Source organism: Fundulus heteroclitus, chromosome 3 (assembly GCF_011125445.2).
Source record: "Fundulus heteroclitus isolate FHET01 chromosome 3, MU-UCD_Fhet_4.1, whole genome shotgun sequence".
Classification (NCBI taxonomy): Eukaryota; Metazoa; Chordata; class Actinopteri; order Cyprinodontiformes; family Fundulidae; genus Fundulus; species Fundulus heteroclitus.
In genome coordinates this window covers 46461421-46603220 of record NC_046363.1, presented here as the reverse complement: position 1 = coordinate 46603220, position 141800 = coordinate 46461421, and the positions used below count along the sequence as shown (strand labels likewise).

General features: G+C 46.4%; 7 protein-coding genes and 1 long non-coding RNA gene across 11 annotated transcripts in view; 3 read left to right on the top strand and 5 right to left on the bottom strand.

Annotated features, from left to right (window-relative positions):
- The window catches only part of selenbp1 (selenium binding protein 1), a 14543-nt gene extending 5176 nt beyond the window's left edge, over positions 1–9367 (top strand). The window contains exons 4-12 of the mRNA XM_036135615.1: positions 1–145; positions 4417–4537; positions 4615–4797; positions 6482–6663; positions 6783–6861; positions 6939–7060; positions 7139–7231; positions 8898–9016; positions 9132–9367. The exon at positions 1–145 is cut by the window's left edge and continues 41 nt beyond it. Of these exons, the coding sequence (XP_035991508.1) occupies positions 1–145; positions 4417–4537; positions 4615–4797; positions 6482–6663; positions 6783–6861; positions 6939–7060; positions 7139–7231; positions 8898–9016; positions 9132–9294 (1207 nt within the window). The 3' untranslated portion in view covers positions 9295–9367. The remainder of the gene's footprint in view (positions 146–4416; positions 4538–4614; positions 4798–6481; positions 6664–6782; positions 6862–6938; positions 7061–7138; positions 7232–8897; positions 9017–9131) is intronic.
- Positions 9368–9752: 385 nt separating this feature from the next.
- Positions 9753–48522, bottom strand: LOC110368147 (protein asteroid homolog 1-like). The gene is made up of 8 exons (XM_036135614.1): positions 48396–48522; positions 26414–27234; positions 22319–22429; positions 19703–19780; positions 17454–17672; positions 12208–12406; positions 11682–11793; positions 9753–10683 (listed from the first exon to the last, which is right to left on the bottom strand). The coding sequence occupies exons 1-8, from the start codon at positions 48520–48522 to the stop codon at positions 10290–10292; spliced, it is 2061 nt and encodes a 686-aa protein (XP_035991507.1). The 3' UTR covers positions 9753–10289.
- LOC118562725 lies at positions 40095–43968 on the bottom strand. Of its 2 annotated transcripts, none has more exons than XM_036135616.1 (2): positions 43099–43968; positions 40095–42711 (listed from the first exon to the last, which is right to left on the bottom strand). In XM_036135616.1, exon 2 carries the CDS (start codon positions 42666–42668, stop codon positions 41634–41636), a length of 1035 nt encoding a protein of 344 aa, XP_035991509.1. In that variant the 5' UTR covers positions 42669–42711; positions 43099–43968; the 3' UTR covers positions 40095–41633. The 2 variants fall into 2 exon arrangements, with proteins under 2 accessions (XP_035991509.1, XP_035991510.1); XM_036135617.1 differs by having other exon boundaries at positions 43181–43968.
- On the top strand, positions 43981–44704 carry LOC118562726. The gene is made up of 3 exons (XR_004930789.1): positions 43981–44040; positions 44134–44325; positions 44396–44704. It is a non-coding gene; the product is annotated as an uncharacterized LOC118562726 (long non-coding RNA).
- A 7705-nt stretch (positions 48523–56227) lies between the features above and the next one.
- Positions 56228–71230, bottom strand: aste1a (asteroid homolog 1a). Its single transcript, XM_012854403.3, has 6 exons — positions 70514–71230; positions 66322–67142; positions 65568–65873; positions 65262–65460; positions 58442–58580; positions 56228–57266 (listed from the first exon to the last, which is right to left on the bottom strand). The coding sequence occupies exons 1-6, from the start codon at positions 70638–70640 to the stop codon at positions 56828–56830; spliced, it is 2031 nt and encodes a 676-aa protein (XP_012709857.2). The 5' UTR covers positions 70641–71230; the 3' UTR covers positions 56228–56827.
- Positions 71231–75415: 4185 nt separating this feature from the next.
- On the top strand, positions 75416–85402 carry aldh5a1 (aldehyde dehydrogenase 5 family, member A1 (succinate-semialdehyde dehydrogenase)). The gene is made up of 10 exons (XM_012854406.3): positions 75416–75838; positions 78461–78544; positions 79105–79275; positions 80457–80573; positions 80651–80794; positions 80889–81032; positions 81128–81286; positions 82519–82682; positions 82771–82829; positions 82970–85402. Exons 1-10 carry the CDS (start codon positions 75551–75553, stop codon positions 83179–83181), a joined length of 1542 nt encoding a protein of 513 aa, XP_012709860.1. The 5' UTR covers positions 75416–75550; the 3' UTR covers positions 83182–85402.
- Positions 84841–100243, bottom strand: kiaa0319 (KIAA0319 ortholog). Of its 3 annotated transcripts, none has more exons than XM_021311641.2 (15): positions 100051–100243; positions 99354–99420; positions 97681–98303; positions 92456–92721; positions 91330–91373; positions 90880–90981; positions 90656–90754; positions 88737–88888; positions 88520–88658; positions 88265–88424; positions 88036–88172; positions 86861–86983; positions 86693–86783; positions 86486–86577; positions 84841–86159 (listed from the first exon to the last, which is right to left on the bottom strand). In XM_021311641.2, the coding sequence occupies exons 2-15, from the start codon at positions 99394–99396 to the stop codon at positions 86008–86010; spliced, it is 2223 nt and encodes a 740-aa protein (XP_021167316.2). In that variant the 5' UTR covers positions 99397–99420; positions 100051–100243; the 3' UTR covers positions 84841–86007. The 3 variants fall into 3 exon arrangements, with proteins under 3 accessions (XP_021167316.2, XP_035991505.1, XP_012709852.2); XM_036135612.1 differs by lacking the exon at positions 100051–100243 and adding an exon at positions 99931–100043 and having other exon boundaries at positions 91330–91370; positions 92453–92721; XM_012854398.3 differs by lacking the exon at positions 100051–100243 and adding an exon at positions 99931–100043.
- A 2254-nt stretch (positions 100244–102497) lies between these two features.
- Positions 102498–134838, bottom strand: LOC105919155 (DENN domain-containing protein 4B). Its single transcript, XM_036135611.1, has 29 exons — positions 134711–134838; positions 119708–120055; positions 117225–117480; positions 117076–117145; positions 116359–116528; positions 115980–116221; positions 115813–115879; positions 115254–115312; positions 114632–114776; positions 114207–114382; positions 114019–114119; positions 113734–113949; positions 112150–112295; positions 111930–112063; positions 111715–111829; positions 111146–111352; positions 110922–111050; positions 110276–110420; positions 110042–110197; positions 109685–109910; positions 109320–109614; positions 109044–109148; positions 108798–108973; positions 108564–108714; positions 106512–106751; positions 104298–104394; positions 104057–104222; positions 103901–103959; positions 102498–103701 (listed from the first exon to the last, which is right to left on the bottom strand). The coding sequence occupies exons 2-29, from the start codon at positions 120034–120036 to the stop codon at positions 103556–103558; spliced, it is 4524 nt and encodes a 1507-aa protein (XP_035991504.1). The 5' UTR covers positions 120037–120055; positions 134711–134838; the 3' UTR covers positions 102498–103555.
- Between the last annotated feature and the right edge of the window lie 6962 nt (positions 134839–141800).

Sequence of the window (141800 nt, the reverse complement as noted above, 5' to 3'; positions counted from 1 at the left end):
GCATCACTCCGGCTGGAACGCCTGCAGCAGCTGCTTCGGCGACTCGTCCAAGACCCGAAACCGCCTGATCCTGCCGTCCCTGATCTCCTCCAGGATCTACGTGATCGACGTCGGGACCGACCCCAGAGCTCCCAAAATCCACAAGGTCTGCAGCTGCAACGGCAACACGCAGGGAACACGCAGCAGAGAACACGCAGCAGGGAACACGCAGCAGGGAACACGCAGCAGGGAACACGCAGCAGGGAACACGCAGCAGGGAACACGCAGCAGAGAACACGCAGCAGGGAACACGCAGCAGGGAACACGCAGCAGGGAACACGTAGCAGGGAACACGTAGCAGGGAACACGCAGCAGAGAACACGCAGCAGAGAACACGCAGCAGGGAACACGCAGCAGAGAACACGCAGCAGGGAACACGCAGCAGGGAACACGCAGCAGGGAACACGCAGCAGGGAACACGTAGCAGGGAACACGTAGCAGAGAACACTCAGCAGGGAACAAGCAGCAGGGAACAAGCAGCAGGGAACATGCAGCAGGGAACACGCAGCAGGGAACACGCAGCAGGGAACATGCAGCAGGGAACACGCAGCAGGGAACACGCAGCAGGGAACACGTAGCAGGGAACACGTAGCAGAGAACACTCAGCAGGGAACAAGCAGCAGGGAACAAGCAGCAGGGAACATGCAGCAGGGAACACGCAGCAGGGAACACGCAGCAGGGAACACGCAGCAGGGAACAAGCAGCAGGGAACATGCAGCAGGGAACACGCAGCAGGGAACAAGCAGCAGGGAACATGCAGCAGGGAACACGCAGCAGGGAACACGCAGCAGGGAACACGCAGCAGGGAACACGCAGCAGGGAACACGCAGCAGGGAACACGCAGCAGGGAACACGCAGCAGGGAACACGCAGCAGGGAACATGCAGCAGGGAACACGTAGGAGGGAACACGCAGCAGAGAACACGCAGCAGAGAACACGCAGCAGGGAACACGCAGCAGGGAACATGCAGCAGGGAACAAGCAGCAGGGAACACGCAGCAGAGAACATGCAGCAGGGAACACGCAGCAGAGAACACGCAGCAGAGAACACGCAGCAGGGAACACGCAGCAGGGAACACGCAGCAGGGAACATGCAGCAGAGAACACGCAGCAGAGAACACGCAGCAGGGAACACGCAGCAGGGAACACGCAGCAGGGAACACGCAGCAGGGAACACGCAGCAGGGAACACGCAGCAGGGAACACGCAGCAGGGAACACGGAGCAGGGAACACGAAGCAGGGAACACGAAGCAGGGAACACGAAGCAGGGAACACGCAGCAGGCGAGATGCAGCAGGGAACACGCAGCAGGGAACACGCAGCAGGGAACATGCAGCAGGGAACATGCAGCATGGAACATGCAGCATGGAACACGCAGCAGGGAACACGCAGCAGGGAACACGCAGCAGGCGAGATGCAGCAGGGAACATGCAGCAGGGAACACGCAGCAGGGAACATGCAGCAGGGAACACGCAGCAGGGAACACGCAGCAGGGAACACGCAGCAGGGAACACGCAGCAGGGAACACGAAGCAGGGAACACGAAGCAGGGAACACGCAGCAGGCGAGATGCAGCAGGGAACACGCAGCAGGGAACACGCAGCAGGCGAGATGCAGCAGGGAACATGCAGCAGGGAACACGCAGCAGGGAACATGCAGCAGGGAACACGCAGCAGGGAACACGCAGCAGGGAACACGCAGCAGGGAACACGCAGCAGGGAACACGAAGCAGGGAACACGAAGCAGGGAACACGCAGCAGGCGAGATGCAGCAGGGAACACGCAGCAGGGAACACGCAGCAGGGAACATGCAGCAGGGAACATGCAGCAGGGAACACGCAGCAGGGAACACGCAGCAGGGAACATGCAGCAGGGAACATGCAGCAGGGAACACGTAGGAGGGAACACGCAGCAGAGAACACGCAGCAGAGAACACGCAGCAGGGAACACGCAGCAGGGAACATGCAGCAGGGAACAAGCAGCAGGGAACACGCAGCAGAGAACATGCAGCAGGGAACACGCAGCAGAGAACACGCAGCAGAGAACACGCAGCAGGGAACACGCAGCAGGGAACATGCAGCAGGGAACAAGCAGCAGGGAACACGCAGCAGAGAACATGCAGCAGAGAACACGCAGCAGAGAACACGCAGCAGGGAACATGCAGCAGGGAACACGCAGCAGGGAACACGCAGCAGGGAACATGCAGCAGGGAACATGCAGCAGGGAACACGTAGGAGGGAACACGTAGGAGGGAACACGCAGCAGAGAACACGCAGCAGGGAACACGCAGCAGGGAACATGCAGCAGGGAACAAGCAGCAGGGAACACGCAGCAGAGAACATGCAGCAGAGAACACGCAGCAGAGAACACGCAGCAGGGAACACGCAGCAGGGAACACGCAGCAGGGAACACGCAGCAGGGAACACGCAGCAGGGAACACGCAGCAGGGAACACGGAGCAGGGAACACGAAGCAGGGAACACGCAGCAGGCGAGATGCAGCAGGGAACACGCAGCAGGGAACACGCAGCAGAGAACACGCAGCAGGCGAGATGCAGCAGGGAACACGCAGCAGGGAACACGCAGCAGAGAACACGCAGCAGAGAACACGCAGCAGAGAACACGCAGCAGGGAACACGCAGCAGGGAACATGCAGCAGGGAACAAGCAGCAGGGAACACGCAGCAGAGAACATGCAGCAGAGAACACGCAGCAGAGAACACGCAGCAGGGAACACGCAGCAGGGAACACGCAGCAGGGAACACGCAGCAGGGAACACGGAGCAGGGAACACGGAGCAGGGAACACGAAGCAGGGAACACGCAGCAGGCGAGATGCAGCAGGGAACACGCAGCAGGGAACACGCAGCAGGGAACATGCAGCAGGGAACATGCAGCATGGAACATGCAGCATGGAACACGCAGCAGGGAACACGCAGCAGGGAACACGCAGCAGGCGAGATGCAGCAGGGAACATGCAGCAGGGAACACGCAGCAGGGAACATGCAGCAGGGAACACGCAGCAGGGAACACGCAGCAGGGAACACGCAGCAGGGAACACGCAGCAGGGAACACGCAGCAGGGAACACGGAGCAGGGAACACGAAGCAGGGAACACGAAGCAGGGAACACGCAGCAGGCGAGATGCAGCAGGGAACACGCAGCAGGGAACACGCAGCAGGGAACATGCAGCAGGGAACATGCAGCATGGAACATGCAGCATGGAACACGCAGCAGGGAACACGCAGCAGGGAACATATAGAACTGTGTAAATAAGCAGAGCCCTATGATTATTTAATGACATGGGTATGTGACCCTGGAAGCAGCAGCGGCTGTTAGAGGACAGGAGCAGGAGGTTCATCCAGAGTTCAGTGTGGATCATGAACACAATCTGGTCCCTCCTAATCCAAACATTTATGTTTCTGTTGCTGATAAACATCTGAACCCAACAATTCTGTATGGTTCTGGTTTTGTTCCAACAGCAAAGAATGAGCAGCTGCTGTTTCCATCTGAAGAAATAGTTCTGTTCTCCCCCCATCAGAACCTGGACCTGCTCCAGGGAGTGAAGCAGGCAGAACCTCCCACTCTGGAGATGCTGGGTGGGAGGACCTTGGCTCCGGGCCTCACCAACCACATAGCTTCTCTGTGCTTGCAGCTCCTGTCCACATGTTTGTTGAAAGAACCAGAAACCTCCAGATGTGGAGTATCCAACCCATGTGGACTAGATATCTGGGGACTTTGACATGAGGTCCAGTCTGGCCGTCTGTGCTAGAAACCAGAACCAGTGTGGACCGGTTTTACGGATCGGTCTCCACTGGTTTGTCCTGAATCTGTTTCCACTGAACTTTAAGCTGAAGACACAAACAGCCAAGAGAAGAAGATCCAGCTCTGCTGCAGCCATGACCTGCAGGGCTTTATGGACCTCATCGCCACCTGCTGGTGCAACGTTGGTACTGCATCGTGTCTACGGAACCCCTGTGGGGGCCGAGGTGGGGGGGGGGAGGGTAGCAGCTCTACTAAATAATTTATTTTAAATGTGATATTCTGTATGCAACGTTCAAAATGAGACATGATTTCTGCTCCCACCGTCAGAGGACACATCCATCCACTCTCTGCAGAGGGGAGGTGGGGGGGGGGGGGGCAGACAACCAGATTTAGACCAATAACCCCAACATCCATGTCTGGGACTGTGGGAGGAAGCTAGAGTACCCAGGGAGAACCCACACACACAGGGGGGATCCAGTTTCTGACCCAGACTGGACTTTCTACCTGAGCATGTTGATGTCAGCAGTACTGTGGTGGTTCTGGGTGGCTGGACTCGGATGTCGTGGTGTTTCTGAAGGTCCTGGAGGTTCTGAAGCAGCTGAGGTTCTGTTTGTGTGTTCAGATAGTGGAGCCCATCGATGTGTACTGGAAGTGCGGCCTGGCCAACCCTCACACCAGCCACTGCCTGGGCAGCGGGCAGATCATGATCAGCTGCATGGGCGAGCCGGCAGGCGGAGGAAAAGGTAAGACCTGCGTCACGAGCCGGGTCAGAACCCCATGCCGCACAGCAGAACCTGACTGTCCTTCTGCTGAGACGCAGGTGGCTTCGTTCTGCTGGACGGTGAGACCTTTGAGGTGGTCGGTAACTGGGAGCATCCGGGTGAGGCGGCACCGTTCGGGTACGACTTCTGGTACCAGCCCCGCCACAACGTGATGATCAGCACCGAGTGGGGAGCGCCCAAAGCTCTGGTCCACGGCTTCAACCCCGCTGACGTCAAGGAAGGTCAGTGTTCACCAACATGTCACCTCCCCAGTAAGACTCCTGCTCCAGATCCAGAGACAATCTGCTCCCTCCTGGAGTCCATGACCAACCCTAAGGCTCCTAACGGGGCTCCTAACGGGGCTCCTAACGGGGCTCCTAACGAGGCTCCTAACGGGGCTTCCAAAGAGGCTCCTAACGGGGCTCCCAACGAGGCTCCTAACGGGGCTCCTAACGAGGCTCCCAACGAGGCTCCTAACGAGGCTCCTAAAGAGGCTCCCAACGAGGCTCCTAACGAGGCTCCTAACGGGGCTCCTAACGGGGCTCCCAACGAGGCTCCTAACGAGGCTCCTAACGAGGCTCCTAAAGAGGCTCCCAACGAGGCTCCTAACGAGGCTCCTAACGGGGCTTCCAAAGAGGCTCCTAACGGGGCTCCTAACGGGGCTCCTAACGGGGCTCCTAACGGGGCTCCTAAAGAGGCTCCTAACGAGGCTCCTAACGAGGCTCCTAACGAGGCTCCTAACGAGGCTCCTAACGGGGCTCCTAACGAGGCTCCTAACGGGGCTCCTAACGGGGCTCCTAAAGAGGCTCCTAAAGAGGCTCCTAACGAGGCTCCTAACGGGGCTCCTAACGAGGCTCCTAAAGAGGCTACTAACGAGGCTCCTAAAGAGGCTCCTAACGGGGCTCCTAAAGAGGCTCCTAACGGGGCTCCTAACGGGACTCCTAACGAGGCTCCTAACGGGACTCCTAACGGGACTCCTAACGGGACTCCTAACGAGGCTCCTAACGAGGCTCCTAATGAGTCAAACTCAAAAGGTATTGAGGGCATTTTGTTGAAAGTGGCGCTGATGTTAGCCATTGAACCAACTAGTGCATCAATTGAAAGAAACAAAGAGTTAAAGTAAAGAGCTTCTAAATAGGCTCAATTTTCACAGAGCATCTATCCAGACATCTATTTTAACAAAATACCTGAAAATACTCCAGATCTTCCAAAACTGGTTTCTCTTGTTCTTTGGGGTCCAACTTTCCACTGATTTTTGGCACTAGTTGCTTTGGTTTCCCACACACAGGCTACTCAACGTTTAGATGCTCAATAAACATCTTAGGGACAAATTCCTCCTGATAGAGGAGCAACAGACAGGATTTCAGAGGGAAAATGAAGGATTTTAAAGCAGGTGTACCAGTTTCCTCCTGCATGTATTCAGTGTGATCAGCTTTATGAATGCAGTGCACTGGGTTCTGGTTCCTCACTAGATGGACCGGATCACATGTTCTGTGTGTGTTGAGTTGAACCCCAGTTTAAAAAATACGTAAACAGATCCAGAAATCTATCATTCAATTTAATTAAATCGCAGTGAAAGTCCGTCAGCACCACAGCTTTCCTTCACGTTGGTACCAGAAGAACCAGTAAAGTCTCTGGATCCAGGTGGGTTCTGGCGGCAGTTCTGGTGCCTCATGTATAAAGAATGCAGCTTTCTGAGGGACATCAGCGGCTCGGTCACTGCGGACGTCTGTCCCCAGACACGTTTAGTCTTTAAACCAGCAGAGCTGCTCGTTTTCATGCTGCGTTCGTTTTTATGCGTCCTGAGCGGTGCTTAAATATCCCATCGCAGGTTTTTAGAGCGGAAACACGCTTCGTACACGAGGCCCCTGGTCTCAGAGAGAACGGTAAGACTAAAGCCACCTGTTCTCCGGTTCTGTGTTCCAGGTCACTACGGCTCTTCCATCCATGTGTGGGACTGGACCACCCACAGGAAGCTGCAGACTCTGGACCTGGGAGAAGATGGCGGCATCCCTCTGGAGATCCGCTTCCTCCACGACCCAGACGCCACTGAGGGCTATGTGGGATGTGCTCTCCGTGGAAGTGTCTTCAGATTCTACAGGACTCAGGTCAGAGCCACAGGACCGATGAGGTTTCGCCGTAGTTTGGGTTGACACCAGGTGTTGTCCACCAGGTACTTCCTGTAGCACCTAATTCTCTTACGCTGATGATTCTGTCATTTCTCCAGAAAGGTGACTGGGCGGCAGAGAAGGTCATCAGTGTTCCCTGTAAGAAGGTGGAGGGATGGATGCTGCCGGAGATGCCAGGTGAGTCAGAACGTTTACCTGTCAGACTGGCTGACTGGCTGTGACTCTTCACCTCACCTGTCTGTCTGTCTGTGCAGGTCTCATCACTGACATCCTGATCTCATTGGACGATCGTTTCCTCTACTTCAGTAACTGGCTGCACGGTGACATCAGACAGTATGACATCACCGACCGCAGGAACCCCCGATTGGTTGGCCAGGTCTGACATCATCACGCCTGTCTGAAGTCTTACCTGTTCAGTGCCAGAGTGAAAGACTCACCTGTCTGCCTGTTACAGTTGTTCCTAGGAGGAAGCATCCTCAGTGACGGACCAGTCAAAGTCGTGGAGGACCCAGAAAAACAGGAGCAGCCCGCCCCACGCATCGTCAAGGTATCTCAGAGGCTCTACCTGTGTCAGTTTCACCTTTCTGTCACTTTTCTGTTTTAGTCTTACCTGTCTGTCTCTCACCTGTCTGTCTCTTACCTGCCTGTGTCTTACCTGTCCCACCTGTGTCTTACCTGCCTGTCTCTTACCTCTCCCACCTATCTCTCGCCTGTCTCTTACCTCTCCCACCTATCTCTCACCTGTCTCTTACCTGTCCCACCTGTCTCTTACCTGTCTGTCTCTTACCTGTCCCACCTGTCTCTTACCTGTCTGTCTCTTACCTGTCCCACCTGTCTCTTACCTGTCTGTCTCTTACCTGTCCCACCTGTCTCTTACCTGTCTGTCTCTTACCTGTCTGTCTCTTACCTCTCCCACCTGTCTCTCACCTGCCCGTCTCTTACCTGTCCCTCACCTGTCCCACCTGTCTCTCACCTGTCTGTCTCTCACCTGTCTGTCTCTTACCTGGCTGTCTCTCACCTGTCTGTCTCTTACCTTTCCCACCTGTCTCTCACCTGTCTGTCTCTTACCTTTCCCACCTGTCTCTCACCTGTCTGTCTCTTACCTTTCCCACCTGTCTCTCACCTGTCTGTCTCTTACCTTTCCCACCTGTCTCTCACCTTTCTGTCTCTCACCTGTCTGTCTCTTACCTCTCCCACCTGTCTCTCACCTGTCTGTCTCTTACCTGTCCCACCTGTCTCTCACCTGTCTGTCTCTCACCTGTCTCTCTTACCTGTCCCGTCTGTCTCTCACTTGTCTCTCTTACCTGTCCCGTCTGTCTCTTTCCTGCCTTTGTCTTACCTGTCTGTCTCTCACCTGTCTGTCTCTTACCTTTCCCACCTGTCTCTCACCTGTCTGTCTCTTACCTGCCTGTGTCTTACCTGCCTGTGTCTTACCTGCCTGTGTCTTACCTGCCTTTGTCTTACCTGTCTGTCTGTCTCTCACCTGTCTGTCTCTCACCTGTCTGTCTCTTACCTGCCTGTGTCTTACCTGCCTTTGTCTTACCTGTCTGTCTCTCACCTGTCTGTCTCTCACCTGTCTCTCTTACCTGTCCCGCCTGTCTCTCACCTGTCTGTCTCTTACCTGCCTGTGTCTTACCTGCCTTTGTCTTACCTGTCTGTCTCTACCTGTCCCACCTGTCTCTTACCTGCCTGTGTCTTACCTGTCCCACCTGTGTCTTACCTGTCCCACCTGTCTCTCACCTGTCTGTCTCTCACCTGTCTCTCTTACCTGTCCCGCCTGTCTCTCACCTGTCTGTCTCTCACCTGTCTCTCTTACCTGTCCCGCCTGTCTCTCACCTGTCTGTCTCTTACCTGCCTGTGTCTTACCTGCCTTTGTCTTACCTGTCTGTCTCTCACCTGTCTGTCTCTTACCTGCCTGTGTCTTACCTGCCTTTGTCTTACCTGTCTGTCTCTACCTGTCCCACCTGTCTCTTACCTGCCTGTGTCTTACCTGTCCCACCTGTGTCTTACCTGTCCCACCTGTCTCTTACCTGTCTGTCTCTCACCTGTCTGTCTCTTACCTGTCTGTCTCTCACCTGTCTGTCTCTCACCTGTCTCTCTTACCTGTCCCGTCTGTCTCTTACCTGCCTGTCTCTTACCTGCCTGTGTCTTACCTGCCTTTGTCTTACCTGTCTGTCTCTCACCTGCCTGTCTCTCACCTGTCTGTCTCTCAGGGGAAGCGTATCCCTGGAAGTCCTCAGATGCTGCAGCTCAGTCTGGACGGCCGGAGGCTTTATGTGACGACGTCTCTGTTCAGCGGCTGGGACAAACAGTTCTACCCTGACATGCTGAGGTACTGACCCGTGACCCGGCAGAACCTGCTGTCTGGGATGTCTGGGTCCAGACCAGAACCGCTGCTCGGCGGCCCTGAGAACCTGAGAACCTGAAGCTTGCTCTGTGTTTTGCAGAGAGGGCTCCGTCATGTTGCAGATCGACGTGGACTCGCACCACGGCGGCCTTTCTTTGAACGAGAACTTCCTGGTGGACTTCGGAAAGGAGCCCGACGGTCCGGCTCTGGCCCACGAGCTCCGGTACCCGGGAGGAGACTGCACCTCCGACATCTGGATCTGAACACGTCTGCAGCTGAAGCCGGGACCCGATCGGACCTGCTGTGATTCTGACCAATAAAATCTGTCTCCTCTCATCTCTGTAGCAGAATTTCAGATGTTCTGGTTGTTCACATGTTGGACTCGTCCTTAAAGCCCAGAGGTTCTGTTCAAACATCAGCCAGAAGTTCAACAGAACTCCTGGAAGCAGTCAGACAGAACCTCAGCCATCGGGCTTCTGCCTTCTGAACCCGGTACCGTCATGACAAAAAGTAAGTGCACCCTGTGACCACAGTGGCAGTTAAAGGGTGTGCTTTCTTTCCCTGCTGGCACCGTGAGGTCCGATCACCTGAACCAACACAGAACCAAACGAGTTCACAGTTAACTGAACTGGACTTCTGTGAGTCTGGAGCTCTTTTTCTGCGGATTTAAATAAAACCCTAAATGTCAGAACCTGAAGTGAAAATGAATTATTTTAAAAAGTGAAGCGATTAACTGATTCTTTATTTTGTGTAGAAGAACAAAGTGTGAGCTGAAGCTCTAAGCATCAGGATCCATGAACATTTATTCTAAAAAATCCATAAACATACCGTGTGCGTCTTCAAACCAAACATTTAGAAGTTTTTAAACCATAAGTCCGTTTTTGTCTCTTAATTGATCACGTGTTCCGTGCCTAGGCGCAGTACTCAAATGCACCAATAGATGTCAGTAACATGACAGATCTGTAGTCTTAGTAAACACAAGAAAATAACACAATAAAACAGCCTGTTCTGCGTCAGCTACAATTGAGTTAGATTTTTACTAAAGATAAAGAATAATAGAGGCATTAGATGGAGCAAAGGCAGATCAGAAAATCCCTGCAACTCAGTTTTTCAGCGTTTCGGCTACAAGCTTCTTCAGGACACGAGTCTTCCTGAAGAGAAATGAAACAATAAACCCCCCCGCTCCCTGCAGAGTCCTCAGCATCAGGAGGAGAAGATCCCAGCAGTGTTCAGAGGGAGGTCTGCAGCAGCAGCTCCATCAGAGGAGGTCCCAGCCCCGACACTCCTCCTTACGGGCCAGTTCTGGTTTGCTGCACCTGCTGCTCCTCTCCTTGGTTCTGTAGCGTGTTCTCACCAGGAGGTGCTCCTCCTGTGCTGCCATCGCTGTCTGAACTTCGTTCTCCGTCTCCTCGTCCTGGTGCTGCAGGTTGGTGCTCAGGTCCTTCAGGTCCTTCAGGTCCTGCTGCTGGTGGGTCGGCGCCTTCTGCAGGTTCTCTGAGGCCACCAGCACCCGCTGAGCCTGGGACTGGACCATGGAGAGCATGGTGCGGTAGAGCTTCTTGCTGGGCCCGTCACTCTTCAGCAAGGTCTTCAGTCTTCCACCGGTCCTCATCCTGTGGACCAGCTGGTGGACCAGCGTCCCCTGATACAACCTGGACCAAAACATGGGTTCAGATCATTTGCCTTCAGAACCGTGGTTCTGATCAGATCAAGGCGTTTGGTTCTCGTTACGCCCAGAGTGACTGAAAGGTTTATGGTGGTGAGAAACATCGGGACAGGTTCTGTTATGTCCACACCTCAGCTTTATCTCCACCGACCGTGATCTGTGCACCATGCGGCGTTCACTGGACTTCAGAACCTTCTGGGTCTGCTGCATGTTCTGAGATTTGGTGGGAACAAATGTGGGTCTGCTGGTTTCCAGTTTCAGAGCAAAAAGGATGAAACGGGGCGACTAGAGCTTTCAGAACCAGGGCCTGAAACGGATCAGGTGAAGGTAGATGATCACCTGGTTTTACCGACATGGGTCAATGATGGACTGACGGTACGGAGAACAATGTTCTCCAGACCCGACCAGCAGCTGGTGCTGACTCACGTTTACTGCAGGAACTTTTTCTACCAAAAGTATTTGTTTAAGTAACGCTGCTCTGAGTACTTCAGGTTCTGCTCTCTGGTTTCTTCACTGAAGATGTTCTAACCAGAACCAGGTTCTGGTGAAGTGGGACCTCTTGTATAAACACAATTTGTTCTGATGGTACGTTGTTCCAACTGCTCTGATTCTACAGAACATCTAATTATTCAGACAGGAAGCAGTTTGTCGTCTGCCTGATGACATCATCACTTGGTTCTTAGCTCTTCCTTTCCTAGTTTATAATAAATAAATATATATATATATATATATATATATATATATATATATATATATATATATATAGTGTATGTCATATATTTCATATCTTTTATGAGATAAAACGCCTGACACATCTTCTACATTCGCCACATCAATAATAAAAACAGACAGTCAGTCAGAACATTTGCCTGAAGAGAACTTTAAATAACGCCAGGACTGGAAGGAGAGCTGATGGACTGGATCTCTGCAGGATTTTCAGCAGAACCTGTTACAGAAACACCAGAACCTCAGGAAACATCTCACCGTGCGATGTCTGGTTCAGGCAGAGGGAAACCCAGCAGCTGGTTCAGGTGAATGGCGTCCTTCAGACACGCCTGCCACTGGTCCAGTTTCTGGTCCGGTTCTGCAAGCAGAGCTGCAACACAGACATGCAAAGAGCTGAAGAATGGAACGTGAAGCAGAGAAACATGCGGGTCGGTTCGGGCGGAGCCGCTCCTCAACCAACCAGCTTCCTGAAAACCACAATTAAAGAATTTTACTCCGTTTGAGATGAACCAGGAGCAGCACACAGACGTCAGGAAGTCTCTGATGCCACCTCAGATGTTTCTGCTTCCAGGGGGGGAAGTTCTGGCTTCAGGAAGAGTTGGTTGCATTCTGCAGATTTACCACCAGGTGTCACCCTTTAACTTCCTGATCAGAGTAAACCTCCAGGAATCTGTTCACAGCATCAAGTATTCAGTATAATCTACAGTTTAAGCTCCTGAAGGCGTTCTGACTGAAACCAAGGTTCTGCAGTGACCCGGTTCCAGCCCGGCCCGGCTGTAGCTACCTGTGGTGGGAGTGGGCGTGCTCTCGTTGCTCATCCCCTGCAGCAGCGCCTTCAGCAGGTCTGGAGGAGGCTGAGCTCTCTGCAGCCAGTAGCAGGTGACGGCTGCTGGGAGCTTCAGCCGAGGAGGCAGGAGGCCCAGAGACTCCTCGCTCACTCCCAGAGCTTCCAGTAAGACCCGCAGACGGTCCGACAGCGCCGCCTGGTGGTCAGCATGGAGGAGGAAGCGCGTCAGTGTTATCTGTGAGAGCTCTACTGAGACTCAGGTACAGGTGAGGACAGGAAGAGCAGAAGTAAGGATTCAATTCAATTCAATTCAATTTTATTTATATAGCGCCAAATCATGAAACATGTCATCTCAAGGCACTTTACAAAGTCAAGTTCAATCATATTATACAGATTGGGTCAGATTATACAGATTGGTCAAAAATTTCCTATATAAGGAAACCAGTTGATTGCATCAAAGTCCCGACAAGCAGCATTCACTCCTGGGGAACCGTAGAGCCACAGGAAGAGTCATCTGCATTGTACATGGCTTTGCTGCAATCCCTCATACTGAGCAAACATGAAGCGACAGTGGGAAGAAAAACCACCCATTAACGGGAAAAAAAACCTCCGGCAGAACCGGGCTCAGTATGAACGGTCATCTGCCTCGACCGACTGGGGTTACAGAAGACAGAACAGAGACACAACAAGAGAAACAAAAAGCACAGAAGCACACATTGATCTAGTAATCTGTTCTACATTAGATGGTAGTAGCAGGTGAGCCGTCTTCTCTGGATGATGTCACAGTTAACAGAACGCCAGACCAGGTGTACCTACTATGAAGAGAAAAGAGAGAGAACAGAAAGTTAAAGCAGAAATGACAACACATAATGCATAATTGAAGAACAGTAGAACTCAATATAGTGAGAAAATTAGATCCTGATATACTCCAGTAACCTAAGCCTATAGCAGTAAAACTATAAAGGTAGCTGAGAGTAACATGAGCAACTAGTTATAATTTTTGTCAAAAAGAAAAGTTTTAAGCCTAGTCTTAAAAGTAGACAGGGTGTCTGCCTCACGGACCAAAACTGGGAGTTGGTTCCACAGGAGAGGAGCCTGATAGCTAAAGGATCTGCCTCCCATTCTACTTTTAGAGACTCTAGGAACCACCAGCAGACCTGCAGTCTGAGAGCGAAGTGCTCTGTTAGGAACATACGGGGTAATCAGAGCTCTGATATATGATGGAGCTTGATTATTAAGGGCTTTATATGTTAGAAGAAGAATTTTAAATTCTATTCTTGATTTAACAGGAAGCCAATGAAGGGAAGCTAAAATTGGAGAAATATGATCCCTCTTGTTGATTTTCATCAGAACTCTTGCTGCAGCATTTTGGATCAGCTGAAGGCTTTGAACTGCATTTTGTGGACTTCCTGATAGTAAAGAATTACAATAGTCCAGCCTTGAAGTAACAAATGCATGGACTAGTTTTTCAGCATCACTCCTGGACAGAATGTTTCTAATTTTGGCGATATTCCGGAGGTGAAAAAAGGAAACTCTGGAAACCTGTTTAATATGGGATTTAAATGACATGTCTTGGTCAAAAATAACACCAAGATTTTTTACTTTATTACCAGAGGCCAGGTTAATGCCATCCAGATTAAGTGATTGGTTAAGAAGTTTATTTTTTGAGGACTCTGGCCCAAAGATTAAAACTTCGGTCTTGTCAGAATTTAGATGCAGGAAATTTAAAGTCATCCAGCTTTTGATGTCATCAAGACATGACTGCAGTCGAAGTAATTGATTGGATTCATCAGGATTTATGGATAAATATAGCTGAGTATCATCAGCATAACAGTGGAAATTAATCCCATGCTGTCTGATAATTTTGCCTATCGGAAGCATATATATAGTAAAGAGAATTGGTCCAAGGACTGAACCCTGTGGTACTCCACAGGTGACCCTAGAGTTTGAGGAAGATTTATTATTAACATGAACAAATTGGAATCTGTCTGACAGATAAGATTTAAACCAGCCTAATGCTTTCCCCTTAATCCCTACAGTATGTTCAAGTCTTTGTAGGAGAATATTGTGATCAACTGTATCAAACGCAGCACTGAGATCTAACAGGACAAGTATAGACACAAGTCCATTATCTGAGGCCATGAGAATATCATTAGTGACCTTCACCAGAGCTGTTTCAGTGCTATGATGAGCTCTGAAGCCTGACTGAAACTCCTCAAGTAGGTCATTACTTTGTAAATGTTCACAAAGTTGATTAGCAACTACTTTCTCAAGAATTTTAGACAAGAAAAGAAGATTAGATATAGGTCTGTAATTTACTAACTCATCTTGATCAAGAGAAGGTTTCTTAAGTAAAGGTTTAATAACAGCTACTTTCAAAACCTGTGGTACATATCCATTTACTAAGGATAGATTAATCATGTCTAAAATAGTGCCACTGATCAAAGGGAATATGTCCTTAAACAACTTGGTTGGGATTGGGTCTAACATACAGGTAGAAGGTTTAGATGAAGCTAAAATTTTAGATAGCTCAGAAAGCTCTACTGCTTCTAAACAGTTCAAACACTGCGCAGATTCTAAAGATTCCTCCAATGCTGCCTCACTTACTGAGGACGAGGTAATCATGTTTGGGAGGATGCCAATTATTTTATTTTTAATGGCATCAATTTTATTTATGAAGAATCCCATAAAATCATTACTACTAAGAGCTAAGGGAATGGATGGATCAACAGAGCTGTGGCTCTGGGTAAGTTTGGCAACTGTACTAAAGAGAAATCTAGGATTATTTTTATTCTCTTCAATTAATGATGAAAAATATGCTACTCTAACTCTGCGGAGGGTCTTGTTATACAACAATAGTCTGTCCCTCCAGATTAAGTAGGATTCCTCTTGGTGTGTAGAGCGCCATTTTCTCTCCAATTTCCTAACATTGTGCTTCAAGGAACGCAGCTCTGAATTAAACCAAGGAGCCAGCTTCCTGTGAATAATCACCTTCTTTTTCAAGGGAGCTACATTGTCTAATGCAGAACGCAATGAGGAAGTCACATTGTTAGCAAAGGTATCGATTTGTGAATGGGAAGAAACAGCAATGCTGCCATCTACAGGGCATTTCTGCAATACTGAGGATATTAAGAAGGGGACAGACTCTTTAAGTTTTGATACAGCATTATCCGATAAAAATCTACTATAATGGAACCCTCTTTTGGGGGTGGAGAATTCAGTTAGATTAAACTCAAATGTTATTAAAAAGTGATCAGACAGGACAGGGTTGTGAGAGAATACTGTTAATTCTTCACAATCAATGCCATATGTCAGAACAAGGTCTAAAGTATGGAGCCGAGAGTGCGTCGGTTTATGCACATTTTGAACAAAACCAATTGAATCTAGGATAGTTTTAAAGGCTACACTAAGGTTATCACATTCAGTGTCAACATGGATGTTAAAATCACCCACTATAATAACCTTATCAGTATTTAACACCAAATCAGATAAGAAATCTGACAACTCATCCAAAAACTGAGTGTAAGGGCCTGGTGGACGATACAAAACAACAAACAGAAGAGGTTTTATTGCTTTGCAGTTTGGATGAGGGAAACTGAGGGTTAAATGTTCAAAAGAACTGTAATTATTAGTTGGCCTGGGACTAATTAATAAATCAGACTGAAAGATAGTTGCCACTCCTCCTCCTCTTCCCACAGATCTGGGAATGTGGAAATTTGAATAACTGGAGGGGGTTGACTCATTTATACTAACGTAGTCCTCTTGTAGCCAGGTTTCTGTGAGACAAAACAAATCAATCTGATTATCAGAAATCAATTCATTAACTAACAAAGTCTTTGGAGGGAGAGACCTTATATTTAATAGACCACATTTTATAATTTTATTTTTAGGTTCAAGGTGAACCATATTGATTTTTATTAGGTTTTTATGATTTGTTCCTTTTAGATCAGTTTTTGATCTGTTAAGTTTTGGCCGTGGGAAAGACACCGTCTCAATAGGATAATGGATGGGTAACAGTACAGAAGCTGCAGAGAGGTGTGTTAAACTACGGCTCTGCTTCCTGGTCTGGACCCTGGGTTGTCAGCATTTAGGAGAACTAATAAATCCGGCCAGATTCCTAGAAAGAAGAGCTGCACCATCCAAAGTAGGATGGATGCCGTCTCTCCGGATCAGACCAGGTTTTCCCCAGAAAGTTCTCCAGTTATCAATGTAGCCCACGTCGTTTTCTGGACACCACCTAGACAACCAGCGGTTGAATGATGACATGCGGCTAAACATGTCATCACTGGTCAGATCAGGCAGGGGACCAGAGAAAATTACAGAGTCCGACATAGTTTTAGCAAACTCACAAACCGAAGCAACACCAACTTTGGTGACCTCTGATCGGCGTGACCGGGTGTCATTACCGCCAGCGTGAATAACAATTTTGCGGTATTTACGCTTATCCTTAGCCAGTAGTTTTAAGTAGGATTCTATGTCGCCTGTTCTGGCCCCTGGTAGGCATTTAACTATGGTCCCTGGTTTCTTTAGTGCCACATTTCTCATTATGGAGCTGCCAATAATTAAGGTCGGCTCCTCGGCGAGATTGTCGCTCAGAGGGGAAAATTTATTAGAAACGCAGATGGGTTGGTGGTGATCTGGGGTCTGTAATCTAGAGCTATGCTTCCTACGAACCGTCACCCAGCCAGCCTGGTTACCAGGCTGCTCGGGTGCTACTGCTTTAGGTTCGCTACGTGAAGTTACTCTATGCGGCTCCGCGCTAGCAAAAGAGCGGCTATCAGCTGGTTTTTCAACAGCACGGAGCCGGGTCTCCAATTCTGACACCCTCGCCTCCAAAGCTACAAAAACACTACATTTATTACATGTACCATCATCACTAAAGGAGGCAGAGGAATAACTGAACATCTGACACAGAGAGCAGCAGATAGGAGACTTAGTCAGAGCCGGAGAAGCCATTATGAGGCTAAGGCTTGGCTAGCGCTAGGCTAACGCTAGGCTAAAGCTAGGCTAACGCCCTATTACCACGCCAAAGAACAAACCGTGTGAAACACGAGGAGTTCCCAAACGTGATGAGCAGCCACAGACAATGTTTTAAAAGTGCTTATGTTTGGAAACAGATGTTACAGCAAAGAGGTTTAAAGATAAAAAGCGAGAGAGCCTGGAGCAAAGCTCCGTCGTTCACACAGCAACAACAGGAAGTGACGCAATACGCCTTACCGCAAACAGGAAGTCCGCGAGCTCACCTCCTGCAGGGAGCAGAGTCTCAGCCTCTCACTGACTCTGGTGAACACTGGTTCCACTGAGATGAAAATCAGCTGCAGACCTTCTCTGTCAAACTCCGGCACCTGGATTGACTTCTCTCTGCCCAGCAGCAGCCCGTACATCACCTGTCGGATTGGCCTGGAGGTCACGTTCGCACTGAGCAGGTGACCTGGGTCAGCCTCCGGATGATGGTTCACCGCCTGGAGATGGGAAGGCGTCACATGGTAAACGTCCGGTACTGGACGGCACTTTATCCGAAGTGCTTTACACCACATTCAGTCACTCCCACCCTGACGGTGGCGAGCTACACCGTAGCCACAGCTGCCCTACATCAGACCCTCTGACCAGCAGGGTCAGGCGTCTCGTCCATGTCCAGCTGGATGTGGGGGGTCAAACCGGCAACCCACTGGTTACGGCATGAACTCCCTGCGCCACTGCCGCCCCAACAGTTAGAGCAGTTTCAGGTTTCTGCTGCAGGTAGGAAGGTTTGCTTTCACGTTTGTGGATGAAAGTGATTTAAACAGTGAATTTGTTGCTTTCAACAGTTCAGCTCCAGTTGAAGCTTAGGGGCAGCGGTGGCCCAGTGGTTCTGGAGGTTCTGGGTTTAACCGCCACTCAGTGGTGGTCCTCTGCTCTCTCGATGCAGAGAACACCTTTCATCGGTTGCAATGACAACATGTTGGTTATTGGACTCTGTTGGAGATCTAAGAACGCCCAGAAGCATCCCTGCAGGTCCAGAACCGGGTCACCGGACTGGACCAACATCCTTAGAAATGTTTAACCATGTCTTATTAGAGGGAACTCTGTGGAGGATTCTTCTGTGACAGAACCATCACCTGTCTCAGTCACCTCTCATGGAGGTTCTGGTAGTTCTGTGGAGAAGCTTACAGCGATCACACGTGTTGTTGAAAATGTTCAGGTTCTCATTTATAAAGCTGTCACACAAACTGGGGCCTAAATCCTGCGTACGCCACTTTCTGCGCAATAGTTGGGATCTATAAAAAAACTAAACGACAGAACGTACGGCCGTCATGGCGACGCTGACCCAGGCGCTCGTTTAGGAGCCGGGGAACTGGCGCCGCAGGTGGTGAGGAGGTGAACTGCAGCCAAACTGCATCATGGTTCCTCAGACGGTCATTTTCCCTCCTTATCAGACTTTAGTCAGAGATCTGCTTCATCATCAGCATTCAGAGGTTATTCATGCTGGAGCTGGAGATGCGTAACTACATCAGGACCTTTCAGGTTATTGATGGAGGTCCAGAAACCAGCTGAGATCTGAAAGAAAAAAAAATGTCCTCAGGGGTTTCTACCATCACATGGTCCGGTGAGGGTGACGTCTTCCACAGATTAACAGATGGTTGTGAGGAAATCACTTTAATTTAAGCTGCACGGTGGATGCATTGGTACTGCTGGAGATGGGAGAATTAGCAGGAAACGCGGTTTCAGGCATCTAATACTTACTGGCCAGTGATGATGAGTGTGATGTTCTGCTATAACCAGCAGGTGAGACTGGCCACACCCCCTCCCAGGTGCTGAAAGGCCGCAGTGCGCTTACCGCTCACACCCATGCAGTGCAGCGTCCGCCAGCTTCCTAAAATGCTTTTTGCAGTGTATTATTTATTTAAATGTAACGCACGTCCTCAGAGGAACACGGCTGTTTAATTTTGGGCCAATGAGGAGGATGTGGGCAACGCTGGTGCTTTTACCTCTGATTTGCACGTTTAATAAACGCCTGTCGGTAGAGGTTTTCAGAGTTTCAGCTGACCCATTTCAAGCCACATTAACATCGACCCTTCAGCTGAGATTGCTGCTGCTTTAGGAAAGCGTTTTCTCACCGTATGCACATGTTCAGCATGGATTCTAGGCAGTTTTATAACTCAGTCACCTGAGCTTTCAGTGATTTCATAGGCTTGTGTGAGCAGCAGGCACCCAAACCAGAACCAGAACTTGATCATTAGATTTGTACAGAACTGCTGGAGCTCATGTTTGGACCCTTTTATATCAGGAAGCAGAAAGAGCTCTAGCGGACCGATAAAGACGCTGGACCAGATGAAGCTCTCCAGCTGACACTGAGCAGAAAGCTGAAGAAACGGGAGAAGGTTCTGACTTGTTGGACCCTTCTGGTGTCCTGTGGAGCTGACAGGCTAAATTAGAGTTAAATGTGGGGAAGAACCTGTAAACTGGTCATTTTAGTAATACTGGGAACTTCCATGGATTATTTAAAGATTACCTGAGCAGAAGGAGCTTCTGGAGAAGATTGAGGAGGTTTGATGGTTCCACTGCATTCCTTAACGATCTTCTCCACAGTCTGTAGAAGGATTTCAAATGATTAACCCAGCTAGAAGGAAATCCTTAAGAGGTGCAGAGCAGGGCCGTGCAGAGACGGTTGGAGGGGCAGGTGCTCAGAGTTTAAAGAGGGCACATGGGGCACGGATTTAAAACACGATACAGAAACATACCGTGCTATACAACCGGCTGAAATGTACCAACCCATACTATAAAGAATGTAACATGGAATCAAGGGCGTAGGTTTGATTTGAACTTTGGTAGGGACACTATTGGTCCAAAGCTTCATTGGTCTGACATCATTGGTCCTACGCAGTATGCATGCTCCTGTTTCTTGATGCTTGGTTTGAGCGTCAGGACGCGTTTCTTCTGTCTAAAGAGAAAAGCAGTATTTCTTGCTACATTTATACAAATTTTATAAGCATGGCACACACTAGATGCTTTTTGTTAATCTGGTGGCCTAGTGGTTAAAGCATTGAGCTTGGGTCCCAGAGGTTCTGAGTTCAACTCCCACAGACTGCCACTCTGGGTCCCTGAGCAAGACCCTTAACCCCTGATTGCTCCCGTGGCGCCACACATGGCAGCCCACTGCTCCCCGAGGGGATGGGTAAAGATGCAGAAATGAATTTCTCCATTGTTTGATCAATAAAGTTCAATTATTATTATAAATCAGTGTCCGATCTGATGAATGTTGAATTGGGACTTTTTCCCACTTTGAAAAAGTTTGCATTTGAACTTACCAGCAACAGAGCCAGATGGTAAAAACTTATCAATTAAACCAAATATATTCAAAATATGTCTGCTGTCTAGATATATCCTGTATTTTCTTTTGAAGATATAGAAATGTGCAGAGATAAACCCCACCCTTATTCTTTTTATCTAAGATACTCTGTCTGCATTATAAAACAGCAAAATTATACATTCAAGGGACTGCAAATAAATTTCTTGTATTTACTTTGCACTGGAAGTAGAAGCGTCACTGACACTGACAGCATTTCAAATATTAAATTCAAACGTCAACAAATGTACAACTGGTCTGTAGTTACTCTCTTTAGCCCATTTCATGTAATTTATCTTAACATTCCAAACACATTTCTTACATCATATATCTGAAGTGTAGATAACAGCTTCTCCTTACCTACATCCTCTCAGACAACTAATTATTTCCATAACAATAGTGAGATGTTAATGTTTAAATGTGCAGTAAATCTTAATATATAAGGAGCATGGAGGACCCAATACTGTACTTTGAGTAAGATTGGTGACACCAAGACTGAATTGCTGCATGAGTGGTTGTCCATTTCATGATTCAAATGAGAACAATATACTATATACTATTGGTATATACTAGTAAGACTATTAAACAACAGCAGATAAAACTTTAAGATATGTTAAGGCCTATATTAAATTAATTTTACGACCATATCAACAGATTAAATATTTTTTACTTTTTTGGTGTACGAAATTACCCACATTGATGAAATATTTTTTGGGCCTGATGATGAGAATGTCTAGCTCAGTGTGGAAACCTTTGTACAATAAAAACAATGTAAATGGTATTCCTTGGTTGTATTTGTCGTAATTCTAATTCTAAAAGTAGAAATAGTGAAATAAATAGCACTATTATTATGTGAAATCCTAATTATGCTATAATAAATAAGCAAAAGTCTAAACAAAATATAGCTTAGCAGTTGTTTAGGCAGCATCTAGTAGTGTTGTGCTGTATATAATGTAAAAGAAATATCACCTGCTATTTATACCTGAACTGCATCAAAGGGTCAACAAAAAAATTAAGCAATAATGACAACGAAATATTGGTAAAAGGGAAACCCTCACCTTTTCTTTATCAGACGGCTGTGGCTAAGAATCTGAATTTTTAATATCCTACAATCTTTGCTTTTCCATCAGAACTCCTGCCTGGCACAGAATATTTAGTTTTATAAAACAGATTAGGTTTCTGTTGATAAATGTGTTATACTTCAGAATTAGATGCTATTTTGAGATGCTAACGTTGGTTACTTACATTTCTCAAGTTCCACAAATCCAAACTCTCTCTCTCCTGCTTCTGTTCAGAACTGCACTCAGCAGCTTTCACCTATTTTACTGCAGATAATATTTAGTTTCTTAACTGGGACTAGTTTTGTTGTCTAGTATTAATTGTGGTAACCGCAGTATCCCTGTATGAATCGAAACTTAAATCTTGCGCTCCTAGCAAGCACGCACGCACTAAAAATCAGCCAATCAGAAAGAGGGACCAGGGAGGGATCCTGAGCGAAGGACCTGCAGACACTGATGCAGGATCTTCTTCAGTGAAACATGTTCATCACCCCAAAGCACCTAGAAGGATTTGCTTTAGGTCTTCCTGAAGCATCCAGCAGATAATGGCCACCAGGCAGGACCTGGAGATCTACTGGGGATCCAGCTGGTGGCTCCATAAAATCTAATGGACCTTATCTAAATGTTTTAAACGGGTATTCAAGCTCTGATAGAGAACCTGTGTTGATTTGAAGGACGCACGAGCAGCTTTTTACCTTTTTTATGTTATTTAGGTACGTTTTACCTTTGTAAACTGCTTCTTTTCACTGAGCAGACACAGAACATTCAGGATACATCCACTGAGCTGGGCCAGGGTCAGAGGCAGCCGCATCCAGTCTGGAACAAGTTTGCCCTCCTGCAGGAGAAATCAGACCAGAGGCTCAACAGAAGATTCCCTGAAACGCCATAAATCGTAGAAAACGCCGATGAGTCCAGTCTCACAGAGAGCCGTGGTTCTACATTAATGCAACTTAAATCTGTAATCCTGCAAAGTTTAAAATCTAACAAACAGATATGAAGTAAAACAAAATCATTCATTGTCCAATAAAACCAAGAACTGATGCAGCAACACACTCCTTCCTGAGACTCTGAGTTGTCTTTCCCTAAAGAAGCTGAAACACACCAGAGCTCCTCAGAGCTCCTCAGAGTTCCTCAGAGTTCCTCAGAGCTCCAAGCTCAACCTGGAACTTCCTGCTAGTTTCAGCTTCAGACGCTGCTGCAGCGACTCTGAGGACGGAGACGGCAGACATGTTTGTTGCTAGGTGTGGATGACCCCGTTGCTAGGTGTGGTTGACCCTGTTGCTAGATGTGGTTGACCCTGTTGCTAGGTGTGGTTGACCCTGTTGCTAGGTGTGGTTGACCCCGTTGCCAGGTGTGACGCTGTCTTTCAAGAGCTGTGATTGGTTGATGGTAGAAGAAGAAAAGCACCAGTAAGGGGCTGCTGGTGATCAAAGGAGAGAAATGAACTGATTAGACTGATTAGAAATGTGTCATGATGATGAAACGCAGCATCAGAATGTCTGAACGCACCTTATTTACATCTTCATCATTATTGTGTTTTTTTTTTTTTACTCACTAGTCATTTTACTGCCTGATCTATTTCATATTAATGGACTGTCAGCGTTTTACTGGGAGTGCCTGCTTGTATAAAGCGGGTTTATTTGGTAAAGTGACCGACATAAAATGGAGAAAAGGGTGTAAAAACCAAACTGGACAGCAGCGCATCTGAAAGGTAAACTGGTGCCTGGGTCACAAACACACGGACTGTGAAGCGTGTTGCTGCAGATCAATGCATCTTTTTCTCAGTCTTGGTGCTTTTACACAGCAGCCTGGTGAGAAACGCTCTGTGCAGCGATCAAAGGAGGAGATCATCTCACCGGCAACCTTCTACAACACCATTTAGGCCTCTGACATTATCATGCAATGCAGAAAATACTTTCTCACCTCTTTAATATTCTTTGTCAATAGAGCCGCGCCTTTATTTGATCGTGTCACTAAAATGAATGAATTTCCCTCTATGGTGATCATAAAGTTTATCTTTTATACATAATAACCCAGCAAACACGTCCAGGTGGGGCCCATAAGGGCCTGACTTGGGCTAGAAGGGCTTCAGCTGGGCATGGGCTCAGGGTGGTCTCTGTTGCTGGGACCCATGTGGGCCATGTGGGCAGTAGATGGGCTAGACCAAGCATGGGCAATAGGTGGGCTCCACTTGCTCAAATTGTCTGTGATGTAACTGCTAAGTTTCTTTTTAAACATGAGTTTTGATTCGTATTATGGCCAGGAACAGCAGCAGAAGGTGAACTTGCCATCTCAATTATAAGCAAAAAATCCACTGGGGTGGGATTACTTTCATGTGCTCCAGTTACATTTCAGGTCACGGTTGAATTGTCTCTCTCTGAGGTGACCAGGGGTGCCATAAATCTTGGTAGAGGGGCTGAGATCAGCGCAGCTTCCTTGCAGTGGCAGTTTTACGACCCTCTGACTTAGCCAGGAATGCACACATGAGCTTAGAGCTAAAAATTCAGTTTTTAAACAAAATATCTACAATTTCTTGCATTGATGTTCTCAGTGCCTCCTTGTCACCAGACTTGAAGGCTGAGTTCCGCTTTTAGCGCTTGACGGACCTCCTCAATGATCCAGGGTCGTTGGTTTGCTCGGGTGATGATGGTCTTGGTTGTGCTGACATCCTCAATGCATTTGTTGATGTAGGCTGACACAGTCATGGTGTACTCATCAATGTCAATCTAGTCCTCATAAGTTGCAGCAGCTTTGAACATGTCCCAGTCAGAGCACTCAAAACAGTCCTGGAGCGCCTCCATGGCTCAGTCCACACCCTCACCTGCCTCACTGTAGGTTTAGCTCTGATCAGCAGGGGCCTGTATGCAGGAATTAGCATAACAGAGAGGTGGTCTGAAGAGTCCAGGTGGGGGCGGGGGGCTGCCTTGAATGCGCCTTTAATGTTTGTATAAACTAAGTCTAGAGTGTTTTCTCCCAGAGTTGCAAAATCCACATGTTGGTAGAACTGAGGGAGAACAGTTTTCATATTTGCCTGGTTAAAATCCCCAGCAATGATGAAAACGCCCTCCGTATGTGCTCATAGGCTCTTTTGTATTAGCGCTGGGAGGCACGTAAACCGCTGTGATGATAACAGCAGTGAACTCTCTAGGCAGATAAAAAGGTCTGCAGCTAATAATCAGGGTCTCAGTGTCTGGAGAGCAAAAACTTTTGATTATTTTAGCTTTTTTACACCAGTTTTTATTGGTATAAACCTAGATTCCACCCCTTACCGCAAAGTTCTTTGTTTCTATCGGCGCGGAAAGCCGTTAGCCCCTCCAGGCTAACGGCTGGAATTCCTGAGTTAAGCCGTCTCAGTCAGTCTCTTAACTCCCTCTTTGCAGAAAGTTTGAGTTGTAAATGGTCTATCTTGTTCTCCAGTGAGCGGACGTTGGAAAGCTAGATGGACGGTAGCGGCGATCTGCTCCTCCCCGGCACCCGCGTTTCTTCGGCCGGCTACACCGCCTTCTCTTTGCTCTCCACCGGCGTGATCTGCACCTCGTCACAGCCGCTTCACAGGCCTCTGCGGCTGTGCTCCGCAAAATGCCGCAGTCACGTAAACAGTCGAACATAGCGGTAGTTAAAAGTCCAAAACCACCACATGACCATAACTCCAACAGGCGCTCGCGGTCAAGTACCGATCGGCTGGGTAGATGAGAGATTTCTAGCGAGTTTGGTGGCATTTTTTGTGAAAAATGTTCAGAGTTTGGTCGCAGCTGTACGCAGCCACTGCCTCAGGGAGCGGCGCCCCCTGAGGCAGTGGCTCATTTACTGCTAGTTAAACTCCTTTTAACTAGCAGTAAATAGAGTTTTGTTTCAGAAAAAGGGAGAGAGAGAAGGGTGTTAATGTACATATCGGCAATGTTAGATAACATAGAAAAACAGAGGGCACCATAATGCAGATAAGTCTGATTCTATTAGTGTGAGCAGCTGGTGCCTAGGATGGAAACGGTGAGACCAAAATTGGAAGCTAGTTCTATTGAAGGCCCCCGGGTGAGGTAGTAGTTTAGAAAGATGGTGGTTATTTCAGACAGGACAGTTAAGGATTTTAAGCTGCATACATCGTGTTGGAACTAACTGGATCAGGATTTGTAACAAGTTCATTGAAAGATAAGTGAACGTGTATATGGATTCGGTATGTGTTAAAAAGACAGTGCATGTCAAATGATGTTAAAGGGTGAGTGCAGGATTTTTGACATGAGGATGGTAGCTATTGAAGGGGAACTGAGAGAGGAATTGGAGAGGAATCAGGCTCCTCTCCTGTGGAACCAACTCCCAGTTTTAGTCCATGAGGCAGACACCCCGTCTACTTTTAAGACTAATCTTAAAACTTTCCTTTGTGACAAAGCTTCTAGTCAGAGTGGCTCATGTTACCCTGAGCTACCTCTATAGTTATGCTGCTACAGGCTTAGGCTGCTTTGTTGTTATTTCTGTGTCTCAGTATGAGGGATTGCTGCAAAGCCATCAACAATGCAGACGACTCTCCCTGTAGCTCTACGCTTCTCCAGGAGTGAATGCTGCTTGTCGGGACTTTGAAGCAATCAACTGGTTCCCTTATAAAGGACATTTTTGACCAATCTGTATAATATGATTGATTTTGACTTTGTAAAGTGCCTTGAGATGACATGTTTCATGAATTGGCACTATATAAATAAAATTGAATTGAATTGAATTGAATTGAATAGAACAGAACACCTGAACATCACTCCTAGCCTAAGCTCGTTTGGGTTCTAGATGAAGGGGTTCTGGTGCAACCAGGTTTTAGAGATAAGTGTCTGATCACCTCTTCCAGTGCTGGAAACTCAGGCGGTGCTCCATGGAGGAAGAACCTGCTCAGCTTGCTCCCACGTGGCTCATACTCCTCCATCCCCACATGCAGTCTGTGCAGGACCTCCTTCTTGTTCTCGCTCTGTTGTCCCATCAGGACCACGGCGGCCTCCAAGGCTTCCTGAGGATCCTGGAAGTTCTTCAGCCAGCAGAGCAGCCCCTCCAGCTGTGGGCGGTTTGTCTCCCTGCCTGCCGGGACAAACTTAGCCCATTTGATCCCTCTCTGCTTCACGTAGTCGTTACCCGCCAGGGCGGCGAAGGCCGGCAGGAGCTGGTGCTGGAGTCCGAAGAAGGCGCAGAAGCTGGAGGTGTAGAATCTCCTGCAGGAGATGTAGCTCCTGGAGCCGCTGCCTTTCACCTCCTTCCACTGGAAGTGAGACGTGGGCAGAAATCCAGCAGGCAGGTGGAAGACGTAGAAGTCGCTGTCGTTGGAGAGAACCGGGCACTGCCACTCTGAGGCCAGGGCCGCTATCTCCTGGTCAGCTTCTTCAAAACATTGGGCCATGGGAACCTCTAGCCGGGCCAGCGTCTGTCTGAAGACAAAATCAGCCATCCGAGGGAGGAATTTATTTTGCTGACCGTTTACACTAGCTCTGTTTTTTTTGTTGATCCGATCCTCAGCTCTCTTCACTGCTGTTTCTGCTTTTCTATCGGTTAAGCCAGAACCTCCATCCAGAACCACGTACGGGGCGATCTCACAGGTTCTGAGAGCTGTGATGAAACTCTCAATCAAGCTCTCATAGGCGGCATACTCCCCACCATGGTTCTCATCCAGACCTGAAACAACCACAGAACAGAGATCAGACTGCTGACCAGAACCAGAACCCTGTTGTCTCAATGCTGATAGGAGCAAAAACTCTAATGCCTTAGTGGACTCCTATAGCTTACAGTGGCCGGTACCAAACGGGTTAGAACCACACTAAGCGTGAACGTGGCGGCTCGAGCCACAGGTGAAACAGGAGCAATGCGACACGCTTCTAGCGGCACAAAATCTGTGATTTTGGTGATTAAAGCAAAGCCAGAGCACAACATCTCCAATGGATGCAAAGCGGCTGATGCGGGAGTTGTAAAAGCTTTGTGATGTGGGCTGAGACGGAGATGAAGCTGTTTTCATTCAACATGGTGTAAAAGCTGAAAGTGGCGGTCTGCGATACGACTCAACCGGTGATTACAACCGAGACGAGTCCAGAACATACCAAGCCTGGAGAAGACAGTGAGGAGGCTGGAGTGGCTTGTTGTCTGCTGTACAATTACGGCCGCTACCGCCTCGCCAACATAAAAAAAAACCCCAAAAAAAAATAAAAAAAAAAATAACCTAAGTCGATATGCTTGCATGTTTATTTGACGGTAACAGGCGTTTTTGGTTGTTGCTTTCGCGCGTGCATATAGTGAAATAAGAGGGGCTCCACCGGGCGTCCGCGCAAAGCTTGTCTTCTGTTTGGTGTGAAAATAACAGGTGTAATAATATACAGGTAAAAAACTGTAATAATTTCACACATATGTCGCTCCAGAGTATAAGTCGCACCCCCGGCCAAACTATGAAAAAAACTGCGACTTATAGTCCAGAAAATACAGTATATAGTGCCAATTCATGAAACGTCATCTCAAGGCTCTTTACAAAGTCAAAATCAATCATATTATACAGATGATTGCTTCAAAGTCCCAACAAGCAGCATTCACTCCTGGAGAAGCGTAGAGCTACAGGGAGAGTCGTCTGCATTGTTGATGGCTTTGCAGCAATTCCTCATACTGCGCATGCATGAAGCGACAGTGGAGAGGAAAACTCCCCTTTAACAGGGAGGAGAACTTCCAGCAGAACCAGAACCAGGCTCAGTGTGAACGCTCATCTGCCTCCACCCACTGGGCTTAGAGAAGACAAAGCAGAGACACAGAAAGCACAGAAGCTCACATTGACCCAGGAGTACTTTCTATGTTAGATGGTAATAGTGGATGATCTGCCTCCCCTGATGATGTCACAGCTAACAGAACGCCAGACCAGGTGTACCTTCTATGAAGAGAAAAATGACAGAGAACAAAAAGTTAAAAGCAGAAATGATGACAAGCAATGCATAATTGAAGAACAGTAATACATTTTTATTTAAAAGGCGCCTTTGTCAGAATGTCAGAAACAAAAATCAAAACAAAAAACATTTAAAAAATACCGAGGCTGGGACAGGGAAATTGATAATTAAAGAGAATAGGCAGTCTTAAACAGATGAGTTTTTAGTTGTGATTTGAAATGGAGAAGTGAGTCCGTGTTTCTAAGTAGGGGTGATAGAGAGTTCCAGAGGTGGGGGGTGGCAGAGCGGCTGAATGCTCTGCTCCCCATGGTGGTGAGACGGGCGGAAGGGACAGACAGGTGTAAAGCAGATGAGGATCTAAGAGCACGGGAGGGGCAGGGGGTGCAGGAGGCCTGACAGATATGGGGGGGGGGGGGGGGGGGGGGCTAGGTGGTGAAGGGAGCTTGAATGTCACCATGAGAATTTTATATTGAATGCGGAACTGCACGGGGAGTCAGTGAAGCTGTTGGAGGACCGGGGTGATGTGGTGGATAGAGGGAGTTCTTGTTATGATGCGAGCAGCTGAGTTCTGGACCAGTTGTAGTTTATGGAGTGATTTCTGAGGAAGGCCAAAGAGGAGAGAGTTGCAGTAATCCAGTTGGGAGGTGACAAGGCTGTATACAAGTATGGCAGCAGTGTGTGGGGTAAGGGAGGGACGGAGGCGGTTGATGTTTCTTAAGTGAAAGTAAGCAGACCGGGTAATGTTATTGATATGGGATTGAAAAGATAGGGTGCTATCGAGGATGATACCCAGACTCTTAACCTGGGTTGAGGGGGAGATGGAGGAACTGTCAATAATAAGTGGGAAACTGTCGGTTTTGGAAAGAGTTGATTTGGTGCCGATGAGGAGAACCTCAGTTTTACTACTGTTTAATTGAAGGAAGTTGTTGGTGAACCAGGCTTTTATTTCACAGATGCAATCTGTGAGGGAGGTGGGGGGAAGAGAGGACGATGGTTGCGTGGAAAGGTAGAGCTGGGTGTCTGACTCGATAGAGTGAGAAAAATAGACCCTGATGTCCTCCAGTAGCCTAAGCCTATAGCAGCATAACTATAGAGGTAGCTCAGGGTAACATGAGCCACTCTGACTAGAAGCTTTGTCACAAAGGAAAGTTTTAAGATTAGTCTTAAAAGTAGACGGGGTGTCTGCCTCACGGACCAAAACTGGGAGTTGGTTCCACAGGAGAGGAGCCTGATAGCTAAAGGATCTGCCTCCCATTCTACTTTTAGAGACTCTAGGAACCACCAGCAGACCTGCAGTCTGAGAGCGAAGTGCTCTGTTAGGATCATACGGGGTAGTAACAGGAAGCCAATGAAGGGAAGCTAAAATTGGAGAAATATGATCCCTCTGGTTGATTTTCATCAGAACTCTTGCTGCAGCATTTTGGACCAGCTGAAGGCTTTGACCTGCATTTTGTGGACTTCCTGATAGTAAAGAATTACAATAGTCCAGCCTTGAAGTAACAAATGCATGCACTAGTTTTTCAGCATCACTCCTGGACAGAATGATATTCCGGAGGTGAAAAAAGGAAACTCTGGAAACCTGTTTACTATGGGATTTAAATGACATGTCTTGATCAAAAACAACACCAAGATTTTTTTACTTTATTACCAGAGGCCAAGTTAATGCCATCCAGATTAAGTGATTGATTAAGAAGTTTATTTTTTGAGGACTCTGGTCCAAAGATTACAACTTCTGTCTTGTCAGAATTTAAATGCAGAAAATTTAAAGTCATCCAGCTTTTGATGTCATCAAGACATGACTGCAGTCGAAGTAACTGATTGAATTCATCAGGATTTATGGATAAATATAGCTGAGTGTCATCAGCATAACAGTGGAAATTAATCCCATGCTGTCTGATAATTTTGCCAATGGGAAGCATATATATAGTAAAGAGAATTGGTCCAAGGACTGAACCCTGTGGTACTCCACAAGTGACCCTAGAGTTTGAGGAAGATTTATTATTAACATGAATAAACTGGAATCTGTCCGACAGATCAGATTTAAACCAGCCTAATGCTTTCCCCTTAATCCCTACAGTATGCTCAAGTCTTTGTAGGAGAATATTGTGATCAACTGTGTCAAATGCAGCACTGAGATCTAACAGGACAAGTATAGACACAAGTCCATCATCTGAGGCCATGAGAATATCATTAGTGACCTTCACCAGAGCTGTTTCAGTGCTATGATGAGCTCTGAAGCCTGACTGAAACTCCTCAAGTAGGTCATTACTTTGTAAATGTTCACAAAGTTGATTAGCAACTACTTTCTCAAGAATTTTAGATAAGAAAAGAAGATTAGATATAGGTCTGTAATTTACTAACTCATCTTGATCAAAAGAAGGTTTCTTAAGTAAAGGTTTATTAACAGCTACTTTAAAAGCCTGTGGTACATATCCATTTACTAAGGATAGATTAATCATGTCTAAAATAGTGCCACTGATCAAAGGGAATATGTCCTTAAACAACTTGGTTGGGATTGGGTCTAACATACAGGTAGAAGGTTTAGATGAAGCTAAAATTTTAGATAGCTCAGAAAGCTCTACTGCTTCTAAACAGTTCAGACACTGCGCAGGTTCTAAAGATTCCTCCAATGCTGCCTCACTTACTGAGGACGAGGTAATCATGTTTGGGAGGATGCCAATTATTTTATTTTTAATGGAATCAATTTTATTTATGAAGAATCCCATAAAATCGTTACTACTAAGAGCTAAGGGAATGGATGGATCAACAGAGCTGTGGCTCTGGGTAAGTTTGGCAACTGTACTAAAGAGAAATCTGGGATTATTCTTATTCTCCTCAATTAATGATGAAAAATATGCTGCTCTAACTCTGCGAATGGTCTTGTTATACAACAATAGACTGTCCCTCCAGATTAGGTAGGATTCCTCTTGGTGTGTAGAGCGCCATTTTCTCTCCAATTTCCTAACATTGTGCTTCAAGGAACACAGCTTTGAATTTAACCAGGGAGCCAGTTTCCTGTGAATAATCACCTTCTTTTTCAAGGAAGCTACATTGTCTAATGCAGAACGCATTTAACACACCGTTAACAAAGACATCTATTTGTGAATGGGAAGAAACAACATTGCTGCTATCTGCAGGGCATTTCTGCAATACTGAGGATATTAAAAAGGGACAGACTCTTTAAGTTTTGATACAGCATTATCCGATAAAGATCTACTAAAATGGAACCCTCTTTTGCGGGTGGAGAACTCAGTTAGATTAAACTCAAAGGTTATTAAAAAATGATCAGACAGGACAGGGTTGTGAGGAAGTACTGTTAATTCTTCACAATCAATGCCATATGTCAGCACAGGGTCTAAAGTATGAAGCCAAGAGTGCGTCGGTTTATGCACATTTTGAGTAAAACCAATTGAACCTAGGATAGTTTTAAAGGCTACACTAAGGTTATCACATTCTGAGTCAACATGAATGTTAAAATCACAGACTATAATAACCTTGTCAGTGTTTATCACCAAATCAGATAAAAAGTCTGACAACTGATCCAGAAAGTAAGGGCCTGGTGGACGATACAAAACAACAAACAGAAGAGGTTTTATTGCTTTGCACTTTGGATGAGGGAAACTGAGGGTTAAATGTTCAAAAGAACTGTAGTTATTAATTGGCCTGGGACTAATTAATAGGATGGGAGGAGGAGGGGCAGAATGATTTTCACCTGGAGAACGGGTGACCGGCTGAGCAGTTTGCAGCTGGTCAATTAAAGTCCTCTTGTCTTGGTTTTGTACAAGGCTGTCCACTTCTGTTGTGGATGAAAGCAGCAGGGATGCTTAAGTCCTTGACTGTTACGAAGACGTTCGCAGCTTTGATAAGTGGGGACCCCGACCATTATACCAAAAAGCCGACCATCAGATGTGAGGCCTTTCATTTTAGTTGGTCGATCGTGCTAAGGACAAGTAGAAAATAATAATAAAAACAAAGACAGTCTATCGCAAACAATCAGTATCCCTCAGTAGCTGCAGCATTTGGCCTTTTGTAGAACCTTGGCATCCTTGAACGGTAACAGCATGGTATAAATATTTTGTCTTCTCTGTGCAGAACAGCACCTCACTTTCTTTCTTTAAAAAAAAAAGAGAGAGAAAGAGGGAAAAGGCTTTCACATGGAAAGGCTTTCTTTTTCTCACCGGGGTTTTTAAAATAAAACGGGAAATGACATGAAACGAATATGTTGATGAAATTATGTTGCAGAGAAGTTCAACTGTCAGACAACAACAGTTAAGACACACATAGAAAGCATTCTGTTAAGAATTATTATGAATTTACTGCAGATACATTTGAACTTAAAGATTACTCTTTTAATTAATAATTAAATTGCAGAATTCTGACAGCTAAATAATTGTGCACAGAAATATCTTGAATGTGAAAGTGCAAAATAAAATGCTCAGTGCCCCATCCAGGACTGAACGCTTATTACCATCCAGCTCAATCGTCCAGCCTGCGAGGGGGAACCAAGAAGAGGATTGGGGATGAAGAAGCCAGAGAAATCTGATTCCTTATTCTTCAACGGGAGGAGTTGCCTGAAGAGACCCTAAGCGCGATTAGATTAATTTCTGCCTTGTGCCTGAATGGCCTGAAGGCTTTCTTAACTTTACGTTCTTGACGTTTCAGACTCTTCTCATATTGTGTTGCTGTTTGTTTAACTGCTCTGTTCCACTGACTCACATGTTTGATTTTTTTGTGTTATGAGATCTACACTTTAATGTTACATCATGTTGATCAAAATGGGTTTATGAAAAAATGGAAACTGTTTGCTTCAGACACACAAGGATCTATGGTTTATGCACCTTTTGATTTGATATAGGAAGAACCAGGATCGGATTGGCTCTAAAGATCCTTTAATATTAGCTGGTAATGATAACACTTAGATTCATTACAGGGTATTCAGGCTCAGATTGGCCGAGAGCAGATCTCCCTGGGAGGGGGGCCTTGCCAGTTTTTACTACCCCCTGGGGGGTAGCTTTTTCTGGGGTTCCCTTGCCCGCACTGAACCTCTCCTGCCTTTGCTCCTGGTGTTGTAAGTTTGGAGTGGTGGATTATTGTCCATCGGAGGGGTGAGTGGAGAAAGGAGTTGGAGGGTATTCAGGGTGGGTAAGAGTAGACGGATTCAACCTTGGTTACTGAACAGGTTTAGCTTACCATAGTCTAATGTAATTTTAAAATAATGTGCGCATAGGTACCTAAAACAGGCCTTACCTAATTAGATGAATCCTAAATTGTAGATAAAAGCTAAACCTTTGATCTTGTGTGTTAAAGCTCTATAAAGCATTCATGTTGATCTGTACTAAAAGTTCCAGCACTGCCCGGTTCCAACACGGGAACCCATTGGGTCCCACTTTACGAGTTTACAGAAATGGTTCCTCTGTGCTTTGTTCACATTTTCAACTGATGGGTCATCTTGTTTTGTCTTGATGCTGACGACGCCATCATCAAAAAAAAAAAAAGAGAGGAATGTTATAAGAATTATTATTCTGAAGTCACTATGGCCTCACACCACTTGGACAGAGGAGGCCTGGAGACCTAATGTCTGTGTATAAGATCCACTGTTTGCTGATTGCAAGGCCAAATGCTGCAGCTGCTGAGGGATACTGATTGTTTACAATAGACTGTCTGCGTCTGCAGACTGCAGCAGGACCGTGGGGTGCGATTTACTTCCCAACTATGTGAATCTCTGCTCTGTTTCTCAATAAAAGTGCTGGAACGTCATTACCACCGTCTCGTCATTTAGTAAAGATGGGAACTCAGTTACTATTGTTTAGAATTCCACCCAAAACTCCCATAACATAAATCAGACTGAAAGATGGTTGCTTATCTTCCTCCTCTTCCCACAGATCTGGGAATGTAGAAATTTGAATAGTTGGAGGGAGTTGACTCATTTATACTAACGTAGTCCTCTTGTAGCCAGGTTTCTGTGAGACAAAATAAATCAATCTGATTATCAGAAATCAGTTCATTAACTAACAAAGTTTTTGGAAGGAGAGACCTTATATTTAATAGACCACATTTAATTGTCATATTTGTGGTCCAAGGTGAGCTGTATTGATTTTCATTAGATTTTTATGATTTGTTCCTTTTAGATAAGTTTTTGATCTGTTAAGTTTTGGCCGTGGGAAAGACACTGTCTCAATAGGATAATGGATGGGTAACAGTACAGAAGCTGCAGAGAGGTGTGTTAAACTACGGCTCTGCTTCCTGGTCTGGAACCTGGGTTGTCAGCATTTAGGAGAACTAATAAATCCGGCCAGATTCCTAGAAAGAAGAGCTGCACCATCCAAAGTGGGATGGATGCCGTCTCTCCGGATCAGACCAGGTTTTCCCCAGAAAGTTCTCCAGTTATCAATGTAGCCCACGTCGTTTTCAGGACACCTCCTAGACAACCAGCGGTTGAATGATGACATGCGGCTAAACATGTCATCACTGGTTAGCTCAGGCAGGGGACCAGAGAAAATTACAGAGTCTGACATTGTTTTAGCAAACTCACACACTGAAGCAACACCAACTTTAGTGACCTCCGATCGGCGTGCAGTGATGGGCAGTAGCGCCGCTACATGTAGCTAAGCTATTAGTCAAACTACATTTTCCAGTAGCTTGACTGGACTAGCGTCGCTGCTTTATGAATCAAGTAACTTTCCTGTAGTGACGTTATTTTTTTGATCAAGTAGTGACGTAGCGTCCACAAACGCTACAAAATCCAGGACATAACTAAGAAATGAAACCAGGTTTGCTATTTTGAAACAACATTCAGAGTGAACAATCAATCTGAGTTATTGGTTGGACATGTTCATGCGCGAGCTTCTACTTTGCCTCTCCTGTCTGTATCTATCGAAACATGCGCATGCATACGGCAGTGGAACTTATGGCAAGCCGATTAGGCAAATTATCGTCCGTACAATAACGTGCAGTTCCAACCCGTATTTTACGCGAGCGCGCGTTTTTTACGTCACCGCGCGTTTCCAGCCAGAACGCGCAGTGACGTAAAAAACGCGTGCTCGCGTAAAATACGCGCGGTGGCGTTAATAAGGTTTGGTGCCGTTTTTTGCATATAATATTATCAGGAGGTTGTCTTTTATGTGCTCAGCCACTAGATTTAAAGGTGTTTTACCCAATAAGAACACTGCAGCACCAGACACAACCAGGAGGTCCCTGATCGTTGGGGAAAGGCAGAAAGAAGATGCACCTTCCTTTCTGATTCTGTCTAAATCCTGCTTAGTTCAATAATAAAGTCTGATATCACACAAAACTCACTCTGCTTGTTCTCCCTACTTATGCCCTTGGTGCAGAAGAAAAATTAAATCTTTAACAGAAATGTTATTATTAATTCTGAAAATATTATCATGTGAATATAAATACAAAGCATACAGAAAATGCAGCTTTATTAAGTGACCTGGTTTATTTTATTTAGCTTTTAATTTCTTTTCAACATTTAGTTCTACTACTTGGCTTGTGCTTTGGTAGTTTCATGTTTAAAATGACAAAAGAAATATGAAAAAGCTTATGGTGCATCTTCTTTCTGCCTTTCCCCAACGATCAGGGACCTCCTGGTTGTGTCTGGTGCTGCAGTGTTCTTTTTGGGTAAAACACCTTTAAATCTAGTGGCTGAGCACATAAAAGACAACCTCCTGATAATATAATATGCAAAAAACGCCACCAAACATTATTAACGCCACCGCACGTACCAGGCCAATAACCTTTTTGTTTTATTTCTAGCAGTAATTACTTCAGTTTGTATTTTATTATGCTGCTCATAAAGCAATGTCTACACTGTGTTAGGTCATTGGCTGATCTTTAATAAATGTTTTAACCAGTGTATCAGACTCATTTTGAATTGATCTGACATTAGGTTGGTACAACGTTAAGTAGCTTCTGATGTAGTTAAGCTACTTTTAACACATTTGTGTAACTTAGCTTGCTATATTTCTATAGGTGGTAGCTTTTGTGTAGTGAAGCTTAATTTATTGTTGAGTAACTGATAGCTTAGCTCACTACACTGGACAAGTAGCTTGCCCAACACTGTCGGCGTGACTGGGTGTTATTACCGCCAGCGTGAATAACAATCTTACTGTATTTACGCTTATCCTTAGCCAGCAGTTTCAGGTAAGATTCTATGTCGCCGTTCTGGCCCCTGGCAGGCATTTAACTATGGTCCCTGGTGTCTCTAGTGCCATGTTTCTGACTATGGAGCTGCCAATAATCAGGGTCGGCTTCTCAGAGGGTGTGTCGCTGAGTGGGGAAAACTTGTTAGAAACGCAGACGGGTTGGTGGTGACCTGGGGGCTGAAATCTAGAGCTATGCTTCCTCTGAACCGTCACCCAGCCAGCCTGGTTACCCGGCTGCTCGGGTGCTTCTGCAGGACCACTACATAAAGTTACTCTATGCGGCTCCGCGCTAGCAAAAGAGCGGCTATCAGCTGGTTTTTCAACAGCACAGAGCCGGGTCTCCAATTCTGACACCCTCGCCTCCAAAGCTACAAAAACACTACATTTATTACAAGTACCATTATCACTAAAGGAGGCAGAGGAATAACTAAACATCTGACACAGAGAGCAGGAGATAGGGGGAGACTTAGAGACGGAGAAGCTGATGGACGGATAGGGGAGAAAGCCATTGTGAGGCTAAAGCTAGGCTAGGCTAAAGCTAGTCTAGCGCCCTTCTACCACGCCAAGAGAGCAAACGGTGTGAAACACGAGGAGTTCCCAAGCGCGATATGCAGCAACAGAAAATGTTTTAAAAGTGCTTATGTGTTAGAAACAGATGTTACAGCAAAGAGATTAAAGATAAAAGTGAGAGAATCTGGAGCAACAGACCGTTGCTCACACCTCCAGTCTCAGACTGGAGCTCACCTCTGTTTTTATACTGAGCGCCCTCTGGCGCTATTGGCCCGCTTACAATCACCCCGCCAGCAGGTGCAGCCTATACCTCTTCCTGCCACATTCTACCCCCCTTTTTGTGTCGTCGTCTCGACGACTCAATTCCATGGTCTAAATAGGACAAAAATAGAGTTGGCTGTAGGATCAGGAGAGTTTACCGCCTGTGGAGCTTCACCTGCTGGTCTGGGAAGACGGTTAATATTAGAATGCTGGCCTGCAGTTGTCCTTACTGACCGCCGCAAAACTGGTTCACTTTCAGCCCTAAAAGGACCAGGTGACTGACCAGAAGATGCTACTCCCCCATGAGTAACAATGCCTGATGGACCTGGCAACTGAGATAGTAGGTCCCCTGACTGAAAAGGTTGGTTAGCCTGCACCACTGTTGGAGCAGGCGGATTGCTACTCACCAAAACATACATATCCTCATCACCTGACATTTCATCTTCAAAGCGATGATCACCAGATGGTGAGCTGGGGCCAATGGCACCTTCTCCAGACTCTTCTACCACCGCCTTTAACAGTATGCGATTAACATTTCTGGTTTTAGCTAAATCAGTTGCAGGTGCTATAGTATACACTGAACCTCCTTCACTGGGCTCTCTGAGGACTTTATACTTTACTGGGCCATATAGGTCATGGATCTTATGACGTCCCCGTGGGGTAAAGTCCCTTAGCCACACTAATTGACCAACCTTCAGGGGAGCATGTTGAACTCGTTGGTCATGGTAACTCTTGCGGCGCTCCGCTGCAACCCTCAACCTTTCACGAGCACCCTCAAAAGCTACCTGAAGGCGGGCCTGATGCTCCTGAATCCAATCATGGACATTTCCAGCCACAGGTTCCTGAACTCTTCCTAAAAGGAAGTCAACCGGCAGCCGAGGTTCCTGTCCAAACATCAAGAAAAAGGGTGATTCCCCAGTTGCCTGGTGGGGTGTGGTGTTGTAAGCATACAGAACATGTGGCAAACATGAGCTCCAGTCTCTTTTACGAGAGGGAGGCAATGTTCGCAGCAGGTCATGAAGGGTACGGTTAAACCGTTCACACTGACCATTACCAGCTGGATGATATGGTGTGGTGCGTGATTTTTCAATGCCATACAAATGGCACAACTGTTGAATGAGCAGACTTTCAAAACTACGACCCTGATCCGAATGTATTCGGACAGGTATACCAAACTTAAAAAACCACTCCCTCACCAAGACCTGGGCGGCAGTTGAAGCACGCTGGTCTCGGGTGGGAACAGCAAGGGTGTATTTACTAAACACGTCAGTCATGACCAGCACATTCTCAAGTCCCTTGCTTGTAGGTTCCAACATTGTGAAATCAATAGCTAAAACTTCATTAGGTCGTGACGCTAACAAATGTCCCATAAATGTACGAGCCTGTGGCTGAGACTGTTTTGCTACCTGGCATCTTTCACAGTTCTGACACCAATGTGCCACTTCTGCGGCCATACCTGGCCAGTAACAGCGTTGGCGTAGGAGTTCTAGTGTTCGCTCCACCCCTTGGTGGCCATGCTCCTGGTGAACTTGTTTTAATGTTTCCTCCCTCAAACATGTTGGCAACACCAACTGTACAATTAACTCACCACCAGCAGGTTTGAACACTTGCCGGTACAAAACGCCATCCTCCTCCACTAGCTTGTCCCATTGTCTGAGTAACACCAGAACCTGCGGGGATACCTGCTGCCGTTCGTCTGCAGTTGGACACCGCTTCCGCCTCCAGAAAACCAAGAATTCCTGGATGGTTGGGTCAGCTTGCTGGAAAACACTGATTTCAGAGATGGTATGGTTAGGCAAGGCCATAACAACCTCTTGAGTAACCTCCCTTTTCTGCCCCTGAAAAACCTCTCTCAAGGGCTCAGGGAGAACTGTACCAGGAACCATAATTTCCAAATCTTGTACACCAACAGGATGCTGTCTTGATAAAGCATCAGCATTCTTGTTGGTTCTGCCAGAACGATATTTGATTTCAAAGTCAAATAAAGCCAGCTGAGCAGCCCAACGCTGCTCCGTTGCTCCCAGATTGGCCGAAGCCAAATGACTCAATGGATTATTGTCGGTAAAGACAACACATTTATGGCCCAAAAGGTAATCCCGAAATTTTTCAGTCATAGCCCATTTAAGTGCTAAAAACTCCAGCTTCATGGAGCTATAATTCAGCATGTTGCGCACCGTAGGTCTTAAACCACGGCTTGCATAAGCTATGGGTCTCACCTTGCCTTCTTGTTCCTGTGAGAGCACTGCTCCCAAACCACCATAACTTGCGTCTACCTCCAAAATGAAGGGAAGTGAAAAATCTGCGTAACCCAATACTGGTGCAGTTGTTAATCTGGTTTTCAGTTCGTCAAAATTACATTGACAGTCCCCTGTCCAACCAGGTATGATGCTCGGGTCACTCTGCTTCCTTGACCTGGTGCCCCCTAGTTCTGCAACCAACCTGTGAAGAGGGGCAGCTAGCTTTGCAAAGCCCTCCACAAAGCGGCGATAATAGCTAGCAAACCCTAAAAATGATCGCAGCCCAGAGACTGTGGTGGGGGGCTGCCAATTGGCAACCACTTCTGTCTTACTAGGGTCAGTTGCAACACCCTCCGCAGAGATGACATGTCCCAGATAGCGCACCTCTGGCTTAAAAAACGCACATTTATTTAACTTTACTTTAAGACCTTCTCCTTGAAGCCGACTCAAGACCACCTCCAGCCTCTCCAGGTGTTGTTGGACTGTGGAGGAAAAAACAACAATGTCGTCCAAGTACAACAGAAGACTTTTACACTGCTGGTCACCAAATAGCCGCTGCATCAGCCTTTGGAAGGTGCTGGGTGCATTGCAGAGGCCAAAGGGCATACGGGTCCATTCAAAGAGGCCAAATGGAGTGCAAAATGCGGTTTTAGGCCGATCTGCCTCCGATACTGGCACCTGATTATATCCACTCACCAAATCCAATGTGGAAAACCAGCGTGCCCCACCTAATGCATCCAAGGACTCCTCTATACGAGGAAGGGGAAAGGCATCTTTTCTGGTTTTAGCATTCAATTGCCTATAATCAACACACATGCGCAAAGTCCCATCCTTCTTTTTAACCAGCACAATAGGACTAGCATATGGGCTGCTGCTTTCCTTAATTATTTGCGCCTCTAGCAATTTGTGAATATGTTCTTTAGCTGCCTCATACTCAGAAGGAGGTATGCGTCTGTAACGCTGTTTAACTGGTGTGTCATCCAAAAGAGGGATATCATGGGTGACTAAATTAGTACACCCCAAATCACCATCATGTGCAGAAAAGACTGAGCTATAATCCTTAAGTAAAGCTCTTACCCGACCCTGTTCCTCAGCTGACAGTCCAGTCACATCCAATGCATCTATTTGCTCATGGACTGAAGGAGCAACAATTTTCTCTCCCATAGAGGCAATTTCTGACGATACTGCTTGGACACCTGCAGGTAAGCTGACAACATGAACAGAACTCAATGTACCAATACAGGTACGAGGGTGTAAAACCACATCTGTAATTCCCACATTCACAATAGGGATATAAGCAGTTCCCCTTGTGACCTGGACCAAAGAAGGTGAAATAAGGAGCCCAGCAGGAAGGCTGGAATCCAAAGACTCAAACAAAACAGCTTTACCTGAATAGCTCTCTGAACAAGTGGCTGGTATAGTTTTCAGTGTGCCCCCAGGAATATGGTGAGCCTTCTTACCACACACTTTTACTTTACCGTCATCTGGAGATTGAGTGGTGGCATGATGGCATCTATGGAGAGCCTGTTTAATGAACTCTGGAGCTCTGGAAACAGCAGGTGAGTTAAACAAAGTTGAACCATGATGCTTAAAAAGCTCACCATAACAGCGACTAATCACATTCATCCCCAAAACACCGGGAGCCTGTGATGATACGCCACAAGGAGGATCTTTGACCACCAATACCCCACACTGAGGAACCATCTTACCACAAAGTTCAATATCCAGCTCTAAATAGCCTATGTAGGGAATAGCAAGGCCATTGGCAGCTCTAAGCTGAAGCCAATGACAAGACTGCAATTTCTCCCGACCCCACAACTCAAAATATTGAGTAAAAAAACTCTCGGTAACTGTAGACACCATAGAGCCAGTGTCTACCAAACAAGGAACTTTGACTCCACCCATGCTCACAGCCATGTGTGGACACGATGACACCAGATTAGAACCTTCCTGAAAAACCCCACCCCTAGAGCCGATAACTACCCCACCCGAATCGTGGCTCAGCGACTCGGTGGGAAAGAGTTTTCCGCCACCTGAGGTGATTTCTCGGAGGCCCGTACCGGAACCCGAACCCCATCACAATCCCTAGCAAAATGGCCAGCCTTCTGGCAGCGCCTACAGATAATAGAGTCTCGAGAACGGCCCTGCTGGCTGGGTTTTTGCAAGCGAGCTATACTCTGGGAAAGTTGATCAAGCTGTGACTGCTGCTGCTGCAACATGCTCCTCAGATCACTCAGTTCAGAGGTGTTGTGTGAACTAATCGCCCCTTGAGGGCAGCTCTGTACGCCATACTGCGAACCAAATGCTAAAGGTACAGAAGATTTTAAACTGAGTACACTACTTGGTCGCACCTCACGCTCCCAGCGAAGTGCCTCTGCCCTGACCTCAAGCAAGGTGGCTGTTGGCTTCCTGCGCACAAACTGCTTTAACTCGCGACGAAGAGCCCCATCACTCACATGCTCGACAAATTGATCACGCAGCAATGACGCTGCATTTTGAAAATCTCTAGGAGCACGGGATTTTACAGCCTCCATAAGACTCATTAGAGCCAGCGAAAACTCCTGTAGCGTTTCACCATCCCGCTGCCGGCGAGAGAAAAATGCCTCCTGCAGTGCCACATAGGATTCGTAACACCCATACAATTCTTTTAAAATATCCATAATTTTAGCGGGATCTTCACGTTCTGCGGTAGGTCGAAACTTTATTTCATCGCGTGCCTCTCCCTCCAAGTGATCAAATAAAAAGAAGGCCTGATCAGCTGGGGACAAATGACGTACCCTCATGCAGGCCTGTACTTCCTCAAGCCACTCGGTTAACCCAATGCCTCCCTTCCCTCTGAACAGTGGACATTTTCTATCACGTGGCACAAAAACAAACCTCTCCGTTATAGAAGGGCTTCCCTCCAAATGTGACCCAGCTACAGATTGTGCAGTACTAGGTCCAGGCCTGGCTGCCTCCTGTTCCTGGCGCAACTTCTCATTTTCAGCTCTCAACTGAACAATTAAGCTTCTCAGGTCCTGCATTTCTGCCTCCATAACTGAATCCTGGCACGTAGAGGGGTGATACAATGATGCCAACCTCCAAAGCACAGGAGAGAGAAAAAAACAAGTTAAAAGTTAAGTTAAAACACCACCACTTAACCAGCTGCTGCTTTGCCAAACAATCAATAAAACAGATACTAAAAAAAAATTAAATAAAACACTCGAAACAGTCTCTGCTTAAATTTGCAAAAACATCCTGTCAACAACGCCAAAATGTGGCATTTAAGTGTTTGGACTATACACTCTCGAGTGTTGCCAACAACGCCACCTGGGATTTTCACCCAGGAATTGATAAAGGGGCGCAGGTCCGGTTTTGCAATAAGCGAGAGACAAGTTTCAAGACAATAATAATTTATTACAAAGAATCAAAAATACCTGTATCTGAACAAAAGAAACTTCACAAAATAAATCCAACCAGGCTTACCGGCGGGTACGGTCGGGTCCTGGATAGTAGGCTCCAAGACAAAAAAAAAAAAATCAAAACAAACACCCGTGGAGTCACTCACTCTCTATTATTCCCTCCACCTATGGATGCGCATCACTTCAATCACACCAAAAAGGGACGCCGCGTCCAGACCCGAGCGCACCACCGGCAGTCTAAAGAAAATAAAAAGGAAAAAGTCAATCATTAAAATACAGGCAAATAAAGATAAAATTATGTAAATAAAACCATAAAAAGTCCTTGTGCTTGATAAGCACAACAAGATGAGCAATCTGGTCCAATTCGATCCGAAATCAGTGCGATCAACCTCTCCTTGTCCTAAGTTCAGAAGAGGGGTAGGGGCGTGTCCCACACGCCGATCTTGGCCGCTAAATAAGCGGTAATTCAGTCCAAGCAAAGCAGCAGCATTAAGTGGGATGATCCGTGGAGATTCCTAAACAACCATAATAGTTTAAAACAAAGGAATAAATCACAAAATTTGTCACCGAGTCCACATACCGATCAGGACGAACTCTCCTCACTTGTACCCCAAATGGGAACGCTCAGATGTCGACTCTTATTGTAGGAACCACCTCACCCACGATGAAACGTGGAGGTACATATGCCCGTACGTTTCTGCTGATAAAAGGCTCTATGACTACGATGTACAAACAGTTATAAATACGCAGCCAGCCAACCTCACCTGTACTCTACGCACAGACGGCTCAACACGGAAGCGCGGTGCGCGACGTGTCCACAGCAAACAACGAGTCTCAGACTGGAGCTCACCTCTGTTTTTATACTGAGCGCCCTCTGGCGCTATTGGCCCGCTTACAATCACCCCGCCAGCAGGTGCAGCCTATACCTCTTCCTGCCACATAAGGTATTAACTATTGTTTAATGCTCTTCACCATGCAGGTGCAAAGGATATCGCCAATCTTACAGGTAAGATTAATTCATAATCACATGTCAGAGCTATTCTTCTGGTATGCCAGTCTTGCAATGCACCTGTTTTTTTATTAATTTTTTTATTTTCAGATGCCTTTGAATGGACTTGAAGCTGTTCTCCAGGAGGTGGTACTAGCACAAGGAGACAAAGCTTACCTCGCCCTGGTAACCACCCTGGTAACCACCATGCCAAGACACACCTTGGCATGCCATGCAAGTGCTTTGAAGCCATTGTGTCTGACCCAGTTTCCGGGAAGAAGACTCACTTTGCTTGGCCGGATGGTAAGAACCTTTGATCGTAAAACATGCAAATTTAGATTTCAGCTACATGAAATCTATTTTCTATTAACAGGTGAGATCCACTGGGGTAAATTTTTAGAGTCATTCAAGGCAGAAAATCGGATTCCTTTTGCGGTTGAAACGTGTTCTTCCTGCAACCGGCAATATAAAGACTGTGTGGGCTTCACCGGAAATGGAAGACGAGGAGAGTACCCTCGTTGCTTCTCTGATGGCAAACCTGGACGCTGTCCTGAATGTCAATACTGAATGCAAGGAGAATATTAGTTGTTTTCCAGTCTTTTACACATTTCAGTTGTCACATATTGTTGTTCGGGTTTTTTTTTTGTGACATGCCATTTTAAATAATTTCTGCTGAAGCACATTTGCCTTGTGCAGCCATTCTTTTTCATAATGTGTTATTTTAATATTATGTATTACATTATTGCCATTATGTGGTTTTCATAGAAATGGTGTTATTACATTGTGGCTGTAATATCTTGAAGAGAGAAAGTAGAACCAACAAAGTAGTTGTAAATATATTGTAACAATGTTGTTTATCAATTGGATAACCTTAATTTTTAAAAATTTTAAAGGTATACTTTGCAACCGGAGTTGATTTTCCAGCGAGGCTCCCCCCAGAGGGCGAAAGTAAAAGTGCACTGTCGTAAAGATGCTCAGCTGTTCTCCTGGTTTCTCCGTCAAGCCAGGCGCGGTTGTTTTGAGCTTAGCAGACAGGCGAACGCAATGAAAAGTCGAAAAAACGGCAGTACAAACAATGCCTAACACAGTGAAGGTATGAACATGCACACACAGAGAGAGAAACCATTCCAATGTTACTTACAATCGCATCAGCAGAAACGCGAGGTCAGCGTCAGCCTTGCAGCCTTCTTTTTCTTTTAGCTCTCGCCAATCAGAAAAAGCTTGCCTGATGTTCACCCGTGTACGACTCCTCTCTCTGTCCAGAGCCCTTTTCCTCTTTCTTGCCTGCTCCAACATGGGCTTTCGCTGTTTTCTCGCTGGTTCCGCCATGATAACTGCACAAATATCGCCACTGCGCTAGCAACGAGCACGCCGTTCACTGCGGGCGTGTAGCAGTTCTCGCCGTAAAGCAAGACCGACTCTCGCAATGCACCAGACTTCTCAGCCTGTGGGTGCGGGCCGAGGGCTCCTGCAATTGCAAGTGCGGTATTTCCCCCACAGACCACCAGGGCGGCCGAGAAAACCTTTGTTCGACCTGAAATGACTCATTTAATCAACCAAAACGGTATGGAACACATTAATTAACTGAAAAATGTTGCATAGTATGCCTTTAAATACAAGCAAAGTTAATAAGTTGCAATATTTTGTATGTGTATATACAATGTTTCTTATTCTTTTTGAACAATGACTGGAATCAATACAAATTTTCTTTACAAAACTGATAAACGTCCAAGTTGTTTATGTTTTAACAGTCAGAATCAATTATTGGTTTTTTTTGTAATAAAGCAAGCACATACAGAAACATTTTGTCCGGTTACAAAGTAATGACACAAACATAAGATGAAAGGTATGCTGTGCGAAGGTGGAGACTGGGTGGGGGTGAAGAAAGCTCAGGTGAGGAGCAGTTGCCCACATCAAGCATCAAGCTGGACTTTATAAAGGGTGGAGGAGATGAGACCGCCGCTGTTAGGCTGGGACGGAGGCGCATAATCAGGATATTGGCTGAGCAGGTGAGATGAAGACAGTTATAGTTAGAATTTACACATTAGTTTAATTTATGTATTCAATAACTTTATTCAAAAAGGTTTTTATATAGAAAAAAAGAAAACTCATCCACAGCAGATCATTCTCTCTGGCGGTTACCAGCGCCATGTCTACTAGCGGGGTCCAAGCGCCAAAGATTATGTCTTGTAGAATAAACTTTCAAAAACCTTCTTTCTTTGAGTGAGTCTTTCCAAGTTGAAGCTACATTTAAAGTTTTAAATGAATCCCCTTGGGTTTTGCAAAAAATGGATATTTAAGGTCTTTGGAATGCAGTTTATGAATCGATTGCAGTTGGTAGAATTGATATGGAATTTCTAAATGGAATAGTGGGACACCAATCAGTTCACCGGTTAAGCTGGAGTCCTTATATTTAAAGTTTTCAATGAGACATTATGGTAAACAATGATAAGAGTTGAGCCAGGTCGCCTGCAACCAAGTATATTATAGTTTTCGGAATGCCACTTGTTAGAAGTTCAAAAGTCCTTTGGTTTGTTTTTACATTGTATTCACAATGTGAATAATAAGAAAAATATTTGGCAAATAAACAGAACAAAAGTGCACGTACTAAATTGGCCAAAATTGTATTACCGACCAAACCTGTTTTCTATCTAGTCCTTAAATAAGGCAAAGGTTATTATATTTTAGATTTGAACTTATTTATTTTAAGAGTACCATTCACAACATTAAAATCTGTTATTCGAACTTCAGCACCAGCAAGTATTTGGTTATATCTGTTTTCTTAATCAACGCTGGAGATAGGCACCAGCAACCCCCGCGACCCCATAAAGGTTTAAGCGTGGGTCAGAAAATGGATGGATGGATGGATGGATGGATGGATAAATGGATAAATGGATGTATTCTTAATCTGCGATGGACTGGGAATCTGTCCAGGATCCACCGCAGCAGTCCTAACGATCCCACTATAGGGATAAGCGTGGGTGTATAATAATTAATGGATGGATAAATGTGTTCTAAATGTACATTTGTCTCTAAAATATTAATTTGATTTATGTTTTATGACATTTGTTTGTGATAGGGTTTAAGGATAGATAAATACATCTCCATAATGATTCCTTATTGTTGCTTATTTTAGATTGTTAGTTACTAATGTAATTTTAACATCCAAAAATAAGATTTAATAAAGATCTTAAAATAAAAAAGGACATATCACGTGACAGACATACCACGTGACATAACACAATTTGTATTTTTTAAGTTGAAAGTGTTCTTGGGCGTTTTGAAAGGTGTTGTCAAAAAAATTGCGTTATTATTATTATAATTATTATAACACAGCTGGTACACGAAATAGTGTCACTAGCACACCCCTTCATTTCCGGAGTGCAGTGGTCCCATTTCCATATAAGGTATGAGACTGACAGTGCCCCGCCCCTTTCCGCAGGCTGCAGCGAGGTGGACCTTCTTTTTTCCGCTCTCCGCTGCGGTTCTGTCTGCGCGGATGAGTTTAAAGCCGTCTTGTGAGATCGCCGAGTCCATTACAGTTTCATTTAGCCACGTTTCAGTGAAACACATAATACTAACGTCTCTGTACCTTCTTTGGAAACGGGTTAGCGCTGCTAGCTCCTCTACTTTGGGGGGAAGGGAACGCACGTTCCCCGTAATAACTGATGGTAAATAACTCCTTTTCAGCTTTGTCCTGCCGCCTCTGCTGCCCCTGCGTTTCCTCTCAGCCGGTATCATATGAAGGTACTTTTGTTTCTTTATTATTCAATCAAAAAAAAAAGTTGTTTCAATCAAAAAAAATATTTTCAATTAAAAAAACCTTCACTTCAATGAAAAAAAAAAAACTTTTCAATCAAAGAAAAAAAGTATTTGAATCCAAAAATATGTTTGAGACTCAAAAAATACATTTGAACACTGCTTTTCTTTGATTGAAAATGTTTTCTTTGATAAAAGCTATGAAGGTATTGAGCTGGGTTAGAGTCCTGTACTCGGAGTAGCTGGGTCCGAGTGTAGACAATGGGTTCAGAGTCTCGGACAAGGGGGTCTCCCTTTACCGCTTCAAAGAGTGTCAAAAATAGCAAAACACACAGCGCTGGGGTCCCAAAAGTATGCCTCTCCAGTGCACATAATCTCCGGGTGCCTGATACGCCATTCACTAATATTAAAATACTCCCAAAACATTATAAAGAAAAGAAAGTAGAGAAATAAAAGAAGTAGCCGATGTGACTGGCAGCTGTCTTGGCAGCGCCATCATACTGGTCTATTCAAAAAGCTTCAACAAGAACCTTGTGTTTAGAACTACAACATCCAGATCCTGCAGAGGAACGTGAAGTCTTTCCTCTCTGATGTTCACCTGCTGACAGTCTCACCTGAGCTGCAGTACAGCAGGTAGTTGAGGTTGCAGCCGTCGATCACCAGCCGGCTCCTGCTGAACCGGACCTCCCGGTACAAGTTCTGGTGATTCTCTATGAAGGAGGTCAAGCCCTGAACACCCATCTTCAGTCTGTGGCACTAACATCTCAGCTGCTCCCAGAGCAACCAGTTCTGCTGGTGTTGGTTAGGTTTCACTTTCCTGACATCACTGACAGGTCCAGACTGGTTGTGTTCAGAGAGAGTTACCACAATCTGTCGCTGACACCCCATCATGTGCTTCATGAAGCCTTCAACTTGTCAGCGCTGTCAGCTAGTCTAAGCGGCTGCTGCCAACAAACAGCTGATTCCTCTTTGTCCTCCCAGTTACTGACCATAATAAGCTCTGATTACATCTCTGTCTGCCTTTTATTCAAATATAGGAGTGGCAGGGCCGTTTATGTGTGATCTAAATATTAGAGTGGAAACTTTATTCCCCACACATTGCAGAATACATTGGGGCTGCAGATCATATTTGACAAAAATAGGTGTTTGTGCAATACACTGGTCAATATAAAATGTCTACAGTGGTTTCTAATAGTTTTGCATGTAAAGCAAACCAGGAACTTACTCCTAGATTTCCACACCCCCATGTGTAGCTGGTGTGATTTAGTACTTTTGTTTTATCTGGTACCAGATGGAAAATGAGCCGAATGTTAGCGCTGATCTGAAGTTGTAATCTTTGGGCCAGAGTCCTCAAAAAATAAACTTCTTAACCAATCACTTAATCTGGATGGCATTAACTTGGCCTCTGGTAATAAAGTTAAAAATCTTGGTGTTGTTTTCGACCAAGACATGTCATTTAAATCCCATATTAAACAGGTTTCCAGAGTTTCCTTTTTTCACCTCCGGAATATCGCCAAAATTAGAAACATTCTGTCCAGGAGTGATGCTGAAAAACTAGTCCATGCATTTGTTACTTCAAGGCTGGACTATTGTAATTCTTTACTATCAGGAAGTCCACAAAATGCAGTTCAAAGCCCTCAGCTGATCCAAAATGCTGCAGCAAGAGTTCTGATGAAAATCAACCAGAGGGATCATATTTCTCCAATTTTAGCTTCCCTTCATTGGCTTCCTGTTAAATCAAGAATAGAATTTAAAATTCTCCTTCTAACGTATAAAGCCCTTAATAATCAAGCTCCATCATATATCAGAGCTCTGATTACCCCGTATGTTCCTAACAGAGCACTTCGCTCTCAGACTGCAGGTCTGCTGGTGGTTCCTAGAGTCTCTAAAAGTAGAATGGGAGGCAGATCCTTTAGCTATCAGGCTCCTCTCCTGTGGAACCAACTCCCAGTTTTGGTCTGTGAGGCATGACACCCCTGTCTACTTTTAAGACTAAGGCTTAAAACCTTCCTTTGTGACAAAGCTTCTAGTCAGAGTGGCTCATGTTACCCTGAGCTACCTCTATAGTTGTGCTGCTATAGGCTTAGGCTGCTGGAGGATATCAGGGTCTATTTCTCTCTCTCTGCTGAGTTAGGTACACCTGGTCTGGCGTTCTGTTAACTGTGACATCATCCAGAGAAGACGGCTCACCCGCTACTACCATCTAATGTAGAACAGATTACTGGATCAATGTGAGCTTCTGTGCTTTCTGTGTCTCTGCTCTGTCTTCTCTACCATAGAAAGTACTCCTGGGTCAATGTGAGCTTCTGTGCTTTCTGTGTCTCTGCTCTGTCTTCTCTAAGCCCCAGTCGGTGGAGGCAGATGAGCGTTCACACTGAGCCTGGTTCTGGTTCTGCCGGAGGTTTTTCCTTCCCGTTAATGGGTGGTTTTTCTTCCCACTGTCGCTTCATGCTTGCTCAGTATGAGGGATTGCAGCAAAGCCATGTACAATGCAGACGACTCTCCCTGTAGCTCTACGCTTCTCCAGGAGTGAATGCTGCTTGTCGGGACTTTGATGCAATCAACTGGTTTCCTTATATAGGAAATTTTTGACCAATCTGTATAATATGATTGAATTTGACTTTGTAAAGTGCCTTGAGATGACATGTTTCATGATTTGGCGCTATATAAATAAAATTGAATTTAATTGAATTGAATTGATCTAAATTTTAAAGCAGTTTTAAATTACTTGGAGGAGAATATGAGGCTGTAGATGTTTTGATTGAGGATCAATTATTTTCTGTGGAAGACATAATTATTGTATATTTAATTTTTCTAATTTTCATGTGAACAGAGTACTATATGTGTGTATAACCCAGACTCAGTTGATTCAATTCGGTAAATCCTTCTTTCTATAGCACCAATTCATGAAACACATCATCTTAAGTGTAACCCTGGCGATCAAACCAGTGTAAAATTGAACTTCCATCCCCTCACTACTTCATAGCCAATCACTGTCAAGTATCAAGGTCACATGTACCTCCACAGCCTGTCAGCTGGGTATATTAGCTGGAGTAAGGAAGTAGGAAAGATTAGGACATGTTGGGAGAAGCAGAGCTGCAGGAGTTAACTACTTTGCCAGGATGAGATGGGGGGGGGGGGACCTGTTGTGTGAGACATAAACTGTGGAATTGGTTTCTGTGTGTGGCTTTGTGTTATCTCATTGATGTCTTTGTTTGTTGGTATACTCAAACAAACAAATGTATTTATGGGTTGTATTTGAACAACCCACATGTGAACAATTCAATTTCAATTCAATTCAATTTTATTTATATAGCACCAAATCATGAAACATGTCATCTCAAGGCACTTTACAAAGTCAAGTTCAATCATATTATACAGATTGGGTCAGATTATACAGATTGGTCAAAAATGTCCTATATAAGGAAACCAGTTGATTGCATCAAAGTCCCGACAAGCAGCATTCACTCCTGGGGAAGCGTAGAGCCACAGGAAGAGTAAGGTGCCTTAAATATTTGAGCACTTGTTTATGTTAGGTTTTCTTTATATTTCATGTCAACTAATTTATATAGTGCATATTTATTGGATTTTCATGAATATAATTTATATTGAACTTTATATTTATTGAATATGCATATTGACTGAAATTTGTTTGAATTATTTATAGTGCAAAGAGTGCCATATATTGAATTTGTGTGCACACTAGAATGTTTGATTATATATTGTGAAAATGGTCCTGTTTTATTATTCAGGCCAGGTTTCGATGGCGAGCTGAAGATCCAGGGGCCCGTTCTTCGTACGTCGCTAACTCAGTTAGCTGGATTTGATTGTTTACGATTTGGCATGATCTTGGATCGTTTGGTTTCTTCTAAACTCATCTTGGACTTGTTGTCATAGCAACATGTGCGCCAGCTTAAACCTGCTCGCTCACAGGTTTATTTCATGTAAACAGGATTAGATCGCAGCTTTATAAGCGGAGGAGATAGGAAGTCTGTCCAGCCAGCGCACTTGCACCACCTAGTGGCAGAGGACGGGACAGAATTGTGAGTTAGCACCATTTTAACGTTTAATAAAAGACGAAACAAATAATGCTTAGTTCCTGTTGTTTTATTTAAAAAAAATTATGAAGAAAAGCCAGAAAGTCATCTTTTTCCTGCAATAAGAGATAGTTATGTAAAGTTAGCAATACTACTGTCAGATGGTGTATTAGAACTTACTCTGAAGGTCCTTTTGAAGCAACTCGATCTCTAGTGCAATGTTTCTATTTTTCAAGACGTGTAGTTCAATTTCTCCTCTTAATTTGTGTTTTTTTCAGGTCAAAATACTTTTTTTTTTTTTTTTTTTTTTTTTTTTTTTTTTGAAGAAGCCGTTTATGTAGGGAACGGATGGCACCTTGTGTCATTTTGTGAAAGAAAAAGAAAGGGTGAAACATGCCTCATGCAACAAAAGTAAAAATAACCTGTTTTTTCAGCCTTTTTCTTGGTATAAACAGACAAACACATAATTTAACAGTGGCTTTTAAAAAAGAGGAAGAAGTTGCTTTTTAAAATAAAGTATAATAATTAAAGGCTACCATTTTGTAGAATATTCTTGTACTTCACTTTTTTCCCCATGTTCTAGTGGGTCCCGTGGAGGCTCTGACTTAAAAGTAAAAAGTAAATATGAAATTATTAAAAAGCAAAAATTCATACTGTAGAAAATGATAGAAACATCTACCATGGACAGTATTTACGCATTAATTTGTCTGCTGCTTTCTGCCAGCCCTCTCTCCTGGCTTTAACAGATTTTGAGGTTGTTCCTGTCGTTTTAATTAATGACTCAAATTCAGCATAACCTTCCATTAAAAGCTCGTGTTCTGCTGGGAGAGAAACTGTGGGCGTTCTTTGTTCATGCTGAACAGCCAATAGCAGCGCTGCTGATCAATGTTTCTACTATCGATACATTTCCCCTTTTAAACAAACGCATGAACGCGCAGTTGTCTCAGATAACTCAATCCAGCCATACTAATCATAAACAACAGGTGTGTTTGAAGAACCCAATTAGCTGGATCAGGATTAGCCGGATGAAATCACCTTGGATGTCTCATTTGATCTTGGATGTTTTAAGCCAAGTACGAAGAACGGACCCAGGCCTAGAGCCCAAGAACGGTTGCACTTTTGGGTGCATGAAGACTTTTGATCCCCTGCCAGGCTGGTAGGAGGCTCCTTGCAGCCAACGAACAATTCTGTTCTACTCTGATCTGACTTGATTCAGTCACGACCTGCACTGCACCCAGCACTTTAAAAAGATCTTGCTTGGGACCTTTAACCAACCCCAGCTTGGGGTGAATGAACTGAAGGGTGTGGGTTTATTAACTGTGGAATTGAATAATTATTTTTTTCCTGTTTTGTTTTTCACTTTTGCGCATTTTATATGGCCATTTGAATGTTTCACTGATGTTGTAAATATGTATATAATTTTCTTCACTATAAATACAAGGCAACTGCAACCTTCTAGTCTGTCTGCTCCTTCATGAGTCATATCTTTTTTCTGATACAACTATCCCATTGACCCGATTGGTCACGACCCATTTACATTGATTTAAAATATACTATATTATCTTTACAAATATGCTACATAAGGTTCTTTCCAAAGTCAGCTTCCATCAGATCCTCCAGGTTGGTGAGAAAGTTTCCTCTCTAAGGAAACCCAGCAGGTTGCATCAAGTCTCTCCAAGCAGCATTCACTGCTCCTGAAAGAGCGTAGAGCCACAGTGGACAGTCGTCTGCATTGTTGATGGCTTTGCAGCAATCCCTCATACTGAGCATGCATGAAGCGACAGTGGAGAGGAAAACTGATTGTGCATTTAACCTTAAAAGTATTGTATAATTAAAATGCTAATTTAAATAAAAATGTTTCTGATTAAAACCATATTAGGTGATAAAACAGGCATGTGTCAATTGTGCAAAAACAAATAACCAAACATTTTATTACACAAGGCTTTTATTATACAAAGCAGGGACCTGATAGGCCGTGGGCCAGAATCTGTAGGATGACTTTTCGTATGAACTGTCAGGGGGCAACTTTCTTCCACCGGGAAAAGTTGCTACACATAGCAGTGTGACACATAGATCTCAAAACACCAATGTTCCCACGTTTTCACTTGCACATTATTAAGTTATAGCCGAATAAAAAAATAAAAAAAACTGGCGCTCCGGTCCAAGAGGTCACGTGATTCAATTTTTGCTGCTCAGCCAATCAGACTTATCCCTGCCAGAATTTGTATCCCCTGCGTCGAGGGGATACAAATTGTGACGGGAAGTTTCCTCTCTAAGGAAACCCAGCAGGTTGGGATTGGGAGTGGATACACCAATTTATTTTCCATAGTCAAAAGTTTCTTTCAAACTATCCAGTCTTATGAAAGAAACTTTTGACTATGGAAAATAAATTGGTGTATCCACTCCCAATGGTTTTTTGTCTGGTTCAGATTAAAGCCACGCTCCAACTGATGTTTAACCAGTTTTTATTTCCTTCACCACACAGCAAATCTTCCTTTTTTTTGCCATTAAACACCGTGAAAATCAACAATGAATGAACATTATAAACACAGATGTTAGCTTAATACCATTTACAACAAAAAACACCCTGTGTGCTCCTCTCTGTCATTTTTCTCTTCATAGAAGGTACACCTGGTCTGGTGTCCTGTTAGCTGTGACATCATCAGGGGAGGCAGATCATCCTCTATTACCATCTACCATAGAAAGTACTCCTGGGTCAATGTGAGCTTCTGTGCTTTCTGTGTCTCTGCTCTGTCTTCTCTACCATAGAAAGTACTCCTGGGTCAATGTGAGCTTCTGAGCTTTCTGTGTCTCTGCTCTGTCTTCTCTAACATAGAAAGTACTCCTGGGTCAATGTGAGCTTCTGAGCTTTCTGTGTCTCTGCTCTGTCTTCTCTAAGCCCCAGTGGGTGGAGGCAGATGAGCGTTCACACTGAGCCTGGTTCTGGTTCTGCTGGAGGTTCTCCTCCCTGTTAAAGGGGAGTTTTCCTCTCCACTGTCGCTTCATGCATGCTCAGTATGAGGGATTGCTGCAAAGCCATCAACAATGCAGACGACTGTCCACTGTGGCTCTACACTCTTTCAGGAGCAGTGAATGCTGCTTGGAGAGACTTGATGCAACCTGCTGGGTTTCCTTAGAGAGGAAACTTTCTCACCAACCTGGAGGATCTGATGGAGTCTGACTTTGGAAAGAACATTGAGATGACGTGTAATTGGTACTATAGAAATTGAATTGAATTGAATTACAGAATAAAATCCATAAACATACCGTGTGCGCCTTCTGACCAAACATTTAGGAGAAGTTTTTAAACCATAAGTCCGTTTTTGTCTCTTAATTGATCACGTGCTCCGTGCCAGTTCAGCTCTAGGCGCAGTACTCAAATGCACCAATAGATGTCAGTAACATGACAGATCTGTAGTCTTAGTAAACACAAGAAAATATCAAAATAAAACAGCCTGTTCTGCGTCAGCTACAATTAAGTTAGATTTTTATAAAAGATAAAGAATAATAGAGGCATTAGATGGAGCAAAGGCAGATCAGAAAATCCCTGCAACTCAGTTTTTCAGCGTTTCAGCTATAAGCTTCTTTTTTTTTTATTGGAAACAAAGACCATACAAGAACAACATAGAACATTAATAATTACAAACAGATATAACATCAAAGGGCTTTACAGAACATAGAACAATTGTTTTACAATCAGTCAAAATCAGATCTGTGTTCGAGGGTTGTAATTATTTAAGGGAAGTTATGATTTGAATGGCTTTACCATTTGAGCTGAATTTTAAGGATTCTATATAGATATTAATAGAAGATAATAAAATCAGGAAATTTGGTTTTTGTTGTAAATGTTTACAACAAATATGAATATGATATTTACCATAAATAATTAAAAAAAGTTAACAACATATAAAAATTCTCTTTTGACAAGTTCACATTTCTCCATCCCAAACAAAACATCCTTATCTGTTAAAGTAATATTGACATTTCTTTGATTAAATAAAATTTACATATTTCTCCAGAATATTTTGGTATAATTACAATCCCAAAAAAGATGAATAAGCTTTTCTTCATTATTTTTACTAAAAGTACACATTGGGATCCTATTTACATCTTTTTTTTATCAAAAATGTTTCAAAAGGATAAACATTATGAATAATTTTATAAAAAGTTTCTCTTACTTTATTGTTTATTAATTTTTTTTTAAGAGCAACCAAGTCCACTTTCAATTTATATTTTCAAAAATGCTGGACCAATAAAATATACACGCTGGTGAAAAAACATCATCTCGTAATGGAATATTTCCTAACCTTTTTTAGTTGTTTTTTTTTCTTACTTATAAAAGGACAGTCATAATCAATATAAATGGAGTTTGGATCAAAACTTGGCATTGAGTGAATTTGACATGTAGGTAAAGATGATAAAAGCTTTAATGACCCACTGGGGATTGCGTCAAACACAACAGCATATTCTTTAGGGGTAACAGGAAAGTGGAAAAGTAATATAAAGTCAGAATAAGACAATAAATGAACATTTGGCTTCAGTAATTGGCTTACAAGTAACCTTCCCCTATCAAACCACTTTCTATAAAAGATTGTCTTATTTTTTATTTAATGTCTTCATTATTCCAGATATAATATTTATGAGGAGAAAAATTGTGTTTTGTACAAAAGTGTCCAGCTTATTAGCATTTGTTTCGGCTACAAGCTTCTTCAGGACACGAGTCTTCCTCTCCATGACGTCAGAAAGCAGCAAAGAAGTGAAACACATAGAGCTGGAACCAGGAGTGTTATTATTGCTGTAGCTGCACAATCACTCAGAAATGAGCTCAGAAATGAGCAGAAAGATGTTCATCATCTCCTTAAAGCTGTTGGCAGCCGGTCTGAGAGTCCGATTCTGGAAAGCATGAAGAGAAATGAAACAATAAACCCTCCCGCTCCCTGCAGAGTCCTCAGCATCAGGAGGAGAAGATCCCAGCAGTGTTCAGAGGGAGGTCTGCAGCAGCAGCTCCATCAGAGGAGGTCCCAGCCCCGACACTCCTCCTTACGGGCCAGTTCTGGTTTGCTGCACCTGCTGCTCCTCTCCTTGGTTCTGTAGCGTGTTCTCACCAGGAGGTGCTCCTCCTGCAGGCGCAGCTCCTCCTGTGCTGCCATCGCTGTCTGAACTTCGTTCTCCGTCTCCTCGTCCTGGTGCTGCAGGAACAGCTGCTGCAGGTTGGTGCTCAGGTCCTTCAGGTCCTTCAGGTCCTTCAGGTTCTGCTGCTGGTGGGTCGGCGCCTTCTGCAGGTTCTCTGAGGCCACCAGCACCCGCTGAGCCTGGGACTGGAGAACCATGGAGAGCATGGTGCGGTAGAGCTTCTTGCTGGGCCCGTCACTCTTCAGCAAGGTCTTCAGTCTTCCACCGGTCCTCATCCTGTGGACCAGCTGGTGGACCAGCGTCCCCTGATACAACCTGGACCAAAACATGAGTTCAGATCATTTACCTTCAGAACCGTGGTTCTGATCAGATCAAGGCGTTCGGTTCTGTCAAAGAAACATTTCCTGTTGTTGTGGCAGCAGAGTTCACAAACATCATGTGCAGCTGAAACCAGATATCTACAGAGCCTGGATAAAAAGATAAAATGACTAAAACAAATTACATTGTGAATCTTTTTTACCTGATTAAAAAAATATGAGCAATTAATATTTTAATCAAACAAGTGAGTCAGATTTTCTGTAGGAAAGCGACCTAAGTCATTGTAAATCCAAAACGTGTAACTCATGCAGGTAAACTGTGTTAACTGGACCTAAAGGTGCTACTGTGATGTTACTGTATATTTATTTATTTTTACAGAACAGAGACGCCGGTTATCTGTGCATCCAGCTTATTTTGGGCTCTTGAACCATTCAGACAGAAGTGCAACCAGAACCTCTGGGTTCGTTGTCAGCTCTGCATGCGGTGGACGGAGACCGGACTGGAGCTGAGCTTTTGTTGTTGCATGGCTCAGCGGGAGATTTATTTTTCACTTCATGACAAAACACTGGGTGGTTTACAGCCTACCTTATGGCAATCCTTAAGAGTATATAACCAGCATGTTATGGGTAGGAAAATATGTTTCTACACAGCAATGATAAAAGCTATTTTTTTTCACGCTTTTCAATTTTCAAGAGCCCACCTGCCCCCACCCATCCTCACGACCTTCTACAGAAGCACCATAGAAAGCAATCTGACCAGCTGTCTATTAATTAATTAATTAATCCTGTATATTCTTCAGTGATGGTATCAAGGCGTTGTTTGTTCCTGTAACACTTTATCAGCTGGTTCTGCTGTTCTTTATATCTCTCTCTGCAGGTGTAGAAGCAGAGCATTTTATATATCTCTCTCCCTTTCCTCTCCTCTTTCTCTTTCTCCTTTTCTCCCTTTTAGAAATTTGTCTGTTTCTCTCCTTTTTTCCTCTTCTACCTGTTTCTGTGTCCATTGAACATGAAATAGTCCCAGAATAAAATCTAATAAACTTCTTGCAGATATAAATCAAGCGGAGCTCTATGGAGAAAGCAGTAAGGCTCCACTGGTGAAAGTAAAATCTGTTGGGCAAACATCCTCCAGACATTTCAGGAAGACTTTGTGAAACGGCGTGATCGTCTCACCGTGCCACATCTGGCTCAGGCAGAGGGAAACCCAGCAGCTGGTTGAGCCGGACGCCGTCCTTCAGACACACCTGCCACTGGTTGAAGACATAAGCCACACGCATGTCCACCTTCCGTTTGCTGCTGGCGCGCTGCAGAGCTGCAACACAGGAGGACAAATCAGATCCAGTAGGTTTACAGGTGTCGTTTGAGATTTAAAGGACAAAAACTTTAAAACTGAAAAAGGACACAGAGATAAAATCAACAGATTGATGAAGAACCGGAGACATAACATGGCGGCTCACAGGAGCACTTCTTCTGCAGACACCAGCTTGCTTCCAAAAAATAACCATTCAAAGCTTTTCTTAAAAGTGAATAAATGTGTTGCAGCTGGTTGAACTGCCTGTGTTGGTGTTTTAATAACGCTGTGGTCCACATGACGGGAAAAGAACCTGGGTCAGGACCAATAAAGCCCGTTGCTCTGCTCACATCCGACAGAAACTCGTCTTTATTTAGTTTCAACGGGCAGAAAAGACTTGGTTTCTGATGCCACCCCCCCCCCCCCCCCCCCCCCCCCCATTTTTGAGATAAAATTAAATTTTTACTTTTTCCACTATTTTGATAAATACAACAATAAGAAAGCTATCAATATCAGCAAGAAGTATTTGGCTACCTAGTCAATTGATAGTGTTACGGTCATTGAATTTAATTCTTATTATTTATTAATTTGTTTTCTCTTAATTAAATGTTTTATTACTTAAAGTCTACTGGTTATTTCATTATCTTTTTAAGGTTCAAATTCATTATTATTATTTTGTTTAATATGGGTTAAACTTCAGTACTCTTAGTATGTGTAAATTGTTTACATCTTGTATGACTATATACTGTTTTTCTGGGACCTAGTTAATAAGTAACATGTGTGGGCATCTTCTCAGTATCCAACTTTTATGAGTCTGTCCACTTAATGACCTCTTGACTCATGCGCTATAGTCACTTCCTTTAAAACCATTAAGACAAAGAAGACAAGATTTAAACCAAGACCTAGGATAGCCTGAATTTTTACAAGAACCCACCGATTCCCACCGTAGTAAGTTATATTATTTTTATTATCAATAACTGCACATTTGTTATGTCAAAACCATTTTACTCTGAAATAAATATAATAATATAATATAATGAATTTAGCGTAAATTGTCGTCTGGATCACTGTGTATGGAGGCGGCCCAAATTACTGCCCAAATATGGGCAGTAATGGCCGCCTGACATCACCTCCTGTGACGTGGATAAGCGGAGAGCCGACGACAGGTCGCCGCGCGTTAGCAGCTGTAGGAGCTGTTGTACACAGCTGCGATAAACAACAATTATTTTGGATTTCCAGAGGACTTCACCTTTGAAATTCACGAGAGCTATTGTTGAAGCAACAATGCTCACGTGAATGGCCAGAGAGAAAACACGTCGTCTGTAGCCAACATTTGGAAGAAGAATGTCTTCAAGATGACATGAGAGCGAGGATTTTCTGTAGGTTTTTCTTTTTTTATGATGTAGAATTTGCTGTAATATTTGTTTACTCGATCAGAGCGGCAAAGGGATATGACGAACTTGTAAAGAATGCTCACTGTTGTGAAGCCCACTTATTTTATACAACTTTGGTCTTATTTTTGTCTAAAGTGCTTGTAAATTTTGTGAGTTGTGGGTTGCAGGATTTTTTGGGCTTGTTTCTGAAAGTGAAGTCGATTGTTTGGGCTCTAAACTAAGTGACGCTGAAATATCCCTCCGCCTCATAACGCGCTGCAGCTCATCCTGACAGCAGCTCATCCTGACAGCAGCTCATCCTGACAGCAGCAGAGTAAACACAGAAAGAGCCACTCTGACCGTATTTTCTGCAGTTTACGGTTGCAATAACTGATGATAACTGCTGAAAGTAGATTAGGCGGTGCAGATCACCATTCTGAGCAGAGATTGGTTCTAAAGATGAGTTTTATACTCATCTTATAACAGAACCCAACCCATAAACCCGTACTTTAATGCCTATTTGTTGTCTTTTTATGTCTCTAAAATGTAAAATTAGTATTAATTTAAATTTAAATGCTCAATACCATGTCTATCTTTGTTTAAGAGGTTAAAAAAATATTTTGGCATGAAAATGGGTATTTATTTACAAGGGGACAGATAGGGCATTGGGACTTGCTCTACAGCCGATCCCGCACAGTGACGTCACAAACTGGGAGGAGGCAGAACTGTTCTTCACCAAGATGGCTGCCCCCATAAAAAGACCTTCAAATGAAAATTACTCTTAATTAAAAAAGCTTATCATTTATTGAACAGAATGTAATAATTGTATATTTAAACATTGTTCTTTTTCTTTGAGATAATACCAAATTTAATCTGTCAATATCTGTTGTTTTCCCTTATTATCCAAAATTGAGTTATATATCAAAATTATGGAAATTGTATAATCTGCATTATGATATGTTTTACAAAATCATAATACTAAAATATTTGTATTTTCTAAAATGAACTGAAACCACCTGTCCATGTACTCTTTGAACCTAGTTCCTTTGGGGGCTCAATAGAGGACATAGTTATACCCTAGTTGAGGTTTGGTTACTTCCCCTTGAAGTAGAGTTAGAATTGAACCATGTATTAATTTGAATTATTAATATTTTAAATATTAATTAATTTTCTTAGAATTCATGAAGATGATATAGATGTAGATGTACTGATTGCCTCTTTAATCAGCATGCTCATTAGACATGTTGAATAGGGGTGCATTTCACTTTTCCTTGCCTATGGACCCAACAGATTTTTTTGGTTCGCTCCACTCGCCATTTGGCTATAATACCTGATCCAGCTCTACACCCTCAGCAGGATCCTGGAGGGGGCATGGGAGTTTGCCCAACCAGTCTACATGTGCTTTGTGGATCTGGAGAAGGCATTCGACCGTGTCCCCCGGGGGATCCTGTGGGGGGTACTCCGGGAGTATGGAGTACCGGACCCTTTAATAAGGGCTGTCAGGTCTCTGTACGACCGGTGTCAGAGTCTGGTCCACATTGCCGGCAGTAAGTCGGACTCGTTTCCGGTGAGAGTTGGTCTCCGCCAAGGCTGCCCTTTGTCACCGATTCTGTTCATAACTTTTATGGACAGAATTTCTAGGCGCAGCCAAGGTGTTGAGGGGATCCGCTTTAGTGGCCTTAGGATTGCGTCTCTGCTATTCGCGGATGACGTGGTCCTATTGGCTTCATCAGGGCGTGATCTACAGCTCTCACTGGAGCGGTTCGCAGCCGAGTGCGAAGCGGCCGGGATGAAAATCAGTGCCTCCAAATCCGAGACCATGGTCTTGAACCGGAAAAGGGTAGAGTGCCTTCTCCGGGTTGGGGAGGATGTGCTGCCCCTAGTGGAGGAGTTCAAGTATCTTGGGGTCTTGTTCACGAATGAGGGGAAGATGGAGCGGGAGATGGACAGGCGGATTGGTGCAGCGTCTGCTGTGAAGCGGGCGCTGTACCGATCCGTTGTGGTGAAGAGAGAGCTGAGCCAAAAGGAGAAGCTCTCGATTTACCGGTCGATCTACGTTCCTACCCTCATCTATGGTCACGAGCTTTGGGTCGTGACCAAAAGAAGGAGATCCCGGATCCAAGCGGCTGAAATGAGTTTTCTCCGTAGTGTGTCTGGGCTCTCCCTTAGAGATAGGGTGAGGAGCTCAGTCATCCGGGGAGGACTCAGAGTAGAGCCGCTGCTCCTCCACGTCCAGAGGAGCCAGTTGAGGTGGCTCGGGCATCTGGTCAGGATGCCTCCTGGACGCCTCCCTGGAGAGGTGTTCCGGGCACGTCCCACCGGGAGGAGGCCCAGGGGAAGACCCAGGACACGCTGGAGAGACTATGTCTCTCTGCTGGGAACGCCTTGGGATTCCTCCTGAGGAGCTGGACCAAGTGGCCGGGGAGAGGGACGTCTGGGCCTCCCTACTGAAGCTGCTACCCCCAAGACCCGACCCCGGATAAGAGGGAGAGGATGGACGGACCTGATCTATCTTATTTGCCCCCCCACATTTTAAAACCTTCCTACGCCCCTGCTCTAGGTTCAGTAACTCTGAAGGAAAACATTCATTTAGGAGGGAAGGCTGCCGGTCGCCTCGGCTGCGTCTTTTATTTCTCGGCTTTCTCTTCTTTGTGGTGTTTTTTGGAGTGTTTTGATGTTGGTGAGTGTTATGTCTGGCACTCCGGGATTGTGTGCACCGAGGAGGCGTGCTTTTGGGCCTCTAGTGCTGGGTGTTCTGCTGCTTTCAACGCTCTTTGAGGCGGTGAGGGGAGACCCCTTTGTCACATGGATTTTTGCTACCCTTCTGCTGCGTGAGATGCACAAATGCGTGGAAGGATTTGTGTGCGTATTTTTTCGATTTGTGTCCCCTTGCGCAGGCTCACAGGCACAGACATTTATACGTAGACGTGTCATAGGGCGCAGGTTCGCACGTCAACGTCACCGCCATATTGTATGTGGCAGAAAAGAGTTGAGTTCTGTTATTGTGAACGTGGATCAGAGAAGATGCCTCATTCCTGTGCTGCAATAAAGACACACACACACACACACACACACATACATACATGCATATATATATATATATATATATATATATATATATATTTATATATATATATATATAGAGAGAGAGAGAGAGAGAGAGAGAGAGAGAGAGATATGTAGATATATTTGTGTGTGTATGTGTTATGAATATAAGGATAAATTTGTTAAATCTAAACTTTGTAATCTTCATTATTTCATAAAACCGTGTCACATGTGAACCTTTAGGAACAGACTTTTTGGGTGACTATTAAAGAGGTAAAATTAATAATATGAGGAAAAAAAGTCCTAGGTCAATAAAGTAAAAATAAACAAACAAACACAAAAGTGATAATGTTATGATAAAAACATCATATTATGAGAATCAAGAGGGAACATTTCCAGAATAGTCACAGTTTGCAGAATTATTTCACTCCTGGAGTAATAGGACCAGGTTAGATTATTTTAAATATTTTTATTCTTTAGGAGAATAAATTCAGGAGAATGAAGCTAAAGAGATACGAAAATAAACTTGTAATATTACCAAAAAAATACTACGAATACAAAGTATATTCAGAGATTAAAGTCCCTCTGATGCTGTTTAAGTGACTGAGTAACTGCAGATTTGCCACATTTAAGATGGCGGACGCTCTGACGCATCGCAGCAGTAGAATCGTCCAATCACGCGTCTACTCTTATATTATGTCTATGCTTATATCCTAGCCTCGTGAGACCATCCTGATCTCGCGAGCTTTCAAGGTTTCACTCGCAGATCAGTCTGGCTACTCTCCGTTAAAGAAAATTTGGAGCCGTTCACCAAACGAACGTCCAATCAGCGTTGGCTTTGAGGCGGGTTGAGGTGTGACGCAACGGGAAGCGCAACAGTTCAGTCTAAAGAACATGGCGGCTTCAGCCGATGAAACTAGCGTTAGCGTGGCTATGGAGCAAGTTTTATCAGAATTACAGAGTATTTCTTTGCTGAGCTAACGAGCCTTTACCTGCAGCAGCATGAGTAGCTTGGCTTGTGGTTGTGTTTTCGTCGTCGCTCGTAACAGAGTGACGACGAATCTGATTGGTTTATTTGGCCCGTCTATCACCAACATAGGCCAATCAGCTAACCAGTATTTTCGCCCCTTCCCAAAATTACTTCAACGGAAGGTTTCCAGATGGATATGCGGAGCAAATCTATCTGGCGGAGTCAGGTAACTTATACCCCCCCCTCCGCGGACGCCGCTGCTGCATGTGAGCGGATCCACGGCACAGTAAATAAGCTGCAGACAGAGCCCCCCCCCCCCCCGCCCTCCTACTGATTACAGGGGACTTCAACCACGCCCCCCCCCCTGTAGACAAATCTACAATGCTATCCTTCTGCTATATGTGTCTCGTATTATTTGTGCTTTTTGTGCAAGAGGTTTTTTGATATCTCAGACTGTGTCCTGTAATAGGATAAAGTATGAGTTATGTTTTTTCCCTCTCACCTTCCCTTTTTTTTGTGGCCTCTATCTTTTCACAGAGTAATGGCAGCGCCCTGTGGGCACCGTGTAAGTAAATCGTCTCCCCCTGAAATGTTTGTGATGTTTGTTTGTTCATGTTATGGCGATTGTACTGAAACAACAATTTCCCCCTGGGATTATTAAAGTATGTCTGATTCTGATTCTGATTCTGAGTTTCCTGGTTTAAATCCCACAGACCACCACTCTGGGTCCCTGAGCAAGACGGCCAGCCCAGAACGCTGCCTGGGTGCCATCAGCGCCCCGAGGCACGATGCAGAGGACACATTTCACTGGAATGGATGTCGCAATGACAAATAAAGGTGATTATTATTCCTCCAAGAATGAGTAGGTTGAATTCTATGCATTTGCCACCAGATTTCTCAGAAGTTGTCTTATACCATCCAGCCGCCCTTCATCTGTTGGGGTCTGGGTTACAGGATGGAAACCAACCATCCCCACTCTCTAGCTTCTACCTGATGATCCCAGGAAGCTCCCAGGCCAGACTGCATCCCTGCAGGGAGTTCTGACTCTGCTCCAGGATCTCCTCCGACTGCAGACTTCCAAAAAAGTAAAAAAAACCTAAACAACTGGACTTTTTTTAAAGTTTGAAGACGTTTCGTTTCCAATCCAGAAAGCTTTCTCAATTCTCAAGGAAGCGAAACGTCTTCAAAAAAATCTCCAGTTGTTTCATTTTTTTTACTTTTTTTGGAATGACCATGACCTGGATGACTGAGAATCTTCACCAGCACACCCACAAAATACGTTATTTTCCTATAATGTTCTGCGGCTGCAGCTACCTGTGGTGGGAGTGGGCGTGCTCTCGTTGCTCATCCCCTGCAGCAGCGCCTTCAGCAGGTCTGGAGGAGGCTGAGCTCTCTGCAGCCAGTAGCAGGTGACGGCTGCTGGGAGCTTCAGCCGAGGAGGCAGGAGGCCCAGAGACTCCTCGCTCACTCCCAGAGCTTCCAGTAAGACCCGCAGACGGTCCGACAGCGCCGCCTGGTGGTCAGCATGGAGGAGGAAGAGCGTCAGTGTTATCTGTGAGAGCTCTACTGAGACTCAGGTACAGGTGAGGACAGGAAGAGCAGAAGTAAGGATGAACTCACCTCCTGCAGGGAGCAGAGTCTCAGCCTCTCACTGACTCTGGTGAACACTGGTTTGACTGGGATGCATGTCAGCTGCAGACCTTCTCTGTCTATTTCATTCACCAGAACAGACGTCCTTCTGCCCAGCAGCAGCCCGTACATCACCTGTCGGAGCGGCCTGGAGGTCAGGTTGGTGCTGGGCAGATCTTCAGGCTCAACTGCACAACCGAGACCCATCTTGTGGAGCCGCAGCACATCCAGGACCTCCGGAGCTAGCCGGGCTCCAGTCAGAGGCAGCAACATCCAGTGTGGGACGAGGTCCACTTCCTAAAGGAGACAACACTTTCATTTCAGCATCAAACGTGGTTTCCAGACTCGCTTCCAGTCCTGACTCCTGCTCAGATCTAGATCTACCTGCAGATTCAGTAAATGTTAGGTCTGAACTTCACCTGCAACCTGCAGCTGCAATCAGCTGTAGGTCTGCAAGTCTTAAAGTCAGTGATGACGTATTTCTTCTGTCTGTCTGAGAAGACAACCTTATTGTCCGTCACCTTCAGATGCAAACATCTCTCTGGCATAAATCATCCAGACTAAACCCACACAGATGTGTCCTGTGCAGACTCTGTCTTCTGAGTCACGGTGACTGGAACACCTGAAGATTTCACAGCACCTTAGAAAGTTCTTACATTCAACATCACTCCTAGCCTAAGCTCGTTTGGGTTCTAGATGAAGGGGTTCTGGTGCAACCAGGTTTTAGAGATAAGGGTCTGATCACCTCTTCCAGTGCTGGAAACTCAGGCGGTGCTCCATGGAGGAAGAACCTGCTCAGCTTGCTCCCACGTGGCTCATACTCCTCCATCCCCACATGCAGTCTGTGCAGGACCTCCTTCTTGTTCTCGCTCAGTTGTCCCATCAGGACCACAGCGGCCTCCAAGGCTTCCTGAGGATCCTGGAAGTTCTTCAGCCAGCAGAGCAGCCCCTCCAGCTGTGGGCGGTTTGTCTCCCTGCCTGCCGGGACAAACTGAGCCCATTTGATCCTACTCTGCTTCACGTAGTCGTTACCCGCCAAGGCGGCGAAGGCCGGCAGGAGCTGGTGCTGGAGTCCGAAGAAGGCGCAGAAGCTGGAGGTGTAGAATCTCCTGCAGGAGATGTAGCTCCTGGAGCCGCTGCCTTTCACCTCCTTCCACTGGAAGTGAGACGTGGGCAGAAATCCAGCAGGCAGGTGGAAGACGTAGAAGTCGCTGTCGTTGGAGAGAACCGGGCACTGCCACTCTGAGGCCAGGGCCGCTATCTCCTGGTCAGCTTCTTCAAAACATTGGGCCATGGGAACCTCTAGCCGGGCCAGCGTCTGTCTGAAGACAAAATCAGCCATCCGAGGGAGGATTTTCATCTGTTTGCCGCTGGCTGCTGCTTCATGGGCTCTCTGGACCCGATCCTCAGACCTCTTTGCCACTGTTTCCACCTTTCTATCGGTTACATCAGAACCTCCATCCAGAACCACGTACGGGGCGATCTCACAGGTTCTGAGAGCTGTGATGAAACTCTCAATCAAGCTCTCATAGGCAGCATACTCCCCACCATGGTTCTCATCCAGACCTGAAACAACCACAGAACAGAGATCAGACTGCTGACCAGAACCAGAACCCTGTCCTGCTACAGATTCTTGAACTGTTCATGTTTTCCTACAGAACTTTTCTGTCTTGTTGTTCCATGATGTTAAAGCTATAATGAGAAAATTGATGTCAGATTGAATTCTGACCATGTAACCAGAGAACAACTCAAAATGGGGTTGAGAGCAAAAGGAATTTCACACTTTGAGCAGATACAGACAGGGAAGCTGCCATGAGAGCAGACTGCACCCCTCACTATCACCTCACTCCTTTCCTGGGGCTCTCGAGGAGCGGCTGGCTGGGGAGGCCAGCCACCGTGGGGCCTCACGGGGCCCGAAAGACCCACAAGCTGAGTAAAAATGTGCCTCTCTGAAACTCATTTCCTGCTGTTTTGTTGGGACAGCAAAAGGGGGAAATCTCTCATTGTCCAGAGGACCAGACTGGCATGGGAAAACTGTCAACCGAATCAAAGATAAGTCTCTCACTTCTGCTTAAAACAGATGTCAAAGTGAACGAATCCGTCTATTATGCCAGCTGTGTTTTGTTTCCTCAGCGGACTCCAGACGGAGCCAGAAAAGCAGGCACAGGACCCACTTTCCCAAGCTAAGGCTTTCCCCGGCCACGTTTCGGCTAGCTCATAGCCGCAGAGCCGCATGTCCGCTGTTGAAAGCGCCAACGTATCCCCTGCTTTCCACTGCTCTCTTCCTTGGATGGCCAAAGTGAACCGAACTCACGCGAGACACCGACAGGTTTGGCAGAGAAACCACAGGCAAAGTAGAAGGGTTTGTTTGGAAAGCTTGTGTGATGCGTACATCGTGTTTTTAAACACATGGAGCTACCAAGTAGCTCCCGCTAGCAAGTTGATACCATGTCATTACCAATGCGATTCAAGTATATTTTTATGGTTATAAGAAACGTTATCTCCACAAGGGTTTCATACATTAATTACATGTTAATGTTTATTTTATCCAGCTCACTCATTATGGCTAAAAATAAAGCCGAAGATTTTTAAGTTAGTGCCGAAAATACGCTAGCCAAAATGCTATTTAGCTTCTGGCAACTTCCGGTTCCCGGACAGGCACGAAAAAGGCTAATTTCAAACAAAGTTTGTTTCCTTTTGCTCCACCATCGTTCGATAGTGCTATGAGCGTTATTACAGCATTAATATGTAATATTAATGTCGATTTAAAGGTGTTTTATTTAACTTTAGGATTAGCTGATTTTAGAGACCGATCACTACGGCGACCCCTAGCCTCTTGGAGGTATTATCGCATTAGTAAAATCAAGCGTTTCTAAAGTTAACAATTTTACTAGGCAAATCATTCTTTAAAATGTTATTTTCTCAAATAATGTTTTAACTCAGGATTTGCATTGTGAATGGGTTGAAACACATATAAAATGTTCGGAATTAGTTAAGCTAATTTAATGCCATTCCATGTTCTTTAAGATGAACTTTGGTTCTTTAAGTCAGATCTGCATTGAACCAGGATTCACTGAATTATTCTTATGATGATCAACTATTTTTGTCTTTTGTGTTTCTTTTAGTGTGTACATAGTTCCTTAGCTTCTTTTATCTTCATTTTGCTTAGTAGTTTTAGTTAAGCTTCACTAGCCTAGCAGAGAGGATGTAGCGAACGCAGTTACATAAGCATTTTTTGTGTGAATTTATTTTATTTTTTGTGAATATGAATATGTTTTACTTTTAATATCTATTTCATATTTGTGGATTTTTTGATTAATATGTACATACTTCGGGGATATATTGTAATAATGTCAGATGGAGACGTCACTGATTGGGTCATCACTTTCTCGCGTGATGTCTTTGATGTAAAAATTCTGAGTTTCGTTTATACTCAGTCGGCGTGTGCAAGAGTAAAGGCAAGAGACTGAAATATAGAAGAAATGGACTTGTAAGGACTTCTAGCAACTCCTAACCTTCTGGTTGGAGGGGCATACGGTATGGACAATTGAGAGAATTTATGTTTGTTTCAGTTTCAGCTGATAATTCATATAAGGGAACATGACGGTTTCACTGATGAATATTTTCCACCGTGTATTTTGCAGTGTTCACGGTGGTCTTGAGCGTTTGTATGACGGAAAATCCTGTAATAAACGTTTGGAACCATCAGTTGGATAATTGCACTTGCATCAACCAGTTAGAAAAAGTTGGGAGCAGCTATACAGAGCTCTGTAGTTACTGAATGCATCAGCACAGAATCTGTGTTCTTTTGATTCTGAATAATTCACTAAACCAAAGTGTCACTACCGGCTGTTGCTGTTCCACGGATGTTTCACCTGGATTTAGTGATGCTAGATAACAGAAACTGAGTTGAAATGAGCAGATCAGTCATTTTGTCTTTCAGCTGCAGGTTTTTCAAACTTAAAATCATCATAATAATCAGCCTGTTTGGTTTAACATTAATCAGTAGTGTTGTGGCCCAGCTTTGATTTCTCCAAAAATCCACAAGGGCCACAGATGCACCTTGGACGAGTAATTTACACAGGCAAAAAAAATAAATTTTCCAGGTAAAGTCGTTTAGTTTGTGGTTTATTTCTCCTTTGCGAGCAAGCAAACAGAAATTGACAAACATTTTCCTCCCTGCTTCTCTTGGGCAGGTAAAAAAAAAAAAACACATGCCCACCCAGATGCATGCTGGTCCTACTACCGACAGCCTGTTTGTAAACTTAACCTACCCGAATTACTCATAACTAACCAAAAAGCAAAGAAAAATAACTAAATAACCAAAACATAATCTCAAAACAAATATCAAACAATAAAGTAAAATAAATTACCTTAACTAGATTATCCACAAAAAAATTAAAATTTAATTAATAACAAAAAATAATTGGCTCCTACATATAGCGATGGCTTGTTAATCAACCAGACGGACCCGCCTGTGCAGATTCTCAGTCATCTGATTCTGAGTCATGGTAACTACAACGGTTCCACCCATCTACAGCAGCCATAAACTCAGCCTATTTATAAGGTATTTTAATAGGCTCAACTAAAACAATCATTCAAATTTAAAAAAAGATTGGAATCTTAGACTGATGAAACAATTAAAAGTAGAAATAAAATCAACGTGTCAACAACAATCCAGCAAAGGCATCTAGAAAATAAAAGTAAATGAACAGTTTCTACCGGATCAAAAGCCAAAACTAAAAGCCATAAACAGATTGGAGGAAAGCTCCATAAAAAGTAATAATAAATGTTTGAATGATGAGGAATAACACGAATAAATCCCTGATGACTACATGAAAATTCACTGAAATTCTCTATATCCAAAGAGCTTTAAAAGCTAAATTCCATGTATTCACTCTTGAAACTAATCTGCAGCTCACACAGGTGAGTCTCACCTGAGCTGAAGTACAGCAGGTACTTGAGGTTGCAGCCGTCGATCACCAGCCGGCTCCTGCTGAACCGGACCTCCCGGTACAAGTTCTGGTGGTTCTCTATGAAGGAGGTCAAGCCCTGAACACCCATCTTCAGTCTGTGGCACTAACATCTCAGTCAGCTCTGATATAGCCACTGCCTCTCTTTCCTTAAGTTTCAGTTTCCCTTCATCATGAACGGCTCACTGACTGCTGCTGCATCAGCGGGGCGAAAATAAAACCTTACAGCCTCCAGGATGGGACTATGGTCGCTAATAAACATGCAGTAAAGACCGATAAAAACAAATGTAGACCCAGGTATGGAGGCGTTAGTCCTCGACAGAGGTTAGCAGTAACTAGTTACATTTAAGTAACTTTCTGAACAAGTTGTACTTCTAGGAGCAGTTTTACTGCAACGTACTTCTTACTTTTACCAGAGTAAATATTCTGAAGAAGTAAAATATGCGGCTACTCTCCACTGGGAGTAACTTTACTGAAGAAAGAACTAATTTATATAAACATCTGCAGTTTCTATTAAGGTGAGACTTAAAGTTTTGTTATTTAATGTTATTTGCAGCCATTTCCAGATAAAATAACCACAGAAAACAGCAGAGAAGGAGACAGGAAGTACTTTGCTGTCCACTTCCTGTCTCTACAGTCACTGCCTGCTTTCACCAGTTTTAACTTTCTTTAGGAAAATCTTTCTTCTGCCTTCTAATTGTTGTTGCTTGGAAATGTAAAGCAACGCTGTAGATGTAAACCAACGCTGTAGATGTTGAGCAACACTGTAGATGTAAAGCAATGCTGTAGATGTTGAGCAACACTGTAGATGTAAAGCAACGCTGTAGATGTTGAGCAACACTGTAGATGTTGAGCAACACTGTAGATGTTGAGCAACACTGTAGATGTTGAGCAACACTGTAGATGTTGAGCAACACTGTAATAAGCGAGTTGCACGAAGAAAAACAGTGGGTCAAAAGCATTTTTACTCAAAGCTAAAAATTCCAATATAATAAACAATATTGAATGTTACATAAAAGTTTAATGACATCATTCTAAAAAGCTTTAAAACAGAGTTGATTTATAAAAGTCAGTAACAGGTTTTTTCTGATAAGCCTAGAACACTTTCAATAAAGTTTTTAAAGCTTAATATGCAATCTATCCATCCATGTTCTATATTAATCTAGCTAGAGATAGATTAAGGTAATATCATGTCATTACGCATCCAATCTCCCATTCCTCTCTAAAGTACTGGAAAAAGTTGTTGCCACTCATCTCCAGGACCATGTCAAACAAAAGAATCTTTTTGAGAAATTCCAGTCTGGTTTTGGCTCTGCTCATAGCACTGAAACAGCCCTGGTTAGAGTCACAAACGACCTACGAATGGCAGCAGATAAAGGCTCACCTTCCCTCCTCGTACTCCTTGATCTGTCTGCTGCTTTTGACATTGTGAATCATCGGATTCTTCTCAACCGGCTACACAAAACCACTGGACTCTCTGACACTGCTCTGAACTGGTTTCAATCATACCTCGCTGACAGAACGGAGTACATCTCAATTGGCAATACAAGTTCACGGCATCACAAAGTCACCTGCGGAGTCCCCCAGGGATCAGTACTGGGGCCCATCCTCTTCATCATCTACATCCTCCCCCTTGGTCATATCATCAGCCATCATGGAGTCTCATTTCACTTGTACGCTGATGATACACAACTGTACATAAAATCTTATCCTACTGCAGCTTCAACAACAGCTTCATCATCTTCAAAACTCACTGCCTGCCTAGAGGAGATAAAGATGTGGATGAAACACAATTTTCTCCTGTTGAACAGCTCCTTGTTGGCACATCACACCAAGTCCAGTCATCCTCCATTACTGGTATAACCATCTCTGACCAGGACATTCCCCTCTCCACAACAGTCACCAGTCTTGGTGTAACATTTGATCCACAACTAACCTTTGAACCCCATATCAAACAACTCTGCAAAATCTCCTTCTAATCTAAGAAATATTTCAAAACGCCGTTCTACACTCACCTTGGCTGATGCAGAAAAACTGGTCCATGCCTTTGTCTCCTCCAGGCTGGACTACTGTAATGCACTTCTCATCAGGATCCCTAACAAGAGTTTGCAGAAACTACAATATATTCAGAACAGTGCTGCAAGGATCCTGATGAGAGTCCGAAAGTATGACCACATCACACCCATTCTCCACTCCCTTCACTGGCTTCCTGTTTCTGCAAGGATTGAATACAAGATCTGAATTCTCACCCACCAGTGCATCTATGGAAATGCCCCCCCCCCCCCCCCCCCCATACCTGAAGGAACTGCTCACCCCTCTCACTACAACACGATCCCGTCGCTCAAAACACTTAAACAATCTCCTCCTCCCCAAGACTAAGCTAAGCATCATGGGCGACCGTGCCTTCTGCTCTGCCGCTCCTCGGACCTGGAATGCCCTACCTGATCATCTGAGGGAACCACAGACTATTCAGACTTTTAAAAAAGGATTAAAAACATTTCTTTTTAGCAGGACACATGACTTTTAACATTTTACAATTATGCTATTGATTTTATATATAAGTGTTTTAAAACGATGCTTAGTTTTAAATTTTGATTTTACCCTTCTATGATGATTTTACCTGTAGCACTTTGAGATTTTTCTTACATGTAAAGTGCATTACAAATAAAATGTATTATTATTATTATTATTATTATTATTATTATTATTATTATTATTATTATTATTATTATTATTATATGAAAGAGCAGAGCCTCGCAGCCTTCCTGTCACGGTCCTATCTGTAGGATATAATAACAACAACCTCTGCTTGACCTCAGTGTCTGATTGGGATATACTTTACTTACATATTTAAATGATTTTAATTTGCTATGTTCTGCACACACAGTTAATAAGAGTTTTCACTGCTGGCTACATTACCATAAATGATTGTTGCATAAAACCCATAAAAATAGCCTGGAGCTGAAACAGAAAGTAAGAAAGTCCGAGTTGAGGCTTGTTCTGAGGAAAGTGAAACCTGAGAGAGGCTCTGAAGGGAACCAGATTCCAGAACCAGCTGGTCGCTGCAAAAGGCGGGTCCTGCTGGTTGTTTAAACACTTACTCTGGCATGTTGTTATTAATGTCATTTTTCTGTTTATTTGACGCAGAATATTTGTAACAAAGCTGGAAATGGCAGCAACCATATCATTACTTATGGCATAGGAATTAACTTTTTTGTTCTCTCTCTTTCTCTTCATAGAAGGTACACCTGGTCTGGCGTTCTGTTAGCTGTGACATCATCAGGAGAGGCAGATCATCCTCTATTACCATCTAACATAGAAAGTACTCCTGGGTCAATGTGAGCTTCTGTGCTTTCTGTGTCTCTGCTCTGTCTTCTCTAACATAGAAAGTACTCCTGGGTCAATGTGAGCTTCTGTGCTTTCTGTGTCTCTGCTCTGTCTTCTCTAACATAGAAAGTACTCCTGGGTCAATGTGAGCTTCTGTGCTTTCTGTGTCTCTGCTCTGTCTTCTCTACCATAGAAAGTACTCCTGGGTCAATGTGAGCTTCTGAGCTTTCTGTGTCTCTGCTCTGTCTTCTCTACCATAGAAAGTACTCCTGGGTCAATGTGAGCTTCTGAGCTTTCTGTGTCTCTGCTCTGTCTTCTCTAAGCCCCAGTGGGTGGAGGCAGATGAGCGTTCACACTGAGCCTGGTTCTGGTTCTGCTGGAGGTTCTCCTCCCTGTTAAAGGGGAGTTTTCCTCTCCACTGTCGCTTCATGCATGCTCAGTATGAGGGATTGCTGCAAAGCCATCAACAATGCAGACGACTGTCCACTGTGGCTCTACGCTCTTTCAGGAGGAGTGAATGCTGCTTGGAGAGACTTGATGCAACCTGCTGGGTTTCCTTAGAGAGGACATTTTTTAGCAATCTGTATAATCTGATTGAATTTGACTTTGTAAAGTGCCTTGAGATGACATGTTTCATGAATTGGCGGCAAATAAATAAAATTGAATAGAAAAATGTAATTGAAGGGTGGGAGTAAATATGTTTGTCCTTTCCAGGTTATCTTTTTCTCCTTCTGCAGGGCATTATATGTAGATAATATTATACAGTATTTATTTCTACTGGCCGAGAATAAACCAATAAAGTGAGTAATTAGTCTGGGGTCGCTTGGCTCCAGAAATGTGACCTTTGTCGGGGTCCATGGCTGCTCAGTCAGCTTCCATCACATTAAACAACAAAACTGAAAATTTCGTATTCATACAAGAAAAAAACGGTTAACAACGCAGACAGAATCCAACCAGCAGAACTGTTCTTCCCAGAGTGACCAGGGTTTCCTGCAGAGATGGGATTTGTAGTTTTTATGAGACCAGAAGCAGCGCTGTCTGTAGTCTGTGCCAGATGTGGGCAACACCGGGAATTCTTAATCGATCCGATACCAAGTAAATACGGGTCAGTATCGCAGATGTCGATACGATACCGATACTTTTTACATTTTACCTATCATGAAACTGTTGACCTTCCGGTTTTTGTGAATTTTATTTTATTATTACAATTTATTATTGTTAATAATAATAATAATGTTATGTCCATAGTGTTTTTTTTCCTAATCCACCTCTTATATTATATCTAAATAAAGGATAATCTCATGTTAGCTTATCTTAGATAACACGTTTTAATGGGATAAATAAAAGTCTAAGTACATTGTACGATGAATTTATGTTCTTTCTCGTGTTTTTTATGTGCTTATATAAACTTGTTGTTGTTTCATTTACGTCATTAAATTGTAGCCAAATGGCGCGAGAGAGAAAGAGAGAGATAGAGATGAGTGGGCGGGGCCAGGCTGAGCCTGCGTTCTGATTGGCTGTCGCTGCTGAGCCACGTGACGGAGCAGGCTGGTCACGTGAGGGGAGGAGGAGCGCTCTGCCCCGCATACAGATACCGCTGCCTGCAGGAGCTCCAGCTGCCTCTCCGCGGATAAACTCCTCCGTCCTCCGCCTCAGAGCTCCTCTGCTCCCGCTATGTCTGCGGTCAGGGTCCTGAGGAGCCGCCGGTTCCTCCGGCAGCTCCCCCCCGGCCTCCCTGCCTCCCTGCGCAGACGCTACAGCCTGGACGTCCCCGCTGCGCTGCTCCGGACTCAGGGCTACTTGGGCGGCCGCTGGGTCTCCGCCGCCTCGGTGTTCCCGGTTCTGGACCCGGCCACCGGACAGGAGCTGGCCCGGGTGTCTGACTGCGGTCCCGCAGAGGCCAAGCAGGCGGTGGAGGCCGCCTATGAGGCGTTTCAGTCCTGGAAGCAGACCACGGCTAAGGTAGGAGGCTGCTGCCGTCTGCGCTGCAGAACTCCGCTTAAAATATCCCGTTTTCACCGTGAAGGCCGAATATTTACCGAAGAGAGAAACGGAACCGTCGGTGCCTCCGGTATGCGTGTTAACCATTAACGCGCTTTGGTTCGGCGCACACGTAGGCCACTAAAAGCTTTCTATTCCACAGTTTTCAGCAGCTCCAGGGATGTTTCTGCAGCAGCTGAGGGAGGCAAAGCATTTTAGGAAGCTTCATTATTTTCACATTTCTGCACACAGATGAAACGCCAGCAAAGCCTAATGAATATGTGGCATTCGGCTGCTCAATTAACGCATGCACACACATGCACTGCAACCATTAATTCACTGCAACCATTAATTCACTGCAACCATTAATTCACTGCAACCATTAATTCACTGTAACTATTAATTCACTAATTCACTGTAACCATTAATTCACTGCAACCATTAATTCACTGTAACTATTAATTCACTGCAACCATTAATTCACTGCAACCATTAATTTACTAATTCGCTGCAACCATTAATTCACTGGAACCATTAATTCACTGCAACCATTAATTCACTGTAACTATTAATTCACTAATTCACTGCAACCATTAATTCACTGTAACCATTAATTCACTGCAACTATTAATTCACTGTAACCATTAATTCACTGTAACTATTAATTCACTAATTCACTGCAACCATTAATTCACTGTAACCATTAATTCACTGCAACTATTAATTCACTGTAACCATTAATTCACTGTAACTATTAATTCACTAATTCACTGCAACCATTAATTCACTGTAACCATTAATTCATTGCAACTATTCATTCACTGCAACCATTAATTTACTAATTCACTGCAACCATTAATTCACTGTAACCATTAATTCACTGTAACTATTAATTCACTGCAACTATTAATTCACTGCAACCATTAATTCACTGCAACCATTAATTTACTATTTCACTGGAACCATTAATTCACTGGAACCATTAATTCACTGCAACCATTAATTCACTGTAACTATTAATTCACTAATTCACTGTAACCATTAATTCACTGCAACTATTAATTCACTGCAACTATTAATTCACTGCAACCATTAATTTACTAATTCACTGCAACCATTAAATCACTGCAACCATTAATTCACTGTAACTATTAATCCACTAATTCACTGCAACCATTAATTCACTGTAACTATTAATTCACTAATTCACTGCAACCATTAATTCACTGTAACCATTAATTCACTGCAACCATTAATTCACTGTAACTATTAATTCACTAATTCACTGCAACCATTAATTCACTGTAACCATTAATTCACTGCAACCATTAATTTGCTAATTCACTGCAACCATTAATTTGCTAATTCACTGCAACCATTAATTCACTGCAACCATTAATTCACTGCAAAAATTAATTCACTGCATGCCACCTTATAAACTTACCTTTAATCTGAAAATCTGGTCGTTATCTCTTTAAAAACTCAATATATTTATCAGCCATATACAGGGTCTGTGCATACATATTTAAGTGTTTTATCATATTTAATATACAGGTATAGACATGGAGAGGCTGGAAAATACATGAGCCACTCCATCAGGAAGTTTATGTGCCAGTTTTAGTACTTTAATAATTGAAATATAACAGCAGGTTTTGCACATACAGCATAATATTAAAATGTTAAATATTTAATTATTTAGAAAACAATAGTCTTCATCTTCACTGGTTCGGTGTTCCAGCCCAGGGGTCGGCAACCTTTACCACTCAGAGCCATTTGGACCATTTCCACACAGTAAAGAAAACCCTGGGAGCCACAAAACCCTTTAGAAATTTGAAATGAAATAACTGATATAACAACAGTTTGTATAAACAAACTATACTGTGTTACACTCAACGAACCACTGCAGAGAAAATGAAATAACATTTCTGAAAGCAACAAAACGTTTTTAACTCTGGAAAAAAGACGTTGGGTTGAAGGTTCAGTGAAATACTCGGTGTCTCTCTGAGTCCTTGTAGAAACAATGTGAACTTAAATTATCGCCTGGCAGCAACAGAAATGCCGTCATCCTGTGACTGGCGCCGTGCCGTCAGCTTTCTACCTGCACCGCCGACAAGCCTGATGGCATGATGAACCTTTATTGTGACGGTTGTAACTGCGACAGATTTTTATTTTGCGTCGACCCAGTTGGGACACTGAAGGGTGTGTGCAGCTAAAAACGTTTGGGAACCGCTGTTTTAAATATTAAAATATTTTAGTTGTTACAATATCGCCACAATCCAAATAGAATTTAATTTTGAAGATGAACTAAAACAAAATACATTTTAATCAAATCGTTCCAGCCTCTCAGCAGCAGCAGCGTCTGATCCTCTGACCGATCGCTGACTCTTCCTGCAGCTAATCATCAGCAACAGGCGCCTGCTTAGCATCAGGATCACCGTTAGATGCGCTGATGCTAGCTTACGGAGTCGGACCGTTTATTTATTTGTGTAGTGAAGGAGCGTTCAGAGCTGCCTTCGTCCAGTTCAGGTCCTGCTGAGCTCTTCTGGAGCCAGGAGGACAACATCTCAGCCGTGATGACTTCCCTCCACCTTTCCTCTGCTGCAGGAGAGGAGCGTCCTGCTGAGGAAGTGGTTCGACCTGCTGGTGCTGCACAAAGAGGACCTCGCCAAGCTGATCACGTTTGAATGTGTGAGTAAATAGTCCTGCTTTAGCAGCAGCTGAAGGCTGAGCATCCATGTGTCTGCAGACGTTCAGGGAGCTGCAGAGTCAGAAGCTCCCAGCGCAGAGAAAGTCATCTTAGTCCAGCTTCTTACCACTTTTTAAGCTTCCCATGCCTCCTTCCAACACTTAAATCAGAAGGTTAGAACCAGAGATTAAACACGTTTGATTGGTGTTAATATTGTGAGTGGGCGGATTTTTACAGATGATACTGTGATGTCCCGTTCTCCTGAAAGCAGCACAGAGGCTGACAGAAACAGTGAAGAAGAGAGGAGTTACGATCGGTGCGGCTGCAGAGCAAAGCATGTTTTAATGTTGCAGAAGAAAGTTTTTCACACATACGTCAAAGTTTAAACTGGTTTTGTTGTTAATCTTTGGTGTAAACTTTACCTTTAAGCAAACACCCTCGCTGAGAAACACTAGGCTAGGATAATGTTCAGGTCTGTGGGCTCATTTGAGTTTAGGTCAGCATGAAGCTCTAGAAAGGACAAGGTCCTCAGTTTTCAGTAGAACCTGCGTGTGTGTTGCAGGGTAAACCCATGCGGGAGTCTCTAGGAGAGGTGGCGTACTCCGCCTCCTTCCTGGAGTGGTTCTCAGAAGAAGCTCGGAGAGTTTACGGGGACATCGTTCCATCTCCGGCTAAAGACAGGAAGATCCTCCTCCTCAAACAGCCAGTAGGGGTGGCCAGCATCATCACGCCGGTGAGCAGACGGGACGAACGTCACCTTAGAGCAAAGTGTTCTGGCTCTGGAGAACCTAAATCAGGTCTGATGTTCATTTTGAAGATGACCTTGTTCCAGATGTTCCAGCTGCTGATTCTTCTGCACGGTTTAATGAGAAGCTTCAGTTTATACCGAGATCCTCTGTGAGACACTGAGCAGCAGGATGCAGCATCGTCTGTTTGTGACGGGGAATAAAAATGGAGCCTGGCAGGTTAAAGGTACATAGCCACGTTATGCTTTAAAAAGACCAAAAAACGTTTGATGATAAAATAAGGTTCTCTACACCAAGCCTCCATCCTGATGGTGTTTTATTGTCACTTTTGTGGTAATTAGCCCAAAAACAGGTGTGATTAAACGATATAATCAGATGTGGCGCCAGCTAGCAGCAGTATCACAGAACTACCATAATGCTGGTTTAATTAATAAATCAATTATAAATAATGTCAGACTGAGCCTGACCCTCTGCAACGCCTCACATTAAAGCAGCAGCTCAGGGTGATGAAGACCGTTATTAATTAAATAAACCGATGTACAGCAGCTGTAAGAGCCTAATATCAGAACATTTACTCACGTCATCAACTCTGCGTCACATCTGAGCCTCGGCAGGTTCAGCTTCAGTGAACATCAACGTTCTGACTGGATTCCCAGAGACATTCCAGGATTTTCCCTCCAGGAATCAGATCATTTGTGTTTTTGTCACTGGATCTTTCTCACCGCTGGGAGATGCTAACAGCCGTTAGCCACTTCCTGGTTTTAACCCCTGCTGCACATGTGCAGTACCTACTTCCATTAAAATCATAAATAAACATGAAAGACTTTATTTACTATGAGTTTAAGCAAAAACTAAGCGTAAAACACCAAAATAGCAACTAATACGCCAGCAGGACGTGATGTTTAATAAAACTTTGAGCTGCTGACGTCTAAATAAAAAAGTCAAATAACGTGGCTGTGCACCTTTAAGGGCTGGGAAGCTTGTTTCCTCCATGATGTCGATGTTTCTGCTCCAGTGCAGCTGACTGAGATGGTTAACTATGATCTCGGTGAACCAGGAGGACGGGAACATCTGAGAGGTTGTTCCTGCGTCGGCAGGATGTTCTCTCTGACTCCTGGAGTCCAGAACTCAGGAACGGAGTGAAGACGTGTGTCTGCTCTCCCCTCAGTGGAACTTCCCCAGCGCCATGATCACCAGGAAGGCTGGAGCTGCTCTGGCTGCCGGCTGCACGGTGGTGGTGAAGCCGGCCGAGGACACGCCGCTGTCCGCCCTGGCTCTGGCTCAGGTCCGCTTCCTGTCGCGCTTCGCTGCAGATCTACTCCTGAAGGAGCTCCTTTTCACGCCGCTTCCTGTCTCCTGCAGCTGGCGGAGCAGGCGGGGATCCCTGCGGGCGTGGTCAACGTGGTGCCCTGCTCCAGAGAGAAGACCCCGGCGGTCGGTCAGGTCCTCTGCACCGACCCGCTGGTGGCCAAGATCTCCTTCACGGGATCCACGGCCACCGGGAAGGTGAAGGCTTGCAGAGAACGTCCTGTGAGCGGCCCGCAGGAACCGACCGGACCTCAGGAGGAGCTCTGAGTCCTTCCTGTCTTTCTCCCTCCAGGTGTTGCTGAAAATGGCCGCCGACACGGTGAAGAGGGTCTCCATGGAGCTGGGTGGCCACGCCCCCTTCATCGTGTTCGACAGCGCAGACGTGGACAGCGCTGTGGGCGGAGCCATGGCCTCCAAGTTCAGGAACTCTGGGCAGGTGAGCTCAGAGACCCGGCACTCCGTGGCGCTGCGGCGCAGAACCCGCTGCAGAACCCGCCGCAGAACCCGCTGACTCCTCCTCCTGTTCTGCAGACCTGCGTGTGCTCCAACCGCTTCCTGGTTCAGAGCGGCGTCTACGAGCGCTTCGTGGACAAGTTGGGACGGGCGATGGACGCCGAGCTCCGTTTGGGTCACGGGTCAGAACCAAACACCACGCAAGGACCTCTGATCAACAGCAGAGCTGCAGAGAAGGTTGGTCTGAAGTTCCTCATGTTTCCAGAATTAACCACTGCTGATGGTTCTGGGTTCTGGATCAAATGGTTCTGGATCAGATGGTTCTGGGTCAGGTGGTTCTGGGTCAGATGGTTCTAGAGCAGACGGTTCTGGGTCAGATGGTTCTGGTCAGGTAGTTCTAGAGAAGATGGTTCTGGTCAGGTCGTTCTAGAGCAGATGGTTCTGGGTCAGGTAGTTCTAGATCAGATGGTTCTGGGTCAGACGGTTCTAGAGCAGACGGTTCTGGGTCAGGTAGTTCTAGATAAGATGGTTCTGGGTCAGACGGTTCTAGATCAGACGGTTCTGGGTCAGATGGTTCTGGTCAGGTAGTTCTAGAGAAGATGGTTCTGGTCAGGTCGTTCTAGAGCAGATGGTTCTGGGTCAGACGGTTCTAGAGCAGACGGTTCTGGGTCAGGTAGTTCTAGAGCAGAAGGTTTTGGGTCAGGTAGTTCTAGATCAGATGGTTCTGGGTCAGGTGGTTCTGGGTCAGATGGTTCTGGAACAGACAGTTCTAGAGCAGACGGTTCTGGGTCAGGTAGTTCTAGAGCAGACGGTTCTGGGTCAGGTAGTTCTAGATCAGATGGTTCTAGATCAGACGATTCTGAGTCAGGTAGTTCTAGATCAGACGGTTCTGGGTCAGACGGTTCTAGATCAGATGGCTCTGGATCAGATGGTTCTACATCAGATGGTTCTGGATCAGACGGTTCTGGGTCAGATGGTTCTAGAGCAGAAGGTTCTGGGTCAGGTAGTTCTAGATCAGATGGTTCTGGGTCAGACGGTTCTAGATCAGACGGTTCTGGGTCAGGTAGTTCTAGATCAGACGGTTCTGGGTCAGGTAGTTCTAGGTCAGGTAGTTCTAGAGCAGATGGTTCTGGTCAGGTAGTTCTGGGAGAGGTTCTGAGAGGTACCTCTAGAACAAGTGGAGGAAGTTCTTGGTCAGATATTCACGTCTGACTGGTTCTGACTGGTTCTGGCAGAGACGGTCCAGGTTCAGATGGTTCTAGTTTTGGATCAGGATGAGGTTCTGCAGCCTGTTTCAGGTTTAGTTCTCAGCTTAAACAGGAAGTGGAACTTTGGGAACTTTGGGCCGGACCTTAGCGACTGGGTTTGGTTCTCAGGGTGGAGAGATGCTGAGGTTCCTCCAGCTGCACCTGAACCCGACGTTCTCCTGAGGTTCTGATGGAGAACGGTTTTCTGTCTCCGTCCCTCAGGTCATGCATCAGATATCGGACGCGGTGTCTCGTGGAGCCAAGGTTCTGAAGGGGGGGAACCGCCTGGACGGGTCCTTCATGGAGCCCACCCTGCTGGCTGACGTCTCCACCGACATGCTGTGTACCAAGGAGGAGACGTTTGGACCGCTGGTTCCGGTCATCAGGTGGGTCTGCGCTCAGAAACCAAGGACCGGTTTATATACGCGGACCTCCCTGGTTCTGGACCCATCAGCTGCTGGTTCTGATCTGCAGGTTTGAGACAGAAGAAGAAGCTCTGGCTGTGGCCAACGCTGCCGACGTCGGGCTGGCAGGTGAGACCAGAACCTCATCGTTTGGTTCTCAGAACCAAGCCAACGTCTCTAGGTCTGGCTGTCGATGGGCCGCTCCACCTCTACGCCACACATGATGGTTCTGATGGTTCTGATCCGCTTGGTCCGCTCTCTGCTTGCAGGCTACTTCTACTCTCAGGACGTGGGGCAGGTGTGGCGGGTGGCCGAGGCGCTGCAGGTGGGCATGGTCGGCGTTAACGAGGGCCTGCTCTCCACCCCAGAGGCCACCTTCGGGGGGGTCAAACAGTCCGGCCTGGGCCGCGAGGGCTCCAGGTACGGCGTTGACGAGTACCTGGAGGTGAAGTACATGTGCTTCGGAGGACTGAGGCCCTGAACCGGGCCGGTACCGACCCGCTGGTACCGCAACGGAGCGGGTCGTATGTGGTTAACGTCTGTGTGTTGGAGAAGCTGCTGGTGGATCATTATGACCCGGTTCTGTTTGGTTCCACAGCGCTGAAATTAACACGTTCTAATCCGTCCTGCCGCTGGTTCTCCACCGATTAAAGCAGGGTTCCTGCGGTTCCTTAAAAAGTCTGAAAAGGCATTGAATTCTTCAGTATAAAACTAAGGCCTTAATCGGTATTAAAATGTCTTAAATCAGTCATTCATAGGTCTTAAATTTGTTACCATGTCATAAATAGGATTTTATTTTTGTAATCCATATCAAACATTAAAATAACTGAAACAATTTATTAATTTTTTTATTCACCGAACAGCCCTGTATTGGTTCCGTCCCAATAATGAAACCAGCAGGTATCTCAGTTCTGTTCCCCTTCGTCTCTGAAACGCCTCCACAGCCGTCTGCGTCAACGACGGTGATGTCAGAGACGGCTGTGAGATAGAAACAGATCAACGGACAATAATAATAATAATAATAATAATAATAATAATAACTGAACTTTATTGATCTAACAATGGAGAAATTCACTTCTGCATCTTAACCCATCCCCTCGGGGAGCAGTGGGCTGCCATGTGATGCGCCTGGGGAGCAGTTGCTGTTTGGCGGTACGAAAGCAGAGGTGTTGTGGACTTTGAACACGGTGAGACGGTGATGAGAGAACGTCCGGCACGGTGATGTCACAACGCATCATAAACACGCTAAGAAAGCGTTAAAGACAAAATAGCAAAGTTGCAACAGGTGGAGGAGGAACTGAAGAAAGGCTGCAGTACCACGGCATGCTAACCAAAGGAGTTAGCACTGATTATGTTGTTTTTAAAACTGATTTATTGCTTAATTTACTAGGGAATAAAACAAAGTTCATGAATTCAGTTTAATAGTTGTTAAATATGTGCTTTTAGCTTTGTTCCTGTATGGAAAGTTTTTTTAATCTTGTATATATTAAGTTGGTCTTAACTTTTTATTTCAAGTGGCATTAAAAAGTCTTGAATTTATCTTGCCTTATGCTGCAGGAACCCTGTAAAGGATCAGTAATGAATACTGCCACCTGGTGATGGAGTTAGGGAATGCACTTATCCTAAATGCCCGCAGTGACGTCATCAGCACCTTGGTACCGACCCAGAAACGGTCCAAAGCTCTAGATTTACTATGAGACCCAGTAGGTTTCCCAGAACTTTGATTTACCCGGTCCATGTTTGTGTGCCGTGGCTCCGCCTCCATCCAGACACACAGCTGATGATGCTGCCACTAAAGGAACGTAGAACCTCCATGTTCTGGCCAGAGGTCACGGTTCCAGAGATCAATCTGGGTTCTAATCCCTTCAGGGTCAGAGAAACGTTCCCATGTTCAGAGTCCAAACGGTTCCCAAGCAGGGCTGTGTTCTGGTGCCGGCCCACTGGGTCTGTTTCCAGAACCTTTACCAGAACCCAGAGAGCTGTCTCTCCTTTTAATCCTGCTTTTTATATCATCTGACATAAAGAGCTTTTTACCTCTGAACATTTATTATATTAGTATAAATTATATTGAAGCACTAAGCTCCGCCCATTCTTCACACCCTGGAAGCTGATTGGAGACAAACTAAAAACACTAAACATGAACTTTCATGATGACTTTAATCTCAGAGAACTGAAGGCAGCCAGTGGAACCGGGACTTTGTCCTGTTTGGGTTTTTCCTCTCGGTGCCGATGTGAAACGTCTGAACTGGTTTTGCTCCTGGAACCGGATCGGGTCTGAACGCGCCGGTCCTGAGGAACGTTACTGAAGGCAGACGGTGGAAAAGCTGCAGATGTTCGTCTGTCTTTCCTGTTAAAATCATCACTTTGTGAATCTGCATCTGAACTTATCGTCGTGTTCTCCGTTGTTCTCTCTGTAGCGTAGCCTGAGCTTCATCTACGTCACCGTACCATGTGACCCAAACTGCACTTTCAGCCTAGCGGTCGCTGAGGGATAATTTTAAGTCCTTATAAAAAACTTAACGGAGCAATCACGCTCTTAATGCCACATTTTTTGAAAATATGGTCACTAATGTATTTCTGAGTTGGTCGATCTCAGAATCAAGAAGTTCTTTAAAGGCCGGTTCTGATCCGATGGAGGTGAATCGTCTGATTCCAGTAATCTTTGTTTCTGTTTGATCTGAATTAAACTGGTGGGAGTAAAACGCGTCTTATTGCCTTATTTTATTTAGTTTTTCTGAACCGTATTGGACCAGAGGAGGAACCTCTGGTACTGGAACCTTCAGGACGTTAAACTGGGTCGGACCAGGAACTTTAACGGGTCGTCAGGCGGCTGGGAGCTGCAGCGCCAGAACATCTCAGTCCAGCTGATCGTCTCCATCGGTTCTTGAAACCAGCTGCAGGTCCGGGTTCCGGGTCGTGCGGTTCTGCTGCAGGTCCAGAGGCTCAGTGTCCGTCAGAACCGAGGAAAGCGGCGCTGAAGCTGGTCTGGGCTTCATTAGGCGGTCCAGATGCAGAACATTCACATCTGGGTCAGTTTTACCGAAGGAAGGATCCGTCTGAGGTCCAGACGGGCCTCTGGATCAGAACCTGAACGGTCCTGGGCAGCAGTGGGCTGCTCGGTGCTGCCCCCTACAGGCTTCAGGGTTAGAGTCAGCCTGGCGGTTTAACCAGAAGCTGCTGGGAGACGGTGCGTCTCTACGTCTGATTCCTCAGAACCAGACGTTCTGGTGGAAAGAACCGTCTGCAGCTGCTTCCTCTCTGAACCCCAGACGTCCCTCAGACCCGGTCCAGGAGCGCAGGAAGTCCTTCAGCCGAAGGCGTTGCCGCTGCGGCCGGGCTGGGAGCCGACGCGGCTCCTGTTGCGGACCGGGCGGCTGAAGACGGCGTCCTGGTCGCTGTCCAGCTCCGACTCGGACATCATGAGGCTGGAGTTGTGCTCCGTGCTGCGGTGCTTCAGACCTGCAGAGGACACGATCAGAGAGAAAGCTGAAACCGATCTGGACCTGGACAGAACCTGTGAGAACTTCTGACCTGGAACATAAACTTTACCCCAACCCTAAAGATCAAATCTGCACCAGTTTGTTTTGTTTTTTTGGTTTAAAATGGTCCAAAACCAACCAGTGAGAGCTGAGAAGGTTCTGCAGAGTCAGAGTACAGACGCGGTTCTGCTGGACCCGGGTTCTGCAGCTACTGAACGGGTCACCGAGGCCAGGGACCCGTCTGCGGCTCATACGTGTGATTTCCACCCGACTGAACCTTCCTGCAGCTCTGGAGAAGAAACTCACTGAATCTGGGTCGCAGCTCCAGCCGCTCCTGCTCGTCCATGTCGTCTAGGATGGTGTACCTGGTCTTCTTCCTGCCTTTGGTCCGCTTCCTCCTGCAGACACACGGCGGGACCGGGTCAGACCGGGTCAGGGTCAGACTGGGTCAGGGACAGGGACCGGGTCAGACCGGGTCAGGGACCGGGTCGCCTCCTGCAGGCCCAGACTCACCTCCTGCTGCAGCAGATGAAGGCCCAGCTGAGCGACAGGATGAAGACCATCATCAGGAAGCTGCTCAGGATCACGTACAGGACTCTCCACTCTGAGAACAAGCAGAGTCACATCACCGCGCCACTTCCTTTACAGCGAGGAAGACGGGAATAAAATCTAAAGCGTTACCACAGTTGCTCTGTCCGTCGCCGAGGTAAAGCCGGATCAGGTTCTCGGTCCAGAACGGGTCGCAGGAACACTGCTTGGTGATTGGGTCACACTGGCCCCGCCCCGAGCAGCTCAGCTCGCACGCTGACGTGAACAAACGAAGCATAAAGAGAGTCAGCTGTGCAAGCTCCCCGCAATAAGCCCCGCCTCCTAAGCTGACTTCTGATAAGGGTCGCCACACAGGGCGCCGCGCCACAGGCACCGGCCACCATTTTCTTTGGTTCTGGTTCCGCGTCTTAAACGTTTAGGCTTAAGAACAGAGGCAGAACAAACATTCTTAAAATCTCCAACAGTTTCAGTTCATGGAGAGTCAAAGAAAAGCTTTTTAAATGTTTTTTGTTAAAACTTAAAACAAGAATCAAAGACCTGGATCTGGTCTACAGATTTATGCTTCCAGAGCAAACAGAACCTGCAGAACCAAGCCAGCAGCCGGGTCGGCTCATATCAACGAACAGCACTTGAACGCACCACACAGACAGCCTGTGAGCCGTCAAACCGAGCCAACTGGACCAAAGTGTTCCAGTTGGCTCGGTTTCTGAGTCCAAACCCTTTAATCTGCTCCTCAGAGGTTATGGGACCGCTTCCTCCTCCAGATCTGCTGGATCCAGAACCACATGCCGAGACTGACCGTCTCACTTCCAGCCACCATTAAGCTGCCTGGACCATTCTGGTTCAGATTTTATTGGTAAAATAAAATCCTTCAGTCCTTCACTGGCCAACGATGAGTTTTCTAAGAGTTAGAATTTACAGAGCTGTGGAAAAGTATTCACCTCTTAGGTACGTCTTAAATGTTCAGGTAAAACTAAAGTTAAAATTATCTGGTTAATATAAATCTATCCAAACCAACCTGATGTGAAAAAGTTGTCACACCCTCACTAAATTATGAACGTAATTAACCACAGAACCCTGTCTGACAACATGAAGCAGGTTAAATCCTCATTTACTGATCCAGTTCTGACGCCTTTGGAGATGTTTTTATCACCTTGTTTCATTTGAACATTTTGATGATCTGAATCATTGAAGTGTGATAAAAAGCTAAGAAATGGGGAAGGGGTTGAAAACTTTAATGCCTACAGACAGAAGTTCCCTGATTATGTATCTGAAACATGATCGCAGACGGTCCGTCACCAATTTACCGACGGTGTCGACTCTCAGCACTTTGAAGAGCAGGAAGTCGCTCCTTTCTCTGAGCAGCTGCTTCCTCAGCAGAACCACCAGGCTGGAGGCAGCGAGGGGCCCCGCGGGGCCCTGGACCGAGAACTGCAGAACCGTACTGCAACAGAACACGAAGGCCCCGCTGTCACACAGCAAACAGGTCCAGGGGAAGAATTACGGCTCAGACGCCATCTATCCAGGTTCTGGTACCTGAGATGAGTCCTCCTCTGCAGCGCTCGGACCCAGATGTCTCGTTCCAGGACATGGATCACTGTGGCGAGCTGTCCCACCACCGCGTCCCGCTGAGCCACGCTCACCTGAGACACCGACACCAGCAGCTCCAGCTCCACCTGCTGGCCGCCACCAGGTTCTACAGAAACAAAGCAGGAACCCACTGCAGTTACCTGAAATCTATTTACCCACAGAACCTCAGCAGAACCTCAGCAGAACAGCCGTCAGCCTCACCTGGTCGGACCTCCACGGTGGCCGTGGCTGAGCTGGAGCGGCCCTGAGCGTCCGTCACCCTCAGCTGGAACAGGTAGGTCCCTTCAACCAGGTCCGACAGGTAGAGGGACGGCTGGGTCTCTGAGCCGAACAGAACCTCCTGCAGAGAACGTGGAGGTTATCTGATCCGTTCCCTTTTGGTTCTGTCCTGACTGAAACCGTTCAGAGCGGCCCGTACCCCGGCAGCTGGGCTCTGGCTGTCCCTGGTCCACTGGTACCGGACCTGGGTCTGGTCCCCATCGGTCACAGAGCCTTTGAGGACCAGAGAGTTGTTTGGCAGAGTGAGAACATGGCTGCCGCTGGCGTGGGCGACCGGAGGAAGACTCCTGGCTGCAGGAGGAAGGAGAGACGGCGTGAGGATTCAGAGGAGCCAGGAGATGGCGGTGGGGAGAAATGTTCAAATCTGCTGCTACAGAGACATTTAGACCTATAAAACCGTCCCTAGCTATGAGTTACTGCTTATAAAGTTACACAAAAAAAGTTAGATGAGTTAAATTTAGACAAAAAATAAATGGGGGTTAATTTTTCCAAGTCATATTTTCACCTTTTGATTCTTGCATTTATAATTGTTACTGTTCTAAACTAAATATTTACCTTGCCAACTAAACATTTAGCTTGGATCGGCATGTTTAGCTAATATGCAAATAAACACGATTATATGCGGAAGTGTACTACCAAAATAAAAGCTGGCTTATACTTTATCAAGTCCAACGACCCCAAAGCGTTTTACTCTACAGTCGTTCACACCCTGACGGTGGTGAGCTACGCTAGCAGCCACAGCTGCCCTGGGGCGGACTGCCAGAGGCTGTCCTTCATCGGCGCCACCGGCTCCTCTGACCAACGACTGAGATGGTCGGAATGGGAATCGAACCGGCAACCCGCCAATTGCAGGACAAACTCCCCAACCCGTGCTACCGCAGGTACCCTTGCAACTCTATCATTTACAAGAGAGACCTGCTTAAAGCTATAGTTAGTAATCCTGTTCAGAAACACTTTTCGTTATACTGGGTAAAATCGTCCTTCCATCCTGGCAGTAGTTCATATATTATATATTCAGAAAAAAGAGGTTAAGAATCGATCTCTGGAGCTGCAGGCCTGTAAAAACTGACCAATCCCTGCTGCTCATGTTTATGAGAAGAAGAGGAAGATCTCAGTAGAAAGAAATAAGACCAGAGAGGATTTTGGAGATTTCTTTTTCACACGATCCCCCTGAAGAATGGAAGACCTGGTAAGACGGTCTGGAGCAGTTATTCAGAAAAGGGACTTGGGGAAACTTCCAGAAAAATCACAGACCCTAGTTTTAAAGACATAAATCACAACAATTTAAAACAGCAATTACAAATTTAAAAGTGCTCGTGGTGGTCTTAATAAATCCAAATAAAGCACAGCTTCTCTCTGCCTGCACAGGTATGGGACCACAGTGGTGTTGATGGAGGTGGAGAACAGAGACCAGTCTGTCTGATCTGCTCCTCAGTTTGCCTCATGGATTTAAAAGAAGTCCTTTAAGTCTTTGAAATAAAAGGTCATTAAAATAAAAAGACCTAGAAGCCATCCTCTCTCAGGTTCTCCGTGGAGGGTTGCTGGGGGGCTTGTGCCTATAACCGGTCACTGGGAGAGGGGGGGGGGGGGGGGGGGGAGGGGTAGAATGCAGCGCCTGGCAAGGCTGTGCCTGCAGTCTCCCATCCACCCATGTCTGTCTTTCTCCTAATGGGCTGTACTGAAACAATATTTCCCCCACAGGGACAAATAAAGAAATTTAATCACGAGTTATAAAGACTGCCACGCTCCAGACACTGAGTATAACCGGCTGAAATATCCCCCCCCCCCCCCCCACATTCACACACTCCGACCCATAGACAAACTATACTAGACGCCTCATTATGTCGTGTGGCGCATCCTGTGTCGCCGCCATATTGGCTAGGTCTTTATAGGAGTGAATGCAGAGGGAGCAACTCTGCCCGTATTTTCTGCAGTTTACGGTGCAATAACTGGTGATAACTGCTGAAAGTAGATTATTTGGTGCTGATCAGCATTTAGAGCAGAGATTGGTTCTGAAGATGAGTTTTTATGCACCAATAAAACTACATACAAACATACCTGCAGTAGCAGAAGCCCATGTTCCCATGGTGGAGTGGTCAGAGGACACACGCTGAATCAGAGGATCGGTCGATGAAGATGGGAGGAACCTTACCGGGTCTGTCAGAACAAAAAGATTTTAGCTCTTCTGCTCACAGGAAGTGACCTTCAGCAGATCAGGTTAGTTGATAAAGGTTCTGCATAGGAACCTGAACCAGAACCATCTGCAGGACTTTTGGTCAGACCTGATGCATGTTTGTTTCCAGCCTCAGAGAAACCGCTCGGTTCTGATGTTGTAGCAGCGCTGATGTCCACAGGGTTTCCCAGGGACGCTGCCAGGGAGGGACCTGCATGAAGAGGTCCAGATAAACCCGCTGAATCTCAGGTAGGAGGTACAAGCAGGCACCAGAACCAAAACAAGGAAATGGACCAAGGTAAAACATTTCTGCAACTGGTTCTGTGGTTCTGACCCACTCAGAGTTTGTTTTCTGTATCATTAGCCTAAACATGTTCTGTCTCTGTAAAGACTCATTTCCATCCAGTTCTGTGATGTCACTGATTCTACCGAGGAGACAGAACCTCCAGAACCATCACATGGTTCAAGGTTCAGGTCCTTCTTCTCCTGCCTTCCAGGGTTCTGTTCCTCTGAACGGACCGGACCTTCACTTAACATTCTTAGGATCAGGGACACCTACCTGGGTTCACTCTGGTGATGATGATGTCATAGCTATGTGTCGGGCAGTGTTGGGGAGTAACGGATTACATGTAACGACGTTACGTAATTTAATTACAAAAAAAGAGTAACTGTAATTCGTTACAGTTACAGTGAGAAAATATGTAATTCTGTTACAGTTACTTCCGAAAATATTAAGAATTACAAATTTAGTTACATTTTTTTCAAAATATAAAGAAAAACCTTTGCGCTTTGCGCCCTGTATCGCCGTGTCCCGCTACGGCTCCTTGTCTCTATCACTCTGATGATCCATCCTGTGCTGGTGGAGCCTTCTGAAAGAACAGCAAGCGAGCGGACGTTTCACGGTTTTATTTCAGCTCAAGCAGCGCATCAAAATGACAGCCTTCAAGCTTGTTGACAGCCACCTCTTGTTATTCACCCACAACAATAAACAGTGAGAGCCGACGTGTGTTGTGAAACTGCAAAACTTTGTCTTAAGCGGAAAATCAAACGCGCGTCCACAGACAGCTCAGCGTTCACAGTGTTGCGTTCGTGAGCGTCGGAAAGCTATGGTGCATTCAGGAGCATGGGACATTTCCGTTTTACAACGAAAAAGGCAGAAAACGGAACAGAACTTAACTCATACAATAATGTATTTATCCAGAAACAGTGTGGGCTTTCTTACAATACTGAATGCTCTATAATTGTATTTCTGTTATTTTTAATTATGCACGTCTGCTAGCTTTTTATTCTAAAAAAATCTATAATATTACAGCAGCAAATTATCAAAGTTTTTCAAAGCCTGTTTAAAAGCTCCAAATTGGGCTTCAGATCATACAGCAACAATTGTGCTGTCATTGTTTTACAGGGCAGAATTTGCATTTGCTGACCCTTGTCCTTAAACTACTGATTGGATATACAGGAAATTCCGCTTTTTTAAGGTTCACATTCAGTTCTCAAAAATTAAATGTTGAACATGGGTCAATACTCATTAAAACAAAGTAATCAAAAAGTAATCAAAAGTAATTAGTTACATTACTTTTTAAAAGTAATCGAAAAAGTTACACTACAATTACATTTTAAACAAAGTAACTTGTAACTGTAACGGATTACATTTTTAAAGTAACTTACCCAACACTGGTGTCGGGGTAGGGTCGGCGCCAGGTGTGGGGGCGGAGTTAGCGCCAGGTGTGGGGGCGGATCCAGCGCCAGGTGTGGGGGCGGAGTTAGCGCCAGGTGTGGGGGCGGAGTTAGCGCCAGGTGTGGGGGCAGATCCAACAGCAGGTGTCAGCGCCGAGTATGCGCCAGATGTGGGGGCGGAGTCAGCGCCAGGTGTGGGGGCGGAGTCAGCGCCAGGTGTGGGGGCGGAGTCACGTGCCAATGATGGAAGAATTGCAGTTTTCTGGGTTTTCGCCTGAAAAAGATGAAAAATTAAGCTGAAGAGCAGCAGAAGATCCTGGACACCAAACCACAAGTCAAAGAGGTTCTGTCAGAATTTCTCCTGACCGAAACTCTAGAACCTTCCACATGGGTCAGTCTGTAACGTTCTCTAAGCACATTCAGAAATAATGGCTCTCTTTCCTACTGAAAAAATATATTTTCATTGTAAAAAGGAAGAAGGGGTTGAAAGAAGTCAGATAAACTGGAATAAATTCAGAACTTTTTCAAAGGATTTACTTAGAACCTTTCTAAGTTCTGTCCCGGTCCAACAACAAACTTCAATGAGTTTTTTGTGACAGACCAACACAAAGTAGAACAGGACAAAGTAGAATAAAATGGTTTTCTACAAACTCTGAAACATCAGGAGAGCGTTTGTAGTTCTGATCCAATGCCTAAAATACAATTTAGATATCACCTAATTAATGAGTCCTCAGAGGTTCTTTAGAGAACAACCAGCAACAGGGAACCCAGCAGACGGGTCAGGGAGGAGGTTCTGGTCCAGTTTAAAGCAGGTCAGGTTCTACAATAACATCCCAGCTTTGAACATCTCCCAGAGCTCTGATCAATCCATCATGTGGACCTGGAGAGAGGATGAGGAATACCATCCTATTGTCCCATGATGGTGTTGTGCCATCAAGCCATGAGGGAAAACCAGACCGAGTTTGTTCCTTGTACAGGCACCAAGGAACCGCCCCCCCAGCAGGGTGCCGTTACTGTATAAAGGCTCACTGCCCACACACAATCGTTCTCATTCTTCCCGTTGCTTTGTGGGAGCAGCATAGGGGAGAAACTCATCCTTCTCTGCAGAGGTTCTAACTGGGCTTCAGAGAACTGCCAGCTGGATCCAAGCTAAGTCTGCAGTCTATCTTCTGCCTAACCAGACGCCGGAGTAAAACAATCCATCTACGCCAAAACCAGCCTTGTGATTTTTCTCAGCTGTTGCAGGAAAGCTGATATCAGCCCAGAGAGTTATCTATTAAACATTAAATAAACTTTAAACAGTGTGTAATAGCACAACAATGGGGATTGTCCATTATCCTTCCAGTCCTCCTGTCTCCACCACCTGCTCTGGGTCCAGAGGGCATCCCAGGACAGAACCGGACCTCCTGAGGAGTTTATCCAGCCGCTTCCTCTCTGCTACTGATCAGCTGCTCCATCAGACCAGAGAAGATGGCTGATACCTCCACAGAGTCAATGAAAGGTCTGCAGCAGCGCCCCCTGCAGGCCAGAGGACCTCAGCCTCCTCAGCAGGTAGATTCTGCTCTGACCCGTCCTGTAAAGAGCATCAGGGTTATGAGTCCAGTCCAGTTTATGGTTCTGGTGAACACCCAGGTACCGAGAGGAGTCCACTATCTCCACACCAGTTCCCTGGATGTTCTTCTGGGTCAGAGAGGTGGTCTGGACCTGAGAACGTCCACTAGCTCCTTTGTTTTCCCTGCATTCAACCTGAGGTGGTTCTGCTGGTACCAGTCCACAAAGTTCTGGACCCACTGTCTGGAATGTGACTCGTCCTCCTCTGTGATGAGACCGACTGGCAGAGTAAGAACTTCTGAAGGAGGCAACCTGGTGAGATCTTTCAGGGACAGACTGCTGCATCCCAGATGTTCTAAGGAGCGCTTCCACAGGTCCTTCCTCCCAGCTGCTGCTAAACTTCAGAACCTCTGAACTCACAGCAGACTCCAGAACCGCTTACATCATGATGATGGTTGCACGGGTTCTGATCCGATAAGGAATCCTGTACACTCTCCCTCAGATGTTGATGTCCATTAGCTACTCTGATGTGTTGCTGAACAATCGTGCATAATGCATCGTTTCTTTCAAGTCGTTCTCTAAATCATCCGCCATCTTTCTTCTGTTTAACTGAATATTGCATTTTATCTGAATATTATGTGTTATCACTGATAGCTCCATATTTCTGATACGTTCATTCTTTGTTGCCTTAGAACGTAAATGAGCATGTTTTTCATATTACTAATCTAGTATAATGTCTGTGTTTTATTGCCACAATGTTAGTGGATCATAATCCTAAAGTCACTATGACCTGACGTCACTTCAGACATGTGAGCACTGGAGACACGAGAACTGTATATCAGCTCTACTATCCGCTGACTGCCAAAGCCAATGCTGCCGTATTTTACTCTGCAGGATAATGAATGTCTAGGATATGACTGTCTTTATTTTGTTTCACAGCGAGGCTGCTGTCAGGTGTAAGAGGCGAGACCGCAGGCTGGACAGAAAGAGGCAGACGAAGGCTGCAGCGGGACCGATGGGTGTGATTACTTTCAACCATGTAATCACTGCTCTGTTTCTCAATAAAGTGCTGCAACTTGACCACTTCACCGTTTCCTTATTTAATAAGTGTGGGAAGTCAGTTATTGTTTGATTTTCCTACCACACACACTCACGCCCAAATTTCCCCATTGTGGAACAATAAAGTTATCTCTGATCTTATCTATGGAGGCAGTGATTTCCTCCATTAATCAAAAGTAGTTTGTGTTTATAAATAAAGTTTCATTAAAATCTTGGAAAATTGTGAAAATACAGAAACAGGCTTATAGTTTCTCCAGTTTTGTAAAATGGTGATTTTAGCCGTTCTCTTTTTTTATGTTTGGAAATTAGTCAGTTTGGAAAAACGTTTCAGATATGATTCGGTGGTTCAACAATTGAAGCAATAACTCTGACTGTTGTCATATCAATATCATCATCATCAGTCAGTGGAGCTTTTATTATGGTTGTTAACAGCAGCCATGATCGCTCTCTTTCACTGCTGTGAAAAACTGAATGTTATGCTGCTATAGGCTTAGGCTGCTGGAGGACATCAGGGTCTATTTCTCTCTCTCTGCTGAGTTCTCCTACTGCTCTCCAATCTGCATTGTTTGTTGTTATTTCAGCTTTTAACTTTTTGTTCTCTGTCATTTTTCTCTTCATAGAAGGTACACTTGGTCTGGCGTTCTGTTAGCTGTGACATCATCAGGGGAGGCAGATCATCCTCTATTACCATCTAACATAGAAAGTACTCCTGGGTCAATGTGAGCTTCTGTGCTTTCTGTGTCTCTGCTCTGTCTTCTCTAACATAGAAAGTACTCCTGGGTCAATGTGAGCTTCTGAGCTTTCTGTGTCTCTGCTCTGTCTTCTCTAACATAGAAAGTACTCCTGGGTCAATGTGAGCTTCTGTGCTTTCTGTGTCTCTGCTCTGTCTTCTCTACCATAGAAAGTACTCCTGGGTCAATGTGAGCTTCTGTGCTTTCTGTGTCTCTGCTCTGTCTTCTCTACCATAGAAAGTACTCCTGGGTCAATGTGAGCTTCTGTGCTTTCTGTGTCTCTGCTCTGTCTTCTCTACCATAGAAAGTACTCCTGGGTCAATGTGAGCTTCTGTGCTTTCTGTGTCTCTGCTCTGTCTTCTCTAAGCCCCAGTGGGTGGAGGCAGATGAGCGTTCACACTGAGCCTGGTTCTGGTTCTGCTGGAGGTTCTCCTCCCTGTTAAAGGGGAGTTTTCCTCTCCACTGTCGCTTCATGCATGCTCAGTATGAGGGATTGCTGCAAAGCCATCAACAATGCAGACGACTGTCCACTGTGGCTCTACGCTCTTTCAGGAGGAGTGAATGCTGCTTGGAGAGACTTGATGCAACCTGCTGGGTTTCCTTAGAGAGGAAACTTTCTCACCAACCTGGAGGATCTGATGGAGTCTGACTTTGGAAAGAACCTTGAGATGACGTGATGTTAATTGGAGCTATAGAAATAAAACTGCATTGGATCATCAACTCCTCTGTTCTCAGAGTCGTCCTCAGCAGCGTTCCTATAACAACTGTCATAAACAAAAAGCTCCGGTGGACGGCCACTGATATAATTAATAATCCACTGATTATGTCGTTATCTATCAGTTTAGTAAATATATTAAAGTGTCGCTGTGAGTTGTGATCCTACTGGGTCTGTCTGGTGAGTTTTGAATAAAAGTTCAAACTGTAAACTGTATTTGGAAACACTTCTGTAGATTTATGCTTATCTGAGCAAAGCAGATCAATTTTAAAGTCCCCACAGATAAAAAAAATACCCTCTATTTTATAGTTTTGAACATTTCTTTAAATCCCTTGAGTTCCTGTAAATCAAGTTTAAAACCCTGTTTGTTCAGAGTTGCCTTTAAATGTTGAACTCAGATTGTTGTAGTTCACTAAAACGTCATTAGATTAAGTTTGTAGTCCAATTTATCTTCACCTGCTGCTGCTATTCCATTGCAATCTACTGTCCTCTGTAAGGTTTTATTCTCTTCTGTCCATATTCAGTACTTTGGATTTTGTTACTAAAATGCAACTCAAATAAACTTAACTTGCCTAAAGATTTCTTTGTTCTGTGGATACAGTTAACAATAACATTTTTCTTCTTTTCCATAAAGACTTCAGCTGTTATACATTCAGCTATGCCCTTTGGACTCTACTGAATAAAGTTATGATCATAACTGCTGCAAAAATGCACATTTTCTAAATAGCGTCTATGAAAGTTAAACAGTGTAATAATGATTTGCTCCACAGTGGCTCCATGTACAGTTTGACATGATTCTTATCGATGGACGTTGATGCTGCTGTTTCTAATAAGGCTACAACGAACATAGCAAACACTTAGATTTCTGTGAGTTTTGTCATGTGGCCACTTTGGAAAAATGATTGTCCACCCCGGTTCTACAGAGTACCGACTTTGGGGGTCCCAATACAGCTTTGTTCTGGTCCGTTAGATAAAACCCGAGCAAAACTGTGGTGAAATCTGTGAATAAAATGAGCGTGAATACCTTACCACACACTGAAAATGGTTTGTTTTGCTCTCAGGCTGTTCTGAATGGTTCTGGTCCACAAACAGTTTGTTATTAATGGTTCTGACCTGAGAGTTCAGCCCAGATCTGTTTGTGTTTCTCAGGTAAAAACAGGCTTTAGTCTTTACTCACCGTTTTCTCTGCAACAGCTGCATCTGTTGGTGCTTCGGTTCTGTCCTCGTGACCCGACTTGCTGTCAGACAACATTCTGATTTGGGTCACGTTGCTCTTTGCTTCCTCGCCTTCAGAACCCTCTTCCTGTGATTGGTTGAACGTGTCCTGGGTCGGATCCACTTCTGGGCCGGCTCTGCCCCGCAGCTCCTGACTGCCCTCTGAGTACTCCACACCCCCCATCCCAGGGTCTGATTGGCCCGCACGGGGCCCATCAAAGAGGGCGAGGCCCTTCAATGGCTCAAGGTCCCTTTCGGACCCCCAGCTGCCACCATACGGTGCTCCTCTCACCAGAGACTGCAGCAGCAGGGACTGCGGGGACGCCCTCTGCAGGAACGCCAGCACAGAGTCAGCCCCTGGCCTAACCTGGGGCTGACAGTTCGCCCCCTGCTGGCAGCTCAGGATGTAGCAGCGTCCCTTAAAGAGCCAGGCTAGGTTGTAGCCGGGCAGGTCGCAACACGCCACCACACATTGTTCCAGGGAGGCCACACCGGGCACACGCATGATCCTGCTGCTCTCCACTGCTGGAGATACCACCGCCTCTGGAAAGGTTGCCCCCTGCCAGCATGGTGACGCCACTGCAGCTGTAACAGAAAGTATGTTATTCTGCTGTGAGGGGCTGAGAAGAGGTTTAACTTATCTACAAACAAGCTCAGGGGAAAGTCCATCACACCATGATTGGATTTTAAAATCAGTTTTCACATTTCTGACTGTTAAACTCTGAACGCTGTCAGACGGTTCAGGACAAAGATTTTCATTCAACATTTTGAATGGTGTCGATGCAACTTCTGCCTGAAAATGTTCACCTGCATCTCCTTTTTTCTGTTCTAAGGAAAAATAAGATGCAGAGTAATGTAAGATTTAGCGACTGCAGAGTCATTATTGTGATTCCCCCTGTGAAATGCAGCCCACAGCAACACTTCTTTTTCATAACACAGGCAGACGGAAACAGAGACAAGAATGGAAGCTGTGTGAAAACTATAAGTGGAGTCAAAATCATTCATAAACCCTGAAGATCAGAGTCTTCTGCTGGCCTGAAATGTGAATTCTTATGTTTTCAGAGGTGAAACCTCCCGGTGATGATTGAGAGGGTCTCATAGCACCAAGAGGTTCTGAGTATTTGACCGGGTCAGAACCATCACAAGCAGCACATTCTGGGGGAAAACCTGAAAAAAATCCTCAAACTTGAACTGAGATTGTGGGAAAACAAATGGATCAAAATGATAACCGGTAAAGTTCAACCTGCTGAGACCAGTTTAAACTTTGAATGATGGTTCTGAAGGAACAGATGGCTTAGGTATGGAGATCCAAACAGCACTGGGTTTACCCTTTAAGGTCTGTAAGGAGGTTTTCTTTGCGTTTTATTTATTTGCAACTTCATCTAAAATGTTGAACAGTATAATGTATGACAACTAAACGTCATACATTAAACGTGATAACCCGGCTGTTCACCAATGCTGGCAAACAGAATCATGGCTGAAACCACTGTGCTTCAATCATTTCACAAACCTTGAAACCTGGAAGTCATTATTATATCAACTACTTAAAAAGTTTTTCCTACATCTGTTTGAGAAACTCCATCAGTTAAAAAATCTCAATCTAAGCATGAACTCAAAGTTCCTGAATGCTTTTACCTTCCAGGATGTAAATCAGGAGTAGAGCCGTTTCCCACCACATGGAGGCGCTGTTTGGATTTGCAGCCTGTAAACAAAGAACAACCGAAAGATTCTGGCTGACAAATAAAAATCATAACCTGGTATTCATCTAAAGTAACATTTTCGCTGATTTTCCCCGCAGGTTTGATCAGGTAAAGCCAGAGCTGCAGTTTCAGCACCACTGCGCTGGACAGCTCCACATTTAGCTCCGCCCCGCTGCAGCAGAGCCGGTGAGACTGAAGACAAAATCAAACGTCCACCACGCTAAACCGCATAGATGACGTTTTTTATACTAAAAGCATTTATAATGATCACTTTTATTAAAAGCATTAATTAGCAAGAACCCCACATATGAAAACCGGATTTCCTCCTGAAAAGATGCCAACTAAGAAACATTTCTCGGTTTTGTTTGTCAAACACCAAATACAATCAGTAACATATGAAGATAAAAACATGTCTGAATTATTAAAAATAAAAAGCTAGTTTATGCTAACAGAACATTTCACGTCGTCTGTGTCAAAAACCCGTAAAAATGGAGATTTCTGAACGGAACCACCTGCGCAGAGGAGCATCTGTTAATCCGCCATTTGCAAGAATTTTCCTCTAAAGGTGAAACCATCCGACCGTCCTCGTGCTCTTTAACACACAGCTGCACGTGACAGGCTATTAAACCCACCTGGAGAATACCTGTTCTCCCGGTGTGACCCGGCTCAGCGGTTCTCCTCTAGAACCCAGATCAGCGTCACACTCATTCTGCAGGAGGGAAAAGACGCGTCGCGTCCAGGCAGAGACACCTGTCCCACTTCCGGTCTGTGCTTACAAAATAAAACAAGAAACAACGGCAAGCATCGGTCCAAAGAAGAAACCTGAACGCTTCCAGTCTGCAGCAGCGGATGGAGCCCCATGGATGGAGCAGGGATCACTCTGGAGAACCTTGGTCCAGTTACCTTCACAGAGCAGAGAAGAACCTGATGTTCTCCTCAGAGGAGGTTCAGCTGCTCTGGGCTCAGAGGCTTCTGGGATGGACCATCAGGAACCACATGGACCATCAGGGACCAGGTGGAGCAGTTCTCCAGATGTTTGGTGGACCAGGAGAGTCCAGCCAGGCTCTGGGATGTTGGAGGTGGTTCCATGATGTGGGCTCCTCCTCTACGATGGCAGGGATCAGGATCTGCTTTCGCTCTATTGGGCTTTGTGTCGCACTAATTAAGGTCCCACCAGCTACAACATTTAGGACCCAAAGACAAAAATAGCATAAAATGGAAACAGTCCTGCAGGAACACAATTAATAAGCTATTTAACAATAATTCAAACAGGTTTCAGGAATATTTCCTGGAATCAATCCTAAAAACTGATGGTGCTACAGCAGCACTGATACAGAAAGGTTGAGCAGGTTTTAGAGCAACGTCTGCTGCCTTCAGGACCAACATGTCCTCCTGGGACATCCGTCGTTTTCCAGAGACCTGGCTGAGGAAGAGGAGGGGACATCTGCTGGACCGACCCGTCCCTCATGTTGCCTGTAGGACACCTGAAGACGTGCTCATGGGTTGATGTCCTTGATGCCAGAGCATGGTCCTCTCAGTGGGATGTACCTGAAGAACCTCCAAGGAGAGGCATACAAGGATCAACCTGATGAAATGGACAACCGCAGCTGACTCCCTTTGATGGAGCAACAACTCTACTGAGCTCCTTCTGGTGATGGAGAAGCTCTCCTTACCTCTCAGCCACCCGGGGGAGGAAGCTGGTCTCGCACTGCACAAAGGGAACTAAAAGTAAATAAAGATTTCTAGAAATTAGTGTATTTTTCTTTGATTTGAGGAGCTAAATAAGATTATTTGTCAATGGAATAAGATTTTTGCACTTAAAGCAGGAACAATTCATCTCCATCTTATTTCACATGCAAGATGTCTAATGATCTTATTTTAGGGGTAAAAATACTCATTCCACTGGCAAATAGTCTTATTTAGCTCCTCAAATCAAAGAAAAATACACTAATTTCAAGATATTTTTACTTACTTTTAGTTCCCTTTTTGCGGTGCAGCTGCTGCTACCAGCATCTGCTGGATGAAGCTAGAACTTAGATGGAGCTGTAAAGCCAGAGCTTCATCGTTCACCTGATAGCCTTCGACACACACTGGACCATGTCCTGAATACTGCAGAGGAAGCTCTGGACATCTGGATAAACATCTGGATAAACATCTGGATAAACAGCTGAATGAAGAGAAGCAGCAGTCGGTACCACAGACATTTTTATTGACGTTTTAGTTAAAAAAAGCAACGTTTCTATGGGATTTACAGTCAAACATAAATTAGACAAACAGCTGGTTTAAATAAACATCTCTGTGTCGGAGCAGCTGGGAAGTTCTGGTGTCGGTCCAGAGTTCTGGCCTTCAACTTATTAGTCAGAGTTAGTGAACAGAACCGAACCGGAGACAGAAGTTTGAGGTTAGCTCAGGTGAGGGGAGGTTCTCCTCCTGCAACCCTGAACAGTGATGAGCTCAAAGCGTTTGGACCGGGAATAACGGGTCCGTTTCGCTCCGTGCTCCGGGTGACAGAACCACATGGATCCGTTTATTCTCACTCGGGTTCCTCCTTCAGGACCAGAACTGAGACGTCGCCCTGATCAGACGCCCGTCTCCACCGACGGCTGCAGGAGCGTCTCATTCCTGGCAAATGATCCAGAACCGACTAACGAGCGGTGGGAACCTGTGGGAACCACAGAGAGACAGGCGGCGCTGAACCTTCTGGACCTCCTCCACGTTTATTTCTGAACGCTGAGAAGCTTCTGCAGCTGCAGGGAGAGGAAGAGGAGGAGGAGGAGGAGGAGGAGCACTGCAAAAATATACCTAAAAATAAGATTTTTTTTCTTTAAATTAAAGTATTTTTCCTTGATTTGAGTAGATAAATAGGATTATTTGCCAATGGAATAAGATTTTTGCACTTAAAACAGGAACAATTCATCTTCATCACCTTATTTCAAGTGCAGTATTTCTAATTATCTTATTTTAGTGGTAAAAATACTCATTCCATTGGCAAATAATTTTATTTACCTGCTCAAATCAAGGGCACATACATTCATTTCAAGAAAATTGTACTTATTTTTAGTACTCTTTTTGCAGTGAGGAGCGTCATGGAGCCGTGAGGACAGCCTGAGGAGGACAGCAGGAGACGCAGCTGGACGCTGAAGCTCTACCGATCCTGGACCTTCAGCGTGGAGCTAGAGTTCACGAGGAAAGGTCAAGAGCAGACAGCGATCCGGATCGGTACCGGACGCCTTGTTGGAGACGTGCGTCGGATCAGAACCACCAGAACGCTCTGAGCGCGCTCAGTCTGCAGCGCCGCAGACTGAGCGCGCTCAGAGAGTTTCGGGCTGAATCTTATCCTCTGGCGTCACAGTTCTGGTCTTAGAGTCAAAGATAAATGTTGATGGGCGGTTCAGCCAAACAAAACTTCTAATATTTTAGTTTCTTTGGGGAATTTTGTTGGAATCTGTTCAGGTTGAGAAGGAAAACTGCTGCTGAGTCAGAAGTGAGACCCAGGTGGTTCTGATCCATCTGGAGCTGAGCACATATTCTGCTCTCCGCCCAGTTTGCTGTCAGATGTTCTGTGAGGCTGACTGAGGACAACCTGCAGCCACATCAGGGGAACAAACCCGGGTTTGGTTCCAGAAACTAAGATTCTGCTGGACTTTGGATGAAATGGAAGCTGGTAAGAACTCAGAAGTCTGGAAGAGGCTGAAGAAGCTCTCAGGAGAAACATCTCAGCGGAGACGATCCACCTGCAGGCAGAAGATCCAGGGTTGTGTGACAGCCGACCCAAACCGGCTCCGCACTAATCAGACGGTTCTGGTGGAGCGTTAAAATGTTTAAATCCGTATTTCACAGTTTCAACAATAAAACCTTTAAAGTTTCTCTGGAGTGAGAAGGTTCCCTAAGACTCCAGCTCAGGAAGACGACTCCAGGTCAGACCCGGCACCACCCAGCATCTTCCTTCCTCTGCCTGAAGAACCGGCCGCAGGTCCGAACCCGGTCCGATCGCTCCGACTGTTTCAGGATCAGTTGGGGACGGCAGGAAGGAGCAGGGCTCCCTGGCCTCCACCAGGAGGCAGCAGAGAGGTGAAGCGGGTGGAGGCTGCAGGGTGCGGTCCGCCTCGCAGACGGCCGATCCAGAACCAGAACCGCTCAGCACTCCAGCAGCGGGTGGAAGCTGCGTCTGCAGTCGATGGCTTTGGCAGCGGGAGGCTGAGCTCGCTTCCTGCGGAGCTCGTCCCGACCCAGAGAGCTGCTGAGGCGCAGGTACGCCGCCTTGTAGCGCTTGTCGAAGGCAGCTGCAGACACAGAGGGAGAAGGTTACACCGGCAGAACCTCCGGAGGCTCCTGGTTCCGGACTGGACTGGACCCGGAACCAAAGTGTGACGTTAAACCCCAGGCTGCAGTCCAAGGGTCAGAAATCTGCCTGTTCTGGTTCTGCTCTGGCAGGAAGAACAGCATTTTGGGTCTGGTTCTGGTTCTGGTTCTGGTTCTTACCGACGTGATCTTTCCCCATGGCTGCCAGGGTCAGGAACAGGAACTCTCTGTAGAGACTCCTGTGAGGCAGGAAACACAAAGATCAGCTTAACCCAGGTTCCTGAAGAACGGAGCAGGAACCATCACGTTCTGGCAGGAACGTTCTCCGAGCCAAACCTCTGGATCTGCGGAGAACCCGGCTGCTTCTCCAGGGTGTCCAGGAAGAGCGTGATGGCCTTGTGCACCTCGTTCATGCCCACCCAGCGCAGCACCTCCTCCAGGAAGGCCAGGGTGAAGGGGTGGTTGTGTCGCCTCCAGCTGTAGCTCCTCATGGAGACGCCGCCTGGTGGGAGAACACGTTAAAGGCGCTGCAGAACCGGTTCTGGCAGCTGAAGCAGAACCTGCTGCCGGGCCTTACTGTGGATCCTCCAGAGGACGTAGAGCGGGGGCCACTGGTCCGTGTCGGGGCTCAGGGTGTCCCAGAGGAGACGGACCCGGACGGCGCAGCTCTCCGCCTGGGACACATGAAGACAGGCAGTGACTCTATGGCCTCAGAGCCAGGAGGCGCCCCCTGGTGGCACCTCAGAGAAACACAAACATCCACACTTCCTGCTTCAGGGTTTAGCTCAAAATCACCAGATTCCAGGAAGGCAGCAGCTATTGGTCCACATCCAGCTGCAGGGTTATTTCACAGGAACCTACGGGTTACTGGGGTGAGTACTTTCCAGGCTTTGAACAGAACCTTTCCAGAACCAAGCCACTAACTGTCCAGCTTACTTCTCCTTGTGCTTGGTTTCATTTTCCTACAGATGAAGTTTGCCAAGCTTCAGCAGGTAAGAGGCAGAAAATAAAAAAACAACAAGTGGTCTTTGATGTAACCTTTAAGGTACGTTCTGTGAAGGAACCCTGCAGCCCCCCCCCCCCCCCCCCCCCCCCCCCCCCCCCCCCCACACACACACACACACAGATAGGCGGGTTTAGATGATGGGGGGACGGCTATGGAGTGAAATTTGTTCCATTATTGTTGCAAAGAACGCTTTTTGTAAATGGAAATATGAAAAAAATGCATTCCAGAAATTTAAGTTTAGAAAACTTAATAAAAAGTGTTTTGAGAGAAACTTCGATATTTTCTCACATTTTATCTTTTCAAATTTTATTTTTAAATCTTTTTTACAGATTGAGTTTTACGGATCACATTCTCTTCACTTGAAGCTCTTCTTGCAGCAGAAATGCGTCTTCACTCTCCAGAGGGAAGCTCGCCCCCAGAAATGGAGAAAAAGAGACGTTTAAAATAACATTGAAAATATAAAATCTGTTTTTTCTAAAACATAAAATATGAAAAAAGATGCAAAGAAAAAAAAATATTTTTTTGAAAAACATTTATCTGAAAAAGCAGCAAAGTTTCTCTCAAAACCTTTTTTTATTTAGGTGTTTTCCAAAATTGAATTAACTAAACGTGTTCGTTCCAATAATAATAGAACAAAATTCACTCCATAGATGGAGGATTGATGGATGGATGGATGGATGATGGATGGATGGATGGATGGATGGATGATGGATGATGGATGGATGGATGATGGATGGATGATGGATGGATAGAGGATGGATGGATGATGGATGGATGGATGGATGGATGAGGGATGGATGATGGATGGATGGATGGATGAGGGATGGATGATGGATGGATGGATGGATGATGGATGGATGAGGGATGGATGAGGGATGGATGATGGATGGATGGATGGATGAGGGATGGATGATGGATGGATGATGGATGGATGGATGGATGATGGATGGATGGATGAGGGATGGATGGATGGATGGATGGATGGATGATGGATGGATGGATGGATGTATGGATGGATGGATGGATGATGGATGGATGGATGGATGAGGGATGGATGATGGATGGATGGATGGATGAGGGATGGATGATGGATGGATGATGGATGGATGGATGGATGATGGATGGATGAGGGATGGATGGATGGATGGATGGATGGATGATGGATGGATGGATGGATGGATAGAGGATGGATGGATGATGGATGAATGGATGGATGGATGATGGATGGATGATGGATGGATGGATGATGGATGATGGATGGATGGATGATGGATGGATGGATGGATGGATGAATGTATAATGGATGGATGGATGAATGGATGGATGATGGATGTATGGATGAGGGATGGATGATGGATGGATGATGGATGGATGTATTGATGATGGATGGATGGATGGATGGATGATGGATGAATGGATGGATGATGGATGTATGGATGAGGGATGGATGATGGATGGATGATGGATGGATGTATTGATGATGGATGGATGGATGGATGGATGGATGGATGGATGATGGATGGTGGATGGATGGATGGATGAGGGATGGATGATGGATGGATGGATGATGGATGAATGATGGATGGATGGTGGATGGATGAGGGATGGATGATGGATGGATGGATGATGGATGAATGGATGATAGATGGATGGATGAGTCTCAGGGTGAAACACGAAGCTCTTGTCTCTCAGAAATCTGCTGGTTCCAGGTTCTACGTTCCGTCGGCAGAACCTGGTTCAGGTGAACGTTCTCCACTAAAGCTCAGGTGTGCCAGCACGAGTCACCTGTGTGAACTGGCTGACCAGCGGGGAGCTGCGGACCAGCTGGGCGAGGTTACTGGGCAAGCCGAGCCGCTGGAAGTACCAGACCAGGTTCCAGAAGATGATGGAGTGGCTGTCCAGAAACTGAGGCTGGGCCAGAACCGACTCGCCCTCGTTCTCCAGCAGACTCTCCAGCTCCTTCCTCAGAACCAGAGGACTCAGGTAAGCCACGGTCACCTGGGGAGTCCCTCCTGCTGACGACGCCTGAGGGAGAAGATAGAGCCGGTCAGTGACTGCGGATGGAGTGACCATGGATCTTACCGTGGACCCTACGGTGAACCCTACCTTGGACCCTACCTTGGACCCTACCGTGGACCCTACCGTGGACTCTACCTTGGACCCAACGGTGGACCCTACCTTGGACCCAACGGTGGACTCTACCGTGGACCCTACCGTGGACCCAACGGTGGACCCTACCTTGGACCCAACGGTGGACTCCACCGTGGACCCTGCAGTGGACCCAACGGTGGACCCTATGGTAGACCTTATTGTGGACTTTACGGTGGACCCTACCGTAGACCCTACCGTGGAACTTACGGTGGACCCTACCATGGACCTTACGGTGGACCCTATGGTAGACCTTACTTTGGACCTTACGGTGGACAATACGGTGGACCCTACCTTGGACCCTACGGTGGACCCTACCTTGGACCCTACCGTGGACCCTACCGTGGACCCTACCGTGGACCCTACCTTGGACCCTACCGTGGACCCTACCTTGGACCCTACCGTGGACCCTACCGTGGACCCTACCTTGGACCCAACGGTGGACCCTATCGTGGACCCTACCTTGGACCCAACGGTGGACCCTACCACGGACCCTACCTTGGACCCTACCGTGGACCCTACCTTGGACCCAACGGTGGACTACCTTGAACCCAACGGTAAAATAAATGGTAAATGGACTGAACTTATATAGCGCTTTTCCAGTCATGTTGACCACCCAAAGCGCTGTACACTATAGCCACATTCACCCAGTCGCTCTCACTAACGCACACACATTTATACACCGAGACGCAGCTCGGTAGGCAACTTGGGGTTAAGTGCCTTGCCCAGGGGCACATCGACATGTGGCAGGGGGAAGCTGGAATCGAACCCACAACCCTCAGATTGCCAGACGACTACTCAACCCACCAAGCCACAGTCGTTTTCCAGAGGCCTGAACGCAGGTAGACTTTCCTTAGCACGGTAGGGTCCAACGGTGGACCCTACCGTGGACCCTACCTTGGACCCTACCATAGACCCTACCGTGGACCCTACCATGGATCCTATGGTAGACTTTACAGTGGACCCAACGGTGGACCTAACGGTGGACCCTACCATGGATCCTATGGTAGACTTTACAGTGGACCTAACGGTGGACCTTACTGTGGACCCTATGGTAGACCCTGCCGTGGACCCTATGGTAGACCTTACCATGGACCTTACGGTGGACCCTACCATAGACCCTACCGTGGACCCTACCGTGGACCCTACCATGGACCCTACCGTAGACCCTACCTTGGACCCAACGGTGGACCCTACCGTGGACCCTACCTTGGACCCTACCATAGACCCTACCGTGGACCCTACCATGGATCCTATGGTAGACTTTACAGTGGACCCAACGGTGGACCTAACGGTGGACCCTACCGTGGACCCTATGGTAGACCTTACCATGGATCTTACGGTGGACCCTACGGTAGACCCTACCATGGACCTTACGGTGGACCCTACCATGGACCCTACCGTGGACCCTACTGTGGACCCTACCGTGGACCCCACTGTGGACCCTACCTTGGACCCTACCTTGGACCCTACCGTGGACCCTACCATGGATCCTATGGTAGACTTTACAGTGGACCCAACGGTGGACCTAACGGTGGACCCTACCATGGATCCTATGGTAGACTTTACAGTGGACCTAACGGTGGACCTTACTGTGGACCCTATGGTAGACCCTGCCGTGGACCCTATGGTAGACCTTACCATGGACCTTACGGTGGACCCTACCGTGGACCCCACTGTGGACCTTACCGTGGTGGCCTTGCTGGTCTCAGAGTAGCTGCTGGTTTCAGAGCTGGAGTCGTCACTCAGGCCGTTACACTGCAGGGCCGCCTCCTGGCCACTAGGGGGCCTCACGGCGCTCTCCACCTCGTCCTCCAGGTTCATGTTGTAGCGCTCCGCACTGGGAAGGAGCACAGCAGAACCGGTCATTCTACAGAACCTGCAGCACACGACGGGGTCCATCCCGTTCTCCTGGTTCTGTACCTGCCGACGGGCCCCAGGTCACAGATCTCTGCGTTCAGGAAGGGGACAAAGGAGGCGCCGCAGAACGGGCAGGACGAGTTCAGGTTGGAGTCATCTGAGGTCCAGCCTGCCATGATCTCCTCGTCGTACACCAGCGAGTTGCAGCTGCGGCACAGCGAGCAGCTGGACATCAGAACCTGGACACAAGCGCAGAACCTCAGCAGGACCGCACAAAGCCGCCCTCACTGGCCCAACCAGCCCAGGTACCTCGATCCCCGCCCCCTCCTGGCTGGCGTCCCACGACCTGCGCAGCGGATACGCCGAGGCGGGCGTCTCCGTCAGGTCCAGGTCACTTCCTACTGACAGCGAGCTCTGGGGAGAGATACATCCAGAACGTTGGTCAGGAGCTACAGAAAACATGATTTTAGATCCACCAGCGATTCAGCAGCTAACAGAGAGCGCCCCCTGGTGGGGAGGAGGGGCTCTGCAGCTCCTTCAGTCTGCCTCAGAAGAAGCCACATAATGACAGGAACACGCGGTCACCTCTGACGTGGCGTTCACCAGCCGCTCCTTGGCCCTCAGCAGCGTTTCAGCCACCTGAGATTTCCTGGACTGCCTCTGGTCCGCCGCTCTCCGACCCGCCCCTCCTCCTTCTCGCCCTCCTGCTGACCGCCGGTTCTCCACGCTGGCCGCTCGCCGCACCGAGGCTCTGTGTCTGGTTGGCGTGAGGAGCTGCTGCAGCTTCCCTGCCAGACCTCCTCGGCTCGGGGACGACACGTGGTTGTAGTTCTCGTCCACGGCCTTGTTGCTGCCGGCGGAGCTCCTGGTTCTGTCGGACCTGCAGTCAGAGCGGGAACCCGTCAGACGGCGGGAGGAACCCAGACAACCAGCGGCGGCGCCACACCGACCTGCCGCATCGCTCCTCCGCACCAAAGCTGCAGTCCAGCTCGGACTCCGAGCACTCGCTGTAGAACGTGGAGAGGCAGACCTCGCTGCGCCGCACCACCACTCCACCGGGGGGCGCTGCAGGAGGAGCGGAGGCGTCTCTGCGTCCCAGAGGAGGCTTGCTGACCACCGTCTCCCCGTTTGTCCCTGAGCCGTGGAGGACAGAGGACTTCTTACACGCTTTGAGCTCTGAGGGCAGAAAGGACAGCGGCTCAGCGCTGACTGTGAAGATGCTGCGGTACCGGCCCGTGGTTCTGGTGGTTCTGGTGGTTCTGGTGGTTCTGATGGTTCTGATGGTTCTGGTGGTTCTGAGTTCTTACTGTCGCCAGGCGTCTTCATGCTGCTCAGGCTGCAGCTCTTCACCAGCGACCCGCTCAGAGACTCGTGACTCGACGCTTCACTCAGGCCGCTCCAGCTGGACTGGCGAATCAGAGCAGACTGTGGGCGGAGCTTCTGGTCGGTTTCCATGGCGCCGTCTAGGACGGAAACAGGAAGTTGCATCACCGTCATCGCTTACAGCGGCAGCGTGTTCAGACCTGCAGGACTTATCACACCTCCTCTGGAGCTCACAGAGCCGCTCTTCCGCCGCCGTCTGATTGGCTGTCTGAACTGAGCTACGGCCAATAGGACGTTCCTTAGCTTAGCCCAGCGCAGACGGCCCCCCTGATTGGTCGAGGGCCACTTACACTCCAGCACCGCCTGAGGAGGAAAAACGGTAAATGTCCTGAACTGGTACATCCATCCTCCATCCATCCATCCATCATTAAATCATCCATCCATCATCCATCCATCCATCCATCCATCCATCCATCCATCCATCCATCGTCCATCCATCCATCCATCCATCATCCATCCATCCATCCCTCCATCCATCCATCCATCATCATCCATCCATCATCCATCATCTATCATCTATCCTTCATCCATCCCTCATCCATCCATCCATCCATCCATCTATCCATCATCCATCCTTCATCCATCCATCCTTCATCCATCCTTCATCCATCCATCATCCATCCATCATCCATCCATCTTCCATCCATCCATCCATCCATCCATCCATCCATCCATCCATCACCTGCTGATGGGCTAAAGAGGATGAAGTGTCAGCGTTGGAACCAGCAACCATGCATCACAGGATGAACTCTCTAGCTCCTGCGCCTTCGTGGCCCAGAGGAAAACCAGGTGTGTGTTGCTAACCTTGTTGTAGTATCCGTAGGTGATGGTGTTGGGCGTCAGTCCGGCTTTCTTCATCTCCAGCAGAACTCTGACGGCGAGGACCGGCTGGCCGTACTGACCGCACAGCTGCATCAGGATGCGGTAACACACCTGAGACACACACAGGTGTGTTTCCATTAGCCGACACACCGTGGTGTTGTGGGAGCTGACGTCACGGCGGCTCTGTACGGCCCGCTTGGTCTCACCTCATCTGGCACCACCACCTTGCGGGTCTCCATGTGCTTGAGGACGTCGTAGGCCGTGTGCAGGGCGCGGACCTTGGAGCTCTCGGCCCGGACGAAGGTGGGCAGGTAGATGAACCAGAGGCCGTGACAGTGACCCAGCAAGCACTTGGACCACATGTCCGGAACCGCAGAGTACTTCTGAGCTTGTTTCTGGGCCAGCTTGATCTCCTGCACAGAGTAAATGATTACATGAAGTGAAACCAACGGCACAAGAGCTGGACCAGAACTTCCACACTGGATCATATCCGGCTTCTGTTAAGGTTTGAACACGTTGTTCTGTCTCTACAGCGCCCCCTGTAGCCTTCTCTGGCATCCGTCCCTCCATCCATGCCACTGTGAGAGAAGGCTGGAGAACCTGGAGAGAACCCATGCAGGCACAAGGAGAACGTGCAAACCACTCGGTTCCTGCAGAGTCCCTGAACCGTCTCTGACCATGTGGACGCATGTCTGGGACCGTTATCCTGCTCACAGACCCGATGGTGACCCACGTCCCCGCTCCTGGCCGAGGTCTTCTGGGACCAGGTACGTACCTGTTTGGTGCGCCGGGGGGCGGGGCTGTTGGGGGCGCTGCCTTTGGCCGGGACGCGGAGCGGGTCCTGCGGTCGGTCAAACAGCTCCGCTATCAAGGTGGGGAATGTCTCATAACTGGACAGGATGGTGGGAAAAGCAAAGAACATGTCAGGTCAGGTGTCCTCTCAGCTCCACCCCTCATGCGTTAGCTCCTCCCACCTGGGAGGAGTCTTACCTGTAGTGGGCGGGGCACTCGGAGCCATCAGCCTCCTGCGGCTCCTCGGGAGGCATGATGAAGACGGTGTGTTCTCCGCTGTGGGTCTCATCCAGGTCGATGAGCCTCACCTCCTCCGGCTTCTCCACATCCACCTGAGGACAGCCACACCTGAACGTTACCAAGTCGGCAGGTGAGCGGCTCCGTGTCCGGATCCTGATGAAGAATTGAAGCCTCAGACCTTCTGGACGCACTCGTCGAAGAACTCCAGGCAGGCGTGTCGGTCGCTGACGAACGAGCATTCCTCGATGAACTGAGTGAACATCTGAGTCCTGGTCAGCTGGATGTAGAACTTCTGCTGGGTTCGCTCGCGGGACTTCAGGAACCCTGCAGGAGAGCAGGAAGAACATCTCAGCTCAGCCTGGATTCTGACGCCACACAGTGGACCAGGAGAGTTTATTAGGACAGCTTCTCTCTCCAGGCAGGCCGGTTTGTTCCTCAGAGGCTCCTCTGAGGTCTGAGGTACCACAGCGCTTCATTCTAGGACCTATTCTCTTCTCCCTGCACGTCTGGGGTCCATTTAAACATGATTTAGTTCCTGTGACTGCTCTGCAGACGCCATCCAGACGTATGTGAGCTAAAAGCTGCCAGCAGCTGAGAATCTGCTGAACGCTTTAAGGGACGTCAGAACCTGCTGAGCTTTCTGCGTCTACATGGAGACGGCGGTGATCCTGTGGAGACTCTGAGCTGCTGGCAGGACGTAGCGACCATCTTGGCTCTCTGGATGTCTGTCAGAAATCTGGCTTGTTCTTTATCTCCAGCGTTCAGCAGGACAGCAGCAGCTCAGTCCACTGAGGTCCATCAGCAGAACCGAGCTGCATCTTCCTCATTTATCCCCAGCAGGCGGGACGATGCTCCTCCCTCTGCAGCGCACCAGAACCAGAACCAGAAGCAGAACCAGAACCAGAACCAGAACCAGAAGCAGAACCAGAACCAGAACCAGAACCAGGCGCTGCAGGCCTGCTGGCTGGGAAAAGACGATCCTCTCTACCGTCTGCTGGTTCTCTTCGTCACTTTGAAGATTTAACTTTGGCTTTAAATCGTTGAAAGTCTGGAGCCGTTTTCCCTCAACAGCGTCTGCAGGAGATCAGAAACTAGAACTTCTCAGAGGTTCTGAGGACCAAACTGGTGACTAGAGGAGAGAAGCTAAACTGTGGAGCAGTCTCTCTCTGAGCTCCTCCAGAAGCTCGTTTTAAATCTCTTTAAAGCCGTCTGCTGTCTCTGGGTTTAGTTGTGGGGAGCTGGAGCATCAGCTGCAGGTTCCATCTCTGTTTCTGCCTTTATCGCCCGATTCTATCCTCTAATGTGTTTTATTGCTTTTATTATGAAGTTCTGATTCTACCTGGAAAGCTTTGGTCACGCTGTCCTGTGGAATAATGCTCAGGAATAAATGAAATAAACTGATGGACGTTCAGCTCTGGCTTCTGCCAGCGAGAAACTGTGAAAGTTAGAAAGTTCACAGAAAGCTTTGAAGCCTCTCCTCACAACAGCAGCTATAGACCCGGTCCAGTTTGGACCGGTTCTATAGACAGAACCATCATTAAGGTGTTCTGCCATCAGGGTTTCTTTACAAACTCCAGCTAAAGGCTCCTGACCTGTCAGAACGGCACCAGAAGGTTCTGGTTCTGCTGGTCCACAATGTTTTGAGTCCTCCGTCTGCAGCTGATACTAAACCACCATCAGGCGAGCTCCACCCCCCCCCCCACCCCACTACAACCTCCCAGCAGCTAACAGCCTTCAGAGTGAGTGAGAGCAGAGAGCGCACCCTGCAGGTTGAACAGGGAGCTGCAGTCGGTGGTGGTGTCAGAAGGCGCCTGGGTGATGGGCAGCAGGAAGGTCCGGTATCCTCGCAGCAGGCAGCTCATGAAGCGCAGGAAGGCCTCCTGGATCTCCAGCTCCAGCTGCTTCTGACGCCTGTAGATCTGATCGTAGTCGGTCAGCAGGAACTCCAGCGTCGCCTCCTCCTGGCCAGAACTGCAAACTGCAGGAGGAACCACAGCGTGAACCTCCAGCTCGCCTCCTGCTGCTGGTTCTGTTCAGATTCACTCACTCTTCTCCAGGGTGCGGTGCAGGTTGGTCAGGGTGCTGAACAGACTCTTCCCCTGCTTCCTGGGCAACGAGCGCCACGACAGCGGCTTCTTGTCCTCTGACCTGCAAGCGTCCCAACAAAAGCAGCCGGTGAGCTTCGCATCAGCAGCTGCAGAAAAGAAATGATCTGCAGAGCTGAGCCGGACTCACTGGAAGATGGTGTTGGTGTCCAGGTCCACGCAGACCACTTCAGGCGGGGGGTCGTACAGGTCGAAGTAGCTGGAGTGAACGCCGACGATGAAGGGCATGGGCGCCAGCAGCACGTCGGCCATCTGCAGCGGGCACAGAGGGATGTAGGGGCAGAGCCAGCGCAGGGGGAAGGTCATCTGCAGAAACAGAAACAGGTGGAGGAGGAGGAGCTACAGGAAGCTCAACGGTGGGTTCATGACGAAACGTTTCTCTGAAGATATCAAACCCGGCAGAACAAAGTTACTCAAGCTGACAGATTTAAGGTTTCCTGGTCCAGAATTACATGATAAACCCATGAAGACAGCATCTTCTAGCTCAGAAAGACAAGAACCCATCAGGTTCCTGTCTGAAAGCAGAAGGTTCTGTGGATGTGGACGATGTCTTACAGAGACGAGGGCCTCGCTGACGGAGGTGAGGACATCGGGTCGCAGAGAGTGGAGCAGCAGCTTGTGTTCGGTGAGGACGGCGAGGAGCAGCGTGCAGGCGTTCCCTGGCCCGAGGTTCTGCAGCAGCTTCAGGAAGCTGGCACCACTGAACACATCAAAAAAAGACAGACCGAGTTAGAAATTAAAGGAACAGTTCAACATTTCCACTCTATGCCTGAAGATCTGTTCTCCATCTATAAATCTGAGGGAGACGATGTTCTTCAGGTTCCCCTCTGTTCATCCCTTACTGTGACGCGTTTACAGTTACAGGTGCTGATGTTTTCTCTTTGGCCCTAAAGAGACCCTGATCTCCATGAAGACCCTTCAGGTTGATTGGACAGTGTGAGATCAGGAAAATTCTGTATTTTCTGTCCCACAGAGATGATTATTGTTATGCAGGCTTGACAACATCTAAGTCTGTGTAGCTTTAATATTTATCACTGATTTCCTGTCGTCTCTACGCCGACTCAGAGACATCAAATAACCCTCTGACCTCGCTCGGTCTAATTTAAAGCAACTCCTTGTATCCATGAGTACGACTGCTCTCCAGTTTCTGAGACCAGAATGAGCGACTGGGACTCACCTGAGCGGCAGAGGGGAGGAGACCGGCTGGCAGAGCAGCAGGTTGTCGTACGGCGAGAGCTGCAAAGACAGACGGCATTAAAACATGGAGCCATTAGCAGGTCTGCAGGTCTGACCCTGACCTGAGCAGGAAGTCCTCATTATAGAGAGAGACCAGTTTATGAACATAAAATGATCAGACCATATGCTGATGATGCTTATATTTATCCAACAGCTATATAACTTTATCAGACTGCATGTCTTGAAGACACAGAAACACAGAAGTTATCACAAACAACGTTATCTCTTCAGTTCTGCTAAACTTTGGATCTTTGTCAGCCGTCATGAGGAGGCGACTCATTTTGTAGGTTAGAGTTAAAGTTAAAGTTAAACCAGAAGTCGATGATCAGAATAAACTCAGCGCCCCCTGCAGGTATAAACGGGAAGAGAAACACTCCAAAGCTGTTTGGTTATGTTTTTGTACGTTTTTCAGTGGTTTCTATAAATCTTCTGTAAGTCCCGTGTTTTTCTTCATGAAATCTTTCATTCAGCACTAAAACCAACTCAGGTTTATTCTTTACCTGAACGAGGATGCGAGGACGCTGAGGGGACGGAAATGGAACGTTGTGCATGAAGCTGGAGATGTGTCTGCAGAGACAAAAACAGAAGAATAAAGGACGCAGCAACGTTCCTGCAGACTCAGACTACATGTGTGTGAAGAAGCAAAAGGAAAATCCCAGATACGGACTTCTCAAGCGGCAGGACGTGCGGCCCGGAGATGGAGTATCTGTAGATGAAGGTGAGGAACTTCTGGAAGACGGTGAAGAAAGGCCAGTGGGAGAGGACACAGATGCTCTTCTTGGCATGCAGACTGCGGCTGGTGATGGGGCGGCGGTCCACCACGCTGAGGAGGCCGAGCCGGATGTTCTGCCGCTCCGACAGGAGCTCCCTGGGGAACGACTCGTAGAACTGGATGGCAGCTCCGTACACCTGCAGGAACAGAGAGGCGTTTAATTAGGCTGCTCTCCTCCGGTCAGACACGCAGAGCCGAGCTCTCCTCTGCTCCATCCTCTGCTCCATCCTCTGAGCCGGTCGGGGGGAGCAGAGGCGCTTCGGGTCTCGCCCACCTTGTCTCCGGAGGCGGAGGTGAGGACAAAGGTGGAGAAGATGGGCAGCTGGTACTTGGAGTTCAGCGGCCAGCTCTCCACGGTGACGCCCATCGGCAGACAGAAGACCGGCACCGACTCGGGAAGAGGGAACGCCTCCAGGTCCTCCTCTGGGTACCGGCTGATCAGACCTGCAGGACACAGAGGTTCGGATCACTGAGCCGGATCCGTTAGCGCTACCGATTCCTCAGACAGAAGGAGAGCATCTCTCTGTGTCTGGAAGAGATTCCTGAAGCTTTGCCTGTTTGCCCAAAAACAGATCAGATTCATGATGCAACAGTCCAAAGTTCTCCAGGGTTCTGGAGGTTTTTCTTTGGACTTCAGGCCTGTGAGCTTAAAATGGGTCAATTTAAAGCCCATTTAGCTTTAGGAGTCAGGTCTAATCAGGAGCTTAGGACAGACACTGAAGTCCAGCTCTTTGGACAATGATGCCAGGGACCAGAAACCACATCTGGGTCGGTTCCTGCCCGGCCCGGCAGACCATCTTGTGAACTTTTTATCACTTTAACAAAGTGACAGGAGAGTCTGGCTGACAGCGGCCAGATGCAGAGGAAGCCTGATGTCCATCTGAACCGGAGCCTCCCTGACTTTCCCCGCCTCCTGGCAGAGAAACGGCTTTAGCAGCGGCGTTCTGCAGAGACAGCAGATCAAAGCCAGCGATGTTCTGCAGAGACTCACCGGCTTGGAACACCAGGGCGTTGGCTTTGGCCACGGCTCTCTTGTAGCACACGTGCAGAGCTGGACCCCACTGCAGAAACAGAACCGCTCCATCAGCATTCAGACCCACAGCACCGTCAGATCTTACCTCAGGGGTTTAAAGCGCTCACCATGCCCGTGTTGAGGTTCTTGTCGACCCGACAGAAGGTGTGCGGCGCCACCTCCCCCTTGCTGGGCATCAGCAGGGCGATGTCGGTGACGCCCAGCGTGTCCAGGCCCTGCGAGTCCAGAGCCCGGCGGTACGTGAGGAAGACTCGGTGGGCCGTAGGAGCGCTGCCAGAACTCAGGCTGGCCGAGCGGCTGTAGGGCGTGGTGTCGATGACGTACCAGCCCGGCTTCAGCTGCTCCTTCCCTTCATACAGAACCCTGGAACGGTCACAGAGACGGACACTCAGCAACAACCTCAGCGAGAAGCTTGCTCTTCCTCCTGGTGGTTAAACGTGGTTCTGCAGCTTCTTCTGCTTCTAACGACACATTTTCAGACTTTGCTCCGCCTGGAAGTTGGAGGTTTGCATCGTCATCAACGCAGCAGCATCAAGGAGCGAGTAAAAAGCAGGAATGACCTGTTTTAAAGCTCCAGGCAGAACATTAGACCTCAAACAGGACAACGGTGAATCTCCGGAACGAGGACACTTAAACACCGAGGCCATGATGGATTATTCCCTAATGAGGCTTTAGTAGAAATACTGAAAACAACGTTAGAGGTGAAATAACCTGCTTTTAGACCCTGCAGCACCTTCTGCCTTAGTTAGAGGGAATCTGATGGAGCTACCATCTTCCTGAGGAACATCTCTCCAGGATGGCTGAACGGATATTTCTGTTCATGTTTTATATGTATCTAACTTATTATTACATGAGACCAGTGAAAAGTCTTTTAGTCATTAACTGGGAGGCCTGAGCTCCGTCACTCGGCGCCGCACATGTGGAGATGAAGGATCGGTGCGACGATTATTATTATATTATTATTATTATTATATCACATTATCTAACCTGGAGCTTTACAAGCGTCCTGGACGGAGCCGGTTCCCCAGAACCACAGAGAAACATGTTCTGTCTCTCTGGACTGGAAGAACCTATCCTCTTATCACTTTGCATGGGTCAGAAATAGAAAGGGTTCAATCTTTTAAATATTTAGGAATTTTAATTGATGAAAATCTAAATTTTAAACCTCATGTTAAACAATTGCTTAAAAAACTCAGACTGAAAATTGTCTTCTTCTTCAGGAATAGGCTTTGTTTCTCTTTTAAGTGGAAGAAGAGACTGGTAGCTGCAACGTTTTTACCATTCTGGACTACGGTGACCTAATCTATATTAATGCCCCAGATCAAGTTTTAAAAATGTTAGACTCAATTTACCATGCCTCTCTACGATTTATCACTAATTGTAAGCCTCGCACACACCACTGTGAACTTTATATACGTGTGGGCTGGCCAGCATTAGAGACTCGTAGACTCACTCACTGGTAAATGATCATTTATGAGGCTATTCTGCGTCTGCTCCCCTCATTCCTCTGTGAGTACAGAGAACGTTCTGGACCGTGTTCTCTACGTTCTCAGGAGTCTCTGCTTCTGTCTGTACCTGCATCCGCACTGAAGCTGGAAAGACAGCTTTTCACTACTCTGCCCTCACAGCATGGAACAATCTTCAGAAAGACTGGAAGTTGAAGGATTTGATTCCGATCGGATATTTTAAACGATTGCTCAAAAGTTTGGAAATGAGATCTATGGTTTGTAACTGTTTTATGAAATTCTAATTTAGATAGATGTTATTGTAAACTGTAATGTAAATTGTAATGTAATCTTTTGCTGCTATCTTGGCCAGGACTCCCTTGAAAAAGAGATTATTAATCTCAATGGGACTTTTCCTGGTTAAATAAAGGAATAATAATAATAATAATAAAGAACCAAGGGATTTTGTTCTTGACATATTCTGGGCAGAACCTTTTTTCTCATGGGGAGAAAATCAGAACCAAGTCCAAACCCAGTTCTGAGTCCAGTCTACAAACCATAAAAATTTACTCTGGTGTTAATAATAAATCTTCCTCAAACTCTAGGGTCACCTGTGGAGTACCACAGGGTTCAGTCCTTGGACCAATTCTCTTTGGAGACATTAGTATCTATGAACGGCTAGGAGTCTTTTTTTATTGTTCTTTTTATTCTTTTATTCGTGTTTGTAATTTGGACCTTAATCTGTAATAAAATCTATATCTATCTTTATTATATATATGCTTCTGATCAGACAGCATGGGATTAATTTCCACTGTTATGCTGATGACACTCAGCTATATTTATCCATAAATCCTGATGAATCCAATCAGTTACTTCGACTGCAGTCATGTCTTGATGACATCAAAAGCTGGATGACTTTAAATTTCCTGCATCTAAATTCTGACAAGACAGAAGTTATAATCTTAGGACCAGAGTCTTCAAAAAATAAACTTCTTAAATCCCTTAAGACCAGAAAGGTTTAGCAGCAATTTGTGTTTAGCGAGACTCAGTTGGATCCGCTGAACGTCACGGTCCATCACTGAGTTCTTCACTCCAGTGGATCCTAACAGAACCAGAACCAATTCAAACAGTGTGCAGTTACTCACCCCAGGTCCAGTAGGGGCGGTTTGTCCCGCCCCCTCCGGTAGCACAGGTACAGGTGCGGGTTGTTGATGAGCCCGGCGCTCAGCTCGGCAGAGTGACCTCCCAGCGTCTTCTCGATGCAGGTGAAACCTTCTGGTACCTCCTCCCCCAGACCCCGAGCGATCACCACCAGGTCCGTCACCGGCTCCACCACCCGGACCGGCGCCGAAGAGGAAGAGGAAGAGGAGGATGAGGTCCTGCCATCTTCTTCCAGGGACTTCCAGGGCCCAGCGGGGTCCAGACCCGCCACCACGAAGTAGTCCACCAGCTGGGGACATTTTTCATCTGTCATGCCTCCGGTGTGGCCGTCACTGCAGACAGAGAGAGCGAAGGTTCTCCTGTCAGAACTGGAGCTTCACCAACGGAACCGGTTCTGCAGCAACGTTTATTGATGCTAGAAATCCTGAAAGTCCTGCAGGATGTTAGTGACGCTGAAGCTTCAATCATCTGCTTCACCACCATGAAGTTCTGCAAAAATTATTAAACTGTTTGGAAAACCCAACATTTGAAATAAAGCCGAGGAGATAAGATCACAATCTGTCTGCTTAAGGTTAGACCAAACCAGGTCCAAACCAGGTCCAAACCAGGTCCAAACCAGGTCCAAACCAGGTCCAAACCAGGACCAAACTGCTTAGGACCTAATTCTTGAGAAAGTAGTTGCTAATCAACTTTGTGAACATTTACAAAGTAATGACCTACTTGAGGAGTTTCAGTCAGGCTTCAGAGCTCATCATAGCACTGAAACAGCTCTGGTGAAGGTCACTAATGATATTCTCATGGCCTCAGATAATGGACTTGTGTCTATACTTGTCCTGTTAGATCTCAGTGCTGCATTTGATACAGTTGATCACAATATTCTCCTACAAAGACTTGAACATACTGTAAGGATTAAGGGAAAAGCATTAGGCTGGTTTAAATCTTATCTGTCGGACAGATTCCAGTTTGTTCATGTTAATAATAAATCTTCCTCAAACTCTAGGGTCACCTGTGGAGTACCACAGGGTTCAGTCCTTGGACCAATTCTATTTACTATATATATGCTTCCGATAGGCAAAATTATCAGACAGCATGGGATTAATTTCCACTGTTATGCTGATGATACTCAGCTATATTTATCCATAAATCCTGATGAATCCAATCAGTTACTTCCACTGCAGTCATGTCTTGATGACATCAAAAGCTGGATGTCTTTAAATTTCCTGCATTTAAATTCTGACAAGACAGAAGTTGTAATCTTTGGACCAGAGTCCTCAAAAAATAAACTTCTTAAATCTCCTTTATAAATACCCAGAAAGGTTTAGGAACAATTTCCACCTAAAATCACATACCCAATATAAATAAAGTAAAGTTCCACAGCTATAAAATGTAAATGCAAACTTTTGGTGTCTCTCTGAAGCTAAGACATTAAAGAATATTTTTTCAGTGATACCACTATTGTAAATGTTCCGATGTCTTTAAACAAAGAAATAAATCAAATAGTTTAGCCTCACCTAAAATTATTTAAAAACATACATTGCAAAACACCATAGAACCCCCTTTTAGAATAAAGGGAATCTGGTCAAATAAAGTTGCTGATTGTAGGACTCCTTCTGCTTTGGTCATAAGGTTTACCTGTGTTTCATCAACATGCACCACTATGCACCCCATAATATCAATAAAATGAAGAGAACATGGGCTGAATTGTCTGATAATGTCTTCCAAAGCTTCTAGAGCTGTCAGTTTCCTCTTCTGCACGACTATAATGATAAACATTCAGAGAAAAAGAAACAGCGCTGAAGAAATGTAGATATTTAAGGAGCTGCAGCTCTACTCTGGGTCCAGAAGGCTGATGCCACCATGGAGTCAGAGATGGTCTTAGGGAGTAATGAGCCGCTCAGCAACAAATACGCCACATGTAAAAAATGTTAAATCTGAGAGAAAAGTGCTGCTGTCCATCAGTCTCTCTCTGAGATTCTGGGATGGATAAAGATCTCCTCCCATCCCAGAGATGCCCACAGCTTTCCTCCAGCTGAATATTCCTGAGGCAGCAAAGTTCAGTTTGAGAAAATTTATTAAAAAACATTCATTTTGTGATCATTTGGAGCAAGAATCCAAATCCATCCATTCTCGGTTCTCCCCTCCAACGGTCCGTCTACACGTCCAAACATCCCAGCCCCACCTTTCTACCTCCGTCCCTCTGATACCTCCATCTCTAACCCTGACCCATTTGGTTCCTCTGGGTCAGAACATCTTCAGCTCCACCACCAGCAGCTCTAACCTTGGAAAATCTGCCTTTTCCTCCTGCAGCGCTCCTTCATCCTGGACTCATCTCCATCCACCTCTCCAGCAGCCTGGGACGGTTGACCCCAGGAACCCAGCCTGCTCCACCTTCAGAACCTCCGTTCCTCCACCGGTTCCTCCACCTGTCTCCTTCTCTCACATGGATCCTTTCCTCTGAAGCGTCCGTCGGCCCAGCTGCCTCCAGGTGTGACCGGACCGGGCATCGTGTCCGCAGGGCGGATCCACCGCCTTCAGATCTAAACTTTATTGATCCACCAGAAGAGACGGTAACAGGTCCACCAGAACCCGGACGTTTGGATCATTCAGGCAGACGAGTCCGACTCTTACGTGGCGCCACAGAGAGGTTCTGCTGCTGCTTGGCTCGGATCCGAGGTTGTTCTGAAAACAGCTGCAGAATCAGCAGATCCTCCCTTCCTGTGGAGCCGCGCCATCAGGAGGTGAGAGTGACAGAGGAGCTTAACGAGCTTAACGAGCGGCAGATGAGGTCAAAGGTCAGCTGGCAAACAGGAAGATGACTGGCAGCCCGCTTCCTGTTCATCCACGACTTCCTGTGTGGTTACCGATCGCCAAGGTGACGGTGACATTGTTGTCAAAGGTTCTGCTGCCTTCACAGAACCAGCGGCAGCAGAACCCTCCAGGTTCTCCAGAACTTTGGCCTCAGATTCTGTCAGAGACGTTTAAAAAAAACCTGAAACGGGTCTGAACCCCCACAGAACCGAGCCCAGCCTCGTGAGGGAAACAGTCCAAACAGAACCAAACCAGATTCCACTCTGTAGGCAGTTTACATTCTTCTTCTTCTTCTTCTTCTTCTTCTTCTTCTTCTTCTTCTTCTTCTTCTTCTTCTTCTTCTTCAGGGGTCGTCATGGCGAATCATCTGCCTCCATCAACCATCTTCTGGATTTTCTTCTCTCACACCATCTACCTTCATGTCCTCTTTACCTCCATCCATGCATCTCCTCCTCTGGTTCTCCTCTGGTTCTCCTCTGGTTCTCCTCTGGTTCTCCTCTGGTCCTCCTCTGGTTCTCCTCTGGTTCTCCTCTGGTTCTCCTCTGGACCTCCAGTCTGCTCTGGACCTGTCAGAACCATCCCAGTCTGGCCTTGTCACCAGTTCACAGGTCCAAAACCAGCAAAAATAAAACTGTTCAAACCAAAACCACAACCAGTTGCTTCAGTTCAGAACCGACCCCAAAACCCGGAAAAAGGCAACGGTTCCAACAAAGCCCAGTTAGTCCAGAACCAAAACTACTGACAAACATTTTTAAAAAGTAAACCGTAGCGGTTCTAAAAGCACTTTCAGGAGACAGAACCTTGTCTGAATTCACTGTGGAACGGGTCCAGAACCTGACAGGTCTAAAGTAACAGCAGAACCACAGTTTAGACTCAATCCTCGAGAATCCGGTCCAAAACAGAACCGGTTCGGTATCGATCCAAAGCCAATCCAGAACTAATCCAGATAACAACCAGTTTAAAACTTGAGATGGGAGCAAGAGGCCTGATTACCAGGTCCAAATACGGCTCAGAAGCAGAGAGAACAGAACCCAGAACCATGGAGACCCGGGTCAGGGTCCGGTCACCATCAAACCATCCAGAACTTTTCTAAGAATCCAGGAAGGCAGCGCCGCCTGCTGAAACGATCAGAACCGGGTGATCAGCGCCGGCCGGGCGTGGCTCGCCCACTTCCTGTTTCCACAGGAAGGAAGAGAGAGAGAGCAGCAGAGTCTGAAAATAACCGCGATGAACCTGTCAGTTTCACCGTTATGAGCCCACTTCCTCTGACACACACCTCCAGAACCCGTCCAGAACCGCGTGCTGATGAGTTCTCCATGCACCTTCAGCGTCCCATGAAGGTCCGACTCGTTTATTCAGCCGTCCAGGTTCAGGCGGCGCTGCACGGCTGCAGCAGAGCAAACAGCTGATTTCAGCACAGCCACTTCCCGTTTCTGCCTCTAAACACACGCGGGAAAACCCAGAGAAACGCTCCAGATTTCCTCATCGGGTCACTCCGGGTCACACAGCACCAGCGCCGGACCGGTTCTGCCTACGATCCGGTCCGTACCGCCGTAGACCGGCTTTGGCCGAGAGGAGAAACACGTCAGAGTTTAAATTATGTTGGTGTGACGGTCAAAGCAGAACCTGTAAAAACATCAAGGTCTGAAAAACCAGCAGACCGAGCTTCTCACAGAGCAGGAACCAGAACCAGAACCAGGACATGACAACAGAACCAGAACCAGAACATGACAACAGAACCAGAACATGACAACAGAACCAGAACAACAGAACCAGGAAATGACAACAGAACCAGAACCAGAACATGACAACAGAACCAGAACCAGAGCATGACAACAGAACCAGACCATGACAACAGAACCAGAACCAGAACATGACAACAGAACCAGAACCAGTACAACAGAACCAGGACATGACAACAGAACCAGAACCAGGACAACAGAACCAGAACCAGGACATGACAACAGAACCAGAACATGACAACAGAACCAGAACCAGGACATGACAACAGAACCAGAACCAGGACAACAGAACCAGGACATGACAACAGAACCAGAACCAGGACCGTCTGGAGAGTATTATACATCAGAAGATAATAGTAGACACCTCCTGTCACTTTTTAATCCGATTTTGATGGATTAAAAGTGGGCGGGGCGATTAAAAAGGGGCGGGGCTTGTTTTTTAATTGACCTTTTAGGTGACCCCACTCACATGATCGTCACGTGGCCCACCACGTGACCCTCATGTGACACCCCTTCCCCACATTAATCATTATTAAATTAATTAATTATTCTTTTATTAATTGTATTATTATTATTTTCATTTATATTCATATCATTAATAATATTATTACTACTATCATTGATATTATTGTAATTATTTAATTCTGTTACGCATACCCAACCTTATTTAGTAGTATTATTGTAATCATTTCAAGTTATTTATAATTATTTAACTCCGGTATACATACCCAATCTTTTTATTAGTATTATTATGATTATTTTGAATTATTTAATTCCGTTACGCGCACCCAATCTTTAAGGTGGGAGGAAATCAGTCTTTGTTTCAGCCGTAAAAGCAGTCAGACTCTGAATACTTAAAGTTTCAAAATAAAGATTAAAAATAAAACTATATAAATCGTTTAGACGCATAAGCTTCCCCATCCGGAATCTGTAAATAAAAAGCTCAGGGTTCTCGCTCGGCTCAGAATCCTGCGATGCAACCCCTCAGCTCTCCCTGTAAACAGCAAGCGTTTAACCTCAGTTACTGACTGCTTACCAGTTGCAGCTTACAACATAATAAGTCCATACACTCTACAGGTCACTGTCAGTTTGAGGGTCATAAGTTCACTCGGTCAGTAAGCAGTTAAAATAATACTCAACCTGTTTGAAGCGCCGCGCGGGAGGAGACACAAGGGGGGAGATCTCGCTTTCTCTCAATCATCTGACCCCTCAACACAAAAACTGTGTCTTTCTCTACAACCCTCGCGCTATCATGCTTAGTATTTATAAATAGCGGACACCCTGTCACAAAAAAAATCGACAGGATGTTGTATTTCACGCCTTTACGTATCCTAAAAATCCCCATCACGCGGACAAACACAATGCCTGTATTATCAATAATGTATATATAAGGCCCTCTCCCCACCTAATCGAAGGCATATACGGTGACTCCTCCGAAAAATGTCAAAAGACATTTATGTGTGAAATGTTTGTCTCCCCTTTATTATAACTTTTTCTTGCATCGTTACCATCAAGGCTCAGTATAAAATTAAGCATTGTAAAAATGAAAAATGATTGAACTTTTTGGTGCTTACTGCTGTTTCTTATTTTTTCTTCATTCAATTTTGCACAAATATCCTATTTCTCAATAAACTATACATTAAAAAGGTGGCTCTTTTGGAAGTGGGTTTCTGTTATTACAAGTTAATCTCTGTCATGCAGTATCAACCAAATAAACTTTATTTGTAAAGCACTTTTCAGTTCTGCCTCACATAGGTTAAAAACATAAGTAAACTGAGAGAAAAAGGTTATATGGATGAAAGTAATTTATGAGGAATGGCTGAAAAACGGTTGTGGAGTTTAATGAAGAAACTGAATGAAGAAACAGTTTCTTCATTCAGAGTCTGACTGCTTTTACGGCTGAAACAAAGACTGATTTCCTCCCACCTTAAAGATTGGGTGCGCGTAACGGAATTAAATAATTCAAAATAATCATAATAATACTAATAAAAAGATTGGGTATGTATACCGGAGTTAAATAATTATAAATAACTTGAAATGATTACAATAATACTACTAAATAAGGTTGGGTATGCGTAACAGAATTAAATAATTACAATAATATCAATGATAGTAGTAATAATATTATTAATGATATGAATATAAATGAAAATAATAATAATACAATTAATAAAAGAATAATTAATTAATTTAATAATGATTAATGTGGGGAAGGGGTGTCACATGATCATGTGAGTGGGGGTCACCTAAAAGGTCAATTAAAAAATAAGCCCCGCCCCTTTTAATCGCCCCGCCCACTTTTAAATCAATCAAAATCGGATTAAAAAGTGACAGGAGGTGTCTACTATTATCTTCTTACATCCCCTCAGGACGCATGAATGGATGGATGGATGGATGGATGGATGGATGGATGGATGGATGGATGATGGATGATGGATGGATGGATGGATGGATGATGGATGGATGGATGGATGAAGAATGGATGGATGATGGATGGGTGGATGGATGATGGATGGATGGATGGATGGATGGATGGATGGATGATGGATGGATGATGGATGGATGGATGGATGAAGAATGGATGGATGATGGATGTGGAACAGGAACCCTGAAGGTTCCTCTGTCATTGGATGTTTCTGTCCACCTTCCCCCAGAGCTTCGATCCTGCAGGAGCTCCAGAGAGGCGAGCCGTCACTACAGGCTCCGCCTCCTCAGGTCTGCCGCTGAGCAGCCCGGTTCTGATGGTACCAGGCCCGACCCGTTCCTGCAGCAACACCTCATCTTCTCCGGCGGGTCCAGGAACGTTCTCCAGGACAAAGGAAGACCACGTTCCAAAGGTCTGTGGGAGGAAGAGGAGGGTACAGCTGCTGGACTGACCCGTCCCCCATGGTGGAGACGACCTGATGAAGGAGGACACCTGAAGACGGGCTGGCAGGAAGAACGGGCCAGAACAGAACCTGGAGCAACGGGCCAGAACAGAACCTGGAGCAACGGGCCAGAACAGAACCTGGAGCCGCTCCTGGACCGGCCTTTAGGTGAACGCTGGAGAACGCATGAAGGTCAAAGTGAAATGAAGCTGCGAGAACGGGACGTTCCTTCATCACAGGAAATAAGTTCAAGAGAAGCAGCAGAAGAAAATGTGACTTCAGGTCAGAGAGTTGCTGGTTTAACGCCAGCAGCTCCAGAGCGGTACCGGGCTTCTGGCCCAACACAACCCGCTCTTCCTCTTTTCCTAAAACACTTATGTCTACAAATCTAAAAAAAGAAAACAGATTTTTATTTCCTTTTTTCATGATTGTATTTAAAATGTCTTCGTTGAGCGCAAAGTGGAACCGAAAGAAAGTTCCTTCTTCACAAACGTGAACAAAGCCGAGGCTGCTGACAGCCAGAGGAAGAGGAAGTGCAGCAGGTGCAGCGCCAGACGGCTTTCTGGCCTTTCTGACGCCGACCCACGAGGTTCTGCTCACCCGGGACGGTTCTGCAGAACCTATCAGCGCGAGGCGTTCAGGGCCCAGCGTGGAGACGAGGCGTTCAGGGCCCGGTGTGGAAACGAGGCGTTCAGGGCCCAGCCAGGAAACGAGGCGTTCAGGGCCAAGCGAGGAAACGAGGCATTCAGGGCCCAGCGTGGAAACGAGGCATTCAGGGCCCAGCGTGGAAACGAGGCGCTCAGGGCCCAGCGTGGAAACGAGGCGTTCAGGGTCCAGCGTGGAAACGAGGCGTTCAGGGCCCAGCCTGGAAACGAGGCGTTCAGGGCCCAGACAGGAAACGAGGCTTTCAGGGCCCAGCGAGGAAACGAGGCGTTCAGGGCCCAGCGAGGAAACGAGGCGTTCAGGGCCCAGCCAGAAAACGAGGCGTTCAGGGCCAAGCGAGGAAACGAGGCATTCAGGGCCCAGCCAGGAAACGAGGCGTTCAGGGCCAAGCGTGGAAACGAGGCATTCAGGGCCCAGCGTGGAAACGAGCCGTTCAGGGCCCAGCCAGGAAACGAGGCGTTCAGGGCCCAGCCAGGAAACGAGGCGTTCAGGGCCCAGCGTGGAAACGAGGCGTTCAGGGCCCAGCGTGGAAACGAGGCATTCAGGGCCCAGCCTGGAAACGAGCCGTTCAGGGCCCAGCCAGGAAACGAGGCGTTCAGGGCCCAGCGTGGAAACGAGCCGTTCAGGGCCCAGCCAGGAAACGAGGCGTTCAGGGCCCAGTGTGGAAACGAGGCGTTTAGGGCCCGGCGTGGAAATGAGGCGTTCAGAACCCAGCCAGGAAACGAGGCGTTCAGGGCCCGGCGTGGAAACGAGGCGTTCAGGGCCCGGCGTGGAAACGAGGCGTTCAGGGCCCGGCGTGGAAACGAGGCGTTCAGGGCCCAGCGTGAAAACGAGGCGTTCAGGGCCCAGCGTGGAAACGAGGCATTCAGGGCCCAGCGTGGAAACGAGGCGTTCAGGGCCCAGCGTGGAAACGAGGCGTTCAGGGCCCAGCGTGGAAGCAAAGCGTTACGTTTCCTGCCTCTGCAGGTCCAGCTGCTGTGACATCAAACAGGAAGTGAGCCCAGATTGGCCGACGCGGCGAGGATTCAGCCAATCAGAGGGAGGAGAGACACCTGACTGAGCTACAGGAATCACTAAGAAGGTGGTGATGGTTCTGAACCTCAGAGATCCGGCTTCAGGGTTCTAACCTGATGAACTCAGTTCCTACCTGCTGAGCTTCGGTTCTGGACCTCAGCCGCAGGAAGTCGGTGGAAGAAAGAACCGAGATTTCACTTCCTGTTCTCCACGGAGTGGAACGTGCTGCAGAAGAGGAACCAAGGATTACAACGAGGTTTCGTTTCCTCTGCAGATGTGGAGGTGACGTCTCTGACTCCCACCGAGCAGCTGGACGGTACCGCCGGGCCCAAACAAAGGCTGGATTCTCTGCTGGCGTCACAGCAACCCGTCACCTCCTCAGACCCAGAACCACATGACAGCAGCAACCAATCAGATCCAAGCAGGAAACAAAATAAACCATGACCGTGTTTGGATAACCCGTACCAGCAGCCTGGTACCGTCCACATCCCAGACACGCCCAGAACCCCGTTCATCATTTAATAACGGCTCAATTATCATTTATAACGGCTTTATCATCATTTATAACGGCTCAATTATCATTTAATAACGGCTTTATCATCATTTATAAAGGCTTAATTATTTATAACGGCTTTATCATCATTTAATAACTGTTTTATCATCATTTAATAACGGCTCAATTATCATTTATAACGGCTTTATCAACATTTATAACGGCTTAATTCTCATTTAATAACGGCTTTATCATAATTTATACTATGAGTCATTATTTGAATTAATTTATGAAATATCTAATTTTATTTCTCTATTATTGAAAACATTAAATTCTATCTATAATTGTAATGCATCTGTTTATGTATCCAACTGGTATAAATCTACATTTAAATCTTAAACCAAATTTCATCAAAAATCCTTCATGGGTTTATTTTTACAATTATTTATTATTATTATTATTATTATTATAAACAATAATAAATAATTATTGTTGCATAGAGTCGTTTCTCAGCTGTTTTTTAAGGTTCTGCTGCGTTCCTGTCGGGTTTTCTGCGGTCAGACGGTTCTGACTCGGTTTCTCTGTCGTGGGTTTTGCTCCAAGCTGAGAAGTGAAAGCATTCTTCAGGTAATCTGCGAGCAGCAGAACCTGTCTGGACCCGTCCAGAACCTGCCTGGACGGGTCCAGGCAGGTTCTGGACCGGCAGCTTCCTGCGACCCTGCAGCAGCTTCACTTTCGGTATCTTTCATCACTTCAGAGATTCTCAGCCTGGTGATCAGAACCAGGAGGCCTCCTTCCTGGTTCCTGGCGCTGATCCGTTTGAGGACCGCTTATTTTATCTGAATGAGCCGTTTTAACAGCTGCACAGCCTGGTTCTGGTCACAGCCTGGTTCTGGTCATAGCCTGGTTCTGATCATAGCCTGGTTCTGATCATACAGCCTGGTTCTGGTCACAGCCTGGTTCTGATCATAGCCTGGTTCTGACCTCACAGCCTGGTTCTGATAACAGCCTGGTTCTGATTACAGCCTGGTTCTGGTCATACAGCCTGGTTCTGACCACAGCCTGGTTCTAATCACACAGCCTGGTTCTGATTACAGCCTGGTTCTGATCATAGCCTGGTTCTGATCATACAGCCTGGTTCTGATCATAGCCTGGTTCTGATCATACAGCCTGGTTCTGGTCATAGCCTGGTTCTGATCATACAGCCTGGTTCTGATCATAGCCTGGTTCTGATCATACAGCCTGGTTCTGACCACAGCCTGGTTCTAATCACACAGCCTGGTTCTGATTACAGCCTGGTTCTGGTCATAGCCTGGTTCTGACCTCACAGCCTGGTTCTAATCACACAGCCTGGTTCTGGTTCTGTTTCTCCGTAGCCCGGGTTCTGGATCTGTCTGTGAGGTGGACCTTGAAGCTGGGCCCGTCCAGTCAGTGGCCTGCTCCATGTGGATCAGAACCGGGTTAGAACAGAACTTTTTACTTGTAATTTTCTGATAAACTTGTCTTGAAGCCAGAAATAAACCCTCCATGTTTATTAAGCTCTAACGTTTACTTTCTGCGTTTAATGACCCAAATTGTTCTGTTGACCAGGTTCTGGTGTCGTTTACATGGCGCTGGAAAAGGTTCTGAAGCGTTTGGACCGGCCTCCACACGGGCCTCCTGCGGCTCGGCGCTTTGGACCCGACAGCCGGGCTGAAAGCGGAGCAGCAGCTAAACTTAGACGAGCCGCAGCTGCTGCTGAAACTCACCTCATGACGGGAAGAGGAACCAGAACCGCCGCAGAGCCGAGCCGGAACCGGGTTCCTCCGCCGCAGAACCGAGCACATTCTGAGGAGAACGTTAGAGAACAATGAGCAGCTCTCACCGACTGCTCAGAGAACCTGCACAAGCTGAAAGGTTCTGATCCGGAAGTCCTGGAGACTCTAGGCGGACCTTTTCTCTGAGAACACGAGGTTTCACCCTAAGCTGAGGCGCAGCAGCCCAAGGTTCTGGTTCCACAGGCCCAGTTCTGGTTCCACAGGCCCAGTTCTGGTTCCACAGGCCCAGTTCTGGCTCTACAGGCCCAGTAAGACAGAACCTCCTCAGTAGGTTTGGGTCAAGCTTCAGCTGTCGGCCAGAAGGTCTCAGGTGTTCAGAGAACTTCATGGTCCAGTTCAGCCACTGTCCAGGTTCTGTAGCATCAGAACAAACCCAGATCATCTTCATCTTCTGATGTCACCTGATGTCCACCTGATCTCACCTGACCTCCACCTGATGTCACCTGATGTCCACCTGAGCAGGAGGACAATCTGGAGCCTCCGCCAACATGGCCGCTGCAGCAGCACACCTGAGCTCTGCTGCAGGACGGACGCTCGTAGCTCTGATGGACGACGTGTCCGTGAACGCAGCGCTGCCAGAAACGCTGCCTCGGTTCCCAGTGCATGCTGGGATATGCAGTCCTCAGCCTGGGGGTCTTTAACTCCTGGTCTGCTGGCCTGAAGAGACGACTGGTGCAGAATGGAGCTTCCTCCTGGTGCACTGACGGCAGAAAACGTTCTCCTGCAGGTTCTGGGTTCTCCTGCAGGTTCTGGGTTCTCCCGCAGGTTCTGGGTTCTCCCACAGGTTCTGGGTTCTCCCACAGGTTCTGTTTTCTCCTGCAGGTTCTGGGTTCTCCTGCAGGTTCTGTTTTCTCCTGCAGGTTCTGTGTTCTCCTGGAGGTTCTGTTTTCTCCTGCAGGTTCTGTTTTCTCCTGCAGGTTCTGTTTTCTCCTGCAGGTTCTGTAAACTCCAGCCTTCATCCTGAAGTTCCTCCAGATCCGATCTGATTAAATTCCAGGATAAACCGGATCCGGGTTCCTCGGGCGTGTTCCGGCCCGTCCTCCTCGCTCTGCACGGAGAACAGGAGGCGACTCGTCCTGCAGGTTCTGGTCTCCTGCTGCCGAAGGACTCACCTGAACCGGCCGGCCCACCTCGGGTCACATGACTCCCAGGAGGTCTGCGGTTGGACGAGGCGGACCTGCAGGAACCGTTGGTTCAGATCAGCTTCCTGCTGGGATGAAAACAGAACCAGGCGGGTCCAACAGAGTTCTGCTGGACACGGTCCATCGGGCCGGCTGTTCCTCTGGTCCGGTTCTTGGTTCTGCTCTTTAGAAAACTGAACTATTGAACTCTTTAGAAAAGGGTTCAATCTTTTAAATATTTAGGAATTTTAATTGATGAAAATCTAAATTTTAAACCTCATGTTGAACAATTGCTTAAAAAACTCAGACTGAAAATTGGCTTCTTCTTCAGGAATAGGCTTTGTTTCTCTTTTAAGTGGAAGAAGAGACTGGTAGCTGCAACGTTTTTACCCATTCTGGACTATGGTGACCTAATCTATATTAATGCCCCAGATCAAGTTTTAAAAATGTTAGACTCAATTTACCATGCCTCTCTACGATTTATCACTAATTGTAAGCCTCGCACACACCACTGTGAACTTTATATACGTGTGGGCTGGCCAGCATTAGAGACTCGTAGACTCACTCACTGGTAAATGATCATTTATAAGGCTATTCTGCGTCTGCTCCCCTCATTCCTCTGTGAGTACAGAGAACGTTCTGGACCGTGTTCTCTACGTTCTCAAGAGTCTCTGCTTCTGTCTGTACCTGGCATCCGCACTGAAGCTGGAAAGACAGCTTTTCACTACTCTGCCCCCACAGCATGGAACAATCTTCAGAAAGACTGGAAGTTGAAGGATTTGATTCCGATCGGATATTTTAAACGATTGCTCAAAGGTTTGGAAATGAGATCTATGGTTTGTAACTGTTTTATGAAATTCTAATTTAGATAGATGTTATTGTAAACTGTAATGTAAATTGTAATGTAATCTTTTGCTGCTATCTTGGCCAGGACTCCCTTGAAAAAGAGATTATTAATCTCAATGGGACTTTTCCTGGTTAAATAAAAAAAAGAATTAAAAATTAAAAACAAATTAATAATTAAAAAAAATGCTTTGATGGTTCTGATGTACACAAAGAACCTGGCAGAACCGGCTGCTTGTCGGTCCGTTTGCAGGCTCAGAAATGGTTCTGATGCGGCTGACAAAACTCCATCGCATGGAGGAACAATCAGTGTCTGTACCAGAACCGGTACCTCTGTGTGTCCAACAGTTCTGAGGAGAACTGGTCTCAGCTGAACTTCCTAGAACCCAGAACCATCAGCTTCATCCCGGTGAGTTCTCCCTTCAACCAGAACCTCATCAGTCCACATCCAGTCGGCTGCAGCAGAACCGAGCCAGGAACGGATCACCAAGAGAGCCTCCCCAACCAGAGCAGAACCCAAACCAGAACCAGAGCAACGTCTGAGGGAACCCTGAGACGTGGCGGCACAGGACCATGGAGGTCCAGACGGGTTCATGTGGCTCCAGACGGGTCCACTGAGGTCCAGACAGGACCATGTGGGTCCAGACGGGTCCACTGAGGTCCAGACGGGTTCATGTGGGTCCAGACGGGTCCATGTGGGTCCAGACGGGACCATGTGGGTCCATGTGGGTCCAGACGGGTCCATGTGGGTCCATGTGGGTCCATGTGGGTCACCACAGCGGCTCGATGTTCATTTAAAGGTTAAAGCTTTGCCTCCATTTAGGAAGAACTAACAATTAGGAACCAATCAGACATCAGAGCTCCTGAAGCTCAGAGGAGCATGAAGGCCTCAGCAGCTGCTCCTCCTCCTGAAGCTCCTTCATGAGGAGCTTCAGGAGGAGCTGGAGCTGGAGCTCCTCAGGAGGAGCAGCCAGAGGAACCCTCCTCCTCCTGAGGAGCTCCTCAGCATGAAGGCCTCAGCAGCTGCTCCTCCTGAGAAGCTCCTTCATGAGGAGCTTCAGGAGGAGGAGCTGGAGCTGGAGCTCCTCAGGAGGAGCAGCCAGAGGAACCCTCCTCCACCTCCATGGAGCTCCTCAGCATGAAGGCCTCAGCAGCTGCTCCCACACGCGGCTTCCATTATCGGACACCCCGGGACGGTACCGGGAGTTCCCCCGGTCACAGGAGGCCGACCAGACCGATGTGGAAACGGGAGGGTACCGGTACCGGACTGCCAGGAGGTCCAGGCCCGGTGCGTTCTGCTCGTTATACGGTTACCGTGTTTTAAAGTGATAATCATGGAGCTGTCAGTCTGCAGGCGGAACATTTCTCACCGGATCACGGTTCGACAACCGGATGAGTCTGAGACACATTCAACCCAGTTACAAGCCGAACCCACCCCACTGGTTCCGAACCGTGGCGGGTCCGAACATCACTGAAGAGAACCAGCGCGCTGTCCGATAATGGGCGCACCGCGGTGTCCGTTACCCTCCGTCACGGTTAGGAGCTAACGGAACACGCAGCGGGCCGGTCCGGTCCGGTTCTGCCCGGAGCCGGTTCGGCTGGAGGCGAGCGGACCGTACCTGGATGTGAGAGCTGGTTCGTCCCGCAGGTGAGAGGAGGGAGGATCATGGTCAGGTCGATGCCTCCCGGGATCCGTCCATGTTAGCAGCGGCTGCGAGAGGCGAAGAAGACGAGGAACGGAAATGTGGCAGACTGGTTCCGGCAGAGACCTTCAAAGTAAGAGCACGGAGCCCCCAGCAGCCGTTCATCAGCTCTGACTGATTAAAACCGTCACATATTCACCCTCCTTCCCCTTTTCTTCTTCATAATTATAATAGTGATGATTTTCACCTTTAATTAACTGCGTCTTTGCTGCCTGGATCTCCGCACTGAGGAACAATAAACTAATTTATTATCTCTTATCTTCGGATGATTATTATTATAACGACCTTTGGATAAACGACCCTCAGACTTTATATACGTTAAAAAATACTTTAAAAACCGCAAAGGTAGATCAATAATGAGTTCAATCATTTCTTTATATTAAAATCAGAAAGAAACCAAAATAAGTAGAAGCCTGGAAATTCTGAGATTTTACCAGGATCAGAATTTTTAATTCCTACAGAAGAACCGAATTAGTTGTGGCGTCTCAGATGGTAGAAATATCAGATCTTCCGTGTTTGTCATAAACTGTAGAAATAATAAATGTTCAGATTTAAATCTGTCTTTCCTGCAGAAACCAGAAAATCATGAAATGATTAAACATCAGGTCCACGGACTGATTTAAAACTCCTTTAGATCATATTTCATGTTGGTGTTACACCTGGCTGTAGGAAAAATACTTTGAATAATCATCCAACAGCTCCTTCAATCCCAACTTCCTGTTTGTTTTTTTCTTTTTTGACGTTGGAGACATGAAAGGCTTTTATTCTGATGCCCAACAGTTCTGTTTCCGGTCCAGATGGCGCCACCTTGACGCAGCTGCAGCTGTCAGAGGACGAAGGATGTTTTCAACCCTCCTCTTCATCAGGATCAGCGCTGTAAACAACAGAGCAGCCAGGCAGGAGTTTAAGTCTGAAGAGCAGAACACGAACAGAACCACGAACAGAACAGATCGTGTTCTGCTTTCTGGACCTGTGCAGGCTTGTGTGTAGAATCTGCTCTTTTTCAGAACATCAACTGCATGAAGAGTCCAAACCAGACCGGATCGTTACCTTCACAGAACAGCTGAGAGGATCAAGTCAGTCTGGTTCCGTTAGGGTTCTGCTGAAGGTGTACGGTCAGGGACTGCTTGAGGACTTTGCAAATGGTTCTGCAGAATCAGTACCATCTCGGTCCAGGTCCTCCAGGGTAGATCCAGGTCTCTGGTCCTGTTTGTGGGGCTCATGGACCTGAAGTCATGGGTCAGGAATTCTAGATTCTGATTTGTGGTTCTGTTGGTGTTTTCAGGCCATGCTTTCACTGGACCTTTGGCCCGGTGGGACGAGCTCAGCTGGAGAGGTGCTGGTTCTGGACTTGGTGGAGCGCTCCCTTCGGGGAGGAGGTCCAGAATCCTGGTGGTGTCAGGATGGAGCAGATGGATCAGGACCTGAGCTGAAAGCCACATCCATGTTCCAGGCCTCACCTGTGGTGCTGAGATCTGGATCAGAACCGGAAGAACCAGGTCCACTGAAATTATCTTTCATGTTCATCAGACATCACGATGCTGAGGAAGGTTCTGATTTATTGGACCAGCACAGAACTTCAAGAACTCTGATACCTTTACTCTGGTTCTAATAATTAAAGGTGCATTGCAGACATTTTAAAGTTAAATGTTTATTTTCTTTCCCATTCATGATCTTACAATTGCGTGACGTGTAAAATAAGTTTTTCTCTATTTACCACCGTTGCCTCTATTAGCCCCATTTCTCCGTTTATGAAAGATTTGGGCCGAATGCTCCGAGCTAGCGTGTGATGCGTTCTGTTCAAAGTGTTCAAACTGCTTAACTTTGAGTCTCTGCTGCCACTGAGTTATCAGAGAACGACTGTTTCAGAGATGGACCACAGAAGAGTTAATGCGACAAAAAGGCAAACTTGGACTCAGATCGGTGAAGGAGCAGAAGCAGAGTAAATGTCGGGGCAGTTTTCTGCCCTGAATGAAAAAAGAGCCGCAGTTGGCCGTCTCTTTACTAAAAAGACTCTGAGATCTTTTACTTCTGACTAAATTTGTATCTCCTGCATCTGGAGCGCCTTCAGCAGCAGAAATAGTGAATCAACTCCACCTCATTGCCAACCAACTAGTTGATAACCATCCATGGCATTGACGCGCTCGCTCATCTTTCTTCTGTTAGTGCCGACTTGGGCGAACGGGGTTCCCTTTCCACTTAATTTCTATATTATGTAACAAAATAATATTTCTAACTTTTTACCTCAAAATATACTGCACATCTAAAACTACCTGTGAAGTCCTAATGGTTATTTTTTTTTTAACACTGTTATTTCAACTTGTCGCCAGAGGGGGCAGACGTCAGCAAAAATCCTGCAATGCACCTTTAAAGTCAAAAGTATCGCTGCTTTGTCTCCTGAACTGGGCTCAGTCTGAGAACTGCAAGCCCAGCTGAAGACTCATTTCTGAATGTGTTAAAGTGGAAGTTCTGAGCCGATGAACCCCAGAACCGATGGCTGAAACGTGAAAGCCCGTTTGTGACTTGGCAGAACCTTCTTGTTCAGATGGTGCAGGAACCCCGTTTCTACGTGGAGCTTCTGGCCTCGTCTCTCACAGGAACCTCTCCCTGCCCCACCATCACTGCTGTTTCCATCACTGCTGTCTGTGGTGGAACAAATTCTAGAAGAACCTGTCTCAGAACCGGTGACCCAACCCGTCCCTTGCTCAGATATCTGAGCAACCACCAAACCTACATGTTCATCTCTGCCCCCTAAATAAAACGACTCAAGTTTTAACATCGTTTGGTCTGAAATGGTATTTGTCTGGTTTTTAGAGCATATTACAAGGTGAACGGTTCTGAAAAGTAAATCCGTCTCTTAGAGACGAAGCTGCAGTCTTTCTGTTGCAGAAATGACAAAAACACAGGAAGTGCTAAAACCAGCATTTCCTGTTGCCTTCATGTTTTAACACCACTCCGCTCTGCATCGTGTTTAATCACTTATTAAACATCTGGGTGGGGGTGGGGGGTCCAGAGAGCAAGCTGTGGTTCTGGAGCCTCAGGTTCTGGACCCTGACGATCTGGTTGAGGTTTTGGTCATTTTATGGTTTCAACTAAACAAGCTGTAGATTTTAATTAACTGATTTAAACCCTTTTCTCTCTCTAAATCGAAAGTGAAAATGTAACTTTGGGTTAACATTTAAACTGCAGGAAACAAAAGTGTCCCCTTTCCCCCCACCTTGATTCTTATACCTGTAGTTTGGACCAGAATAAATAGTGAAAACAAATTTTATCAATCTGTGAACTGACCATATATGGGCAGTGACATCATAGGACAAGACCTGCTTCGGTAGCACCAATTAAACTGTGGAGAAAGTTTCTTTCTGGTGATTTGTTTCAAAAATTATGAGAATAAAACCTTTTTTTAAAGTTATTTTTTTTTTCAATTTTAAAGGTTTAAAATTACGTTTTTCATCTCTAGTTTGTAATGCGGTCTCCTTCAGCTGTAGAAGCTGCTGAGGAAACATCTCCACAGCATGGTGTGCCACCAGCACCATGGTGCGTTCAGGGTCTGGTCGTTTTTTCTAACTCACGGAGCTGTGCATGTAGACCACAAAGTTCAGGTCTGGTCTCCTCTGATTAAAGTACCTTCTTCCAGAAGGCTGCTGTCTACTGCATAGCTTGCAGCAAACAGGACTTCTGGCTTTCTTCTTGCCGCTGTTGCATCTGACAGGTTCTCCCAGCTAAGAGAACCTGGCCAGTCAGATAAAAGTGTTTAGGGGTGTAAATACCATTTGTGAGGCGCTCCAAACTCTGATGTAGATCCTGTGACTGTAGGCTGTTTATTTCTGCTTTAATGCTGTATTTATGGATAAAGGTGACTTACTAAATGAACCAATCAGCTGTGAGAATAAATAGCTGGTTGTGTGTGAGGGAAACGGCCAGCAGGGGGCAGCAGGTTCTGCCGGTTGGTTTATTTTCTCTTAAAAATGTCTCAGCTTTAAAACACATACAACATTCCCTGGTTTATTATTAATAATATTAATAAACAACTCCAATAAAAACATCTGAATACAAACAAATATTTCATAATAAACAGTTTTTCCTCTGAAACTAGAAACAACATGAAGAACGTGAGAAATGTATCTACATCAGTACAAAACAGGATGAAGTTTGGCCTTAAACTGATCCCCAGACACACACACACTCACCCCTGTGTTACTATAATTGTGAGGACTTTGCGTTGACTTCCATTCATCTTTATTTTATTTATTCATTTCTATGACCCATCATTACCTAAACCAGCTGGTGTCCTCTTAGCGTTGTGAGGACAGAACGCACAAAATGTCCCCACAAGGTGGCTGTCAGGACGGGGTCCACACAACTATAGCTAGACAAACACACACACACACACACACACACACACACAGTTTAAACATAAAAACATTATGGGCCGAACCGGTTCACAGAACCTTTTTGTTCCTGATTTGCTCAGAGCCGACGTTCCGTCCAAACCCGCTTTGATCGGTCGTGAAAGAACTGAACTGAGTCCTGCTGAATCGGATCGCTTTGAATCATTTTCCAGGTCCGATTCGGACTGAAAAAAACCCAAACGAAGCAGATCAAAGACATTGATTCTTCCAGAACCGTTCTCCGGTCCCTCCTGGGGGATCCCAGGTCAGAGAGTTCTGGGTCTGCTCCGAGTCGCCCATCCCTTCCTGACCGGACCAGAACACGTCCCACAGCGAGCAGCTCCAGAACCGCAGACCGACCCGCTGGCTGAATGAAGGTTCAAAGCTTCTCGCTCACAGTAACTCGTTTAAATTCAGGCACATGTTCACTTGGTTCTGATCAACAAACCCACTTTCACAGTCCGAGGTTTTTGTTCTGGTCGGTTTAAAAACAATAAATCTGCAGCAGCCCGCTCCGACCTGCAGGGGGCAGCACTGTGAACCCGATGTTCTCCACTTGCACACATTTCAGACCTCTGACCCAGTCGGAGGACATCAGAACCGCTGAGTTCTATCAAAGCAGAACATTTCGGATCATTTCGCTCGTTAATTCTTCAGCTCCTACCTCCAACATTAACATGGTTAAAGCCAGAACCAAAAGGTTCTGCTGGTGTTAGAACGTTAACCGCAGCACCGGTCAGATGTCCACTCATCAGCACCGGGAACGTCATTTGATTTGGATCTTTGATTCATTTGAACGGATCTCTGCTCCAGAGAGGAACCAGCTGATCCACTTTGGGTTCATGGTGAGTTTTCTCTGATCCACTCCAGGTTCTGGACTGGAAGAGACCAGAACCTGGACCACCAGCGATTTATGTGACCGCTCTCACTGGGCCGACCAACTCTCAGAACCACGAGAAGGTCCAAGAACTTAAGAGATCAGCTTCCATGGGTCAAAAAGCTCCATGGAAGCAGAAACTATTAAATATGTAGAAGAAGACCCAAACGGTTCCGACCCAAACAGATCTTCACGACCGAGCCAGAACCCGAGTCCCTCATGTCCCTCAGGAAGTGGAGGTTGAAACTAGAACCCAGTTTGGTGTTCTAGCAGGACTGTGAACCCAAGAAGTTCTGACCCGTTGAGAATTCTGATGAAAAGCCAGGAACCCGATCAGTTCTGGAAGGAAGTCCAGTCCAGTACCAGTCAGGGTGTATGTATAGTTCTGACCCTGTGTGACTCAAAGGAAGCGGACAATAAATCCAAACCAGGTTCTGGTAAATCACAAAGAGATCCAAATAACCTGAAGTTCACGAACATGAAGCAGAACCTCTGAGCAGAACCTCACGGCCCGTTTTCCTGTAGAAACATCACATTTTAAGGATTTAGTGACGAATCAGTTTTTTTTTCAAACAGAAAAACCTAAAACCTCTGGAGCAGAAAATCAGGAACAAAACCCGGACCCGAGCGCGTGTGGCAGAACACGCATGTTGGTTCTGACGCAGCCGGTTTACTGGACTCATTTCAGAACCTTTTAGAACCTCTGCTTTGTAAAATACAAACTTATTTACAGGTTACAGAAAAATATGGCTGAAAGCAGCAGCAAGCGCAGGCAGGGGGCGTGGCCAAGGGCTGTGCATCACAGTGAGTGGGCGGAGTCACAGGGAACGGGCCGGCGCCGAAATCTGGATAAAAATATCTCCCAAATATTTTAAAATATATCTAACTTTTCCTTCAAAGTCTAGAAATCCTTTTCTGTCACAATGTGATCGACGGGTGGAGATAAATGGTCAGAACCGGGTCAGAACCAGATTCTGACAGAACCCGAGTTAAGGACCTGGACCTGAGATGAAGAACTCATCCTGGTTCCTGGACATGTTAGAACCTCACAGCTAACGGTTCTGTCCCTGCAGCCGGTCCGGTCCAGGGTTCTGGACTCGAGGCTTGGGTGACCGGGTCAGCTCAGTGTGAGGAGACGGTTCTGTGTGAACCCCTGGTCCGGTTCTCCTCTCTGTCTTCCGGGCCTTCTGAAGCTTTGGACTTTGTTTCAGGGGAAACGTGAGGAGCGGTACCATCAAGGTCCAGATGTTTGCTCGAGTCAGCAGAACTTCATGGTACCTTCAAGCCCACCTCATCGCTTCTGCTGTTCTCTGCTGATTATCTGGGGTCGGCTAAAGGGACCGGTTCTGGAGGAAAACCGGACCCGCCTACCAGCACCACCAGCCCATGATGGAGGTGTTCTCAGAACCAAAGGGAAGTTCTGGGTCCACGATCATCAGAACCTCCTCGGCTGACTCCTGATGTGAAGGAGCAGCAGAACCCGGCCACCCTACTGAGAACATTTCTGCCGCTGGGATCCAGGACCTGGATCAGAACCACAGGACCGCAGGTGCAGTCTGGGCCGTAGGTAAAGCTAAGCTTCTGGTGGCGCTAATTGCATCCATGAGGGAACCCGGACCAGCTCTGGAACATCTGGGTCTCTGCTAGAGTAACTGAGCAGAACCTTTCAGAACCACTCAGATTCAGCACAGACTCTGCTGAGCTGCCGTAACTCTAAGGGGGGGGGGGGGGGGGGGGG

Excerpts from the sequence above, each read along its gene's own strand:
- LOC105919155 (XM_036135611.1), bottom strand. The coding sequence starts at position 120,036 with ATGACAGATGAAAAATGTCCCCAGCTGGTGGACTACTTCGTGGTGGCG. Across the intron at positions 114,383-114,631 it reads TCAGCGAGGCCCTCGTCTCT|ATGACCTTCCCCCTGCGCTG; the intron begins GTAAGACATCGT and ends CTGTTTCTGCAG. Across the intron at positions 113,950-114,018 it reads GCACCGCACCCTGGAGAAGA|TTTGCAGTTCTGGCCAGGAG; the intron begins GTGAGTGAATCT and ends TTCCTCCTGCAG.
- aldh5a1 (XM_012854406.3), top strand. The coding sequence starts at position 75,551 with ATGTCTGCGGTCAGGGTCCTGAGGAGCCGCCGGTTCCTCCGGCAGCTC. Across the intron at positions 81,287-82,518 it reads ACAGCAGAGCTGCAGAGAAG|GTCATGCATCAGATATCGGA; the intron begins GTTGGTCTGAAG and ends TCCGTCCCTCAG. Across the intron at positions 82,683-82,770 it reads CCGCTGGTTCCGGTCATCAG|GTTTGAGACAGAAGAAGAAG; the intron begins GTGGGTCTGCGC and ends TCTGATCTGCAG.
- aste1a (XM_012854403.3), bottom strand. The coding sequence starts at position 70,640 with ATGGGTGTTCAGGGCTTGACCTCCTTCATAGAGAACCACCAGAACTTG. Across the intron at positions 67,143-70,513 it reads CCTGCTGTACTTCAGCTCAG|GTCTGGATGAGAACCATGGT; the intron begins GTGAGACTCACC and ends TGGTTGTTTCAG. Across the intron at positions 65,874-66,321 it reads AGTTTCCAGCACTGGAAGAG|GAAGTGGACCTCGTCCCACA; the intron begins GTGATCAGACCC and ends TGTCTCCTTTAG.
- LOC110368147 (XM_036135614.1), bottom strand. The coding sequence starts at position 48,522 with ATGGGTGTTCAGGGCTTGACCTCCTTCATAGAGAATCACCAGAACTTG. Across the intron at positions 27,235-48,395 it reads CCTGCTGTACTGCAGCTCAG|GTCTGGATGAGAACCATGGT; the intron begins GTGAGACTGTCA and ends TGGTTGTTTCAG. Across the intron at positions 17,673-19,702 it reads CAGAAGCTCCTTCTGCTCAG|GCGGTGAACCATCATCCGGA; the intron begins GTAATCTTTAAA and ends TCCCATCTCCAG.
- LOC118562725 (XM_036135616.1), bottom strand. The coding sequence starts at position 42,668 with ATGGAGGCAGAAATGCAGGACCTGAGAAGCTTAATTGTTCAGTTGAGA.
- kiaa0319 (XM_036135612.1), bottom strand. The coding sequence starts at position 99,993 with ATGGTTTCACCTTTAGAGGAAAATTCTTGCAAATGGCGGATTAACAGA. Across the intron at positions 88,889-90,655 it reads ATGGGCTTCTGCTACTGCAG|CCAGGAGTCTTCCTCCGGTC; the intron begins GTATGTTTGTAT and ends TTCCTCCTGCAG. Across the intron at positions 86,984-88,035 it reads GCTGAGAGTCGACACCGTCG|CGTGCGAGCTGAGCTGCTCG; the intron begins GTAAATTGGTGA and ends TGTTCACGTCAG.